This window comes from Sebastes umbrosus, chromosome 11, assembly GCF_015220745.1.
Source record: "Sebastes umbrosus isolate fSebUmb1 chromosome 11, fSebUmb1.pri, whole genome shotgun sequence".
NCBI lineage: Eukaryota > Metazoa > Chordata > Actinopteri > Perciformes > Sebastidae > Sebastes > Sebastes umbrosus.
The window spans coordinates 26,780,467-26,911,460 of NC_051279.1; the positions used below are offsets into that span (position 1 = coordinate 26,780,467).

Here is a 130,994-nt window from a genome sequence, read left to right on the forward strand (position 1 = left end):
TCAGCTGTTACGGCTTGTTCACATCACTGGTACTAATGTACACATCAGTACAAGTGGAGCCTGAACCCTTTAAGCTGGCAGCGGTGACCTACTGTATGTGGATTGAGTTTTCCAGTGGATTATTCCAGTAAGCTTTGTATTCTGATAATGCTGCCGTACCCCCCCCCAGTCCCCCATCCCCGTCACGATCCTCCAGAAGAGAGCTTGGACTCACTAATGGGTTTCTGGCTGTTCACAGAAACAAGGCGCTGCTGTGAGGAAGGGTGTAAGGTTAATCTGGACGTGTTTGAAGTCAGGGCTGTGCCTCATTGACTCTCTGCGTCTCTCCCTCGCTCTCTCTATCTCTTTCAGCACTTTGAACTGGGACTAAAGCTTTGTGGTGTCTCGCTCCTTATTTTTTTCTTTGCCCCTCTTTGATCCGTGTTAAAAGGTTAAGGTGACTGTGGGGGATTGGGCCGGGCGGGGAGTGTGTAAAGTTCATTTTGGAGAGTTTCTGTCGGTGCCACTGGCTGCATAATCAAAGTTTTCACCTCGTTAGCATCGAGCACCAACACTTTCAGTAGTACAGGACTATTTTTTAATGTATCACACAGATGGAACCCTTAATGAAGAAGTCCTACACCGACATTTATCACATGGCATGACCATTTTCACAGGGGTCCCTTGACCTCTGACCTCAAGATATGTGAATGAAAATGAATTCTATGTGTACCTGGTATTCTAAAATGATGTGTTTGAATATTTCTGCATACTGGGGTCCATAAACAGTCTTGAATTACAGAAATTGGGTATCACTGTAAAGCTGTAGACGTTTGTGGATCCAATGAGCCCAACTGTATTCATGTGTGATGATGTTAGTCCCCATAGTAGAAATTTCGTAAAGTGAGACCATTTTTTGAAACTTGACATCACTGTATAAAATGACCTGTGGTGACCTCTAGGATAATCACAGCCTCATGAAACTTTATAGCCACAAACTAGAGACCTAGAGCATTCAGAGGATGGATGGCTTTCCTAGCTAGATTGACAGTAAGGGGGTTTCTGAGCAGTTTATACAAACAGAAGTGCTCGTCATCCAATCGCCGAAAAATGCAATTCTTGCAGAAATCTCAAAGTTTTTGATACCAAATCACACCATGGCTTTTTCTATTGTGTTCCTCGAGGTATTGGTGTCTTAATGTGGTATTCTGGAGGTATTATGATCATTTTTATCAATTCTCCAGTGGTAAAAAATGGTTAAATTTAGCACCAAAACTGTGTAACAAATGGTATCAATCCAAAAATTGAGCACGGGGATGACGATCATATACTTCTATCATAATGTTCTAAACCTTTATACACTTTTACAATTTATTAATTAATTAATTCATGTTTATTTCTTATTCACGACTAGAAGAACTTGACACAGTGCTGAGCAGCATCTCAAATTAATCTTCAGGTTCCCAGCTTTCAGATGATGTACACCACTTCTATGTGACATCTACTGTTGACCTGCTATCTCCCCCTAAAGACCACCTGTACCCCCCTAAAAAAGACTAAAACGGGTCTATTGTGGGTCTCAGGGGGTTAACTTAGGTCTGATGTTGGTCTCTTTAATCAGATCTATCACTCTCACACAAACACATTTCAAAAGCTCAACATTTGAAGACTTTTAAGCTGTTTTACTCTGCAATTCTTCTGCAGAAATAAGCACATGCAAATTTTATTCAGAGAATGTATCCTTGTATAACTTGTTTTGTTCTCCACCACCAGCAGAGAACCCTCACTAGGATATCAGGGACAGGTCGGTTTTTCAGGTGAGCACTTCCCCCCCCTTCAGATGAGGCCCGAACAGCATCTCAACAGGAAGTGGTGGCACCCTGGCGCTCAGAGCAGACTTCAACACTGGAGCTGCAGCGCTAATGTCACCAGAAAACATGATGAACGTTGTCAGTTTGAATCTGATCGGATCCTCACGCTGGTTCTGAGATTTCAACCCCGGTGCAGGCACATGGAGACAGTTTGTCATTAGCGCCGTTTCCACGCAAATTCCACAGCTCTAAACACACAGATCCCCTCGCTCATTACTACTGTGGCAGCGTACACCTGTGTGTGCGTGCGTGCGTGCGTGCGTGCGTGCGTGCGTGGGTGACTTATTATGATGATACACTGCTCATCATTGTTGCAGCAGTGCACCTGAGGGAGGATCTGTGTGTTCAGTGTGGTTAATGAGACAGCTTTCAGCGTGCCGATGGATGGTTGCTGCTCCTCGCCACCTCTGCCTCCTCTGGTTCTCCTGCTTTGTCTGCTACGTTCTCACGGTTTCTCCTGATGCCATTTTAGCCGACACTTTTCTGTCATGTAATTCTCCTCTTTTCTTTCTTTCTTTCATTCATTCAACTTTTATTTAAATCTCGACGAATCATTGAGGCCATGCCCTCATTTTCAATGATGTCAAGAGTACAATAAAACAGAATAAATATAAATACACACAGAACATAATTATCGAATCACAAGATGCAATCAGCCAGACGACAATAGAACGATGTTAAAAACAGTTACATCTTTTTTAACATGCTACATTTTGGCTACTCTCACGGCCATTTTCAAAGGGGTCCCTTGACCTCTGACCTCAAGATATGTGAAGATGACATCATCAAATGCTCTAAGTGATTTGATGACAGGAGAAGGTGAAGGTGAAGCACCTTATCAATGAAGTGGTCAGCAAGATCTTCCAAAACGGGTCGCTCCAGAAACAAAATGACAACTTGAATAAGAAAAACCGCGCCCTGCAGGATGAGGTGACTGCTCTCAAAGTGGCTCACAAAACCAGCCAAGAAAAGCTCCAAGCTGAGCAGGAGGTCAATCAGGGCGTCCTCGAGGACCTCAGCGTCTTTCACGACGTGAAGCTGAAGATGCTTACCACCGAGCTGGAGAAAGGCAAGATCCAAACAGAGTCTCTCCAGAAACAAGTGGACAACTTGAATAAGCTCCTGGAGGAGAAAGACAGCAACCTGCAGGAGGAAAATAGCAACCTGCAGGAGAAAAACCGCACCCTGCAGGAGGAAAATAGCACCCTGCAGGAGAAAAAACGCATCCTGCAGGATGAAGTGTTCATCCAAACGGGGTCCGTCCAGAGACAAGTGGAGAATACTACGCTGCTTCAGGAGAAAATTAGCACCCTGAAAGAGGAAAACCGCATCTTTAAGACGAAAGACAGCGACCTGCAACATGAAGTGAGGGATCTCAAAGTGGCTCACAAAAAGAGACTAAAAGAGCTCAAAGCTGAGCAGGCGGTCAATCAGGGCCTCCGAACTGAACTTGAGATCGTCCGCGACTTTCATGCTGCGGAGCTGGAGGAGCTTACCACCGAGCTGGAGGAGAGTAAGATCCAAACCGAGCCGCTCCATGAACAAGTGGACAACTTGAATAAACTCCTGGAGGAGAAAGACAGCACCCTGCAGGAGGAATATAGCACCCTACAGGAGGAAAATAGCACCCTGCAGGAGAAAAATAGCACCCTGCAGGAGAAAAATAGCACCCTACAGGAGGAAAATAGCACCCTGCAGGAGGAAAATCGCACCTTGCAGGAGAAAAACCGCACCCTGAAGGACGATGTGCTCGTTAAAACGGGGTTCATCGAGAAACAAGTGAAGAAAACTGCACTTGTTCAGGAGGAATTGAGAACCACCCTGCAGGAGGCAATCCGCACCTTGCAGGAGAAAAAACGCACCCTGCAGGATGAGGTGCTCGTCCAATCGGGGTCCCTCCATGAACAAGTGGAGAAAACTACACTGCTTCAGGAGGAAAATAGCTCCCTTCAGGAGGAAAACCGCTTCCTTCAGGAGAAAGACAGCCCCCTGCAGGAAGAAAACCACTTCCTTCAGAAGGAATACTGCATCATTCAGGAAGAAACCCGCTTCCTTCAGGAGAAAGACAGCACCCTGCAGGATGAAGTGCTCGTCCAAACGGGGTCCCTCCAGAAACAAGTGGAGAAAACTGCGCTGCTTCAGGATGAAAATAAGACCCTGCAGGGGGAAAAACGCATCCTTCAGAAGGAAAACCGCACCCTGCAGGATGAAGTGACGGATCTCAAAGTGGCTCACAAAACCAGCCTAAAAAAGGTCCAAGCTGAGGAAGAGGTCAATCAGGGCCTCCAAACTGAACTGGAGGACCTCAGCGACTTTCACGACGTGAAAGTGAAGATGCTTACGGCCGAGCAGCAGAAAAGCAAGACCCAAACCGAGTCTCTCCAGAAAGAAGTGGAAAACTTGAATGAGGTCCTTCAGAAAAAAAACAGCAGCAACCGGCCAAATAAGAGAAGAAAGCAGAAGGGAGCACGACGCCGTCCCTAAATGAAACCACATTTTGACTAATGCTATATATATTTAAATATATATATATATAGCATTAGTCAAAATGCGGTTTCATGTGTATATATATATGCATATAGTGTAATTTGTGTATATATATATGTATAGTGTAATGTTTATATATGTATATAGTGTAATATGCATATATATATATACTGTATGTATAGAATGTAATGTGTATATATGCATATAGTGTAATATGCATATATATGTATAGTGTAATGTGTATATATGTATATAGTGTAATATGCATATATATGTATAGTGTAATTTGTATATATATGTATAGTGTAATGTTTATATATGTATATAGTGTAATATGCATATATATACTGTATGTATAGAATGTAATGTGTATATATGCATATAGTGTAATATACATATATATATGTATAGTGTAATTTGTATATATATATGTATAGTGTAATGTTTATATATGTATATAGTGTAATATGCATATATATACTGTATGTATAGAATGTAATGTGTATATATGCATATAGTGTAATATACATATATATACTGGAAAAACAAAGTTCGGAAACTTATGTTTGGTCGATTATTTCTCTGTTGTTACAATGCTAATGGTCATTGTATTTTACATCGTTGGAAAGCCTGTTTATTTACCTTCGCAATGATGTCCAACTTGTAAGGGTCATGCATTTGTGAGATGAGCAGCACAGCTGATTATGTGGGTAGCGCCCAAGAAAAATTTGCCAAAATGCTCCGTCAATGGTAAACAGTGTATTCTCCTGTTGGAATTGACTCTTGTTTTGAGGTGTTTGGTGGATTGGATGATTGAACTCTCTATCAGTAACAAGGAACAAACAAGACATATTGGCAATTTTACACTTTATTCATTTAATACACCTTCAGGAGCCTCAGTAGCGGGTGGAAGATCCATACGCAGCCACAACAGCCTGGCACCTCCTCCTCATGCTGGTCACCAACCTGGTCACACGTTGCTGTGGGATGCCGTTCAATTCCTCAACCAGAATTCATTGCAGGTCAGCCAGCGTGGTTGTGTTGGTCACTCTAACACGTACAGCACGCCCAAGCTGATCCCACAAGTGTTGAATTGGGTTGAGGTCTGGACTCTTGGCAGGCCGTTCCATTCTCTCTACTCCCACATTGTGGAGGTAGTCTGTGATAACCCTGGCTCTGTGGGGGTGAGCGTTGTTTCTTGGAGGATGAAGTTAGGTGCCAGATTGTGGAGATATGGGATCGCCACTGGCTGCAGAATCTCATCCCGATATCTCACTGCATTGGCCAGTGAGGAAAATGCCGCCCCACACCATGACACTGCCCCCACCAAAAGCTGTTACTCCATCGGTGCAACAATCAGCATAGCGTTCTCCGCGTTGTCTCCATACTTTGACCCTGCCATCCAACTTTCGCAGACAGAACCTGGACTCATCACTGAACATGACATTCCCCCACATGTTAAGGTTCCATTGTCTGTGTTGTCGACACCAGCGCAAACGGGCCTGACGGTGAAGGGCAGTCATTGCAGGCTTCCTGGTAGCCTTATGAGATTACACTGTTTACCATTGGCAGAGCATTTTGGCAAATTTTTCTTGGGCGCTACCCACATAATCAGCTGTGCTGCTCATCCCACAAATGCATGATCCTTACAAGTTGGACATCATTGCGAAGGTAAATAAACAGGCTTTCCAACGATGTAAAATACAATGCCAATTAGCAATGTAACAACAGAGAAATAATTGTCCAAACATAAGTTTCTGAACTTTGTTTTTCCAGTTTATATGTATAGTGTAATTTGCATCTATATATGTATAGTGTAATGTGTATATATGTATAAAGTGTAATGTGCATATATATGTATAGAGTGCAATGTATGTGTATATATATATATATATATATATATATACACAAAAAATGAATGAATTAAATAAATAAATAATAATCATCATCATCATTTGAAGTTCAATAAGTCCTCGGACCTAAATACATCGACACAAGACATATGAAATAGGTTTTTCAAAGTTAACATGATAATTAACGCGTTCGCGCAAATTAATTTCTTTTACGCATTAACGAAAGTTTAAATTTTTAGATTGTAGCAGGCTCAGTTTTAAAGCTAGAATAAAGATACAAATACTACTAAGAGGTTAAATAACGCTCCAAACTTGTGCTAAATTTTGATGAGAAAAAACTGGCATGTCCATTTTCAAAGGGGTCCCTTGACCTCTGACCTCCAGATATGGAATGAAAATGGGATCTATGGGTACCCACGAGTCTCCCCTTTATAGACATGCCCACTTTATGATAATCACATGCAGTTTGGGGCAAGTCATAGTCAAGTCAGCACACTGACACACTGACAGCTGTTGTTGCCTGTTGGGCTGCAGTTTGCCATGTTATGATTTGAGCATATTATTTAAGCTAAATGCAGTACCTGTGAGGGTTTCTGGACAATATTTGTCATTGTTTTGTGTTGTTAATTGATTTCCAATAATAAATATATACATACATTTGCATAAAGCAGCATATTTATTCACTCCCATGTTGATAAGAGTATTAAATACTTGATTAATCTCCCTTTGAGGTACATTTTGAACAGATAAAAATGTGCAATTAATTTGCGATTAATCCTGATTAACTATGGACAATCATACGATTAATCGCGATTAAATATTTTAATCGATTGACAGCCCTAATAAAGACGCGAGTATCTGTCCAACCCCGTCTCCTCTACAATTATGTTCCATACAACTAAAGTGCATTCTCAATTACGTTTCAAGGGAAACTTTTTTTTTTCACCATTTTAAACGTGTGATTAATGTTGTAAATCGAAACACAACAAACAAAAAAATCATGTGTTTTATCCAGCGACTCCTGGTCTTTTTATCAGTTGGGAAGAGAAAGAATGAGCGGAGTAGTTTGTAATCATGGATTTAAAATCACCTATAGAGGTGCAAATGTGTTTCATTTGAATGTGTTTTGTAAACTGTTCCAAGTTTTTGCAGCTAAAACACCAAAAGCAGTTTCCCCAAATTTAGTGTTTGCCCGCCAAACTTCAAGCTTTAGCCAATCTAATATAATATAATAATGACTAATATAATAAGGACATGATGTAGGATGGCAAGTTGCCATTAAGGGCTTTATAAATAAATAAAAAACAATGCTTATCACGTCTTACTGCTAGAGATGCCCACCCAACCTTAAAATGCAATGATGAGTAGAATAACTGTCACCGGTCATAAATCTTAGTGAAATTGAATCTAAGGGTCTGAGAGTGGAGGCAGAGTTGTGTCTATAAATAACGTCACCCTAATCCAAGACAGACAAGAAAACGGCCTCAATTATTCGCTACTGAACATAGGAAAATTAGCTCTGTTTCTGTACAAATATTCATCATCAAATGTGTCAATGTGGAATTTAAAGTTAAGTTTTGGGTCCAACCAGATACCAAGGTATTTATACTCCGAGACCCTGTCAATACTACGTCCACTGAGAGTGCTAATACGCAAACTGTTGTCCACAGTATCTCTGGCTCTAGAGAATAATAACAAATATTTAGTCTTCTTTGCATTCAGAACTTTACCCCATCCATCCGTTCGGAGCGATCTCCGTCCATCTCTTCGTTTTACCCTCTGAGCCAGGGGAGCCAGTACAGAGACATCAGCATAAATAAGGTATGAGGTGGTGTACCATTACCACCCAAACACACACTGCTCCATCAGAAGGAGGGGAGCGCAGGGTAAGGGTTCCCCGGGGAGGATGTTCATGTTTTCCTTGAAGGAGGGAGACGCCAAGAAGCCCAGAAAAACAATTCAGAAGACTGGCGGGGCGTGGCGAAAAGACCACGCTGATGGTCAATAAATCTGGCTATAAAAGAAGGAAATGATCAATAATAATACAGAAATTAGTCCTAGTAATGAGTGCTGAAAAATATATAGCGATCTGAGTGTTAATATTAAAATAAATACAGGATTTACAACAGCTGTCAGGCAGCCATGAATATTTCACCTCATTGAAAGCACCTCTGGAAGAGTAAGGCCTGTTCTGCTAGAATATTTTACTTTATGGATTTGAACTTCGCTCAGTTGTGATATTCTGAATTTTTCACAAGATTGAATACCGTCCTCAAACATCATGATGTGCTCGTTTGAAATGGCCGTCAGAAGGAAATAAAAAGATCACTCTGCGTACACACACCACGGGGCGGCCAGAGAGTTGTTACCTCACTGCATAAATAAATAAAAAAAATTAAATAAATCGCAGAAATCATGCGATAAGAATGACGCTAACAGTGTTATATGGGGCGGATTCACGGTATTCCTGCCTAAAAGGCCCAGACACACAAACCCGACATCAGAACTAGCGGCGACGAAGGCCGCCCGTTGCATCGCTTCACGTCGCCTTCGTCTTGGCCACAAACTTGCACTTGAATACACCGCAAAGACTACAGCCGACAGCCAGTTAGCACGTACGTTCTGTGCCTGCGTGAGATGAAATAACTCCCCCTACCAGCAGACGGTGGTAGTCTGTATTCGTCATTCAAAAAGGGGAAACCGGAAGACCGTGGACGGCGGATATACAAGCCGTTGTTATGATACGAATGTGACAGGGTCAAAAATGACATATGCATGATTTATGTTTTATGGTTGTTTTTATTCTATTTTGCATGTTTTATGGTTTTTATTCTTGTATGTGTTTTATCCCTGCATGTTGGTTGTTTGGATTGCTTTTAATACGTAAATTGAAGTGTTTTTAAGAAGTCATGAACTGGAATGAGACCCATGGACAGCCACACCCCCAATCAAAGAGACAGATTAGGAGAGGAGCGGCAGGTGTGGCGGAGCGCCTGCAATTAGCAGGATGCAGCACAGGTGGAGAGGACAAAAAGGAGAGCGCGGCTCACAGCAGCGGGAAGATCTTCAGTCAGAGACAGTCCAGAGACAGCAGTGCAGCAGAAAAGCCCTCCTGCTACTACCTACCAGCCCAGTGACCTGAGAGTTCCTGTGAGACTACATGCAGCAGACCGTGTCCGCCAACGCAGATTCACTCAAAAAACGTAAGTACCCTTTGGTACATTTATGTGGCAGACACACTGAAACAGACCAGGATAGCTTTTAGCTGGAGTTGTGATAGCCAAGTAGTGGAGAACACACTACTGGTCCTGGTCTCTGTTATTTCACAGTTTCGGACGGTGCTGGAGAGACGGCCGAGACGGGCTGTGGGAGTACGGGAGGAGCTAAGACACGGACACGGGAGGATCGCTGGATTGGACTGGAGTGCAGTGGACTGAACTGGATTAAAGAGCCGAATTGGACTTCATTGGACTGGACTTTTTAATAGGGTTTTTAACCTTGTTGCTAGTAACATTTTATTCCTTTTAGCTTTTAGATTAATCATTCATTTTTAGACCCATGCTATTTTAATTGCAATAAATCTGGTTTTAATTTGACTTAGACTTCTGCCTGTTTTTTAACTCTGCTCACCTGATTTAAAAGAACCTGAATTTTTCAGAGTCCTAGGCTCTAAGTATTTCCTAGGTGGCGTTGTCGGCTCTAAGCAAAAACGTTAATTGTTAAATCTAACTGGTACTTTAAGTTGCGGCCTTGCCATTGGCTGTTGGGCCCGGGCCACATGAACATGAAACAAAGCGGCATTTGACGACCATTTTCACACCACTCTCACTCACCACTTAGCTTCATTCCAGATGGCCATGTCGCTATGAAAATATCCGTGTGTTGGAATAATCAGATGACATGAAGATGATAAATGAGAAGATGCTTCTGTGTTTTTTTTCCTATTGACTTTACTCGTTGGCTTGCTTTCCTCTCTTCTCGTGCACTGATTCGTTTAAGCTGAACAGCCAATCGGAGCGAATTCTCTCGCGGCCAAAACCTCCAACACGGGCAGACTAGAGCTGACGGTACGTGGACACACCAAAAAAACTAGGCCGACAGACGCTCACCGACGGCCCCAAACTGTCCGATGGCCGACCGTCGGCTTGGTTTGTCAGGGCCTTAAGAGTATTCATAATTGTAGTTCTGACATCAGCCAGACTAATGCTGTTGCTCTAGTGATGGCACTGTTTAATTAGTCTCAAAATCCGCACACATAAAAACCAGGCTTGTGCACGTGATACAATATCTGCGGGCGGAAAAGCATCCTCGCCAGCATGGCCATATTAAAGTAGCAAGGGCCCCGGGGCTACGACTTTTTCAAGGCCCTTCCTAACTCCTCCAAGCACCATCAAAACTCAACTATTGCTACGTCCAACCTGCACTAACATCAGCCGCGCTTGCATACAATAGTACATCAACAGTCACTCATGACTGCATATGCATGCTTACACACAGATGGAGAGAGAGTCTTTGTTACCAGCGCTACTGTTACTCAGTCAATCAGTAAGAGAAACAGATCTCAGTCAGATATACAGCTGCTAGAAAAAGTTGTTTTTTTTCTCTCATGGCAGGTTGTGTCGGAGTCTTCACAGTCCACAAATTGTTTGTCCAACGAGAGGAAACATGAGTTTTAAATTTGATAAAACATTTAAAACAATACATGAATATTATATAATCAAATTTATATTATTATATGCTTTAGAGTAATTCAAATTATTTGATTATATAATACTATTGGTCCAGTGATCCCAATAAAACCTGTGGATGATATTGTGTGCATTCAGTTTCTGAATGGTGTACATACTGCTCTTTTAGATGCTTTTGATTTTCCTTTAACGCCAGTACTGACGCTCTGGAAAATCACATCTATATCATTTTTTGGTGGCATCTCTCCAATTAAAGTATTTGCGCACGGTACAACTCTTGTTTTTAGGGGGCGTTACCTATGCTAATAATAAACAATCAGCCACACGCCTCCAGTTTCTGATCAAGTGAGATTCATCATTCAGCACACCTGGGTAGGAGCAGATTTGAATGGTTAAGAACGTTTGTTGACTTCTCTTATTTTTTCTCTTAAAGGGACTGTTTGTAACTTCTTACACGTATAAATCAATCCGGGTCGGTGTCCCATGCGCACTCGCGTGTGGCTACGCTGTTCAGACAAGACTCCAACACAAACTACACGGAAGCACCAAAACCGCAAAGTTATTTCTAGTGAAGCCCGTCTGTTAAACAGTGTTGGCCGCGGTCTGAGGACGCGGTCTGAGGACGCGGTCTGAGGCCGTAGCTTTGGTCTGTGGAGTCTCTGCTGTACTCTGCTCCTCTGCCTGCCTGCCTTCACTCACATACACCGTGCTCGTTCTCGCTCCACCTCTACACGTTCATGCGCGCTCACTCCACACTGCAGAAGAGTTAGTTTAGCTCTGAGAATATCTAGTGAACGTTAGTGAATATCAGTGGACGTTTGTGCAGAAATAAATGCTGCAGCTCCTCCAGACCAACAGAGGTTTCCCGTGTCTTGTGAAGTGACGGGGCTCCGCAGCGAGTTACGTTATCGTCTCTGACCGGGTGCCGGTGTTTCCCCTGTTCCCTCTGAACGCGGTCAGGAGGCTGAGGCAGGAAAAGCCAACACTAGGATCAGCATTGATTCATGGAGAGACCTTCGTCTGGTCAGCTAACATTACTGCCAAGCAGGTGAAATATAGAGTGATATTGTGGTTTTAGCTGACGTGTGTCGCTTCACTGTTTTGATGGGTGCTCGCTCACATTCAGGTAGCGCGTGCACACGGGCGAGCGCGAGCAACAGGATGCTGACTTTCGCTGACTTAGCGGCCACAGGTGTCGCTGTTACAACCAATTTCTGATTCTTACAAACAGTCCCTTTAAAAGAATATTAAGATAAAATATGAGCGGAATTTAAGAGAATACTGCTGCATGAGGCTCGTTGTGTCACAGCTGGTTATGCAGGGTAAACGGAGATAGGACCCAGACTGAGGAGGCAGCAGGATGAATTCACTGATTTATTGTTGAAATAGCTTACAGGCAGGTACACAAGTAACAGGCAGGCAGGCAGGTAGGTACTGTAGGTAGGTATAGGTCCAGGTAACATTCATATAACAGGAACTCAAACACAAAAGCATAAAACAAGAAACTAGCAAAGCAACTAGGATGATCTGACAAGGGCTGAGTGAAAATGGGCTGGTTAAATACCTGGAGGACCGATGAGGGAGGTGGAGACGGGTGAGCAGGTGGGCGGGGCAGTCAGGTGATGGGGAAAGGATGGGAAGTCGGAGGGTGGGAGGGAGAATGGTTTGGTTTAGGGAAATTAGAAATGTGGCTGGTGAGGAGGGACAATAGAGACAGACTGTGCATTCTTTCTAATAGCCAGCAGGGGGCGACTCCTCTGGTTGCAAAAAGAAGTCTGATTGTATAGAAGTCTATGAGAAAATGAGCCTACTTCTCACTTGATTTATTACCTCAGTAAACATTGTAAACATGAGTTTATGGTCAAAATCACTAGTTTAAAGTCTTCTGACAAATGACAAATCTAATAAAGTTTGTTAAAGTTTTTTATAAATGCACATAAATATACTCGAGCACACACAAGAAGGTGTGTGTACTCAGGTGGCAGCAGAACTTAAAGTTGTTGCCACACATCAAGGTGCGACTTTGATCTAAAATGGGATTAGATTGAAAATATAAATTTGAAATTGCTGCCAAGTGCCACTTCTACGTGTAAAGATTGTTTTAAATCGGCTCAGGTGGGCACCGTACTGAATACAGCCATACTTTTAAACCTGATTATTCCCATGAGAGGTTAACCTAACTGTATGAGAACAAAATGACCAGAGTGTCTGGAGTGTTTCACTGCTCTGGAGACAGAACTGGAATAATGAGCTGCTGTCTTGGCAGCGTTTAGCATCTTAAAGGAAACGGTGAAGTCAGCGGCTGACAGGCTGCCATGCTACTGACACGGGATCAGGACAGGAGTCGGAGGCATCAGCTGTGCCAGCCTGGTTGGCAGCTCTTCAAGCAACAATAGCCAGGACTCTGAGACCGAACCAGACAAGCCGGGGCGATTCCATGTCACTCAACAGCCTGCTTTCCACGGGAAAGAGACGGCGCTTATGTTCATTATTCATACAGCTCGGCCCTGTGATCTCTTTCCATCAGAGGATCTCGTAGCAGGAGCAAATGACACATTAACAAGCTGCTGATTGGACAGTTTAAGTTGCTGCCTTACCAAGAAACCAAAGGGATGTGATGGGTTTAGCACCGGTTTAGAGGATGGACGGGGACACATTAACAGTCTCACGGCAGTCCGTGAAATAGTCACGAAATTTAAATCTATTTTATTCGTGGAAATAGACACAAATTTCCATTTTTTTTGTAACGCTCAGCACGAACATCTTTTTTGTGCGTTTTCCTACGAATTAGTAGGTTTAGTTAGGTTAGTTAGGTTTAGGAATAGATTGACTTGGTTAGGCTTAGGCAACAAACTGCTTAGTTAGGTTTAAGAAAAGATCGGTTTAAAATAACACCGGAAGTGCTGTGACTTAAGTACAGAAGTTTCGTGTCAAATAAATCAACTTTGTCTTCACACAAATGTACAGCGGTCTCCTGGGTGAAAGTACTGTGATTTTTGACCCACCCATCCACCCCAACCTCCTCCCTACGCAGCGTTCCCTGCTCTTAATACTTCCCGGTTCACAATTACGTGGATTACATACAAATTTATTTCGTGCTCACCATCACGGAAAGGGGCGCGACTCCAAGGGGCGCGACAAAGCAGCGGTATGTGACGAGCTGGGATGATAACATATTGTCCCTTCAGGCCTCCCTCCAAAGCCACTCCCCCCCAAAAAAATCATCATAATGAACCTAAAAAACAAACATGGCTACTGTTAGTATTCACAAGCTAGCAGCTTGTGGAAGACTCTGTGACGCGCAATGAATGCACAGGTAGAGTGCGCACAGGTAGACAGACAAGTAGGCATTTCATTTTGGGCCTTAATGAAATGATTTGATGGGCTTATTACAATCCTGCGACAGCTACAGATTTCAGATTTTTTTTCTTTTTTTGTCAGAGCTTTTGATTTATTTATTGCTGACATGGTTTACCAACCCTAGCTTTAACCAAGTAGTTTTGTTTGCCTAAAACTAACCAATCGTTTCTCAACGTTAACCACGTGGCGTTGTGCGTTTCTGCAAGTGTGATACGACACTGACATGAAATGAATTTACGGAATGTGAAACATCGACATGCAACGTATCCCGTGGTTTGCAGAAACGTACAAAATCTTTGCAAGACAATAATGCTCTGTGTTTGGAAATGGAGAAGTAATTGGTGTGGCATCACCTAGTTTTGTACAATATGACACTATGAAACTACATGCTCTGTTTATAGTTTAATTTATTCATAACACATATTAAAAGTGTGACATCCCGTTCTCTTTCAGGGCAAACTGAGGGACATATGTGAGACGGAGTAAAACCATTAGCAGGATGCGGTGCAGTGCAGGTATCCAGGCTGTGGGCCAGCGCCTGCTGTCTGCCCTGCATGCTGGCATGTGGTTAATATGTGGCCGGCGGGGGGGGCCTGACGTGTCGACTCCTGTCAGATCGCTCACCTGTAAAGAAGTGACAGAGCGCTGCAGAGAGAGAGAGCAGCAGTCACCTCCACACGACGCTTCACAGCAGCAGCGTCGTATCAAAGGACCACACGGTGCGCTCACATCAATGTTGGAGAACATAATCCACACTGCAGTGAGGAGCTAAAGCTGTTACTGAGCGAGCCTAAGCTCCATGAAAGGATCGAGGAGTGTGTATTGTGTTTTTTTAATATACAGAATGATAACCACAAGCAATTTTGTTTTTTGTCGCCACCCTTTTAAACCTCTATTCTTTTTATAGCTTGAGCTGCAAATGTGCCAATGTTGCTCACAGTTTACCAAACAGCCGACGTCTCCAACTGGTTTCTATCAACCCAGAATATGTGTCTGGCTCCCGGCCCGCGACTCCACTGCAGTTAGTTAATACTTTCCAGTGAGAGGAGTGTGGGCTGAGAAAAATAACATGCTGTACCCTACTGTGTGTCCTCGTCCTCTCTGGGGTTGAATGTTGTTTTTAGTCTGCTCGGTACGTCAGCGGTTCCCAAAGAACTAACGCTGTTATTAATACAATGCTGTTATCAGGATCTTGAGTAGTGATAAGACGCAGTTGTGTGTGGGTTTGTATAGACTACAGACTGTGATTGCAGGAACGTTGGAGATTCTTTTCATGAAGTGAATACTCCATGTTTCTCCATGTGATTATGTTGTGAGATGCCTTTTTAATAACCTCCAGGTGCCCACTGGACCGCGGAGGCCAGAGGATCTGTTTCGGTTGACATCAGTCAGGGCTTACTGTATGTCGAGTCCATGGTGGTGGCAACCGAGAGCGTCGTTTCAATTTAGATTACAGTTGACAATGTGTAATAATAATATTCTCCTAAGAAGACACTAATATCAATAACAGATGATGGGCTGTAAAGGACTGTGCTATGATCTATAAAGATGCGAATGATAATGATTATGATCATTTATAAAACTGAGAGTAGGATTAGGACCGTCAGAGTTAATGCAACTATAACGCGATGCCAATTCGTTTTAATGCCACTATTTCTTTAACGCATTAACGCAACGTGCGATTTTTAGGCTGTAGCGGGCTCAGTTTTATAGCGAGAGTGAAGGTACTAGCGTCATATGAAACTAGAAAAACCTAATGAATCCATTGAAAGCCCGGTTCGTCACGTACTGTTGCTAAAAGGTGCCTCCGTGTGTCGGTTTCCGATGCCCGGGAGCTTTTACCAAACGGTGGTATTTGAGGTGTTGGAAGTGAGAACGGGTTGACCTCTCACCTGCCCTAATAGACTTCCTCGCTTGTTATACTCGTTATTATACCACGTAACTTTCAATAACGGTTGCTAATTGTACTACGTACTAAGTAAAGATACTGGCATCTTATGAAACTAGAAAAACTAATGAATCCATTGGTACCAACCAATGTCATACTAGCTTATTGCGAAGGAGGCTAAATAACGCTCCAAACTTCCGTAAAATTTTGGTAAAGAAAAACTGTCATGGTCATTTTCAAAGGGGTCCCTTGACCTCTGACCTCAAGATATGTGAATGAAAATGGGTTCTATTGTTGGGCTTGAGTTTGCTATGTTATGATTTGAGCATGTTTTTTATGCTAAATGCAGTACCTTTGTGTCATGTTATGTCCTGGGCAGTCTAGTAGTTTCCCTGTGTTTCCTCTGTTTCCCTGTCCTTTTGTCTCCTGTGTGTTTTACCCTGTTAGTCTGGTCTGTCTGTCGAGAAGGAGGTGTGGCCATCTCCTCCTCCCTCTCCTGGGCGGTGGTTGCTGGAGCAGCTGACACAATCATCTAATCAAGACACACTCTGCAGTATATCAACCCTGGTCTTCCTGCCACTCATCGCCAGATCGTTTTCGTCGCCACAGTGGTATTACGTATTCAGGCTCACTTACCTTGCTCGTTAGCTTCCTGTTTTGACTTTGTATTTGCTCACTTTGTTCCTGTTGTGCTCATCCTGCTTTTTGTATCTTTGCCCTAGTGTGGTATACCTACCTGCCGGCTGCCTCCGCTTCCTGCTGCTCCTACCTGCTCACTCTCCAACCTCGTTGCTTACTCTTGGATCACAGTGGACTGGGATCACCATCTGGAGGAACCCTGCCCTGTCCACCTTTTTGGAATTATTATTATTAATAAATCCTTTCTTGTTACACCTTTAAACCTGATTAGTGTGTGCTGCTTTTGGGTCCACATTTTGTTTAACCAGAACATAACACTTTGAGGGTTTCTGGACAATATTTGTCATTGTTTTGTGTTGTTAATTGATTTCCGATAATAAATATATACATACATTTGCATAAAGCAGCATATTTGCCCACTTCCATGTTGATAAGAGTATTAAATACTTGAAAAATCTCCCTTTAAGGTACATTGACGGATAAAAAAACGGGATTTATTTGCGAATAAGCACGGTTAAATATGGACAATCATGCGATTAATCGCGATTCATTATTTTGATTGATTGACAGCCCTAATAAGTATGTCTGTAATGTAATTAACTTAAGTGCGTGAGTCACATAACAAAGGGTAAAACAAGTCAACGTTGACTTGGGTTCACACGGGACAGGAACAGCGGTCTCCTGGGTGAAAGTCTTTGTTATTTGTCGTGGAGGCGTCAGGGGAACACTAAAGTCAGTAGGATTCATCCTCTGGGGACCATAAATGTCTGTACAAAAACATCATATATCCAGTAGTTTATGAGATCCGGACCAAAATGGTGGATCGACGGACTGACAGACCAACAGTCCAACAGATCCTCCCTCTACAACGACGTCACTTCTGTGGGATCATGGAAGGCCAAAACTGCGAGCATACCAGATGTTTTGAACATGCAAGAGGAATTGTGTCACTAGAGCTGAGCAACATCTGTCAACTTCCCAGTTAGTGTGCTCCATCAGCTTTCATTCCCGGCGTTCGCTATGTAACAGATAGGCCTGTAACCGCCAGATAAGGACACATCCTGTTAAATCCCGTTAATCAGAACTTGTTAGCATGTGCCTTATCACATCACATCACCGAGAGCTGCTGTCGTATTCAAAATCAGGATTTAGTGGCTGAAAGGGAGACAGATAAGAGAGGAGAAAATGGGGAGCAGAAATCAGCCAAGGGCCCGAGGCGTTGACCTATCTCTGATCCACTTTCCCTGCTCGGTGGTTAGAAGTTGGAGAGCAGCTGAGCTCTCTGTTGCAGCCTTTATTTACGGCTCGCCGTCGCCTGCTGTGAGAACATCATTATTAGCTGATGGACACGAGCAGAACGGGTGTAAATATTCTTTTAATCGCTGCCGGCCTGCTCAAAGTGTGAAGCATGAATGGAGCAATAATCAGGGAGAGGAGGACTGAGTCACTTCAGTCACTCACATCATAAAAGTGTAGTAATCGTTTCATGCTGTGAAACTAAGTCCCATTTTCAGGCAGCCCTGATAGCAATCTGGAGGGACCTGAGAATTGTACGAATTTACAACATTGATTTCCAGAAGAAAGTACAAACTCACATGATTATAGGTAATCTTATTAGTCACTGTTAAGTTGGTAAAAAAAAAATTACATCCGTCAAGTGTTCTGTAAAAAAATACGTGATTTATTCCAAAGGAGAGGGGTCCCTTCCTTTAAACTCAATACAGAAAAACTAGTGATTGAAACATTGTCTGTACTTTTTGATGAACTCTATCTGACGACAACCAGCGGCAACAGTAAGCTCACTGCTGCTTAGCATCCCTCCATCAAGGAGGAAATACTGCACCAAGCATGGATTTTACACGAGTTCTTGTGAGAACGGAACCTGCCAAAAATAAATGAACAAATAAATAAATGACTCGATAAATAAATAAATTTGTCATAAAGAGCATCAAAAATAATATTCCAAAATAAATGTAGCCCATTAATTAAAGAAAAACAGATATTTCAGTTTTAAGTTGCTTCTTTATTTATTTATCTTTGTATTAATGACCTTATTTAATTACTCTTCTGTTCAATTTGCCCTTTTATTTATTTATGTATTTATTTTTTATTAAAATGTAAATATTTATTAATTTATTTATTTATTTTTGCATTATTTATTTATTATTTATTTTACATTTATTTTTAAAGTATGTCTTTATTTATGTATTCATTTATTTATTTATGCACGATTTTCCCTTTGCAATTTTCCTCCTTATTTATTTCCCCAAACTTATTTATTTCTGTATTCTTTTCTTTACACATTTCTTTTTTTCATTTCTTTATGCATTTCTGTCTCATTATGCAAATGAGGGGTCTGTCACCCAGCGGGTGTCATCAGAGTGCACGGATCGACTATATGCTAGCTATCTAGCTAGCTGCGCTCCAGTCTTCATTCCCGGCTCCGTGCAGCGGGTTGTCTGCCTGCTGCTGCTCCTTGCACCGCTGCCTTGTACCGGTACACAATACGCAGCATGACGGTCTCTGATCAGATCTCTGCAGTTTTACTAAGTACAAATCAATACGTGGTCTTATTCAAGTCATTGACTCTGGTGATTTAAACAGGAGCTGTGTGCACTCATGAACTCTGCAGTCACTTTAGATAAATGTGTGTACTGTAATAGCACTGAAAATGAAGCTAAATCTGATATCATCATCATAAAGGAGGAAAAAATACTCATTTCCTGTTTGGCCTCCTCTCCCCGAGATAGCAGGACTGTGACTCACATGTTCACGTCACAGCGGACCTGCATGCCTCTTAGAATAGCCCATCCTTTCTGCTCAGATAATGACCTTCACCATACCATCCATGATGATAGCTATTAAGGATGAGTCACGGGTGACTGGCCGTTTTATGTTTGCCCTGCACATCTCTCCCCTCTCTGACACACACATAAAAATGGGCTAACATTTGTTTTAAGCATGCACGGGAGACATATATTCATATAATGGCAATAATGTGTTTTTGCAGTAGCAGAACACGGTGCCGTACATTAGACATCATTTACCTCTGAGATGCTTCACTTTAAATGATGATGACGGCAGCGGCACACACTTGGTTGTGAGAGAAGTAGATGTGCAATACGCATAATAAAAATGTTCACATATAATTCAGCTGATTTACCCATTGCATGATGTACATAGATATACATAGCACTAGAATGTGTAATCCAAGAGGAGATATACGAGGAAACTGCAGGTTTATATCAACCCCCCAGGAAGAGCGCCGGGCTTTGAAGCAAATTTTCGTAGTGGCCAAACGGCGTTACTATACCATTTCTGTGTTCTTCATGTGACGCCATTGGGCCCAGAAAGACTTTTCCTTAGACTACCATTGGGAAAGAGACGTCTGTAACTCAACGGATCTTTTTTTTTTTTAGGTAAATCAACTTCCCAGTACGAACACTTGAATAGTCCTTATTTAAATCATTAGGTCCTAAAAGTTGTAAAATACACTAAAAGCCGAATCCAGAGTTATTTCCCTTCCTCCGTTTTATGTGAATGAGACCCAGAGCGAGGCTGGAGCGAGGGCTGGGAGGCGGAGTTAAAGGAAACGCTACTGCGCCTGCTCTATGGGCCCGTTGGATGCGGAAGATCGCCAGGTACTTTATCGCTCAGCAGTCGGGCAAATCTTGGCTTTATGCGCCACTGAGCAACACTCACAGGAATGAACGGGAGCCCGCCTATAACGCTGTATCTAGTTCTCTTTATCCTTCTGGGTGTGTCGTCTTTCTATTTACGTATTTTCACAGTTTGATACATCAACAGTTTTACGACAAACTGAGAAATTCTTGACTTGCAAAATTATCGTTTAAATTGACAAATGTTTGTCATATGTGTCATATGTGTGATTCGTGGTGCAATTCAAACAGGATCAAAAAAATATGTCTCTCTCTCTACTGTTCATATTTTTTCCGAAATAAGGTCCCATGGTGGTCCACCAGAAGGGGCGGGACTTCGCCTCTCTATTGGTGGGAGGATGCCCTGGATAGGGTGAACTGAACTCCACCTCCTCATGTGCAAACCTCGCTTTAATCCAGTTCAAAGTTGTGCATAAGATTCATATGACTAAAGGTAAAAAAAATTCGAATTTGATGTGATGCGTGTGATCGATGCTTAATGTCTACATCCAATCATACACATTTATTCTCTTCTTGTACCAAGCTTGCTAACTATTGGTCAAACTATTGGAGTTTTCCTTTAAAGCCTCGTCCTCTCATTGCTATTTTTGGAATTGGCTCTGAGCTCCCCGGGCCTTATAGAGGCTGACGCCTTCGCTTTTGCATCCCTGATTGCTCGAAGAAGAGTTTTATTGCATTGGAAACGTCCCAATCCCCCTCCTCCTCGTTCCCTGTGGCTCAATGATCTCCTTTCATTTTTACACTTTTACACAGAAAAATCAAAAGGATCGGCAGCACAATATCATAAAAGATAGATATCTGTTACTGTCTTCATTTGGTGCTCAGAATGGTGATAAAAACGTGATGTTGGCAACTGTTGGTGTTTCTCTTTTTCTCTTTCAGGCAGGGGAGCCGCTGCTGGTAGAAAGAGGGCGGCTGCTGTGAATGTGTGCAGTTATTTGCAGCAGCTGTCTGAGTTGACAATTTAACTCACCATCCTGTCTTACTGTGTGACCATGGCAACCACAGGAACCACACTGTAGGAATGTAACGCAGGGCCGAATGTTACTGGTGTCTGAGCAGTGAACAAACATCAAAACCAAACTGGTTTCAGAGCAGCTTCCAACTTTGGTTATTCAGTGTGGGTTCATAATAAACTGTGTTTAATAAGGCTAGACTTACTATTTTAATGGCATTATTTTTCCAACCCTTTCTTCTATTTTTAGATTCATACAGTAACGCTTCATTTTACAGGTCCACAAATTTCATGGTAATTAGGTGATAATTAGCAATTAACCTATTTGAAATTACTTTTGAATTACTGCCAAATTATACCAATATTAACCTCAAAATTGATCGAAAATGACTTTATTATAAACATTATTTAATAATTATATTCTAAAATAGCCTCTAATGGTTAAAATAGGGCCCTTAGGCTTGAGAAACGGCTGCTCTTCATCGTAGGTGAAAAACCAAAACTAATAGAAGACGCTTCTGATCAGCCACGAATCTCCCCATTGTGTTACTTATTGTCGACACAAATGAAACCTGGTAGCTAATGTCATGATTCAGGGAGTTTTTTAAAGAAATTTAAAAGACATTATTTGCTAATAATTATCTATTTATTAGCAGACATGGAAATAAAGCATGTCAATTAACTTTGTATTCTTTTCCTGGAAATGTATTAAATAAATTACCAGCTATAGCGGAATATAATTATTAAATAATGTTTATAATAAAGTCATTTTCGATAAATTTTTTAGGTAAATATTGGGGTAATTTGTCAGTAATTCCAAAGAAATTTCAAATAGGTTACTTGCTAATTATCACCCAATTACCGTGAAATTTGCAGACCTGTAAAATTAAGCCAGGTAGTAGAGTTCAGTAGCCTACATGTATGCACAATTACAGTATCTAATGAACTGGTTACACTGAATCATTGAATGAATCAGTACTGGTTCAGACTACACAATATATAATAGTATAATATTGACATTGAAACATTCCCTCCAATTTTAGTTGCTTTTCTAGATTTCCAAACAAACTACTGCTGTTTTGAACCACTGTCCTTTAGCAGTCAGCAGGCTTTATAATATAAGTATCTGTATGAAAGTCCAATGTAATTCAGATGGGGTTTAATGAGATGGACCAAAACATGCTCAAACAGAAGCAGAGAAATTAAAACCAGCGGCGGCCGGCTCGCTTTTGGTGGTTTGACACGTAGGAAAAAGAGCCAAACATTTAATGTAAGAGAGATCAAGTGGGGATAAAGACAGGATCACACATTTGAACCAGTTCTCATTAAAGCCATTTATTCAGTGATGAAAGAGGGAGCCATAGAAAATGTCATTAATCCACGACGTTACCACTGGAATGTTAATTCAGAGCCGGTAAAACTGCTTCGAGTGATGTCATCTGTGCTTTTCACAAAACCCAAATACCAGACGAATGTTTTGTGACAGTTTAGCTTTAGAAATGTGTCACTCAAGACAGAAAAGCCTCAGCTCGATTCCTTCATTAATGACACGTTACTTTCATCCGATGTTCATCCCTTTTTCTTTCATCTTTTGCTTCTGCTGTGCATTTCAACAATGTGCAAGGACGGGCAGAAAAAAATCTGAATATCCATATACAGTATATATATATATATATATATATATATATTTATATGGTCCATTTTCATCAAAAGGCTTCCAGGATCCGGTCCAGAAGCTATTTGCTGACAGACATTTTTAATCCCTCGATTAAAAGCAGAAAAGCTTATCTCATAAAAACAGACATCCAAATCAATCACTCGATCTGCTGCTTGCTCTCCGTAAAATATTAAAATAGGAAAAGAAAAAAAGACAGACCACGCTTCTTTCCACTAAATTGTTTGGAAAAATCATCACTTGGCTGTGCGGAAGAGGAGGAGGAGGAGGAGCGGGGGAATAATTTGTCCCTCTGTGAGGGGACATTCGGGGAGATGTTAGCGAGCGCAGACGGGAGACTGAATGAAAAACATGAATCATATTTGGAGTGACAAGCGTCCCCTTATCAACAGACAGAGCTTCGGGGACATTTCTTTTGGCGCAGATAATCAAACAATTAGCATGAATTAGACACTTTGGACATGCGTGTGTTTGCTGTCGTTTCATGCCAGTCCTACAGGGCAAACACTGATATACTGTATATATATATATATATATACAGTATATCCTTGAGGCTCATGTTTGATTCTGCACTTTCATAGTAATACAGATCAGCTGTGTAGCTTACAGCACGTCACTTTCTAATAAAGCATCCTTTGTAAAGAGTTTAGAAGTTGTACATAATGGCTTTATTAATGGTTAATAAACCATCACCTAATGCCTCATAGATCAGTTATGAGCCCTTAATAAGGACAACTTTGGGGTTACCCTGCCTCAACACAGTCTCACGGCAGTTCGTGAAATAGTCACGAAATTGAATCTATTTGATTCGTGTACATAGACACGATTTTTTTCGTGACGCTCGCACGATTTCTATGAATGACCAGCATCACTTTCGCTCTAGTCTTTTCAAAAATAAAACTACTCAGGTAGGTTTAGGAATAGATTGACTTGGTTAGGCTTAAGCAACAAAACTACTTAGTTAGGCTTAGGAAAAGATTGACTAAGTTATAAAAATATTGATAACACATTTGAAAATCACTTTTGACAAGATGTTTGACTGGTAATGGGATGACTTTTGTGATTTCAGTTGGACTTTAAGCTATATTATCACCACTGTTGGGTTTTAAAACGCCATAATAGATTGGTCCATGGACCCTGGGTGTTTTGGTTTGGACATCCAAGCTTGTCAGCTATGCTCCCGGATTAGCTGTACCATTCCATGCATTTCATATTTCCGCCTGCGGAAATATGTGTTTGACCAATGAAATTCTTTGTTCCAAGTCGTGTCTCATACCTCCAGGTATAGCTCCAGATAGCTTCCTGCCAAAACGAGGGAATGTCTTCATCGATTTGATCTCTCAACACCTGATATTATACGAGAAACACAGCGATGACTACCTCAACAACCAAATAAAGGACAGTATGTGGCTTGAGATCGCCCAGCAGCTGAGATACGATGAAGATGGTAATTTAGCTGATGCTATCGGTAAATGTTGGTCACAGAACGGGGATAGCCACAACAGCTAGCGTTCACATCAAATCTGGGATCCGATTAGTTTATGTATTGTGTTTTTGTTGTGTGGAGTGGACACGGGAACTATTTAAAATAAGGGATATTACATTTTTCTTGTGACGAAAATGGAACAATGCATGCATAGTTGTCCTGCAGAAAATTTGCATGCAGATTTTCCGTATTCCAGCACCGCATTTTCTGATGTGAATGATGTGTTTAAGTTGTTTTGGTTGGCTCAGCTCAGTCACAGGTCCCTGTTGAGCTGTAGTTTCTTGTCTCTGATGTGCTGGAGGAGAACCTTCCCTCTGTGCTCTACAGCGTGGAGGAGAGGCCTGAGACCGCTGGCCCCGCCTTGGCTGTCCCAGAATTCCCGGTCTGTGTAAAGGGAGCGTAGAAGAAGACTCCCCAGACAGCCTGACTGGAGCACCGACACCGCTCTCTCTGGAAACCTGACAACATTAACAGCATTATATATTTCATGAGTTGTAGCTTCAATACAAACAAGTCTGCAAATGTGTAAAGCCTTTCTAGCAGCCACTAGAGGCGATAATGTGTAATGTATGTACACCACAATATATAAGAGCATTTGAGAGAATTGTTTTTTTTACAACCTTATCACTAAGTCCATTCAACCCTGTCTCCTACATAATTACATTCACATTAGGGCTGTCAAAGTTAACGTTAACGTAGTTAACGCAAATTCGTTTTAACGCCACTAATTTCTTTATTTTTAGGTCTCAGTTTTAAAGCTAGAGTGAAGATGCTGGTATCATATGAAACTAGACCAACCATGTCATACTAGCCAAACTTACTCTATATTTTGGCGAGGAAAAACTGTCATGGCCATTTTCAAAGGGGTCCCTTGACCTCTGACCTCAGGATATGTGAATGTAAATGGGTTCTATGGGTACCGACGAGTCTCCCCTTTACAGACATGCCCACTTTATGATAATCACATGCAGTTTGGGGCAAGTCATAGTCAAGTCAGCACACTGACACACTGACAGCTGTTGCTGCCTGTTGGGCTGCAGTTTGCCATGTTATGATTTGAGCATATATTTTATGCTTAATGCAGTACCTGTGAGGGTTTCTGGACTATATTATAGTTGCATTAACGCATTAAAGAAATTAGTGGCGTTAAAACAAATTTGCATTAAGGAATTATTATCGAGGTAGCTGCCCTAGTTGTTACGTTGTCGGGTTACGTTGTCACGTTACATTGTCGGGTTATGTTGTCGGGTTACGTTGTCGGGTTACGTTGTCACGTTACGTTGTCGGGTTACGTTGTCGGGTTACGTTGTCGGGTTACGTTGTCGGGTTACGTTGTCGGGTTACGTTGTCAGGTTACGTTGTTAGGTTATGTTGTTCCATTACGTTGTGAAATTACATTGTTACGTTGTTATGTTACGTTGTTAATTTGCGTTGTTAGGTTACGTTGTTAGGTTACGTTGTATCATTACGCTGTTCCATTACGTTGTTCCATTATTTTGTTACTTTACGTTGTGACATCACGTTGTTACATTATGGTGTTATGTTACGTTGTTATTTTCTGTTGTTACATTATGTTATTATTTTAACACAATCCATGATGCTTTGTCTAACCTTAACCAAGTAGTTTTGTTGCCTAAACCTAACCAATCGTTTCTTAACGTTAACCACGTGTCATTGTGCATTTCTGCAAGCGTGATACAAGGCTGATATGAAACATATTTATGAAAAATGTTTTTGGTTCAGAAACATTGACATTTAATATATCCCATGGTTCACAGAAATGCACAATGACAACATTTTTTTCTGGCGTCGAAGCTGAAAAATACACTCCTTTTATGTTGTTTCATATTATTCAGTGATGGGAATTAATACAAGACTTTAACTTTGTATTTCCATTCAGTTTCACGTCCAGGCTCAAGATATTTAAGAGCATTTTATGGAGCAGCTTAGTAATCCAAAGTGACGGACAAAGGGGGATTTCTATCAGACCGGATTCATTCAGCATATTGAATAGCCGGCTAATTGAATGCACACTAATCTAATCAGACAGACATTGTAACAAACACTAACAAGCTTCCACTGGACGTTTCTGTGCTGCTGATGTGAAAGCTGTTCACCAGGGAAATATGTTGTTAGATGTCTTTTACTCTTCTCTTGAAACATTTCCTTACATCAGTGTTTGTGAGCCCAAAAGAGTTTCAGACTCAAAAAATATCTCTAATTTGCATCCTCCTGCTTTAAAATAGTGCTTTGTACTCTTGTAGTAGAAAACAAACAAGTGCCAGTACTCCTCTAATTCAAATGTTGGTGTGTGTATCGGTCGCTATCAGCTATCTCTTGTGATTTATTCCTATTCATTTATTATTTCTTTAAGCATGTTATACTGTATCAGTCATAACCAGCTGTGGTTTTATTGCTATATTATTATACTTGGGCTATACATCATCTATAGTAGGCCTATAACACTCCAATAATATTCACACAGGAACATTATAGGGTTAAGGTGGTGTGTTTAGTGTTAATAGTTATTTTACTTTCCTGTGTTATTTGTAGATTATAGTAGGGTATCATTCAGGTTTTAGGAGCAGCGTCCCAGTCAGGATGCTCCTACATATTATACAGAGACACATTCTGAATATCTACAGTGAGTAAAAGATACCAGGAGATATACAGAAAACCTGATATGGAGAGGGCAGCTTGTGAGAAGTGCTGTAACGCAAGAAAAAGACACGGTACGCCAAAAAAATATCTCAAATTTGCATCCTTGTGCTTTAGGCCCTCTCTACACGTATATAGATATTTTACAAATGGATATTTTCCTCTACGTTTGGCCTCTCGTCCACACACAAACAAAGTTTTGGGTCACAAAAACAGAATTTTGGGAAACGATGACGTCCTCTCCTCATTTTGTGCCATTTGTTGCTTTGTGTAATGAGCATGCGCCAGAAGTAATAACAGAGATGACGGACTACCGGCATTTTTATGTTAGCATTGCTCGGACTAATTACCGTTTTACATTTGAAAAATATTACAGTCACAGGAGGCCAAAGCAGGAACACATTAAACATGTGGAGCCCAAACGGTGATTGACTGCTTTTGGGCGACTGAAGGTGAGGTTTTGGAGCACTCAGAAGAGCTGTGGACATAAACCTAAATGACCTCCCTTTCGTCATTTCTGCATGTAAAGAAACAGTTGATGACAACAGAGTGATGACAGGAAGCCCACCCCTTCCCCCCACCCCCAAACCAACAATAACTTGTTATCCAACTGACTGTAGTGAAGCCAAAGGAAACGGAGAGAGGAGGGTGGAAACAAAATTCCTTAACTTTTAACTTGTGATCTCACTCGTGGTGACGTGTAAATATTACGGCGAGCGTTTGGAGTCGTTTTTGTGTTCGAGTGTGGACGGAGATATTTTGTAAAACAAAGGTCGTGTGGACATTTTTTTTTTTTCAAAACGGGAAATTATCAGTTTTTAAAAATATCTGTAGACGTGTAGACAGGGCCTAGAAATAGTGCTTAGTACTCACTCATCAATGCCCTCAACCAGCCTGAAGTTGAGGTTGTTGGTGGACTGCTCTGGTCTGCCGGCGTTGTCTATGAACACCAGTCTGGAGGGATCGGCCTTCCTCACCTGAACACACACACACACACAGTCGTGTTAACATAATTTTAAAGGACATTACATTGACTTAGATTTACTCCTGGAGACTTACACTAACCCTAACCATAACCGGTTAAGGTTAGAACAAGTCTTCACCCTTGTGATTTACTTTATTTATTTGTGAAGAATTAAAAACATTTTTTTGAGTGGTCGGAAGACTAGAAAAGTGCAAGTGCAAGTCATGTTAACAGCTGAGAAGGAATATTGCCTCTTTTGGAATAAGGGCAAAAAACTGAATATTTTGTGCATGTAAACGTAGTCATACTGTCATTTCTTACTGGGACACTTGAATAGAACAGAAACATTGATAATGTTATTGGTAACACCTGTGTTTTTCCTACTATGACAAGTCAAAATGTCTTCTATCCTGACGTTTGAACATTAAGTGCGTTACAAAACCAGCTTGGAATACGATTATATGAATATCTCTGTGAGCCTATACGACAAAAACAACAATAATTTTAAAGGTCCCATATTATAAAAAAGTGAGATTTTTTAATTTTTATTTTGTTTTTTTATTATAAAGCAGGCCTATATAAATACTGTGAAAGTATCGAAACACTCAATCCACAGGGAAATACACACAGCCCGTATTCAGAAACTCTGCATTTGAAACAAGCTGTCAGGATTTCTGCCCATCGTGATGTCACAAATCTACGATATTTAGACCCTTGACCCAATTTTAAACATAAACATTCTAAATATGTTCCAGTTTATTCCTGGTGGCAGTGTATGTGAATGTCATCAGCTGACAGGAAGTACACATGGACCCCAGCTGTTGCCTAGCAACGCAATTCTGTTGCAATTCCGTCAAAATGCGCCAAAACGGAGCGTTTCAGACAGAGGGTAAATACAGGCATATTCAGGCTGAGAGTATGAGGAAAATAATGTTTTTTTTTAACATTACAGCATGTAAACATGTTCTAGTAGAAACATTAAACACAAGTATGAACCTGAAAATGAGCACGATATGGGACCTTTAAGACTGCTGTGATTTTCACACAAACAGCTTTATCTATTTTTACACATTGCAGCGAACAATACGAATCATATATGTAACATAACAAGCACCTCCATAGAAACATCTGTCAGACTGAGAGCTCATCCACTCGCTGTGAACAACACCTAGCCTACATCAACACTGCTGGCAGCATAATATATGCTTGTATTGTATATCATTTAAATACAGATCCATTCTCCTGTGTTGCCATGGAACAACAAAAAACAAACAGGGCAGCCGCGGTGGATTTCATTTTCTTCACTCCTCAAATATGATGAATAATGATTTGACAATAACAGAAAACAGTGACGACCAGTTCTGAAATGAAACAACTGTTTGGCAAGGCATGGAGAAAATCTCATTTTGTATTTTTACCAACACATCAATCAAAGCAAAGAGCAGTAAACATGTCCTTTGACTGAGAATAATTCATAACTGCAGATAAAGAGAAAACACCCCAAAGGCCTTGTAATGTTTCAGGACATAAATCACTTTAATAATGGCACAAAACTGTCTGTAGACTTGAAATAACATCGGTAGTGTTTGTGATACGTACCAGGATGTGAACCAGCAGCAGGTTCTTGGTGTTGCTACACTTAGCGTGCAGCAGATTCTCCACACACAGCTCTGTCGGATCAGGTGTGAAGCCACAGCAGTACCTGTCTAGCCGGTCGTTCACCTGCAGCAACAGACACAGAGCACACAAATTAATCACACTTTTTTTATCTGTTCAAAATATACCTTAAGTTGGGCATACACTGTACGATTTTAGCCCGTTTCTGGCCCGAATTTTGAGCCATATGACTAATTTTAGAGTGAGTCAAAATGAGTCGTACCGAATTTCAGCTTTGTCGGCCATCGTTTGCCGTGCAGTGTACAGGGAAGACCGAGGACCGATTAACTCCTCCCGACCGGACATCGGACGGATTTCTGAAATGTCAGAAATGTTGGCTCTCACACAGTTGAAGCAGAGCCACGAGCAGATTCCCCAACGTCAGCGCCTTTTTTTTCTACTTTTCTCACAGTAATCAGAGCGCAGCTATCAAGATAACAACGTACAATAGATGGACGGGCCGTCTTTTTCTCTATTTTACATGTACAGTGTGAGCGCTCAGGTCGTGGCTGACGATGGGATCGTAAAGTGTGAGCACTTAAATCGTGAGCTTTGGCTTTACATCGCAAACGATCTCCTCGTACAGTAGGAGTAGGAAGTACACGACAATATTTCTATATCGTAGTGTATGCACAGCTGTAAAGGGAGATTTGTCAAGTATTTAATACTCTTATCAACATGGGGGTGAGCAAATACACTGCTTCATGCAAATGTATGTATTTATTACTGGAAATCAAATAACAACACAAAACAATGACAAGATATTTTTTACATCAATCAAAGATAAGATGCTTAGGGTTACCATAAGAAACATGACAACTAATTTGCTGGTTTGATATAAATGTATGTACATTGTGGAAATAGCATTTGCATGTAAGTTGTTTTTTTTAAGAACCTCTGACCTCATTGTGCACCACCCATTTCTCTAACCAAAGCTATACTACGCCCTTTTGACAGTGTGAGTTGAAACAGAGATCAGAAGAAAAGGTTATGAGGCAAAGACAGACTTTAGCTTTTGGTTCCCACTGTAAATCGTGTTGGAATAAGCAGCCAGTGTTAGTGATGTGCTTCTGGCTCCCAGTCTGACAGATAATGTCATGCAGTTATCAGTACGAAAACAGACGACACCCACACTGACACTTAGTGAAATCACATGAATATCAAGTGAAACAAACAGGGAATAGCTTTAATGACTAGCGATACACTGACATTCACTTCAAGACGAATCATCACAGATGAAGCACTGACGATTATAACATCATAAAACTGGATAGATAGATAGATAGATACTGTATATGAGAGCATTTCAACTTTTTGAGCACACTTTACTAGTATGTATGAAAGCTTTTCATTAGTTATCATGAGAGCTTTTCACATGTTCTTACTCCCAACTCGTCAAATACCGCCGCTTAATTAGTGGCCATACGCTTCAAACTATGACGCTCTATGTGCCCCCCTAGCGTCAGTTTTACATGTCAGGGACGGCGTGTCAGTTTGGTCAGTTTGCATACAGTCTGTTTTCAAAATAAACTTCCAACATAGGTTTACTTAGTTGTTAAATTTACAACAAAACTACTTGCTTAGGTTTAGGGAAAGATTGTGGTTTGGGTTAAAATAAGTAACTTTCTTACATAAAATAACTACGCTTGTTATGTAACTAGCGTTACTAAACTACGGTAAAATAACTCAACATTGACATTTGGTTTGAACAAGAACAGCGGTCTCCTGGGTGAAAGTCTTGTGTTTGTTTGACTTGTCCTTCCTATAAGCGAACTTTTTCGCTCTTTATACTACGTCATTTGTTCTGAGTGTCTTATAACAATATAATTACAGTACACAAATGTAATGTTTAGTGGTACGTACGTCTGTGTTTAGTGTTTACTACTGTTGCCAGGCAGGCTACTTTCTTTTCCGGTATCACTCGTTGACTTCTGGCTTATCCACAGAATATTTTGTTGGTACGCCCCCCTGGCGTTTCGGAGCATATTGCAAGCTAACAATGCTCGCAAGCGCCATCTACAGATGCCCGCGCCAGGGTGTTTAAACACAGCTTGTGACTGACACACAAGAAGCAAACAGATGTAGCCTTGATGAGATCTGCCCTCAGCTCCACTGCAGGGTTTGGCTGTTTGTGAGGGTTTGTGTCTTTGCTCTCCCATTGTGCTTATGTGTGTGAGTGTGTGAGTGTGTGCATCACTGCACTTGTGACTCACACAACCCCGGTGCCCTCAGGTCAGCGATGTGTGTGTGTGTGTGTGTGTGTGTGCGTGTGTGAGATAGAGAAGGGTTTTGTGTTTTACTGTGCAGTAAAGCTGAACCTCCACTGTTTCTTCTCACTTGTGTGGTGCTTTCAGGAGACTTCACACCCTGCTGACACATTTCCATCCCACACTGGAACACTGATTGTGAGTTCAGTCCAGCAGCCTTGTGGAGACTGAGCCAATATTGACTTACACTGCCACTGAACACCGGCAAGCCTCGGGGAAAGACAAGATGTGGTGCTCTGCTGTGGTCAGAGTCAACACAATATTAAAGTGGATGTGGGGAGTCGGATTCACTGTAACACAAATCTCTATATTCAGCAGAATAAGGCTGTGCATCATCTGATGATCAGCAGGACATTCAACATTGTTATTTCACCTCATCTGCATACAGTCTCCTCCAACAGTGTTTCAGTGTCTGGTGCTAACTGTGCTGTTTCTTTATTGAACTTCTCTGTGTGCACTAGTCAGTCAAACAGTGTGGGCAGTATGTGCTGACTTAATATGATGGACTATCGTCTCGTATCAGCTCTGGGTGACCACAGACAGCTACAATATTCTTTTCCTTCATTTCTGATTCAACAACGTCAGGATGTCAGTGACGACAGGGGGAGAATTCTCAACGCCGACAGGCTTTCGTGACACACGGAACGCAAATTTCTCACTTGAGTTGAAATATTTCAACTCCCGCATATATGTGAATTTAGCGTGTTCGGCGCAAATTTGCGTAGTATTCGCCTCTTTGCATTGACTTTGTAACTCCTCGTTTCAAATTCACGAATCAGCCGTTCATCGCATGTTGCAGAGCTTTCAAAGCGAACGACAAAAATAAATAGAACAGACAAAAGTTCAGCTGAAAACGGCACGCAGCGCTTCGTCGCTCGCAGCCAGTTACGACATTCCAATAGAAAACAATGCAATCAAACTGATTTTGTCACAGCGTACCTCTCTGGGTTGTACACATTACTTTCCCTCTCGATTTTTTTTGTGAATCCCCAACTTTAAAGTTCAAACTGCACCTATGCTTTTTAACTGATTTCAGACTATAATCTAAGTCCATCGCACACATGCTGAGTGTGCTGAGCTTCGGTGGATTTTCCCTCACAGTCGTAGCAGGAAGTGCTATAGGTAGCAGTCTGGAGCAGTGTCCCTTTCATTTTGAAAACCTGCACTCACACTGTCACCTTATCCTCAGTTCCCCTATCCTCCCCAGGGTGCCCTCCACTGCCGCTGTGTGTGTGTGTGTGTGTGTGTGTGTGTGTGTGAATCACTGATGGGGTGTCCTTCACGCTGCTCTTCCTGCCCCTGTGGTGTTTGGTTCCCTGCTATCAGAGCCCAGGGAGGTGTTAAGGGAGCAGGTAGGAACAAGTGTTCAGAGGTGTGCTCATCGGCTCTCAGCAGATCAATAGGAGGCTATTAGAGCTTGGCCCTGTTACAGGGATTGACTTCTGGCAGCGAGGGGGGGAGAGAGCTGCCTCATGGGTTATTCATATCAACCCCACACACACACACACACACTGATGGGTGTTAGAAACACATTCCATCTTAGTGTGCGGACAGAACAAAGCAGGACAAAATTACTTGTGTAGGTTGTAAAATCAGTGACAGGGTGCACTGTGTGTCAGAGCAAACTCAACACTGAGGAGGTGAAATGTGAAAATAACAATGTGAAATGTTAACAATAGTCCCGCTGGAAGACTGAGCCTGACAGAAATACATTTACAGTGTGTGCTCATATATGACAGCAGCATTAAATACATGGATGTTGCTATGCAAAGACACAGATATACAGAAAGACAGTATATTACCATATGAGACAAAGAAAAGCAGCAAATCCTTAACTATCAAAATAATAGCTGTATTTTCTGAATCAATCGATCATTTAAAGGTTCAGTATGTAGGATTTGGCGACATCTAGAGGTGCGGTTGCAGATTGCATCCAACTGAGTAACCCTCCGCTCACTCCTCCCTTTCCAAGACTGCGGTAACGTGAGCCGCCAAATGCAAATCAATGGAAATGCCGTTCGCCTCGCTCGGAGGCCATCCATACCATAATAGCACTACTTTAGGAGCAACGGAGGTCAGACGACGGCTGGCGGTATGCCCAAAATAGCTCCTCCCACTTTGCAACTCTGTTCAAACAGGAGGAAATAGTGCTTGTTTCTAATAGTTTGTGGACAACAATGGAGCTCTTTGGCACAGAGGAATAACATACAGTATATCAGGCTTTCATACACACACAATGTAGTACTTGTTAGTCGATGCATTCATTGCTGATTTGGGTTTCTTTATGGGATTTGTAGATTGTGAGAAAAATCATTGAATATCAGCAGATTTATCCTTTAAAGTATTATTATTCACATCAAAAATGTGTCATTAAATGCTTGTCTTCTTACAATCCATTAGGGTTGGGTGATATTGAAATTCCCCTACTGACAATATTGCTTTAAGAAAAACAACGATATACGATACTATTGTCCAATACAGGCTTGCAATGCACTGACGATAACCTTGCAGTATCTGCGGCTTGGTAAGTCATATTAGCGATCTAATGTATTCACCATTTCCTCGAAACTGGCTTTTTCAACTGTATGGATGGAAACCATTTCTTTTACAATGTACCTGGTAAAACGTGTGTGTGCAGCACCACCAGAGTCTAACAAGCTGCTGCAGGTACACGATATTCAACCGACTGTGCTTTCAAACGCATCACACTGGGGAATAATTAAACACAGATTCCACATTTAAACAGTGAAATCATTTGCGTCCCGAGCTCCATCAAAGCTGCTGAAACTTTTTACTTTAAGCAGAACTCAAACACCATTTCCTCGGGATAATCACAGCAATATTTCCAGTGGTGTAAACAGGATTATTGTGGGGGAGCTTTGCGATTACGCTCTGATGTAAGCCGCCAGAACTGGCTTTGCTCACTGTATTTGTAGTCGTGGCTTCATAGTGTGCATGCAAACATACCCAAATATGAATCATGAGTAAACAAACATAAATATAGGCTCTGTAATAATGGAAAGCAGGACACTGCGAGTTACTAATTTACTATAAACAAAGCCAGGAGATATAATTGTCTTCTACAGTGAGAATGCTACAGTGAAGAGAGCTGCAGCCTCCCAGCCGTTTCTGTTCCTCAGCCATGATTGTGTCATGTGATGCAGGGTTTCCTGCAGTGTTGTCATGGCACTGTGCCTCTGTAGAGAGGTGCTAAATCATAGTGAAAGTGGGGGTGATTGTGCCATGCTATGCAATTGCAAAGTCAGCCACTCAACCTCGCTGCAATCACTTGGGTAAAATCACCCGGCAGGATATTTCTTTTCGAATGAAAAATACTCTCAAAATTCTCCCACACACCTTTAGGGCCTAATTTTACTCCTTCCTCAGGGCACATAAATCGCTCCAAACGGCTCCTGACTTTCAGTACTACGTTGTGAATCTCAGGCTCTGCTGAGGTGTTCAGGAGCTCAGACATCACCGGAGCAGAAACACCAAGCAATTTTAATCGATTACATTACTAATGATGATTAATCGATGATCACTGAGATCCTAATTCTGACTAACTTTGGAGAATGGGTGTATAAAGAGAGCTCAGCCCATAGACTCTATATAAGAAATGGATGTAGTCACCGTCACCCATTGCTTTGTGGACTACTGTTTTGAAGCCTCGAGTTCGGCATTTTGGCTGTCGCCGTCTTGGTTTTTTGGAACCAGGATTGACACGAGAGGGTGGAGCTAAGTACAACCAAACACTGAATAAGACATCTTTAGTAGAGTTGTTCCGATTCCGATACCAGTATTGGAAATGCATCCGATACTGCCCAAAATTTGGAATCGGTTATCGGCGAGTACGCCAGTCTATGCACCGATCTATCTACCTATCTATCTATCTATCTATCTATCTACAGTGTAGTCGTTTAGCATAGAAACAACAGCTCTGGCAGAATCATTAGCAGCTGACACCTCATGAACGAGCTCCACTCAAAATGTAAATCCAAAGACGCACAAATACACACACACACACATACACACACACACACACACACACACACACACACACACACACACACACGCACACACACACACACACACACTAATATCCAGGACGAGAGCTGTATTGGATTTTTAATTGAACGAACAGCGCCGCATCCATACCCACAGACACTGACACATCAATACACCCTGGACTGGACACACACAAAAACACACGTACACACTTTTAGTCTTGTAGGCATTGCTCATTAAGTTGAACAGTATGTAGAAATAATAAACCTGGTAGTTTTGGCCTGCTGTGACCTCTGCACCTTTTCATCAGTCTGAAATTAATTATCTGATATCTATTCTTGTATATATATATATATATATATGTGAATATATATATTTAATAGGGCTGTCAATCGATTAAAATAATTAATCGCGTTTAATCGCAAATTAAACACACATTTTTTTTATATCTGTTCAAAATGTACCTTAAAAGGAGATTTGTCAAGTATTTAATACTCTTATGAACATGGGAGTGGACAACTATGCTGCTTCATGCAAAGATATGTATATATTTATTATTGGAAATCAATTAACAACACAAATCGATTACAAATATTGTCTAGAAACCCTCACAGGTACTGCATTTAGCATAAAATCCTAACATGGCAAACTCAAGCCCAACAGGCAACAACAGCTGCAGGGACCTCTTTGAAATTGGCCATGCCAGTTTTTTCCAAAATTATTTAGCCTTCGCAACAAGTTAGTATGACATGGTTGGTACCAATGGATTCCTTAGGTTTCTAGTTTCATATGATACCAGTATCTTCACTCTACCTTTAAAACTGAACCTGCTACAACTTAAAAATCGCAGTTTGCATTTATGAGTTAAAGAAATTAGTGGCGTTAAAACAAATTTGCGTTAACACGTTATTATCACGTTAACTTTGACAGCACTAACTAAACATTGCTGTTCCACTATATGGTTTGACCAGGCCTTTAGACTCCCTCTATAGTGCCACATGTACCTGGTGCTCGAACCTCCAAGGGAACCGTTTGGAAACGTCTGTGATGCATTTTACTGAACATTGCTGTAAATACTGTAATGACAACAGCCTGATGTCTCTTTCCTGTTTCATGCAGGAATCCTGACTCCGGCTACCCTGTCTAGGATGGAAATCATTTATTTTCCACTCTGCAATAATTAAAAGATTATGTTATTTGTGCAGTTTGTGGTTGTATCTCCCTCCTACAGGAGTTAGCCACAGTGTGAGATAAAAAGCACTTATCTTACCTGTAATAGGAAGTCAAAGAGAGCCAGTCTCCCCCACTCTGAGTGGTGAACTCCCACACAGGGCGCTGATCTCAGGTCTGCTTCACTCCCACAGTGGGCCTGCAGCAGCTTCTGGTACTGGACCCAGCTGAGCGGCACCGAGTTCTGGTCGTTGTCTCCATCAGCCAGGTGCTGAATATCTGGATCCCACCACACTACAGGTCTGGGGGTACCGCTGGTGTATCGATACGGTAAAATGTCACTGTGGAAAGTCCTCAGCACCGCAGGGAGACTCCTGTTGAGTCCCAGCACCCTGTCCAGGTGGAAGGCTAACACCTCAAACCAGTCGTCGGTGCGTTTGATCAGGGAACAGCGACCCTGCTGGCAGCGCTCACTGTGGGTTTCTGGATGTCTGAGGCCAGGTCCATGCTCAGGGGAACCCCTCTTCTGTGATGGAGAAATACAGTTGATGCTTTACATTAAGTTTTCATTAATAAAACACCATTTACTATTAGACACCACACCCAACATCTAGTGCCTCAGGCTACAGCCATGAATATTTAGTTGAAATGGCTTCAATTCTGATAATGTGAATGTATATAAAATAGGGCTGTCAATCGATTCAAATATTTAATCGCAATTAATTGCATGATTGTCCATAGTTAATTATCAATTACAATTAATCTCAAATTAATCGAACATTTTTATCCGTTCAAAATGTACCTTAAAGGGGGATTTGTCAATTATTTAATACTCTTAACAACATGTATTACTGCTATTATTAGTAGTAGTCGTCATATTTCTATTGTTATAACTGCTATTATTAGTAGTAATCATATTTCTATTATTATTACTGCTATTATAATTAGTAGTCATATTTCTATTATCATTACTGCTATTATTAGTAGTAGTCATATTTCTATTATTATTACTGCTGTTATTACTGCTATTATAATTAGTAGTAGTCATATTTCTGTTATTATTACTGCTATTATTAGTAGTAGTCATATTTCTATTATTATTACTGCTATTATAATTAGTAGTAGTCATATTTCTATTATTATTACTGCTATTATAATTAGTAGTCATATTTCTATTATCATTACTGCTATTATTAGTATTAGTCATATTTCTATTATTATTAATGCTGTTATTACTGCTATTATAATTAGTAGTAGTCATATTTCTGTTATTATTACTGCTATTATTAGTAGTAGTCGTCATATTTCTATTGTTATAACTGCTATTATTAGTAGTAATCATATTTCTATTATGATTACTGCTATTATAATTAGTAGTCATATTTCTATTATCATTACTGCTATTATTAGTAGTAGTCATATTTCTATTATTATTAATGCTGTTATTACTGCTATTATAATTAGTAGTAGTCATATTTCTGTTATTATTACTGCTATTATAATTAGTAGTAGTAGTCATATTTCTATTATTATTACTGCTATTATAATTAGTAGTAGTCATATTTCTGTTATTATTACTGCTATTATTAGTAGTAGTCATATTTCTATTATTATTACTGCTATTATAATTAGTAGTAGTAGTCATATTTCTATTATTATTACTGCTATTATAATTAGTAGTAGTCATATTTCTATTATTATTACTGCTATTATTAGTAGTAGTCATATTTCTATTATTATTAATGCTGTTATTACTGCTATTATAATTAGTAGTAGTCATATTTCTGTTATTATTACTGCTATTATAATTAGTAGTAGTCATATTTCTGTTATTATTACTGTTATTATTAGTAGTAGTCATATTTCTGTTATTATTACTGCTATTATAATTAGTAGTCATATTTCTATTATCATTACTGCTATTATTAGTAGTAGTCATATTTCTATTATTATTACTGCTATTATAATTAGTAGTAGTCATATTTCTATTATTACTGCTATATAACTGCTATGATATTTAGTAGTGGTCATATTTCTATTATCACTCTATTATATCCACCACTATTGATTATTGTTATTAGTCCTATTTGTATTACTACTTATACTACTTATGGTCAATGTATGTGGTTGGGAGATGAATTCTTTGAAAACACACATCCATCTACATTGTGTGACATTTCAACTGATCTCCTAACATGTCATTAAGAACTGCGTACCTGCTGGTGAGCGGGAGGATCCAGCGCTACCTGGAGCACCTGACCATGTGCAGGCACCCTGGCCTTACTGACCACCTCGCCCTCAGCTAGGAGCTCCATCTTCTGGACGTCATCCTCGCTGAGCCAGGGAAGAGGCCGGAGATCTGAACTAATCCTGACCCTCCTGTGGTCAGTGTCTGGGAAGTCCTGGTCTCTAAAGCTCCGACACCAGCCGCCGTCATCTTTCTTTACGGCTGCCTCTGGTTTGGACAAAGCCTTTCTACGGTCCAGCGACCCAGGATTCTTCCTCTCTTCGGAGGGATCCTCGGAGAGATTATGGTGTTTCTTTAGATCCCTGGAGGGCTTTTTCACAGCCGGCTGCTCCTTACCGACTTTGTCAGATTTCCCAGAGTGCCTTGTTGCTTGTCTGTGTTTTTCCAAAGCCTGGTGATGTTCAGCGAGCTTTGCACTTGTATGGCTGCCATGTATTTGTGTGTGTGCATTCCTGTCCCATCTGCCTGCCTGTCTGTCTGCAGCTCGTCTGCCATTTATTAGGCTATCTGCTGCGGCGGGGATATGTGCCGCTGTGGATTTGCTCCTTTCAAGATGAATGTAGGTCTGAGCAGTGTGCTTTACCACAGCGCTGTGGTTGCTTAGCTTAATTCTATGCTTTGGCCCTGCGTTGTTGACTGTAAACTCTGGGAGATGGGGACCGTGATGACTGGTTGGATGCTGGATGGCGCCCGCCGTCTCTTTCCTTTTGGAAGCGATGCCTTTGTTTTTCTGTTTATTCCTGCGCAAGCCTGCGTGACTTCTCTCTTTGATGCTGTTTTTGTCATCGCCAGCGGCGTCCCCGAAAGGTTTCGGTGCCACTGAATGTTTAGACGTCTCTTTCAGAGTGCTGGATTTCCAGGCCCCGCTGTGGATGCGAGCGAGCGGCTGCTGGAAGGCAGCGGCCGGATGGGGCTCCACGACTCTGGGCCTGGATCTGAACTCCCCGGCGGAGCTCAGGGCCCGGGACGACCGCCAGTCAATGTCAGCGCGCGGCAAAGGAAGGGGGAGAGTCAACGTCATCACAGAGATCGTGAGGAAGAGGAGGAAGAGGGGGGAGAAGAGGAGTAGCCACTTTTGACCACAGCAGAGTTTTGACCACGCTCGCCAGGCCTGGAGAGGAAAAAAATAAATAGACAGAAAGAAACACAAGTTAGAGGGAGACCAACAGAACCATGATTATAATGGAGTGGTACCACGAATTGCAAAGATAGCATTTGCACTAAACAGAATGGAGCGCTCAGATTCCTGTGGGGTTAACCAAAGCATGTGGGAAGCAAATGTGTTCATGATTCACACAAGGGAGTAGAAAAACAAACTGTGCTGTGGCACATCATTCTGTTCTGTGACATCATCACAATAGGGATGTGTGACCTTTGAGTGTTTATTACCCAAAATGGAAATGAGACAGAAAAGCAGGGATTTAGGTGACAAAGAGGGAGCAGAGCTGAAACATCCTGTTTATGCTGCACAAATCTGAATATGTAAGCGGCAAGAATATAAAGCTTGCGTCGGCCGGCTCTGTGTTTCCAGTAGCTTACAGCAGAATTGGACTTATCCAGCTGAGACCAATAGCGGTGTGCCCATAATTCAGTGCTGCTTCCTGCACGCAATGCACAGCAAGAGGAAAAAGCCATATTTCACACACACACACAAACACCTACACACACACAACACCCTGTCACTGGCCCAATACGGCGTACTGTACACTCACTGAAGGCTCCATAAAAGTGATTTTGCTTCAGGAATTCAAAATGCTGGCCCTTTATTTACTGTGGACTCAGGCTGACATATTATGAACTCCTTCCATTTGATACCTTTGAACAGAGGCAGCAAAATGGTAGCTCTATGAAACATCCAATAATAAAACCAGAATAAAGTCTTGGCGAGATTTATTGTTGAGTATTCCAGGGTTTGTGTTGGAAGAAGCCTCCATAGCAACACTTATTTTATGAGACCCCAAACATCTGAACAGAGACTGCAAATAAAATTATACTAGACCAGTGTACATGTACTGACAAGCACTAGAAAAAACAGATCATATTCCCCCCAGGCTATTAAATAGGCGTTATCAGTCGCTATAAGCCCCATAGATGTGGGTCAATAGGGGCCTACTACACCCACTAGTAGGTTTTTATCATCTATTCACATGGTAGATCACCACTAGCGACCATAGTAATTATGACAGGAGCAGAAGCGGAAGTAAGGCGCTTTAGTATAGACAGTGTGAAATATTCATATTCATTCAGTTATATTTCTATTATTATTACAGCTATTATTACTGTTATTAGTAGTAGTAGAAGTAGTCATGTTTCTACTATTACTGCTATTATTATTATTATAAGTAGTCAAATTTCTATTATTATTACCGCTATTATTACTGTTATTATTATTATTAGTTGTAGTCATATTTCTATTATTACTGCTATTATTAGTAATAATAGACATATTTCTATTATTATTACTGATATTATTATTAGTAGTAGTCATATTTCTATTATTATTACTGCTATTACTATTATTATTATTAGTCAGATTTCTATTATTATTACTGCTACTATTACTACTATTATTATGAGTAGTAGTAGTCATATTTCTATTATTATTACTGGTATTATTATTAGTAGTAGTCATATCTCTATTATTATTACTGCTACTGTTACTGCTACTATTATTATTAGTAGTCATATCTCTATTATTATTAATACTACTATTACTGCTATTATTAGTAGTAGTAGTAGTCATATTTCTATTATGATTACTGCTACTGTTACTGATATTATTATTAGTAGTAGTAGTCATATTTCTATTATTATTACTGCTACTGTTACTGCTACTATTATTAGTAGTAGTCATATCTCTATTATTATTAATACTACTATTACTGCTATTATTATTATTATTAGTAGTAGTCATATTTCTATTATGATTACTGCTACTGTTACTAATATTATTATTAGTAGTAGTAGTCCTATTTCTATTATTATTGCTGCTACTATTACTGATATTATTATCAGTAGTAGTCATATTTCTATTATTACTGATATTTTATTATCATTGTATTACATGTATTACTACTTATACCTGTTATTATTATTGCTGTGGTCAAGGCAGATGGCCGCCCACCCAGAGTCTGGTTCTCCCGAGGTTTCTACCCGTTTTTTTGCCACTGTCGCACCGAGTGCATGCTCATTGGGGGTTCTCTTGTTGGGTCTCTAAATTATAGAGTCCAGTCTAGACCTGCTCTATATGAAAAGCGTTTTGAGGTAACTTCTGTTATGATTTGACACTGTATCAAAATAAACAGAATTGAATTGAAAATTGTCCGAGGCTGACTGGCAGCCCCCCTACAGACAGGGTGGCCCACACTTCATGTCCAGTGGAAAAATAAACAGCAATAGAGAACGCATCTATCCCTATAACGAAGCTTCCTTTCATTCCAACAAATTGGAATCGTGCCCAAACGACATGAGCAACTGAAACCTGAAGCAAACAGTGTGCGCTCTATTTCAATGCCCTGCTTTTATATCCATACAGTAAGTAAAGGCATCTAGGTGAAAGGCTTCATTTCTCACCAGGATGACCCAGATCCCTGCTCTCTCACTCTCTGTCCTCCTCTCTTTTCCTCCATTTAGGTGAACGCATAGTGGAGGAATGTTTCAGACCCTTGAGACGTCTTCCCCATCTCAGTGCCGTTAACAACATTCCCAGATCCCTCCACCTGTGAAAGGATCCCATTATTCTGCCCCTGGACTGGAATGCCCTGATCCAGGCTCCCTGCGCTGTCAGCTTAAGTACTGAGAGAGCCTGACATACTTATATATACATAATGAGTAGGGCCCCAATGTCTGTAGAAACACCATTTTTTAATATGCTACAGTGAGTATAGTGCTGCAGTGGCGATGAAGGATAGCACAAGGTGGACGTCTACTAACAGTGCTTTGTGGAGGGTTCACAATGAATACTAATCAGTCCACAATCGATCAAAGGTGCTACACGGAGCAATTGAATGTCACTGAATCATTGTTGCGTTTAGTGTGAGGCTTTTGTGAATTACACTAAATAAATGGGATCATTGCTGAGAGGGTTGGCAGCCTCTGTCGACCTCTAAATGGCTTGTTATATTTCACGGCACTGGGTTGGATTTCACAGCAGATCTGCAAGATTGCCTGCCTCTGCCTCACTCCAGTGAGCATGAGGGAGAAGTTAACAGTCATATTTGTTTGCCTATTATTGTAAGGACATTAGATATGCAACGATTAGTGGGTTAATCAATTAGTCAATGGACAAAAAATGAACTGGCCAATGTTTTTTTTAAATAATTCATTGTTTCAGTCATTTTTCAAGCAGAAAAATGCCAGAAAAATGCTGGTTCTAGCTTGTCAAATGTGATGATTTGTTGTGTTTCTTTGACAGTAAATGGATTATCTCAAGGCTATAGACCAGAGGTGGGTAATTATTTTTCCTGGGGCGGCCACATGAGAAATCCAGATTGTTGCCGAAGGCCAAACAAATTCTGTCAGACGTAACCTTTTATCACAAGATTTGACGCTATATAAAAATAAATTGAATTGAATTGAAGATTAAATCATAGAAAACATATTTTTTAGCATTTATTACACTGAAAATCACTCCCAAACAGCATATTATTAAAAATAAATTAAAATGTATGCAGCAGTATTTGAACTGTCGAGGACTGACTGTTTTGGGTAGTAATGTTTCCATTAACAAAACTTAATATATAACTTAACATTAACACTTAAATTTCATTCTTTCGTTGCATGCAGCTTTGTAAAAAAAGTCCTTGCTGCTTTTGTAGCTTAACTAGCAATCCCTCGGCTGTCCTCGCCTTCTCATCTCAACATGGGTTTCTGTATTTTTCCGTATGTTTTGTCTCAAAGTGGCGGTTCAAGTTGCAGTCTTTGAATACAGCCACGTGTTCGTCGCAAAATAAGCAACACAGCTTCATCGCCAACCTCCACGAAAAAAAATACTTAGCGGTCCATGACTTATTATAGACGTGACGCTCCTCACGTCTATTTAACGTCAATGTCAAGTGTGACAGGAAGAAGCACGATACACGACCGTTTAAAAATAAAAGCTATTTTCTTTACTGTTTTTTTTTAGCTTCGTAAGTAATATTGTGTGGTTTGTCTGAGACCTCCCAGGCCAGGGCAGAACCATCACAAGGGCCACTTCTGGCTCCCGGGCTGTATAATGCCCAGGTCTGCTTTAGACAGTAAGAAGCATATTAAAGAAATTACAGTGGCCTCAGAGAAATTGTAAATGCCATTTTTTCCATTTGATTGATAAAGAAAATAATCAGCCAGCCCAGTCGCCAGGAAGAAATGTTGGCATTGGACGTTTCAGCAAACCGGGGATACGTTGAATGTCGACGTTTTTGCATTCGGTCAGAGGAAGCGGCGTAGTTTAAATAGCAAAAAGAGACACGCCGAGTGGGCGGGTCCAACAAACACAAGGCTTTCATCTAGGAGATCGCTGTTAGAGTCCCGTGCGTTAAGTTTCACTTTCACATCACAATCTGCTGTTCGTTCGTGTCCCATGTTCACAACGTTTCATTTTCTCTGTACAAACGTAGTAGTTTTAAGTCCAACCATGTTGTTCTTCCTAAACCTAACTATGGCGGTTTTGTTGCGTTGTCACGTTGTTATGTTACAGTATTATTTGAACACAAACCATGATCTTTTTTCTAACCTTAACCAACTAGTTTTGTTGTAACCAATCGTTTCACAACGTTAACCACGTGGCATTGTGCGTTTTTTCAAGCGTGATACGAGGCTGATATGAAACGTAGTTTTGGTTCAGAAACGTCGACATTCAATGTGTCCGTGGTTAGCAGGAAGCAACATTTTTCTTCAGCAGCTTTAAATAGTTACTTAAAAGTCAATAATGTAAATATATGCTCCTCGTTATTTTCATTAACCGCCATTTTTAAGTTACTATTACTTGATACTAATGAAGCCTGGCCTTCTCAAACAAAATTATACCCAGAAGAAACCTTTTTTGCATGCGGACAGCCCCTGTATAGACATAAGTCGGCAGTGTCTGAATAGTATACGGTATACACCATATATTACATATCAACTTACACTTCATTGTGTAACCCATGACAAATACCCTTGAACCTTGTAACCTTGTATTACTCCCACTATTCAACTCCAGTATAATCATGTGTACATGCACACCTGAAGACCTTGGAAGAAGGGAAAAAGTTTTAGAAAGTGTATGTGAATGTCATCAGCTGACAGGAAGTACACATGGACCCAAGCTGTTGCCTAGCAACGCAATTCTGTTGCAATTTCCTAGCAATTCCGTCAAAATGCGCTAAAACAGAGTTTTTCAGACAGAGGGTAGATACATGTATATTCAGGCTGACAGTATGAGGAAAATAACGTTTTTTTTTAACATTAAATCATGTAAACATGTTCTAGTAGAAACACAAAATACAAGTATGAACCTGAAATGAGCATGATATGGGACCTTTAAGGCTGCTGCAACAACTCTCTCACACGTTACATGAATCCACTGCTGCACACTGCACTGATTCTCACCCAGATTCAACATGTTAATAATAAAACAAATAACTCGGTCCGTGTTGAGACCTGACATGATATTATCACAAAAGCAAATACATGAGTCACTAAATATTAATGTGTTACCGCATCACTTGTTTTCCCAGCGGCCTGCCGTCCCTCCTCTCAACCTACATCTCCCTCACTAGTTTTGGCTGAGCATCGCTAATTAGCATCCAAGCATGCACGGTTTTGTGTGAATGTGTCACCATGAGAGTGTGTTGTTGATACTCTCCACAGAAAACACACAGCCAGGCCTTAGTAAAAGGTCAACAGAGAGACATGAACGCAGCTGGAGACACGCTCACAGAAGGAAACACACACTGTATATGTTTCATGTGATGTGGTTGGCTGGAGTCTTCTTGTGTTTTCACTATATGCTTTCATGCACATTGACCTACAGAATAAATACACAGTGAAACCACATCATATAAACACCAGTATGTGGGTAAATACACACACACCAGGGCTTTCTGTTTCCTTTAAAGACTCAAGGTTACAGAGAGTCTAAGTTATTGTAACATGTTCTGTGTTCTTTCAAAAAGAAAAATGACATTATTACTGGCAGGTTAAAGATATTTTCCTCTTGTTATCTCTCCAAATTCTCCTTCTCTCTGACAGTTTGGCTATTTGTGCCTTTGTTCCCCCCCTCTCTGTCTAGCTCCAGTCTTCTCACTGTGCAGCTCTGACAACATCTATCTTATCTGTTCAAAATGTACCTCAAAGGGAGATTTGTCAAGTATTTAATACTCTTGTCAACATGGGAGTGGGCAAATATGCTGCTTTATGCAAATGTATGTATATATTTATCATTGGAAATTAATTAACAACACAAAACAATGACAAATATTGTCCAGAAACCCTCACAGGTACTGCATTTAGCAAAAAAATATGCTCAAGTCATAACATGGCAAACTGCAGACCAACAGGCAACAACAGCTGTCAGTGTGTCAGTGTGCTGACTTGACTATGACTTGCCCCAAACTGCATGTGATTATCATAAAGTGGGCATGTCTGTAAAGGGGAGACTCCTGGGTACCCATAGAACCTGTTTTCATTCACATATCTTGAGGTCAGAGGTCAAGGGAACCCTTTGGGAAATGGCCATGACAGTTTTTCTTCGCCAAAATTTAGTACAAGTTTGGAGCGTTATTTAGCCTCCTTTGCAACATGCTAGTATGACACGGTTGGTACCAATGGATTCCTCAAGTTTCCTAGTTTCATATGATATCAGCACTTTCACTCTCCAAAATATCATATAGCGGCCATCGGATTTTTTAAGAGGTAAAAAAAAAGTTGCGTTAAAGAAATTAGAGGCGTTAAAACGAATTAGCGCTAACGTGTTATTATCGTGTTAACTTTGCCAGCCCTATATATATATATATACAGTATATACACTTGACCTACATATATACATATATGTAGGTCAAGTGTCTGACTATGTGTCTCACAGCTCTTTCTATCCTCTTCTTTCTCTTTTAATATCCCTCCTTTCCTTCTGTCCCAGCTGAAAGCTGCAGGGGAGGTATGCAGTATTGGGTTGAGACATGCAACAGGTGCTGCAGCTAGCCTCAGGAGAAAGAGGTGAGGTGAGGATGTCTGAGGCAGAAACCCGTCTCACTGCACCATCTCATTATATGTGACCTTTTATCAGTGTAGGAAGGGCAAACAACCATAGGAGAAACACCATAACAGAGAAGCATGTTAACTAAAAAAAAAACGGTATTAAACTCTGACAGAATCCTGTCAGAGGGAACTTTAAGGTGCTAAACAGATGGAGGTTTTCATAACAACAACAACAACAACTGGAAACTAGCCATTAGTTTGGGAGAGCATTCCATCTGTGCTGTAGTTGGCATTACACAGCTACAACAAAGTCACTGTGCTTTACTAACAAGAAAGAGGACTCCATACATTCTTCCAGAGTTCAAAATGGTGAGGTGGAGAGCATCTTTCATCTCTATATTTCTGTACAAAAATACTGAGATTGTGTGACTGAGCAAGAAAAGGGTGAGAACTGACCCGATTAAATCCAGTTGGAGAGATGTTCTTTGCTAAAGCAAGGATTGTGTGTGTGTGTGTGTGTGTGTGTGTGTTTGTGGGTGAATGGTATGTGCATATTCATTGTGTGTGTGTGTGTGTGCTAGCTAGTAATTGAAGCTATAGCGCAGACAGAGACCTTCTGACCTCATACATTTCAAACACAATTCCAGCTTTGATGGCTCTATTAAGCCAATCTTGACTAACTGCTCATTCTAACCGCAGTGTGTTAACATCAGCTCACAGCTCCCTGATGCCCTCATATCAACTTCTTATCCTTCATATGGTGTTAACCCGACTTTCTGCTGTATTACGCATCAGTAAACAACATTTCTGTTTCTGACCTCAGTTTTCTCTGCTATGTAAATGTATAGAGTTACAGAATAGATTGTAAAACACGTGTAATTTAGTATTTCTATCCTCATGAATATAATACTTCTGATCTACAATACATTTAAATCAAAGTGTACACAATTTTACCGAAATAAAACAACAGTTTGACCTTCAGTAGTGTTTGAATGGAACGTGGATTGCTAGACAGAGAAATTGCTTCATGAAGACTGATGAAGATCCCACATGTTCTGATTGTATTAAAAAAGTACTTTTTTTTTTTTTTTTACTCAGACTTTATGCATATGATAGTGTATTCTTTATACTATGACAGTTTTCCTAAAATTAGATTTTCTATATCGCAATATATTGCCTTTCTTACAGTATTGCACTATATCACAATATATTGAATCCCTATATGTAACCTATGTAACCCCTGTATGGTGATACGTATCGTATCGCCAGATTCTTGCCAATACACGGCCTTAACACTGACTTATATCTGCACAGACATGCATGCACCAAAGCACCCACAGTAATCTGCACATGTACTTGCACACATATAATGTACATCTATACACTGTCTGTTTATGTATTTATTAACTTATTTATTTCCTTTTTCTAAATCTCTTTTTCACTAGTTTCATTTTCCCTTCTTCCAAGGTCTTCAGGTGTGCATGTACACATGATTATACTGGAGTAGAATAGTGGGAGTAATACAAGGTTATAAGGTTCAAGGGTATTTGTCATGGGTTACACAATGAAGTGTAAGTTGATATGTAATGTATGGTGTATACCGTATATTATGCAGACACTGCCGACTAATGTCTATAGCGGGGCTGTCCGCATGCAAAAAAGGTTACTTCTGGGTATTATTTTGTTTGAGATGGCCAGGCTTCACTAGAATCAAATAATAGTAGCTTAAAATTGGCGGTTGATGAAAATAACGATTATAATGTTAAGGAGCATATATTTACATTATTGACTTTCAAATAACTATTTAAAGCTGCTGATTCAACCCAGTCGGCAGAACAAATGTCATGGTCAAGACAGCAGTTATTGTTTTTAAGACATCTTGTAAGCCATTGTTTTACTGTTTAATTTGTCATTGAACGTAACCTTCTTGTCGCTGATCTTTCTCCGAGACAGTGTAATCCTCCCACACGGCCGACTTTTTCTGTCACTTTTATTTGTGAATAAACCACATGTGCTGCACAACGCCCGCCATCATGCCAGAGTCGTGTCCAGCCAGTGTCTTTCTCCTCTGAATCAGCAGCTGGTTACTGTTTCCCGAGACCGACCGCAAATAACCAACACAACATTTAGCCGGCACAAAATTGATGCAACACAACAGATAAACATTGGCCACTGCCATCGGTGAATGCCATTTTATTTGACGATGGATGGCAGTCAACAAGGTGAAATCAGTAAACCACACGGTTCATTTTACAGTATGCCCGGTATGCTGTTTTCTTTTTAAGATAAAAAACATGAATTTAATTTACTATGTGAACAAAAGGGGGGAAAGAGGGAAGAGATAAGAAGTAAAGGAGAGCAAAAGCAAATCTAAGCAGGTGTGTGTGTGTGTGTGTGTGTGACAGAGAGAGGATCTGACTGGTTTCATTAAGGTTCCCTCTCAAAAGACAGGCTGGTGTTGACAGCTGAGGGACACACACACACATCCCTGTACTATCTCTGTGAGGACCCTCATTGGCATAATGCTTCCCCTAGTCCCTTACCCTAACCCTAACCATCACAAATAAATGCCTAATCCCAACCCTTACCCTAAAATAACTCTAATCTGAACCCTCAAACAGACCTTTGAAGAAATGAGGACCGGCCAACATGTCCTCACTCTGCAGGACTAAAACTCAAATAGGGTCCTCACAAAGATAGATGTACAAGCATACACACACACACACACACACGGCGAGTACAGAGAGGAGCACAGGGGAAAGGATGTAAGAAAGATAAAACAAATGCAAAAGCAAAGCAACTAAAGCAAAGTGATGTGCCAGGACGTCGAATGCACATGTAACTTCTCAATTGGTTTTCTGCCGTGTTTGAGTCTGAGGATGATGACAACACATGAAAGATGAAAAATAAATGAGTCGTGCTATCCAGAGAGCCCGATATCATCCACTGTTTTCTACATCGAAAATAATGAGAGCACTGCAGCCAAAGGAAGAGTAGGTGATGATGAAAGATTATGTCCTCATTTTTAAATGTCCGTATTTTCAATATAGGTTTTGCAATATATAGAGAAAAAGGGCATTATTTGTGTGGTGGCTTTAAGGTCAACTGCCATTACTTTGAGAACTATATAACGTTTAGTTGCACCTTTGCACCACGCATTCAGCGCCAGGCATGAAAAGCGCAATGCATTTCAAGGTCGGACCCCAATGACACGGCTCAGAACTCTACTTTTCAAATTTGCAGCTATAGAAGACAAGAGGATGCGGTATCAATATATACGGTGGAAAAAAGGGAGGAGGCGTTAATGTTCTATAGCCCAAGGGCAAACATGCCTGAGGCAGATGAGCACATCAATGAGTTGTGGAATAGCTGAAGTAATAAGAACCGATATGATATGAGCACACGCAGGATTGAATGTTCACACAGCTGGAAATGATGCATGTAGGCAGTTAACATGTGGACAAGTTAATGCATTGGTAAGCATACAGTATGAAAGCATAGAGTATAGTGCGTGCTACCAGATGTATTCATATATAGTGCACAATGATTTATGTATTTCAGTACTGTCCTGTGAATAATCGTACAGTATATCTAATGATTTCCACAGTGAAGACACCTTACACTGCCTTTCCTGTTGAGTGAAATGAGAGCAGTCCTCCGTCCTGCTCTCCAGTCAGCAACTTTCTCTTCTGGAAAGCAGCCATCGGATGAAATTACCCAAGGTGAAATTTGACGTGGATTAAATCAGCCGAGGATGTTCCTTGTGAGGAAGGTTAAATGTTTCTAATGAAGAGCAATCTTTGGAGACAGAGGGTTACGTCTTCTAAACGAAGTGCTTTTTTCAATGCTCTGCTGTACTGTACTGCTGTACATTGAAGATCAGGTTTTGATCACTCTTACATTCTTTAAATCTATGGTACTTTCTTAATGAATCACACATATGATGTTTGTCAATTTAAACGATAATTTTGCAAGTCAAGAATGTCACGTATTTTTGTCCCACCCCTACTAGAAATGTCTTTTTCTGTTTGGTTTGTGTGGCGGCAGCCGCCATCCATTGTCAGTCATTGTGACTGTTGTGTGTGTGTGTGTGTTCTGTCTATACGGTGACCTGACCGCCATCATGCGTCAGTTGAGCAGCTTGAGTGTGACAGCGGGCAGTCTGGAAAATCTTCTGCTGACAAGCTCAGCTGGTCAACTGGTGTGTATCTGTGTTTGTGCATCCTATGCTGTGTGTGTACTCCCTGCATGCTTTGCACATTCAATATTTGTCAGCATACATAAACATGTATGTTAGTCTGTATGTCTGCGAGTGACAGCAGCGCTGAGAGATAACTGGAGACAATGAGTCGTTTTGTTATTGTACATGAGCATCCAGCTTGGGATGCATTGCCATTAGGGCTGTCAAAGTTAATAATAACACGTTAACACATTTGTTTTAACGCCACTAATTTCTTTAATGCAATAATACAACTTGTGATTTTTAGGTTGTAGCAAGCTCAGTTTTAAAGCTGGAGTGGTATCCTATGAAACTAAAAAAACCTAATGAATCCATTGGTACCAACCATGTCATACTAGCATGTCGTGAAGGAGGTTAAATAACGCTCCAAACTTGCGCTAAATTTTGGCGAGGAAAAACTGGCATGGCCATTTTCAAAAGGGTCCCTTGACCTCTGACCTCAAGATATGTGAATGAAAATGGGTTCTATGGGTACCCACGAGTCTCCCCTTTACAGACATGCCCACTTTATGATAATCACATGCAGTTTGGGGCAAGTCATAGTCAAGTCAGCACACTGACACACTGACAGCTGTTGTTGCCTGTTGGGCTGCAGCTTGATTTGAGCATATTGTTTTATGCTAAATGCAGTACCTGTGAGGGTTTCTGGACAATATTTGTCCTTGTTTTGTGTTGTTCATTGATTTCCAATATTAAATATATACATACATTTGCACAACACAAGCATATTTGCCCACTCCAATGTTGATAAGAGTATTAAATATTTGACAAATCTCCCTTTAAGGTACACGCGATTAATTGTGATTAAATATTTTAATCCACTGACAGCCCCAATTGCCATACAACTCACGAGCACCTCAGTTTTACTGTCTGCACCATGGCACAAAATGATCATAACAGAAGTTAACATGAATTGCTCAAAAATGACTTAATACTGAGATTTCTGTTCCAGCCTGGACTGTGTGTTGGAATAAAATGTCGTGCTTTTCCCCTGGCATGAGATCACTGCCAGCAGTCCCAGTACTAACGGCCACCATTAGACGTTGATGAAGGCAACAGATTACCAAATGTGCCTTTAAAAAATAAATGTACAGTTGAAGGAATGAAATGAGGAGTCCAAGTGCACAGTCGAGCGTGAGAGTCTAAAATGGGCTCAAACAGAAGTAGATGCGTGATGAATCCTTTCTCAAGACCAAGCTAGATTCAAGACTTTACTGTAAACGGCACCTGGTAAATAATTCTTATTCTGATATTTAACCAGTTAACTCACACAGGACAATGCAGTGGATTTAAACCTACAAACATTTACAATAGGATTTGGAAATTACCAGTAGTGTAGACGGTGTGTTCAAATGCAACTTGTCGGCCAAGACAAAGGCAACGTGAAGCGACGTAACAGTCGGCCTTCATCGCCGCTAGTTCTCTGATGTCGGCTTAGTGTGTCTGGGCCTTAATACCTAACTCTTAGGCACAAGAAATCTATGGTCTTCCAAGACTGCGATGCCGATGATTTACTAATGTCACTGATAGGACAGTAATAATTGGACTACTCATGAGTGATGTAAGTGACCATTTACCAGTCTTTGCAACTCTTCAGAGCTTTACTGAAGAATTAAAGCACTTATGTGGTGACTAAGCTATTATTTGTCCTGCTCCTTTATTTCTTTGGAGGGGCATTTCTCAGTTATTCAAAAACATTTTCCACTGCCCTTGACTTGTTCCCAATTTTCCAAAAGCTACCTCAGAATAAAATATGTACCGCATGCAGGCAGCCACAAAACATCTCTTTGTGTTCAGAGAGCCAAAACCAATCTCACCTTGATATGAAAAAGCTGCGTTATAAAGCTTTGTTGTTTGAGTAAACAGACTTGATTTTTTTTTTTTCCTTTGGCAAAGGAATACAGGATGCAGCGCTTTATGTTCCTCATCTGTGTGTGTGTAGAATGAAGCCCAGACATCAGATCATAGCTCTGAAAGTAATTACTCCGTGGCACAAAAAAACCTCTCTCCATATGGCTGCAGTGGGAGTGCACATGTGGTTGAATCTGTTCCCAATTGCACATTCCTTTCTCCTAAGAGGAAGGTGCAGCATGAGCGGGAACATTTGCTGAAGTGGTGGCCAAAAGAAAACCAAGCCTGACGTTTCAAAGTCATTTGCTGACACACAAGAAATACACAAAATTTGGCCAAATCACATCCAGTTAAGCCAAAACCACACTGTAGATAAAAAAAAGGAAGGCTATCATAGCTGCCAGAGCCACAACCTCTTTACTTCTTAGCGGATATGGAGACTCGAGTCCGCGACTTGGACTCAAGTCACACTTCAAGGTCACGACTTTCAAAGTGATCAGCTCTCTGTACTGTTCACACTACACAACTTGCTGTCTGGTAATCATGAGTCTTTAAGTTGTTGTGGTTTTCACACTACATGACTGACCGGAGACAGGAGGTCACACACTGCAAGATCTTTCCCGATGAGGTCTCCAAACTGCGTTTTTGTGACGAAAACACACGCGAGAAACACACGGTAAATGACGTGATACCATTCGCAAGACACATTGCTGATGTTGTCGTTGGCACGTGTTCACAAAATAGCCTGCTTCCATCGGTTTCCACACCAGTGTTGCCAGATCTCGCAAGAGAAACAAGCAACCAGGTAGAAACAAGCCCAAAAGAATCAACCTCCCCCCCCCCAAAAAAGCCCAAAAAATGCCTTCCCACCACAATATAAGAGAGGCAGCCACTTGATCCCTTTCATTCATGCTAAATGCAGTACCTGTGAGGGTTTCTGGACAATATGTGTCATTGTTTTGTGTTGTTAATTGATTTCAAATAATAAATATATACATACATTTGCATAAAGCAGCATATTTGCCCACTCCCATGTTGATAAGAGTATTAAATACTTGACAAATCTCCCTTAAAGTTACATTTTGAACATAAAAAAAAATGAGTGATTAATATGCGATTCATCGCGAATAAATATTTGAATGGATTGACAGCCCTAGTATAAACTTAATGTGACTGATTTATTTTTGTCCCCACACGACCCCCTGAGGTGATTACGACAGATTAGCGACAGTCGTAGGTCAATTTACATCCCCACCCACTACTTGGTTTGCTTTAACGACAAGTAATCCTGCACAGCATGAGTGCTCAACGAGACACAAGCCAGCCACCTCCACACAGAGACGAGCAGCAGATGGACAGTGTCCCTCTCGGAGTTGCACTCACAGCAGACTGAATGGGAGGCAAAGCGCCTCTGAAGTCACTTTCACTACAGTGAAATCTGTCCTATTGTTCTCTGTGCTGTTGGTCTTTGTACTGTAACAAAGTCGATACCGCAAAGCTTCACACAGCGGCAACGTATTCATTCTATAAACACAGACACACACACACACGTGCCAGACTGCTGCTTTTGTAAATGTGCTTGCTTGGCATCTTTTATTCACTCTGTTACTGGTTTATTTGCTTCCTTGTATCGTAAACATCTCAAATAAACATTATAGGCCAGCAGGATATGCGCTTACACTGGGCCTATATTCACTTAATGAAATGCCTTGCTGAGTCAAACAAGTTAATCACTGGGAGTTTATTTTGTAACATTATTCTAATTTTCTAAATTTAGAGCTCCAATTTAGAGTTTTTGAGCCCCAAAAACGGAGGCGTTTGAAAAAGCTGCTGACCCTGTTTTAGTTTTAAAACTAAAACGATAACGCAGACGCCCGCGTTCGCCTACGTTGGCTTCTTGATTGGGTCTTATCAGTCACAACGTGTCCTCCCCTGATTCGTCATGCCCCATCACGTAAACCTTTTCCGGAAGAGAACAAACAACATCATCCTCAAGCATCAGATGGTTAATTTCAACATGGTTAACAAGTTACAGGCGTTGCTGACCTTGTTGTCTATATTGCTAGAAGCTGTTGTGCAGTTAAATTCTGCATTTTATAATGCTACCACTGCCTACCTACGCAGGAGGCAAGTTATTTTTCGAGCACTTTGCATCCATTTCTGTGTCCAGCGATGCTTCCTGTTTACACCGCTACACCCAGTGTACGTGAATGGTCATGTGATATGCGTTTTCAGGTGTGGTAGTATGGACGGAGATTAATTCTGAAACGGCCCCTAAAACGCTCGTCTGGAAGGAGATCGTTTTTGTTTTAAAATGAAAACATCAGTGTGGATGTAGCCTCAACATAGTGACGGCTGTGCAGTGAATACAACGGCAACAGTGCTGGCAGAGTTTTTAGTTGTTTACCTGAAGGAACCGGAGGGTGGGTGCTCAATTCCGCAACGTCGCCATTGGTCCGGACGGTATAATCAGCTGTATCCGCCGTATGAGTGCCGTGCAGAGCGGCGGCGATTAGCTAGCCATGTGGGGCACACACACGCATGAACTAGCATGCACGTGCTGCCGGACCGACTACGTAAACGAAGTATAGAGAAGCTCTGATTACAACACACAGAGGGAGAGAGACTTCATTCTCTGCTCAGGTAGACATTACTCCTCTATATCTTTACATAGACGATAGTTGTTTGCTGCTATATTAATGTCCTGAATTTAGAAGTTAGCCCCTTTAAATTGACTAAATGAACAACATACACTTAGCCTCTAATAATATCCTCACTCCTTTTTATCTCTTCATTATAAAACCTTGATGAACCTGTTTTATTACTGTTTATTTTTGATTATTTGTTGGAACAGCAACAAGCTTCGATACCGGATTCTGTCCTGCGGCTTCCAACTGAACTCTCAGGCTAAAATGAAAGGTGGAGGAATCTGTTTGTGCACAACAATAGATGGTGTCATGATGTGACAGTGACTATGTTTACGGCCAAGAAATCTGTGCTCTCTAGTGGAAATAAAACCAGGTTTCCTGTTTACATGACATTTGAGAAATCAGCTTCCTGAAGAAAAACAACTGTAACCTGGTTTGTGGTTCTTGGTTAACCAGGTTCAGTGCATGCAATCACACTGACTGTATAGACGTGACTCAAAGCAGACACATTGACATCTCACAGGTGTAATCAATAACATTAATTATACCGACTGCAATCCATTTCAGTGTTTCAGGGCCCTAGTGGTGTGTATGCTGGCTCTACGTCAGTGTCATTAACTACACCTGTGCTTTCGTTGCTATGACAAGTTCAAATATCCGCTGTGAAATGGGTCTATAAGCCAAATAAAGATGGAATCTGAACTTGAACTGAAACTGACCCATTTTAAGCGATGTGCATTCTTTTCTGGCGTTTCTATATAGTGATTACAAGTCATGCTGTGGGTTTTGCTTGTAGCTAATTATATGAGATCGCACAACAGCAAATGACTACACACTGCTGCCAATATGCTGCCTTAATGACTGAATACAGGAGTCATGGCTTTGAGGTAAATCTGCTTCAGTTTTCCCTCCAGTCATTTGGCAGGACGCTGCATATTTACAGGTGACGGGAGCCGAGACTTCATGGGTCATTTATAATGCAACAGAGCAACAAATGCTCTGCCCTGCTGGATGTGTGTGTCAGCATGAGAGGGAGGTTGAATCCATACATAAATATGTGTGCGCGTGTGTGTGTGTGTAGAGGAGGTTGTATGTGGGTAAACGTGCATTCATTAGGGCCGTCCAGTGCCAGTGCGCTGCCTCAGGCAGAATCGGTAATTATACCCAGAAACCTGGTTTATAATGAGGCTGACATTTCCTGTAATTTAGAATTGCTAAGTTTAATTAATTGAAAGTAATGCAGGTATGTTTTGCTTTTGCACATATAATATCCGTAATGAATGACGCTCAGTAGCTGCTCTAAGCATGTGTGTGTGTGTGTGTGTCTGGAAACAATAGCCCCTTTTTTACACAGATATTCCGTAATTCTGCTGTAAAGAAGACAAAAGAGGCGTGACGTTTAAAACAACAGCGTCGGCGTCTAACGTGTGTGTGTGAAGTCCCACCGTGCCGGCTGTCCCTTTTACAAGTCGTAGACGTCGATTCGGCTGCCGGCTTAACGGCGTAACAACACCCACATGCAGTGTTCGTACCTTTTATAAAGAGCGGCGAGGAGGAATAAATGCGCGAGAGAGCCAACACATAACAACATGTTGTGTTAAATATAAGTGTAAGTGTAAGTGTGGAGAGCAACGATTTGGCCAAAACAGCACACCACACACTAACAGATTCATTCAACAAGAGTCCCGACTAAAAATAACGGAAATCTCACAAAATCTCTCGCGATCAAACGTGACTTTACTGTAAACAAACATGGCGGACGACGGGCAGGAAGAATTAGCGATGTTAGTTTTTACTTTGTACTGAAAATTCACGAAGGATGGACGGATGAAGTCATGGAGACACGTTGAGTAAACACTCGTATTGTTGCCACAAATCAACCAGTTGGTCCTCCATTTCTGAGCTCCATCTCACTACGACTTTATGCTTTGCGTTTTGCATTAGCTCATGCATCAGCCGCGGCCGCCATGACGGCGTTTGTTGTCCTTCCTTCTTCAGTCAGCTTGGTTCTCAACTGGCTATCGTTCTTTCCCACGTGACTGCGTGATCGGCTGTCCTCGGGGATTCCCCACACACAACAGGAGATCCCATCGTAAATATTATATTATAACATGTTTAACGCCAGGATGGACTTCTGAGCTGATCGGGGAATGTAAAAAAAACACTCTTAATGCACCTCACACCACAGGAATATCTGTAAAGATATAATATTCAGAACCATCAAAAAAAATCAAGGCTTTGCTGACGATTGTCAGGAGGAATCAGGTCAAAAAATCGGCTTGATCCTTGTGTAATGTGTACCCCTCATTAACAACTGATTTCAGAGCGAGTGCAGAGCTCAGGGTCCTAGTGCCGTCTCACTCAAACACAGTGAGATTCAGCAAAGAGAAAACAGGAAGGTTAATAGTTGACTCAGCCTGGAGCTCCAAACCACACTCCTCATTTTCAAAATTGAAGGGAGTGTGTGTTGGCATGCTCACCTTGATATACACTCAATCACTCCAATCAGTTAAAACATGTCTACCCCTCTTATTCTCTCCAGAAAGACAGACAGACAGTAGACGTGGAGAAAAGGAACAGGAAAGCACAGCTGGGAACACAATGAGCAGCAGTCCCTGGCGTTAAACATACAAAGAGCGACTATATACTGCAGGTCTGGAGGGTGTTGAGAGGCCCGTAACTGAAGGCCAGTGGCAGTTAGATCTACGGAGGACTGGAATGATGTGTTTCAGACTAATACTACAAACTTAAACAGAAAGATAGCAGTGACTGTGCAGCACAAAGTCACTCAGAAAACATCCAAATTTCAGTCGCTTCATTTAAATGTGCAACCACCTGAATCAGCTTATAATTTCCAGTAGGGACAACAGTACATTCAGTGTCTATACAGTCAGAAATATCCAGGCTAAACATGAGGAGGGACAGAAGATGAGAGGAGAAAATAGAAGAAAAGAAAAAAGAGAAGAATGGGCAGAGAGTTTTCCTCTTGATTTCCATGTGGCGGTTCAAACCAGGAGCCTGTCTGCTCTGCATATGGAACCAATTTGAAATGTGAGACTATAGGGACTGCTGAAAGACGCGTTGATAGTCAGGAGATATAGGAAAACACTGTTTGGACTTGCCAAACCAAGCTATTTTCAAAGCTGACCTTTTGACAAAAAACTTGGCAGGATGCAAAAGTAAGGCATTTGTGTGCTTATATATTATATCATAGAGTCACACACTGGATTTCCTTTCAGTTGTTATCTTTCCCTCTATTTACATTCTGCATTTGAGATGACTAAAGTCTATAAATAGATTATTGACTGACAGAGTGGGACTGAAATTATTGTCAATTATTTTCCATCGTCAATTAATCTGCCCATTACTTTCTCAATTAATCAATTAGTCCTTTTGACATGTGAAACGTCAGAAAATGAAAAATGTCCAAAAAAAAAACTACTTCAAGTTGCTTATTTTGTCTGACGAAACACTCCCAAACCCAAAGATCCAAAGATTTATAATGATTTGAAATGGGAAGCTGCTACCAGAAAATGTTGCATTAATTGATAGTCAATTCAGGAAACAGTTGGCGATGAATTTTCTGTCAATAAACCAACTGATTAGTCGACTAAACCTTTCAGCTCTAATACAGAGCCTTATTACACAGCTTTGTTGAATACTCGATTCTGATTGGTAAATCACAGCATTTTATAGTCTGTTATTTCTTTATAACAGACCGTTGCTATGTATAACAGACCGTTGCTATGGGCGCAGTTCTGATGTCGGACTCTGGCAGACCGTTTTTGTGTCAAATTATTGATTTCTCGAGTAAGCAGCCATGTAATAAGCGGGATTATGTACAGCTAGCGGGTCATTGTTCTGAAATAAACCTCTTCAAGGAGATGCAAGACTGTGTCGGGGTTCTGCATCACCCTGTCGGGGTTTATTTCACAACAATGGCCTGCTAGCTGTACATAATCCCCTTACTTATTGTCCAATTGTGGAACGTCCTTTCTTCTAATCCAACGCACCAAAATGCTACATGACCGGCTGCATTCTGTCCAGTTTCCGTAGATATAGTGTTTGAATGTGGTGTCTATTTGGCTTTTAAGAAGGCGTTGGGAATACAGTTGTTTCAAAAAGCTAAAAAGATTTGAGAAAAGTAAAAAAAATGAATACGAATTTGTGTACCTCTCCTACCCCATCAACGTATCCTCATTCAACGGTCCGTATGATATCTTATGAAAATCTGTGCTCCGACCGGTTGGGCGCATGGATGTATTAAAAGAACTGGATATAGCGTTGGAGGCGGGGCCCCGGTCATTCCTATGAAAGTTGCTCATTTGCGCATGAAGCCTAAATGGCTCGACTTCCATCTGGAAAAGTACCCGGATCTTGGGGGATCTTGGGCAACTGGGACATGCGCAGTAGCGTCCGCTCGGTCACATGACTTGGTCTGGATTCGGCTATGTGTGCATTTTACAACTTAAAAAACAAAAAATGTTAAATAAGGACTATTAGAGTGTTTGTACTGAGAAGTTGATTCACCTCAAAAAAATGTATCCGCTGAGTTACAGACGTGTCTTTCCCAATGTAAGTCTATGGGAAAAAGTATTTTTGGGCCAAATGCATCACGTGACTGACACGGAAGTTACAGTACCGCCGTTTTACCACTACGAAAGTCCGGATTGTCGACCGCCGCACTTCCTGGGGGCTTGGGTGGGCGGTGCTTGGTATTTCCTCAACTGATCTCAACATGGCTGACGGGTCACAAACTTTCTCATTTTACAGCTTAACAGTACACTACAAGATGATTTTGAGAACATCTGAGGAGAGAAATAGGCATTAACGTAACAGAATATTGATTCATATTTGATCAGCGCTGCCTAGTTTGATCCTGGCTCTCATAAATGGAAGCTGCTTGTTTTCCTTCGGTCTGGGAAATCTTGCAGATGCCGTTAGGAGCACCCGGAGGACACCGGAGGACACAAAGGAACATGATTTTATTAAATTTTTGTAATAATAATATTTGCTCCAATTGTACCCACTGCAGCTTTAAGCTGTAATACATATCATTTTGGTATCCCTTATGAAACCTTTGGCTATGGCAACAATAACACTAAGACGAAACTGTTAGAATACACATTTTTAGCTACTTTAATACTTGTGACAACAGCTGATATCCTTCAAGTGTGAGTCATAATAACTGAAATCACATCTACAGGTCCAGGATCTGCCTATTCAGCACTGAACACAAACTCTCCAGACTGTTCCTTCTAGTTTCAGGCTGCTCGGCTGAAGAAGAGGAATAAACGTTATTAAACATCTTACCATAGTTCACGTCCCCCTGCAGAGTGCATTAAACAAGTCATCTACCGTCCACCGGAGGCTCATGGATCTCCTCACAGACACCGGGACCACCGGTGACCGGACAGCCGCCGGTCCTGAAGTTGGAGCAGCAACTTTAGTTTGAAAATCTTTCCATACTTTAGGACTAACTTAAGTACTAACAAAGTTATCTAAGTGACACACTCAGGTAACATCACCAGACGGTCATTCTTCACTTCTCATTTCTCTTCTTCTCAATGTGATCGACAGGCTGTCTCGAGCCCAGCCTCCCTCCCAGGGGAACGCGTCGCTCCACGCGAGCGTCTGGGATAAAGTTGATTTCAAAGTAAAAGCCTCTCTGTGTGTGTGTTTGTGGAGGAGCGCCGTCTGCTCGGAGTGAAATGTGAGAAGCAGTTCCCCCCTACATCCTCCATCCTCCATCCACACACACACATCACAACGTTTCTCCCAGCGGAGCTGCCAGAAAAGCTCCAGGCAGATCTTGATACAGGGAATAAAACACACTAGATTGTCTGGAAACCAACAAAGCAGGTTTACATATATACCCATGAGCATTTTGGGGATGGAACAATGTACTAATATAAAACATCTTTTCCCAGCCGAATGGGAAATCCATATGGCATCTTTATAATGGAAAGCAAACATGCAATGAAAGTTTGTTTGGCAATATCTTCTTAAAAAAAGAAAATCACATTCAGTTGTCCAAGCCCTGAGTAAAGCAGGTTTTTAAAACTCCATACAGATAAATAGTGTAATAACTGCAAGATATGTTCTGACCTCTGCTGGTGACTGTATGCCTTGCATTGATGTTGTCACCTATGATAGGTGATGGATACACAAACTGTGACCAATGATTGGTGTACAAATAAGTAACACAAACTGTTATGAAAAGAACTGTGAGGATACATAAAGAGAAATAAAAAGATGAACTAGTGGGAGAATAAAACAACCAATTATAAAAGTAGAATTTTAATAATAAATAGTTTTGTCTTATCTAAATTGCTGTTTCTGGCAACTATATTTCCTCCCAAAGAACAGACAATAAAGAAAAACTAAATTGCAGTTAATTTTGTATGGAGAAAGAAGTCACAGAAAGGAACTTTTTGTACGGAGGCCTTGGTGCCAAAGATCTGGGTTTAAAGCTAAAGATAGCCTTCTGTAAAAACATAGCATCCGGTCTTAAAAGAAAGGTGATGAAGCACTGAGTTGGACTAAGAAAAAAGGACGTGCAAGAAACTCTGTACCGTACTACAAACTTGTGTATAGTGATCTTGTGACAAATGTTACACACTTAAATATTGATAGGGTTGAAATGTCCAGCAAAAATATATATGTTAAATAGTGTAACAACTTTTTTTGGTGTTTTTTTCCCATACAAGAATCTAGATGAATCTGAATCCCATATTAAAAACATATTTAGTAAGAACTTATCAGAAAATAAACAAGATATTATGTGGCTTGTATCAGTTAGCAGACTAGCAGTTGGGGCGGTGGTAAAGTGGAGTTGCTTTGTTAAAACGAAACGGTGCCATATTGATAATTGTGATGAAGATGAAACTATGCAGTGATGTATGTTTTTTTTCTTTCTAGAAAATATGCCTAAATTGAAGCAATAATTATATTGGATGATACTGTAATATGTACAATTGTTACAAAAATATGGAAGACAAGGTGTGCAGTGGTCCTTCACCAAGTCACCATCTCTAGTGATGCAGTTTTCAAACACATTATAACTGAACTGAAAAGACAAAGAACACTGACAACATCAGACAAAAGAGATGCACACAAGTATTGCTAAAAAGTGATACACACACTGTAGAGCATGCATGTATATTGCTATTGATATAATAGTATAATAACAGTAACAGGTAGGCTACTCATTATGCAAAATTGTCAATTTCAGAATGATTTATATTATATATATTGGAACATGATTAGGATGCATTTATGTGTATAAGCATCACTAATGCAGTTGGTAAATGTGGGGCTCATTTTAGTTGCTGGGTAAGTATTAATATATCATAATGTATTTATTGATGGACTATCAGACTCTTTATCAGTAACTGGATACTACATGTGCTGGAGTAAAAAAAGTACAATATTTCCATCTGACATGTAGTGGAGTAAATTATTTTTTACTTTAATTGATCAAGTAGCCTATTTACAGCTTTACAGAGCTGCTATGATGACTCTTTGTCTTGTTACTCTACATGATGTCACTGCAGCTCATTGAAACAGTTTCTATAACTAAAAGAGAGGGAGAGTCTGACACCTGGTGGACAGCATTATGACACCATTGCAGCTTGTTCTTGGTTCTTTATTTGTCATTTTTCAATTCCAGCAAAGCAGTCACTGGCAATGAAAATCTTTGGTCTCAGGTTCCTTCAACAATGCTCATAAAATATGTAGCCTATATATAAAAGAGGAAATCACACAAGTAAATGTAAAAGCAAAATTATAATCTAAGGCATAAAATAGTGCAGTTAAAATATTGGGCTTAAATATAAACATACGTAAATATAAAATAGTATATGTGTACATAGAGGTGTAGACAGGAATGTAGTATGTAATAATGAGAAGTACTAAAAGTATTAACTCAGAGGTGTAAACAGGAATGTACGTAATAATGAGAAGTGCTAAAAAAATATGTATGCAGAGGTGTAAACATATTCATATAGTCTGTAACCTGCTAAGTCTATTCATTTAGGCAAAAAATATGTTTATTAAAATGTATGTAAAAAATACAACCTAAATAGTGCATTAAAACAAATCAGTAAGATAATGTAAAATAAAGGGGGAAAAACAGCTTAAATAATGTATCTTTAAACAATAAATGAACTGTAAAATACTGCGAAATTAATAAAAAAACAGTTCATACTTTATTTTTCATTAACAGTACAAAGCTGTACATTTCAGTGACAGTATAATAACATTAATTTTACAGTAACATATTGGCAACCCTGCTGCCAGTTCTTTACTGTTATTTTACTGGGAAATTCTTAACAGCGCAGGAATGTATGTAATAATGAGAAGTACTAAAAATATATATTCAGAGGTGCAGACAGGAATGTAGTATGTATAGAAAAGTAATAAATATGTATATACACAGTTTGTGAAACAGTATGTAAAGTATAAATAAGGTAAATAAAGTGTTTGTATAACAAGAGATGAATGGGTACAAACCTGTCAGAATTACAATCCAAACATACGTCAAATTGCATTGAAGTCTCTGAAATCTTCGGTTTTCTTGCCCCCAAAGGGGGCGTGGCCTTGACTGTTTGCGAAGTACCCATATTTGCCGGTGATATATACAGCTCTGGAAAAAATTAAGAGACCACTTCAAAATTATCAGTTTCTCTGGTTTTACTATTTATTGGTATGTGTTTGAGTAAAATTAAATTTTTTGTTTTATTCTATAAACTACTGACAACATTTCTCCCAAATTTCAAATAAAAATATTGTCATTTAGAGCATTTATTTGCAGAAAATGACAACTTGGTCAAAATAACAAAAAAGATGCAGTGTTTTCAGATCTCGAATAATGCAAAGAAAACAAGTTCATATTAATTTTTAAACAACACAATACTAATGTTTTAACTTAGGAAGAGTTCAGAAATCAATATTTTGTGGAATAACCTTGATTTACAATCACAGCTTTCATGCGTCTTGGCATGCTCTCCACCAGTCTTTCACATTGCTGTTGGGTGACTTTATGCCACTCCTGGCGCAAAAATTCAAGCAGCTGGGCTTTGTTTGAGGGCTTGTGACCATCCATCGTCCTCTTGATCACATTCCAGAGGTTTTCAATGGGATTCAGGTCTGGAGATTGGGCTGGCCATGACAGGGTCCTGATCTGGTGGTCCTTCATCCACACCTTCACTGACCTGGTTGTGTGGCATGGAGCCAAACAGCCAGGTCAGTGAAGGTGTCCTGCTGGAAAAAAACACTCCTCATAGTTGGGGAACATTGTCAGAGCACCAAAGAAGCAAAGAAGAGCCAGGCTGAGGTTTGCAAAAGACCATAAGGATTGGACCATAGAGGACTGGAGTAAGGTCATCTTCTCTGATGAGTCCAATTTTCAGCTTTGCCCAACACCTGGTCGTCTAATGGTTAGACGGAGACCTGGAGAGGCCTACAAGCCTCAGTGTCTCGCACCTACTGTGAAATTTGGTGGAGGATCGGTGATGATCTAGGGGTGCTTCAGCAAGGCTGGAATCGGGCAGATTTGTCTTTGTGAAGGACGCATGAATCAAGCCAAAGTACAAAGTTGTCCTGGAAGAAAACTTGCTTCCTTCTGCTCTGACAATGTTCCCCAACTCTGAGGAGTGTTTTTTCCAGCAGGACAATGCTCCATGCCACACAGCCAGGTCAGTGAAGGTGTGGATGAAGGACCACCAGATCAGGACCTTGTCATGGCCAGCCCAATCTCCAGACCTGAATCCCATTGAAAACCTCTGGAATGTGATCAAGAGGAAGATGGATGGTCACAAGCCCTCAAACAAAGCCCAGCTGCTTGAATTTTTGCGCCAGGAGTGGCATAAAGTCACCCAACAGCAATGTGAAAGACTGGTGGAGAGCATGCCAAGACGCATGAAAGCTGTGATTGTAAATCAAGGTTATTCCACAAAATATTGATTTCTGAACTCTTCCTAAGTTAAAACATTAGTATTGTGTTGTTTAAAAAATAATATGAACTTGTTTTCTTTGCATTATTCGAGATCTGAAAACACTGCATCTTTTTTGTTATTTTGACCAGTTGTCATTTTCTGCAAATAAATGCTCTAAATGACAATATTTTTATTTGAAATTTGGGAGAAATGTTGTCAGTAGTTTATAGAATAAAACAAAAAATTTAATTTTACTCAAACACATACCAATAAATAGTAAAACCAGAGAAACTGATAATTTTGAAGTGGTCTCTTAATGTTTTCCAGAGCTGTATATACACAGGTGGCTGGTTTGTTCTGACCACCGCTGGGTTATTATTCCCGCCGCAGCCCTCCGCCCCTCTGTCCGTGTAGCCGCCCCCCTGCATGGCATGGCATTGGCTGTAGTGATGGGAATTCAGGCTCTTTTTAGTGAGCCAGATCATTTGGCTCAGCTCACCAAGAAGAGCCGGCTCTTTCGGCTCCTAAACAGTTCTTCGCTTTACCACTTATGCCTTTTATAATTCAGCCAGATTTAGCGCTGATTTGACCTATGATTAGTATGTGTGCGCATATATCACTTCAATTATTCAATATAATTATACTAAACCTTATAATTTCCTGAATACCATAATTTTACATGCTGCTTCGTTTCCGACTGTGACTCATCTTGTCTGCTATTCGCGCATCACACTCCTCTCTCTTTCTCTCTCCTCTCCCTCCTGCTCTGTACCTGTAGACCACCCGCACCCCCACCCCTCCCTGCCTGATGGTATGATCCTTGTCTGTCATCACCTGACTGGTCGCAAGGACGTCATTAACACCACAACAGTCAGTGCATGGAGTGCCCGTGGCCCGGAGAAGATCATCCTATCAGTCTGCCTTGAATTCATTTGTTTTTTTTTTAAAACGACTCTCGGATGGGAGCCGGCTCTTGTCTTCACTTGAAAGAGCCGGCTCAAAGAGCCGACTCGTTCGCGAGGAAGAACCATCTGCCGTAGGTAGGTGAATTAGCATTATTTAATGTTTAAATGTAACGTTTGTAGAGTTGAACTGTATTGTTTTTCACCAGTAAGGTTACATTAGGTAGGTAAGGTCACTTTGTCTACAAAGCTAGTTACGTTAACTAAGTTGTAACGTTATTGAAATAGCTTTGCCGTTAATGACCGTTAATAACCGTTAATGACGTAGCAGCGTAAGCTAGCTAATCGTTACCGTGGAGCTACACGTGCTCACCGGTAAATGAATTAACCAAACTCTCTCTCTAATTGACTCTAGCTTTAACATTAGTGGTAACGTTACAGCATTATGACACCACTGCAGCTCATCTAATGTGCATGTGTGTCTCCAGTATAACAGTGCGCCGGTGGTGCAGCTCTCTGAAGGCATGATGCCCAGAACCTGCTGCTGCTGGAGGAAACACACACACACACACACACACCAGAGTACACACACACTGAGCTTCTGCTTGTATCTTCAGTTATGTTCTTTATATTATCTAATGCAAAGGTCAGCAACCTGCGGCTCTTCAGCCCCTCTCTGGTGGCTCCCTGTGGATTTATAAAATAAATAGTGGAAATCAATGACTGTTTTTTTGTTTACATTTTCATTTTTATTTATCATTGTTGTAGGTCTAGTATCAGGGTCACATTGAGGAAAAATAATGTAATAATAATATGAGAATAATAGTCGTAATATGAGAATAAAGTCATAATAATAGTAGTAGTAATTGTACGTGTTATTTTCTCTTCTTCTCGTAAAGTTATGACTTTATTCTTGTTATGTTACAACTTTTTCTCTTAAGGTTGCAACTTTATTCAGGTAATATTACGACTTTTTTTCTCGTAAAGTTATGACTTTATTCTCGTAATATTATGCCTTTTTCTCTTAAGGTTGCAACTTTATTCAGGTAATATTACGAGTTTTTGTCTCGTAAAGTTATGACTTTATTCTCGTAATATTATGCCTTTTTCTCGTAAAGTTATGACTTTATTCTCGTAATATTACAACTTTTTCTCTTAAGGTTGCAACTTTATTCAGGTAATATTACGACTTTTTTTCTCGTAAAGTTATGACTTTATTCTTGTTATGTTACGAGTTTTTGTCTCGTAAAGTTATGACTTTATTCTTGTTATGTTACGAGTTTTTGTCTCGTAAAGTTATGACTTTATTCTCGTAATATTATGCCTTTTTCTCGTAAAGTTATGACTTTATTCTCGTAATATTATGCCTTTTTCTCGTAAAGTTATGACTTTATTCTCGTAATATTATGCCTTTTTCTCGTAAAGTTATGACTTTATTCTCGTAATATTATGCCTTTTTCTCGTAAAGTTATGACTTTATTCTCGTAATATTACAACTTTTTCTCTTAAGGTTGCAACTTTATTCAGGTAATATTACGACTTTTTTTCTCGTAAAGTTATGACTTTATTCTTGTTATGTTACGAGTTTTTGTCTCGTAAAGTTATGACTTTATTCTTGTTATGTTACGAGTTTTTGTCTCGTAAAGTTATGACTTTATTCTCGTAATATTATGCCTTTTTCTCGTAAAGTTATGACTTTATTCTCGTAATATTATGCCTTTTTCTCGTAAAGTTATGACTTTATTCTCGTAATATTATGCCTTTTTCTCGTAAAGTTATGACTTTATTCTCGTAATATTATGCCTTTTTCTCTTAAGGTTGCAACTTTATTCAGGTAATATTACGAGTTTTTGTCTCGTAAAGTTATGACTTTATTCTCGTAATATTATGCCTTTTTCTCGTAAAGTTATGACTTTATTCTCGTAATATTACAACTTTTTCTCTTAAGGTTGCAACTTTATTCAGGTAATATTACGACTTTTTTTCTCGTAAAGTTATGACTTTATTCTCGTAATATTATGCCTTTTTCTCTTAAGGTTGCAACTTTATTCAGGTAATATTACGAGTTTTTGTCTCGTAAAGTTATGACTTTATTCTCGTAATATTATGCCTTTTTCTCGTAAAGTTATGACTTTATTCTCGTAATATTACAACTTTTTCTCTTAAGGTTGCAACTTTATTCAGGTAATATTACGACTTTTTTTCTCGTAAAGTTATGACTTTATTCTTGTTATGTTACGAGTTTTTGTCTCGTAAAGTTATGACTTTATTCTCGTAATATTATGCCTTTTTCTCGTAAAGTTATGACTTTATTCTCGTAATATTATGCCTTTTTCTCGTAAAGTTATGACTTTATTCTCGTAATATTATGCCTTTTTCTCGTAAAGTTATGACTTTATTCTCGTAATATTATGCCTTTTTCTCGTAAAGTTATGACTTTATTCTCGTAATATTATGCCTTTTTCTCGTAAAGTTATGACTTTATTCTCGTAATATTACAACTTTTTCTCTTAAGGTTGCAACTTTATTCAGGTAATATTACGACTTTTTTTCTCGTAAAGTTATGACTTTATTCTTGTTATGTTACGAGTTTTTGTCTCGTAAAGTTATGACTTTATTCTTGTTATGTTACGAGTTTTTGTCTCGTAAAGTTATGACTTTATTCTCGTAATATTATGCCTTTTTCTCGTAAAGTTATGACTTTATTCTCGTAATATTATGCCTTTTTCTCGTAAAGTTATGACTTTATTCTCGTAATATTATGCCTTTTTCTCGTAAAGTTATGACTTTATTCTCGTAATATTATGCCTTTTTCTCTTAAGGTTGCAACTTTATTCAGGTAATATTACGAGTTTTTGTCTCGTAAAGTTATGACTTTATTCTCGTAATATTATGCCTTTTTCTCGTAAAGTTATGACTTTATTCTCGTAATATTACAACTTTTTCTCTTAAGGTTGCAACTTTATTCAGGTAATATTACGACTTTTTTTCTCGTAAAGTTATGACTTTATTCTTGTTATGTTACGAGTTTTTGTCTCGTAAAGTTATGACTTTATTCTCGTAATATTATGCCTTTTTCTCGTAAAGTTATGACTTTATTCTCGTAATATTATGCCTTTTTCTCGTAAAGTTATGACTTTATTCTCGTAATATTATGCCTTTTTCTCGTAAAGTTATGACTTTATTCAGGTAATATTACGAGTTTTTGTCTCGTAAAGTTATGACTTTATTCTCGTAATATTATGCCTTTTTCTCATAAAGTTATGACTTTATTCTCGTAATATTATGCCTTTTTCTCGTAAAGTTATGACTTTATTCTCGTAATATTATGCCTTTTTCTCTTAAGGTTGCAACTTTATTCAGGTAATTTAACGAGTTTTTGTCTCGTAAAGTTATGACTTTATTCTCGTAATATTATGCCTTTTTCTCGTAAAGTTATGACTTTATTCTCGTAATATTATGCCTTTTTCTCGTAAAGTTATGACTTTATTCTCGTAATATTATGCCTTTTTCTCGTAAAGTTATGACTTTATTCTCGTAATATTATGCCTTTTTCTCTTAAGGTTGCAACTTTATTCAGGTAATATTACGAGTTTTTGTCTCGTAAAGTTATGACTTTATTCTCGTAATATTATGCCTTTTTCTCGTAAAGTTATGACTTTATTCTCGTAATATTACAACTTTTTCTCTTAAGGTTGCAACTTTATTCAGGTAATATTACGACTTTTTTTCTCGTAAAGTTATGACTTTATTCTTGTTATGTTACGAGTTTTTGTCTCGTAAAGTTATGACTTTATTCTTGTAATATTATGCCTTTTTCTCGTAAAGTTATGACTTTATTCTCGTAATATTATGCCTTTTTCTCTTAAGGTTGCAACTTTATTCAGGTAATGTTACGAGTTTTTGTCTCGTAAAGTTATGACTTTATTCTCGTAATATTATGCCTTTTTCTCGTAAAGTTATGACTTTATTCTTGTTATGTTACGAGTTTTTGTCTCGTAAAGTTATGACTTTATTCTCGTAATATTATGCCTTTTTCTCGTAAAGTTATGACTTTATTCTCGTAATATTATGACTTTTTAACGTAAAGTTATGACTTTATTCTCGTTATATCACGACTTTTTTTCTCGTTAAATTAAAACTTTATTCTCATAATATTATGACTTTTTCTCGTAAAGTTGTAACTTTATTCCTGAAATCTCAATATTTTTTTCCCCCTCAATGTGGCCCCATACCTCACTGCAAATGTTTTGCGCCTCCAGACAGATTTTTTTTTTTTTTTTTTGCCTAAAATGGCTCTTTTGATAGTAAAGGTTGCTGACCCCTGATCTTATGTATCTCTGTGTCTCTTTATCTGTGTAGGAATGAAGAGCTGGTGTAACGGGATTCCTGCAGATGTTTACGCTCCTTTTAACTCTGCTGCTCCTCCATCGTACAACTACAAGTCAAAGTAAGTGAGATCTGGCCAGCTTTGGTCAAAATGTACTTTTCTTTTTTGTGATTGGCTCATGATCTGTGTGGCAGTGGGCACCAACTCATGAATCAAACCACATTCGCCTTATATTTAATTTCTTGCAGCTGTTGTTTGATTTGTCTATCAAGATGCTAGCTTGAATATTATGATACTCTTTTTTACAATCTATATGTAGAATACAGCACAGACAAGGATGCATTTCACACATGTATTGTATTATTGTGCTTACTTTGATGTTCCCTATTACCATAGAAAGAGAAAGCATGAAGACCAACAGGATGATCGTCCATACTGTATATGAAGAAGTTGCCAAATGCCTTCGTGCTGTTCATGAAGGAGCAGAGGCCAAATGTTGTGGCCAAACTGAACATCAGCGGAAGTGCTGCGATAAATACCATGCTGGGACAGAGGGTAAGTGGGTTTGCTCTGTGAGACAGCCCCCTCATTTGCATAATGAGGCAGAAATGCATAAAGAAATGTATAAAGAAAAGAATACAGAAATAAATAAGTTTGGGGAAATAAATCAAGGGTGAAATTCAAAGGGAAAACCATGCAGAAATGAATAAATGCATAAATAAATAAATACATTTAAAAATAAATATAAAATAAATGTAAAAATAAATAAATACATTTAAAACATTTATAAAAATAAATACTTAAATAAATAAAAGGGAAAATTAAACAGAAGAGTAAATGAATAAGAGAGTTACTGTATTACAAAGATAAATAACTAAAGAAGCAAATTAAAACAGAAATATCAATTTATGTCACATTTTATCAATTCATTAATGAATACATTAATTTTTGATATTATTTTTGCTATTTATAATGACATATTTATTTATTTATTGAGTCATTTATTTTTGTTCCTGTTTATTCGACCTGTAGTTGTATGTCGGTGTGTGTGACAGTGTGTTGTCAACTGTCCACAGTGGAAGTCGCTGTCGAAAGAGGAGCAAGCCAAATATTATGAAGGGGCAGACAAAGAGCGACAGCTCCACTCACAGCGACACCCCGACTGGTCATCCAGCAACACTTACGTATGTACACTCTGCTGACACAGAGTACAACTCATACACGTTAACACCACTACACTAGAGCTTATGAAACAAAGTCACTGAAAGGAGTTTTTATCAGCTCATGTAAGATGGAAAATCTAATGTGTTTGTATTCATGTAGGGAAAAAAGAGACAGAGGGAGAGGAGCAAGACGCCCCAAAAGGCTGAAGGTAAGACAATATTTCTGTGGATCACAGCGTGTTTTCAAGAGATATGGGATTAAAACTCGATGCCGTGACCACATGGGATCATATTGTAATATGTTAGACTGCTGAAGACCCGACTGAGGGTGGAATACACTTATTATCAGATGATGGACAATGTGCAGGCAGTAAGGCGCATACGGGCTCGGAATAAAATTTACGTCACAAGTACGTACACATACAAAAATGTGACTCTTTGCATCTCTCTCAATGTACTCACACAGGAATAGAAATAACAGCTAGTAGGAACAAGGACAACAAAGCTGGACAAATAGAGGTAAAGGATAGACAGGACAGTTAACAACAAGTATTTTGAGAAAAAAATAGGTCTATATATAAATATTAGAACTGTGCCCATAACAACGGTCTGTTAAATAAAGCAACGGTCTGCTATAAAGAAATAACAGACCGTAGATAGTAGTGATTGACCAATCGGAATCGAGTATTCAACAAAGCCGTGTAATAAATATATATTAAAAGCACCAAAAGCCAACAATAAAATAAGAAATAAAACATCTTTATACAAGTGAAGGGTTCTGGAAGTTGTAAACATTACAAATAGTGCAAAGAAATACATTTTGAATGGATATACATGGACTGGATGATTATGTACATGTAAAGATGTCTATATACTATATGTACAGCGTATAGGATTTATATTGACAGTGACAGATGATATGTACATATTAGGGCTGTCAAAGTTAACGCGAGAATAACATGTTAACGCATATTTGTTTTAACGCCACTAATTTCTTTACTCCTTTTTTTACTCCTCATCTCCTCACCTCTCCTCTCTTTATAAAAACAAATGCAGATAGGGGGAAATTACAATTAAAAACAAATAAAGATAAATAAGAGAATAAAGGTAAACATATGAGTAATCAATCTGTGTCATTCTGATAATAACATTAAAGAAATGGATTTATTATTTATTTATGAGAGGGGTCATACATACCTCTCCTCTCCTGTCTTTAAAAGAAAACAAATACAGAAAAAAGGAAATAATAATCAAAAACTCCAAATTTGTGAAAAGATGATCTGAACTTCACGAACTGCGGTAATGTCATTAGATAAATTGATGCTTTCCTTTTTGTAAAAAAGAAAAGAAAATATGTGTTGAAAAACTGTTGCCTGTAGGTGGCGGTGTTATTGTATTTTTGAAATCACTTTTGAAAGCACCAAAACCTCCTGAAAGGAATCACCCACATGTGGTCATGTTAGTACTAAACATTGATCGTATCCAGGCTCCAGAACACAACACCACTCTTATACATCCACCTACACCCACCCCCGTTATTTGTACTTCAGAAACATTTCAACCGAATTGTTTTGCATCTCATGGGAAGTCTTAGAACAAGTTTCTCTGTGTACAGTGACAGTTCAAATCTAAACTATTCAATTAAGAATGCTGTGTCATGATAAAACAGGAAGTTAACAGTTTGATATGACATAGGGGCTACTGTCTTTTTGTACAAGATCCATTGATGTCCTCAGTGCCTTCCTTTCTATAATTACAACCTAAAGTGCAAAACTAGAGAGCATCAAATCACATCCTTCAAGATACATTTCTGACTCAAACCTGTCTGAAAACAATGTCAAGCTATGCAAGTGTGTACGCAAAGACACCTGAAGTTATGGTTTGTGGAGAAATGGAGAATGAAAGGAGTGGAAAGATGTTCTACGATTAATTGCATGATTGTCAATGTTAATCGTGATTAATCACGAATTACAAACAAAATAATTAGGGCTGTCAATCAATTAAAATATTATTCGCAAATTAATCAAATTTTTTGTCAGTTCAAAATGTACCTTTGAAGGGAGATTTGTCAAGTATTTAATATTCTAAACAACATAGGAGTGGGCAAATATGCGGCTTTATGCAAATGTATGTATATATTTATTTTTAGAAATTAATTAACAACACAAAACAGTAACAAATATTTTCCAGAATCCCTCATAGGTACTGCATTTAGCATAAAAAATATGCTCAAATCATAACATGGCAAACTTCAGCCCAACAGGGAACAACAGCTGTCAGTGTGTCAGTGTTCGCACTTGACTATGAATTGCCCAAAACGGCATGTGATTATCATAAAGTGGGCATGTCTGTAAAGGGGAGACTCGTGGGTACCCATAGAACACATTTTCATTCACATATGTTGAGGTCAGAGGTCAAAGGACCCCTTTGAAAATGGCCATGACAGTTTATCCTCGCCAAAATTTAGCACAAGTTTGGAGCTAGTATGACATGGTTGGTACCAATGGATTCATTAGGTTTTCTAGTTTCGTATCTTCGCTCTAGCTTTAAGTCCACTACAGCCTCTGAAAGATGGATTGTGTTAATGTGTTAGAGAAATTAGTGCCGTCAAAACGAATGTGCTGTTATCGCGTTATTATCGCGTTAACTTTGACAGCCCTAGAAACGATGTGATAGCACAAAGCTCGGCTGATCGTGCTCATCTTGACCTTTCTGCCGCCTCGCCGCCGACTCACTCATTCCTAATGTTCAGGGCCACTGTCCCACTGCACAATCAGCTGCTTCATCTGACTCTGCTGACCTCCGACCCCTCACCCTGACCCCCCCGGCCACGCGACCCCTACGGCTCTCACTGTATGACATTTCAGCTGAATAAAAGATCCACTTAACAGGACGCTCTGTGTGCAGAGAGCACGTCCAATTAAGTATTCAAGTGCGTGCATGTACAGTACATATGTGTGCTCACTTGTACCGCATCATTCCATTCAGTTACACTGCACAGGCTTCATGGAAGACAGAGGGAGGATATTTCCAAACCACAGAGAGGCAGATAGAGAAGATATTTCCCCGACACACAGTGAAAGCTTTGTTTCCTGGCAGCATTCCTTTGGCTTTACACTACTGTACATTATCAGCAGTTTGGAACCATACCAGCAAACTGTGCCATCATTCACACTCATTTATATTGTACTGTAGTTAGAGTTGTAAGCATGGACATCTAAACTGCTGTATTATCTGACATGTTCTGTAAAATCTATAGCTTAGAGGGAAAACACTTGTCCTGACAGGCCCCTTTTTATTCCCAAGGCTGTGCTGAGTGTGTGAGGAGACCCAGAAATCTTTAACCTGCGAGACATACATCAAACACGTCTTTGTCAACACCGCTGCCGTTATATAACCGTCTTGTTGCAGGATCCACAGCTGGTCAGGGCCAGTTTCATTTGAATGTGCAGACACCCCCACCTTAAACCTACAAGAGCGTGAGTCACAGTCAGAGATAACAAATGGGGCCGTGTTTCACAAACGCATATTTGCACCATTATCAGACACTGAAGTCTGTGGGGGTAAAGATAAGTTAATGCTTCGATAGGTCTGGGGAAACCCCAGCCAACACGGTTTACAAGCATGACAGTTCACACACTCTTTTTGTTCAGCTGTCGCCACTCTCCTTTTTCATTTCGATTGTGTTTCTGCCGTCCCACTCTTTTAGCAATGTCTCCGCCTTTCTGTCATGTATTCTTACGCTGTGCTGAATCCGTCTGAACCGGCGATGAAACAGATCTAAAAGTACATTTACTCAAGTTGAGTACAATTCTGAGATACCTGTAGTATGTCCATATTTCAGTGTATATCCAACTTTACTAACGTGCGATCAGCTAATAAAATATGATGCACCGTTAAAGATTAAACTAACAAACAAATTGGTTCAAACTAGTGCCACATTAAAGGGGACATCATGCTCATTTTCAGGTTCAAACTTGTTTTTTTGGGTTTCTACTAGAACATGTTAACATGCTTTAATGTTCAAAAAACACATTATTTTTCTATGCTGTCTGTTGGAATTAGAGCTGTCAAAGTTAACGCGACAATTCCACTTTAACAAATTAGTTTTAACGCCACTAATTTCTTTAATGCATTTAACGCATCAGTTTTAAAGCTAGAGTGAAGATACTGGCACCAATAGAGCATAGAAAAGCTAAGGAATCCATTGGTACCAACCATGTCATTCTAGCTTGTTGTGAAGTAAGCTAAATAACGCTCCAAACTTGCGCTACATTTTGGCAAAGAAAAACAGGCATGGTCATTTTCCAAGGTCGTCCCTTGACCTCTGACCTCAGGATATGTGACTGAAAATGGGTTAATGGGTAATGTCTATGGGTGCCCACGAGTCTCCCCTTTACAGACATGCCCACTTTATGATAATCACATGCAGTTTGGGGCAAGTCATAGTCAAGTCAGCACACTGACACACTGACAGCTGTTGTTGCCTGTTGGGCTGCAGTTTGCCATTTTTTGTTTGATTTGTATTTTTTTATGCTAAATGCAGTACCTGTGAGGGTTTCTGGACAATATTTGTCATTGTTTTGTGTTGTTAATTGATTTCCAATAATAAATATATACATACATTTGCATAAAGCAGCATATTTGTCCACTACCATGTTGATAAGAGTATTAAATACTTGACAAATCTCCCTTTAAGGAACATTTTGAACAGATAAAAAATGGGCGATTCATTTGCAATTAATTGTGATTAAATATCTAAATACTACTTCAACTGATTTGAACTATTACAGTATGTAGATATTTTATATGTTTTATTTGTTTATCTTTATTTATTTAGTAAAGCTCTGGAGCAAATTTTGCCACCAGTTTCTTAGTGAAGCAACAGTACTAGTTGACAATATCCACCATAATGCTCTCAACTTGTACAGGAATTTGAACCAGTTTTCTGCCCTGTTCTGTCATCTCAGCCTAACCTCAGACATGGTGGAAAGATCTCCTGTGAAATGGGCAAGGGGAAATATTTGGAGTGGATCTTTACATGATGGGAACAGTATTATGTTTTCAATTGTGCCAAGATGAAAGCCAGATGTCCAGGATGGGCTGGAATCAGAAGAGAAGGCTAAACCACTCTAGCCTCTGGGCTAAACTTAAGCCACAGTTGCATGGATGTCTGTATGTCAGTGATGATGTTCTCACAGAGGAGACCACAAACCAGAAGGACGAGGATACAGAAAGACAGCACAGATGTTAAGAGATGGAGGAAAGAAAGAGTAACCAGTCAATTTGGAACTATAGTGTCATGACTCCCGGGGGGTGACTCGAGAGATATGGGTCCTGATTTGAGGTCTGTGACATGAAAGTGTTTGAAATCCTTACTGATTTACTGAATATCCAACAACACTACTGAGTCATGAAACACAAAGCACCAATATATTCCATGTAAAAAACAACCTCTCATACGCTGGAGAGCATCACAGCGACAAAGAAATAACAACAATACTCAGCACCATGGAATTTGCTCCGGTGTGAGTGATGTCATTAGTTTAAACAACTGTCAGACCGCTGTTGTGTTGTGGACAAGAAACATGATGAGCCGTGTGTGAGTGCACATTCATGTGGGGCACTGCGGGAGGGTTAACCGAGGCATAATTCCACCGTTTTAATGAAAACCAGGGAACCGCAGTAGGATTGAATTTGGATGCAGTTGTGATGGCATTAAAGTGGCAGTAGGCAGAACGTTTTTGGCATCATTGGGCAAAAATTCCACAATAACCTTTCAGCATATTGTAATTCAAGTGTTCTGAGAGAAAACTAGACTTCTGCACCTCCTCATGGCTCTGTTTTAAGGCTTTAAAATACCTAGCCCGTGATGGGAGACTTAGGCCAACCACAGGTAATTTCAGAGACCTGTGTTTCGGCTGGTGGGCGGTGCTTTCCTCAACAGATCTCAACATGGCTGCCGGGTCACAAACCTTATCATTTTACAGCTAAACAGTACACTACCAGATGTTTGAGGAGAGAAATAGGCATTACAGTAATTTATATTCATATTTGATCAGCGCTACCTAGTTTGACCGTTTGATCAAAGTTTGTGAGTGATTGACAGCTGCTCAGAGACGGCAAGGCTCCAGCTCGGCTCTGATTGGTTGTTTTCCTCCGGTCTGTGAAATCTTGCAGATACCATTAGGAGCACCGGAGGACACAGAGGTACATGATTTTTTTCAGATTACCTGTCACATGCAGTAGGTCAGTAGTCAGAATATAGTGACCATTTTTATAAAAATAACTTTTTTTTAATCATATTTGCTCCATTTCTACCCACTGCAGCTTTAAATAGACTGACATGACTGAGTGATGGCCATGTCAGTTTTATAACATGCTATAGGCTTTCATTCGTTGACAAATAACTACATGAGGAATTTGTAGTGAACACTGCAGCACACGCCATCATTTTTTACAGTTTGTACAGATAAAAAAAACTGTGCAATTAATTTGCGATTAACTATTTAAATCGATTGACAGCTCTGAAAAATGAGTCAACATTGACTTGCTTTCAAACAGAATGCGAACAGCGGTCTTCTGGGTGAAAGTCAGTGCTTGTTTGACCCAACCATCCACCCCTACCTCCTCCCTAAGCGGACTTTCTTGCTCTTTATACTACGTCAGTTGCTCTGGCCATGTAATAGGGGTGGGGATGGGTTTACGTCGGAGTTAGTTAAAAGCTCGGTGCGTCTCATACAGATGCTAAAGGGTGCCTCGGTGGTCCACTGACCAAGCGTCGGTATTTGACGAGTTGGGAGTAAGAACGGGTTACAACAGATTCTCTATCACTGTGCCTTTCAAACCAACCCAACATTACATCACAAGCCGTTATCTTGTGACCTCTGGAATTTTATAATTACCTATCAATTGCATCTTCCTCCCGTCTACCCATCACACTCCGTGGAGTATTATCTAATAGAGCAGAAATAACTTTGGAAAATACTGTAAAATCCTAGTGAAGACCTACCACAGTGGAGCCCCACTGCTAGAGCCCAGCGAGGGCTGTGGAACAACAATGATCTCAGTGTTGGTCTGGTCCAGGGTGGAGGCCTCAAGTTGCTCTCTGGCAAACAGATGCTGCTCTGCACAGCAGGTTCATTTAAGGCCTCCCTCATGTTTAACTGGTCGAGGATGATACTGAAATGGGACCCCCTGTCTGTGGGTGTCTCTTTCACATGCTCTTTCTCTTTCCATCTCCATCCCTTCATACCGTACCTCTGTTAATCATTTCTGCTTTGTATACTGTTTCTATTTGTTCTTGTTGGTCCGCTGTGAAGAGAAAAAAAGTCGTAGGAATTTGCAGCATGAATCTCCCTGGCCTCCCTCCTGGTCCCTACATTTTGGAATCTTTCACTTGCCCCATGTGCGTCTTAAAAGATAATTAAAGCTGGAGAGCTGGACTCGCTTTTCCCAGACAGATGTATTTTTCGCTGCCATGTCTGGAGAGTGTTTTGGATCGGATCTCTTTTTCTCTCTCTTTCTCTCTCTCTCTCTCTCTCTCTGGCTTCCTCTCGTTCTCTCACTCCTCTTCGTTTCCACTCTTTCTCTCCAGATATGTTCGCGAGCCCAGACGTTGGTCTGAGGGCCCAGATTTGGTCGCCATGGGGACATGCCTAACAACAGGCGTAAACAGACATGAGGAGGAGAACGAGGGAGATGAGGGCGAGATGGAAAAATGAACAGAGGTTAAAGGGCAAGTGGAAAGGACCAAGGGGGCAACGCAGAGAGGGAGTTTGACATCAAAGTGGTCCTGGAGTGAAGGGGCTGAATGGATTAGACTCAACTCTGGTGGGCTGAACAAAGAGATCATTAAAGATGGAACCATGGAAGAGAAGAGTACTGTATGTACTGTACATGTGCTGCTCCACTGCACCAGAGCAAGAATTTAAGAAACTCTGCAGTGCTGATGCAGAATGGCAGGAAATAGTTTGACACATTATACCCTAACTGCATGCTTTAAAACAAGCCTTGATGTTAAAAAGAGAGTAAATATTTGCAATTTAAAATCCCAACTGTCCACACAGGATTACATACACCCTACCAGCATTTTGGGGACGGACAAAAACCTACATTTTTAACCAACCCGTTCTCATTCCCAACTCTTCAAATACCGCATTAAAAAGACATTTCCACCATGAATTGATGCAGAAACATTCACCAGAATGCAGGAAATGAAGTGTTAAATGCTCAAAATTTCCTGGAGGAAAATTAATATGTGCCCCCACCAATGTTGAAATGATACCTAAGCCCTTGGAGTGATCAGACCTGAGCTGATATAGACAACCAAATCCCAAATAAAGTTCTTAAATATCAGTTTTGATGAAGACTTTGCACAGAGATTACAGCTCTGCTGATGTTCTGTCCGCAGACAGCTGAACTTCACTTGAACTGAAGAGTCAACCATAATGTCATCAAGGTCCTGCCTCTAATAACGGGCTGCGAGTAGAGGTTCTAGTGGTCTGTGTGTTTGTCTAAAGAGGACACCCAGACAGTTCTGTGAGGCAGACAACACATGTGGAGAGCAGGACGATGACAGCAGGATGAGTAAAGCCACAACATACTCGTACAGTCTATACAACAGCTGTCTGTTGATTTAAAGAACAAGACAGGAAAACCTAATGAGACTACGCTATGTGGGTGTATGTGTACATGCAGCCTTGTCGCACAGCAGTTTGCGAAATAGTCACGAAATTGAATGTATTGATTTGTGTTTATAGACACAAATTGTTGTGATGGTCAGCATGAAATAAATTTGTATGTAAACCAAGTAATTGTAAAGAGTGGCGAACGCTGTGTAGGGAGGGGGTTGGTGTGGATGGGTGGGTCAAAAAACACAGGATTTTCGCCCAGTAGACCGGCGTTCGTGTGCCATGTGAAGTGTTGATTTATTTGTTGTAAGTTACGGCACTTCCGAAGTTATTTTAACCCAAACCATGATCTTTTACTAAAGCTATCTAAGTAGTTTTTGTCACGTAACTTCCGTACTGAAGTTACGGCACTTCCGGTGTTATTTAAACCCCAAAACGCAATCTTTTCCTAAGCCTAACAAAGTAGTTTGTTGCCTAAGCCTAACTAAGTCGATCTTTTCCTAAACCTAACTAAGTAGTTTGTTGCCTAAGCCTAACTAAGTCGATCTTTTCCTAAACCTAACTAAGTAGTTTGTTGCCTAAGCCTAACTAAGTCAATCTTTTCCTAAGCCTATCTAAGTAGTTTTATTTTGAAAAGACTTGAGTGGACATTCGTAGGAAAACACACTAAAAATATGTTGTTGAAAGTCATGCTGAGTGGAAAAAGGGAAATTTGTGTCTACAGTATGTACACAAATCAGATAGATTCAATTTCGTGACTATTCCACAAACTGCTGTGAAGCTGTGTTGTGTGCTCCTGGATTGTAGTTGTCAGTTATTAATCAGTCTGAACTAATCCAACCACAGACACAACACAGTAAGTAGTAAAGCAGCAGGTGCAGATGAGTAAGTGAGTACTCCTGTCTACTCTTCTGTCTATCAAGAGACAGAATTCTGCGGAATGGATGTAAGTACTTACTGTACGCACTTTTGATCTCTTCCAACCACTCAGGGACACTTTGTTCTGAGAAAACCTCAGAATTTAAACTATCTTTGGGAAGAGATCATTGCTCCTTTAGGGATTCTTTTCCTTGCCTGAAAACTTGCATGTGTGTGTGTGAGTGTCTGCTTCTGGATTGCGATTGGTAATCATTAATCGAAGACATCTGCTATGCTAATACGTTCAGTACCTCGACATTAGTACTGTCACATGCTCTGTTTGAGTGTATGTATGTGTGGTGTTGTATTCAGAGCCTTCACTAGTTGTAAAGTAAAGTAAAAGTAGCAGTATCATGTGGTGGTGAAGTAAAAACCCTGCATTAAAAATGACTTAAAGATGTACAGTGTAAGATCAAACCCAACTGAGTAGTTTTGGTGCCTAAACCCTGTAGGGGCTTGTGCAGGCACACTTATCGCTCATGTTGCTGGAATGGCCCTATCTAGAGCCAGTTGTTGTCAGATAGGTCATTTGAAGAATAAAAGAGCCAGAGTGTCTGTGTACGTGGGAAAGTGAGTGGTGAAGCAAGAGAGAGAGAGAGAGAGAGAGAGTGAGTGAACAAGTGAGCTAGCAGAGCAGAAGAGAGTTAGTTTAGCTCTGACAATATCAAGCGAATGTACAGTGGAAGTGGCAGTTTGTGCAGAAATGAATGCTGCAGCTCCTCAAAACCAACAGAGGTTGGAGTGACAGGGGTTAACTCCAGAGCGAGTAACGTTATGAACTCTGGCCCGAGCAGGAAAAGTTAACAGTGTTTTGGTTTGTTTGGTTAGTTTAGAAACATGGCGGCCAGCTCCGTGAAGAGAACCCGCTCCCTATGTAGATATAGAGTGGTGCAGGGATGACGTATTTGTGTAGGCCAACCAGGAAGTTAGCATCGCCCTGGTTCCCTTCACAAAAAGCCAATGGGATTGTTCCATTGGGTTTTGGATTATTGCAAAAGATTAGCTCTGTGGAAAACAAACGTTTATGATACTTACACGTTTTGTTCAGCAAGATAATCTCCACAAATGAACACCACTTTTATGATTTTTGAATGATGAATGGTAAATGGACTTGCATTTATATAGTGCCTTTCTAGTCTTCCGACCACTCAAAGCGCTTTACACTACATGTCAGCATTCACCCATTCACACACATTCATACACTGATGGCAGAGGATCCGATTGATCAGCGACCCGCTCTACCTCTGAGCCACAGTCATCCCCCAAAGTGTAAATGCAAGCGCCAGAAGTAAAAAGCTAACATAAGGCTATAAACAAACTACACCACGGTCGCATGAGAGTGAGTATACACAACAAGGCTCTAATGTATTTAGCCACTTGTTAGCAACCAGCGTTTTTTTAAGACCTAAATTCTTCAAAATTCAGAGTGGGATATGTAGTGATATTTTTTTATATTGTAGATGTAAAACTTCTAGCGAAACTAGAAGAATGGAACCCAAAAGCACAAAAATGAGTCAGGCAATTTAACAGTGAGGTTAAGCTTTTACTTAGTAAGACAGGCAAAGGCCAGTACCAGGAAATCAGTCCAAACAGGCAGTTTAATGTAAGTGTTCTTCAATAAACTGTTATAATGATTATGCTACAAACACTTTATGTCATATCAGCTTTTCAATGCAGTGAGTTGTGGTCATTTGAGTGGGTCACCAATAAAATTTGTGTTATTTGACAAATTGTGTTAAACTTGTGTTTGTTATATGATACGATACACTTTATTGTCCCCTTGGGGAAATTTGTCTTGGACTCAAGTGCACACCATCAGCTGCCTCCACAGCAGCATCAATACATAAAAACATTAAAAACAAACATAATCAACATGTAAACAGAGAAACACATTCCAATGAAAGCCACAAACAACATATATTGCACATTACCCACATTGCACATATGGTAATAATTAGGATTATATTGAAAATGCGTCTGAAAACTAAAAAAATAAAATCCCAAATCTGAAAATGTTATTTCCAAAACATTAGGCCTATACAAATCAATGATAAAATAAGAAATCAAACCGTTTGAACAGTCTGAGGCTTGAGGGAGAGGAAAGAAGTCATGACCATGACCACCATATGACAATAAATTATGAAGAAAACTTTGAAAATAAAACAAAGTTTTAGCTAGTGACTTCAGTATTAAATTATCAGCATGTACAGTGCATCATACTGAACAAGAGGCACACCTATTTTTCTCAAATGATGCAGAAATAGTTTTAGTGTAATTCAACTCAGAGTGGGTTGATGCATTGTCGCTCTTTTCCAAATCTTAACAACTTCGCCCAAATGGATCAATGGGATAATGTCCAAATCACCACCACATCGTGCCTATGTGTTCCTGCCAAATCCCAACACGATGATGACTAATTCCCTGCTCATTCATTTAATTATTGGGCTCCACCCAGCACTGTCCACATCCCAAATACTGAACCCCTGACCACCCAGTCCCTCCAACAACATAATCATTAAATCATGGCTTGATCTCTACATGAGTCCACCTCTGCCAAAGTTACTATACCTCACAATGTTTTGCAACAACCTGTTTTCACTCCCAACTCATCAAATGCCGATACTTGGTCAGTGTCCCCCCCCTCCGAGGCACCCTTTAGTTTCTGTATGTGATGCACCAGGCTTTCGAGCACGATAGTCCGCTCAGGGAGGAGGTCGGAGTGGATGGAAGGATCAAACAAACACAGAGTTTCACAGGAGACCACTGTTCGTGTACTGCGTGAAACCAAGTTAACGTTGAATTATTTTGCTGCAGTTTTGTTACGCAACTTAAATACTAAACCAACGTCCGTATGTAAATTACTTAACAAATGCTGCCTTTTATTACATAACAATTGTACTTATTTTAACCCAAACCATGATCTTTTCCTTTTTCACAGGAAGTTAGGTTTAGGCAACACAACCACTTAGTTAGGGTTAGGGAACGATCGTGGTTGACGTTATCTTACATGACTCGTGCTGATGATACTAACAACTCACGTGTCTATTCATGTGACAGAATAAGTCAACGTTACTTTAAGTATCACACAGGACACGAACAGCGGTCTCCTGGTAGAAAGTCTTGTGTTTGTTTGGCCCATCCGCCACCCGCCCTGAGCGGAGTCTCACTTGCTCCGACTGTCAAATAACGCCACAGTTTACATTGGAGTTAGTTGAAAGCCCGGCTCATCACATACTGTTGCTAAAGGGTGCCTCCGTGCGTTGGTTCTCGATGCTGAGGGGCATTTCCGAATGGCAGTATTTGACAAGTTGGGAGTAAGGACAGGTTGAACGAGCTTAAACTGACACAACCAAAACTGATACTACATGGGTATCTAGAGTGTTATAGTTTGCGTATAGGGCCACTGACCAAGTGTTGGTATTTGACACGAGTTGGGAGTGGGAATGTGTTGTGTGCACTGGCCTTACTGTTACAGAAAACACATTTTTTCCCTTTTTCCCAGCATTCTTTCTTGAGTAAATAATGTGTTGGTGTGGGTCTATTAGTCACAGAAGACAGTATTGCAAAATAATGACCAAGTGTTATTGTGCAGAGAAAACTGGAATACATTAGTATGGAGCAAACAAGCTTTTATCAGCTTGAACATGGAACAGATAGGGTTATTTTAAGGTTATGAAGAACTTACATAGTAAATTATACAGAATGCATAACTACAGTAAGCTAAGAGAACAATGTTCTTATCCAATGCGATGGCTGCTTAAACCCCTGAAACCTTGTCTATACAGAAAGCATCCCGTGTCTGTGCCAATAGAAAGTCAGTGGACCTGCTGAGTGGACTGTGTATCGGTTTCCTCCATGTTGGCTCTCTCATTTACTGAAGACCTTATGAAAAAGGATTTCAGTTTTGAGTTACAAACTATAAATTGTGTAAATGAATTGTGTTCATGTTTGGTTAAATGATTCATTCTTTGTTTATTCTTCATAAATCAAGAAAGTGAACTAAATGGATTTAAATCTGTCCAATGAAAAGTATTAGGAAGTTCAAATCAATAACTCTGACATTGTTTGTAGCTAAACAAGCTCCCCTCCAGCCGGATGAGAACAAATAAACAGGAGATTGGAGGAGGAAGTGGAAGTAAACACAATCGAAAGGACAGTTATAGAGTGCTACAGGAATGATTCCTAAAACCTGGAAATGAGTTAGCATTTTAGCACTTCTGGTTCCCTCGTCTGGAAGTCAATTGGTGTTTAGTTAGATGCCCAAAATAAAGCCTTTAAGTGTGACAAGTTCTTCAACATTCACAATGTTGTAATGCTCGTTGTTGCAAGTCAATATGACAAGAAGAGAAGAGTCGTGTTAATCCAGTCTGGTTCTGTCTTCCTCTGCTGACAATCCCTGATGGTGTGATTGCAGTCAGCTGATACTTAAGTACACAGGGCTAATTGAGCTTTGGTTTGTCTTTTCTGGTTAAAGCGAGTGTTTGATCTCCACTAAGCCTTTGGCCACTGCCACGGCTCGCTGCCAGAGGAGATGGAGCCTCTTGGTCAGCAGGACCAGAGGGACTGACTGTGCTGTGTTGAACAGTGTATAGACGTACAATATAGGAAACGTTGTTATATAGTACCTTTCAAATACAGAGGGAAATCATAAAAATAGTTGTTCTAATGCAAAGAAATGCTTTAGAAAATGAAATCAAACTAAATAATTAGGGCTGTCAATCGATTAAAATAGTTAATCGCAAATTAATCAAATTTTTTATCAGTTCAAAATGTACCTTAAAGGGAGATTTGTCAAGTATTTAATTTAAATCAACATGGGAGTGGACAAATATGCTGCTTTATGCAAATGTATGTATATATTTATTATTGGAAATCAATTCAAAACACAAAACACTGACAAATATTGTCCAGAAACCCTCACAGGTACTGCATTTAGCATAAGAAATATGCTCAAATCATAACATGGTAAACTGCAGCCCAACAAGCAACAACATCTGTCAGTGTGTCAGTGTGCTGACTTGACTATGACTTGCCCCAAACTGCATGTGATTATCATAAAGTGGGCATGTCTGTAAAGGGGAGACTCGTGGGTACCCATAGAACCCATTTACATTCACATATCTTGAGGTCAGAGGTCAAGGCACCCCTTTGAAAATGGCCATGCCAGTTCTTCCTCACCAAAATGCAGCGTAAGTTTGAAGCGTTATTTTGCATCCTTTGCCACAAGCTAGTATGACATGGTTGGTACAAATGGATTCCTTAGTTTTTTTTTGTTTTTTTGACACAGCATCTTCACTCTAGCTTTAAAACTGAGCCCGCTACAACCTAAAGTTGCGTTAATGCGTTAAAGAAATTAGTGCCGTTAAATCAAATTTGAGCTAACTTTAGATTTTAGTTTCACTTTAGTAATAAATTGTCAGACAAAAACAGTACAGCTTGTACCCTCATTGGCCAAGCGTGTGATTTACAAGTGTGTTTACGCAATATTGTGACTGTTTATTTTCATGAAATGTGTGCTCACGCAGTCTAGACAGCAGTCCAGAAAACACATGAACTGTGCAGGGTAAATGATACACAGGCAACTTTCCGTAACTTTTCTGAATTACGGCCATGTGTGCTTACACACACACAAACACGCACACACACACACACACACACACACACGACTGCATTCACAGACAATTTGCAATACAATGACAAATCCATTTGACCAAAAGTGGCATCAAACCACCATTAAAAGAGACACGAAACACAATGAAATGCACATCGTCTGTTTTGCAGCAATTACGATGGCTCAACGGTGGGGGGATGCGGGAAGAATAAAAGTTTTGAAGCACTGATTGGAAGAACATGTAGAAGTGAGTGGAGAGGATCTGTTGTGAGGACACACAGACATGCAGCAAGGCACAATATTGGACCAAAGAAACCGGATAAACTAAGTGAAAGACAGCATTATTTCCTGTTTTATACAGAAAGGGAGGGAATATGAGGGGCAAGTTAAGAAGCAAAAGTATATGATGGTGACTGTAAGTTAGCTCTGCAGTTTCAACTATAAAAGTTGTCAAAGTCGCCCCTTTTCTTTCATGAGTATTTCTAACACATCAACCCAAACCGATCACTGCTGAAAACATCCCCCCGCCTTCTCTCGACGGACTTTCCAGCCCACTGGGTTTCATTAGGAAGAGCTGATCCACCCAAAACAAATACTGCCCACAGACGCTACTACCAGCATCGGTCAGCAAGAGAAATAAATGATCTCTTTCCTGTTGGGAGGGCCCTTCCGCAACAGCGATCTGGCAGGTCGAGTGTAGAGGAAACATGTGAGGTGAATGGAGAATTATGATGATATAACAGATGAAATGATATTCACTTCCCTCCCTACACCGTCTCTCTGGGTTTTTCTTTTGTTTTTCACGTCCCATGCAGGCCTCTGTCACTTTCCCATGCTGAATTATTTCAAGTGCTTCCTTACTGCTTCCTCTCCCTCTGTCCCTCTTCCATCCCTCTTTTCCCTTGCGTGAGAAATTTTGGCCAAAATGCCTGCATGGAGACATCTTTCACTTTTCACCAATTTGCACTGTAAAAAAAATCATGTAATACAGTTGAGGAGTTATTACTAATAACTATAAGGATAATAATCAAAAAGAGAAGTTCAGGTTGATGGTTATATCTGTTTGTAATTCAGATTATCAGCTTTTTCACGACAACAGCGACTCAATACGCCATGGCAGCCGTATTGAGGGGATTAGTGGAGCTAACTACCTGACAAAAACTGATTCAATATGGGCCCAGGTCTTTCTCATAATTCTATGACCTTTCTTATGCTGAAAGCCGGCTTCAGTGTATTCATTGGACAAATATTCATGCATTCACTCACAAACATTAAGCAGTAGTAGCTGGGTTGTTTTATTTTATTTTATTCATTTATGTGATGCAGACGGTGCTCATTGATCAACAGAAGAAAAAAAACTGTAAACTGTGAATCACGAGTTCTTTGACCCTTAAAATAGTGTCCCTAAAATATGTTTAGAGCCATGTACAGTACATCACCTTGTGATCAACCAACAGATCTTTTTGCTGACGTGAATCATCAGCTTCTCATTTGTGATATATCTGTTTTGGACATATGACTATGACGTATGATCATATGAGCATGATTCCCAAGACCAAGCACAAGCTCACTTGTTATTTAAAACCTAGTATTTATATGTCCGTCTTGATTCAACTTTAAGGGCGCGTTCACACCGACCTTGTTTAGTCCGGTTGAACCATGGACTGTATACGTAAGAAGTGGACGTAGTCACCGTGACGTCACCCATTGATTTGTGGACTGCTGTTTTGAAACGTGGTTCGTATGTAAAATTTGCTTCAAAGTGCGGTGCTCTTCGTGGATGCTTGGTGTGAGCCCGCCCTCAGTCTTCAGCCCCTGATATGGAAGTTGATCATGCCATTTCTAAAAGCTTTCTTTTGTGTTCAGAGCATAGATTTACCTCGCTGGGGGTTCACTTCTCAGTATCTGACAGCTGATTATTTTAAGCATCCTCAAACATCTTAAATATACAATAGGAAACATGTAATCCAATGTAATGCGAATATGCTCATGCAGTTAATTAGAAGCTAACGCTCATTTCTATGTGTTGATGATCCCACATATAGTACGTGCAACAACAATGTAACACATCATTTTAATATGTGGAAGAGAAGAAAAATATTTTTCTCTAGAAATTCTAAATCAGCCAGTGACTCATCTAGAGACCTACACCCATTGGACTCAGCAGAGACTAAAGCTGTGACACATAACCAAGCTGAGATCCATATGTGATGAGACCTGTTACCCATCTGTTTCTTATGAGTGCGCTGTTTTGAATGCTTGTGAACATTGTGTATTAGTTCAGTCTGTCTGTGTTTTAGTGTTTGTGCTGCGGGTGGATGTAGCTTAGTGGTGATAGTCAACTGTCTCTTTTGCTGCCTTCTAATGGAACCTGGGGGTTCAACAAAATGCCCAACTTGACAGTAGAAATAAACAAGTTTACAGCCTGGAACAAAAGAAAAATAATGGTTTTGGTCTCATGACTCGTTGAAAAAACAAGAAAGGTCCAAGGGAAGCAATTACAGCTAGCTCAATGTACTTTTAATGAAAATGTACACAGCAACAAGCAACATGTACAGAAGACTGTGATAACATGTGATGAATAATTTAGATGAAAAAGCCACAAAAAAGACCCCGAAATAATACATGGACTCTTGTTTTGCAGAAACTCAGAGGTCTGCATATTGTATTTGTTTACTAATGGATTTTGACCACTCCAATATGGCGGACGCGCAGACCCACGTCAAATTGCAAACGTGATATCTATGTTTCTATATCTGTCTGTGGTAATAACGACCAATTTGACCCCAAGTTCTCAGTCAGAACATTCAGCAATTTTATTTGCGAACGTTTAAATTAACTTGTGCTTTTAATCTACACCATCACTATTAAATTCACTACCTCCTTCTTCTTCTTCTCCTTTGGTTTTACTGGCAGACTACCAACGTTAAAGGTGCATGCCGCTACCTACTGTACCGGAGTCTGTAACATCATGACTTTATAAAGAATACTGGATGTTAAACCTTCTTAAATAAAGTCCTTTGAACCTGTAGTTGTTTGCCCCCTGTCTCTAACAGACAAGTTTGTAAAATCTAACATTAGATGGCTTACAATGATTTCAGAAAATAATAATAATAGGCCTAATAATTCATAATAATAATTATTATTATTTTTTAAGGGTGCTGAGAGGAAATGTAATGTGTGCTTGAGCATTCCTACTACTAACCCTAACCCTACCTCAACTTTATGCAAATGAGGAGCAGCTAACGTGACGCCCCGTCTCTCGAATCGCGCCGCCACTCTACCAGAATGCTGCCTTCCAATGGGGTCTTGTTTAAAACAAAGCGCTCAAAAGCGTGGCGCTACTAAACCTGAGGAACGCACCCTATTTTTTTCCTGATGATGCTACACTGCGAACAACAAAAATCAGCAGGAGGAGAGGTAGTAACGTTACCTGTTAGCAGCCGATGGGCAGCGCAGTCCTGATTGGCTAAATAATGAAGCTACTAATGTTAACGGAGGTGCCATTGAGTTATTATCATGAGGCGTTCAAACTCTGCTCAGAAAAAATGACTTGGGTGAAGGTAAATTACAATGATGTGTCAATCAAATGTAATCTCGTAAGTTTTTGGCGAGAAACTTGAATAAATCCAGTTGTTTGTAGGAGATGTTTTCACAGCAATATAAAATAGATAATAGAGAGAGAATTATGACCTGTTTAACACTAACACTAAGCAGGTTGCCAAGATTTTTTTTAATCAAAGCAAATATTTAAATAATCATAATCATTTGAATGTGTGTTTTTATGCAAATAACCACTATAGATGACAATAACAAAGTACAGTTCCCTCTCTGCCCCGAAAAATAGGGCTCCCCGGAAGCCACGGTGTAATTTCAACACTGTAATTTACCATGCATATAATGTTTTTTGTGTAAAATATATTTAACATTGAATGACATCAGATCTAAAATGTTATTCCTTCATTTAGCACAGAGATTTCAAAGTGCCAGATAAAATTTCTGAGTTGCAGAAAAAAATATATATACTCGTCTGCCACATTAGCAGACAGTGAAAAAAGTTCATTTCAGACCCTGCTCATAAGAAAGCATGTCAATGAACTGTTTGCACAAATGATCTATTGCAATGTGTGCAGTATAGTTCCTCTGATCTCTTGTACCAAAATCATTTGAGAAAATAAAATCAAAAGGCAAACATAATCAAAGGCAAACTCAAAAGCCATAAATTATAGAAAAATGAAAGCCAAATTATAACAATTGAATTCTACGAAATTGAAGGCAGCGTGAGAACTCCCTCCTCTCTCATCTCCTGCCTCGTCTCCCCTCCCCTCTCGGGGGGGCTTTGTTCTGGCTGCAGAAGCACAACCGTAGAGGTTAAGAAGTAGATTAACAGCGACAGTGGGGAAATCACAGGGCGGCAACGTGCACAGATCGTGTTCTGCTGACTAATGAGCCCCTGCTTTCCTGCAGCTCCACCAGTCTCTACGGGTAGTTAAAAACGTGTGCAACATGCAGCCTTCCACGTCTGTACAGTATAAAAGCGTTTTTATTGTAATGTCTCTTTTGTGTTATTCTCTACCAGTACCTTCCTTTTTTATTCTCCTGCTTAATCTTTCTTCCTTCCTTCAGATCTGCACTTTAAGTATCTGGATTTCTTTCTTTCCGTCTTTCTCTGAGATCAAAACATCTCTTGACTTTCACTTAGCACCATGTAGGGTGAGTGTTTGAGCAGATGTCTTTCTGTGTGCGCGCGTGTGTATGTGTATGTGTGTGATGGTTTTGCCAGCTGAGCACAGAGCACTCCTGTCCTGCCAGCTTGAGAAATGAGAGGAAGCATTTTACAAGTCTTGTGGTTGTACTTCCATAACCTGACTCATGCTGTACATCTCAGGCTCTAACTGAATGCAGCGATTGTATGGCGTAAAGAAAAAAAAAACATCTTACCCTCAAAACACGATTCATCATCCCGTTCATGATGTGTGGCAACGGAGGAACCAATGATGTGCAGTATGGTCAAGCTCCAAACTGATTCTGAAGTGTTTTAGTCTTTTTTTAGCTTTAAAGGGACTGTTTGTAAGAATCAGAAATGCTTGTTAACAGCGATCCCTGTGGCCGTTAAGTCAACGAAAGTCAGCTTTGGGATCGCACTTGCTCGCTCTACATAGACATGAACAAGCATCGTTCAAAACAGTGAAGCGACACACGTCAGCTAAAACCACAATATCACTCTATATTTCAGCTGCTTGGCAGTAATGTTAGCTGACCAGACGAAGGTCTCTCCATGAATCGACGCTGATCCTAGTGTTGGCTTTTCCTGCTTCAGCCTCCCGACCGGGCTGGAGGGAGACACCAGCACCTGGTCAGAGACGATAACGTTTCTCGCTGCGGAGCCCCGTCACTTCACAAGACACGGAAAACCTCTGTTGGTCTGGATGAGCTGCAGCAGTTATTTCTGCACAAACGTCCACTGTACATTTACTAGATATTCTCAGAGCTACTAACTCTTCTGCAGTGTGTAGTGAGCGCGCATGCACGTGAGGTGGAGCGAGCTGAGTGAAGGCAGGAAGGCAGAGGAGCAGAGACTCCGTCCCTGGAGACCAAAGCTACGGTCTCTCCGACCGCGGCCAACACTGTTTTGCAAGACGGGCTTCACTAGATATAACTTTGTGGTTTTGGTGCTTCCGTGTAGTTTGTGTTGGAGTCTTGTCTGAACAGCGTAGCCACACGCGAACGCGCATGGGACACATACCCGGGTGATTTACACGTGTAAGAAGTTACAAACAGTCCCTTTAATCTGCAAGTCTGTAAATTGTTGATTTCTAAATTACTGATGAATTTAAGTACAATCCCCACCTTTAAAGTCAGACTATGCAACTAAAAAAAGAAATGACACAATTGTCTTCTTACAAATAAAAAAGTTTAATTCATAAGCCATAAAATGGTCACTTGCTTAATTCATCGCACTCACAGGTTTTGCAGCTACGGCCTTGGTCGGTCTGGTGTGACCAGTAGCTTATAATGGCTAATGTAGCGGGGCAGTTAAAGGTAAGGTCGATGATGTTGGAAAGCTAGCATAATTTGAATGTAGCATCACCTCAGGAGCTCCGTCTAAACCCCCCACTCTCCTGGGGGCTCATTCCAAGGCAACGCCCCCCACACACACATGCACGAGCAGCGCCGCATCGTATCTACTTCACAGACACAGAGCGGAGAGAGAGAACCTCAACTCAACAACGCTACCTCATGACAAGTAACCGCGGCAGTGCTACTGCAGGGTTGAGTTTTCTCTTCCATTCTCCAGTAAACTTGCGGCGGCGAAGCGCTTTGAGTTCAGGCTGGTGCACGCCAAGGGTAGAGTACCAGCAGGGAGGCATCTGATTGGTTCTTTCCAAGCGGACCTCGAGGCAGTGATTGGTAAACGTTTTTACAGGATTGCAGCAGCTACAGATGACGGCTCTTTTACGATCCTTTTTCAGAGCTCATCAGTAATGGATCGCTGTCGGGGTGTAAAGACCATTTCAACCAATATAACAAATAGTGTCTACCGGAGAACATCGTCAACCCTGCCTTTAGGTATAATGATTGTGCATTTTTGCGATAAAAGCAACACATTTGGCACAGATGTAGGTTTATATGTTATGAAAAGACTGCAATCTTTTCAAAATGGCCTCCAAATAGGCGCTTAATATTCCTAAATGTTGCAGAAAACTGATTTTTATGACTCTTGATGATTTCCAATTTGTGTTCAAGCTGATTAGATCAGATGTCAGAAGATCACAGACATGTTTTTTCCCTCTTTATTTTTTAAGGCTTTTAAAAGCTTTTTAACCTGAGAAAAACATGAAACCCAAATAAAGGGAGCATGGTCACTCAAGGGTCAAACTTCAACCCCTTGCCTTCTTGACAGAATGGCAACCAATACAACTCTAAAACAACACGATTTTCATCTTTCCATCAATGCATTTCTCTTTTTATTAGCTGTACAACTGCCAGAGATATCGCTGGATAAAGTTCAGGATTGCCAAATTGCCTTTGCCTAATATGCCAGGATCTCTACAAAAGTCAGTTTTGGTCATATTTAAAATAAAAATAAAAAACCTTTGGCAATGAAGTTTATTCATTCAACACTTTTACATGCCGCATTGTTCAATAAAATGAACGATGGTTGGATTCCATTTAGCTGCTTGTGGTCCTGGTGTTGTTCATGGGAAACTTGATTAGAACAGAGCATTGTTTATGTTATTAATAACACCTGTGCTACTGTACTACCTACCTGTCCTACTATGACATGTCCAAATGTCTGCTGTGAAATATAAGTATTGATTATCACGACTCCTGTTTAAGATGTCTTGGTTACTAAGTGACAGCCTAAAGTCCACTCAGGGAAAAAAGAGACATCATCTGATGTAACCAGCTACCACATTTAACACCCTTCACACATTCACACACTTGAAGCAACGTCACACTAACAGTCTGACTGTATGGAGACTTCTCTTTTACTATGGTGGTAAATTTATTGCACACACACACATACAGTACACATAGCAGTACTTGTACAGTATTTGGTTCTCCATAATGTCCATCAGCTGTCTTTTTGTGTGAACCAGAGGCAGCTGGTATAACTAGAGCTACAGGACCAGGCATGGTCACACATGTTTTTAGGGTCTGTTTGTGTCAGTCTACATGTGAAAACAGTATATGCAAGCATGTTCATTTGTCAACACATTTGTGTGTGCATGCAAACTATATCATGTTCTCTCTGTTCCATGAATTATGTCTTGTGTTTCCCCTCCCATCAAGACTCACAGTCTGAGGACTCCAAACAGCAGAGGTGAAAGGCCAAACCTCTAAAAGCAAAGCTGAGCCGTGACATCTGATGTCTGAGGTACACCACAGATGCACATTCACACAGCCGCTTCAGCCGGGGAGGAGGAGGAGGAGGAGGAGGAGGAGGGGGAGGAAGTAATGTGGAGTCAAACAGCACACAACGGCCAAACCGAGTCAGGGAGGGTTACAGTAAAAGGTGCCAGAGAGAGAGGAGGAGTCCAGGCTCAGGATGAGTGTATAGCAACACCGACTCTCATTTATCAAACTTGCACAAGAATAAATGTGCTCGTACAGTAATCGCATGATCATTTCCCCCAACAGTGTCAGCGTTCATTAATATCGTCCTGGTTGTCCTGAAGATCAAACTGACATCTGGTCAGAGACCGTGTAGACACATTCCAACCGTCTTAATAATCCTGGACTCGAGATTACACAATAAAAGCAACAGTAATAACCACATTCTGAATCATCATAATCATGAGCATTTCACACATGGAGCCCAGACGCAGAACACTGTACATGTACTCTCATTTTAAAGTGCTATACAGTATTGTGCAGGGGGAGATTAACATTATTACACAGTATTAAAGATTGATAAATCATAACAGGATTTTTTTTTCTTATCACAGATAAAATCGTACCTTGTTTTTATTCTTACTTCATGTTTTTGTAATTCAATTAGGGCTGTCAAAGTTAACACGATAACACGTTAACGCAAATTCAATTTAACGGCACTAACTTCTTTAACGCATTAACGCAACTTAAAATGTTCAAGGTTGTCACAGGCTCAGTTTTAAAACTAGAGTGAAGATACTGGTTTCATATGAAACTAGAAATAAACCTAAGGAATCCATTGGTACCATCCCTGTCATACTAGCTTATCACAAAGGAGGTTAAATAACACTCCAAACTTACACTACATTTTGGCGAGGAAAAACTGCCATGGCCATTTTCAAAGGGGTCCCTTGACCTCTGACCTCAAGATATGTGGTTGAAAATGGGTTATATGGTGACCCACGAGTCTCCCCTTTACAGACATGCCCACTTTATGATAATCACATGCAGTTTGGGGCAAGTCAAATGCTTACTTTGGAATCAAAGTTATGAATAAATAACATACTTACCGTAATATCACATATGGTGAAGCTCATTAAACAAAACGTATCTTTTGCTGATATGTTTGTTTCATTCTGTAGTGTATATACAGTAAAGGACGAACATGTTGCTGCATCAAGATTTTTTTGGGGGCTACGGGTAGTCTCACCCACAGAAATGAAGGGTGTGTATAAAATGTCCCCGCAAGGAAATAAAAATTATTGGTCATTTCTGTAAATGCCTAAAATGACCGACAAGGGCTGCAAATGATGACTCTTGTGCAAAAGAAAGGCCCTGAAGCTCATATGGGTTGTTTCGGAAGAGGATGAAGTAGTTTGGAGGACTTGTTGTTGCAACATGGCAGTCATTTTAGTCAGGCTGTTCTCATTCAATGATCATACCAACGAAAAGTAATGCACTGTAATTCGTGACCCAAGGAGCCAGGACGTGCAGGGCTGCCTCTAAGGAAGCCAGGTGACGAAGTATAATGAGCGTCAAAGTCCGCGTAGGAAGGAGGTTGGGGTGGATGGAGTCGCTAGTCAGTGAAGTTAACGTTAACCACGATCGTTTGCTAACATTAACTAATTGGTTGTGTTGCCTAAACCTAACTTCCTGTAAAAAACTGAACTTTATTTTGAAAGGACACTATGCATTTAACAAGCATATATTGACACGCCGTCCCTGACATGTCCAAAAGTAACGCAAGAGGGGTACCCCATGCGTCGGTCTCCGATGCCGAGGAGCACCGACCGAGCGGTGGTATTTGACGAGTTGTGAGTGAGAGTGTGTCGATAGCAGCATAGTTGTTCGCTGTTATATTAATGTTCTGAATGTCGTATAGAGAACCTTTAACACTCATTATAATTGTTACAACAGTTTCTCAATTCAGATACAGAAAGATTCCTGCAGTTCACAGGGCTTAAATCTGACCTCCTGTCTAAGTTTTGATGAACGAGGGCCTCGTCTTCTCTCCCTCTTTACCCTCACCTTCACCCTCCAATCCGCCTCTTTCTTGTGAGTGAGCAAAAACTGTTTAGACAAGCATGCAGTTTCGCAGCGATTTCAATCCATTAAACTTAATGATAATAGCCCTTCACGTTGCATCCAAACTCCAGCTCCTCTCACTCCCTATTTGTTATGAGTGATGTAGCGTTTGGCACTAATTGCTCTAATCTGTCTCTCTATCCAAAAAGGCCCTGCCCCTCCTCGCAGCCTTTCCCAACAACGCCTCGCGCTGTGTTGCTGACGTCTGTCTTTCCTGCGTCCGTGCCAGGAAAACCCAGATTGTGTTGTGATGAAGTAGAAGAGGAAATGCAGGAAGAGCCGAGAAGAGATTATGTGGAAAGGTTTTTTCTCACTAAGAAGGCGCCCTCTTTATTGTAATTAAGATTACAATAACGGAGATAAAGATAACTCTATTTGTATTAAAAGTATTTGTTTTACTGTAAAACATGATTCACTCCTCGGGTCATCATTTCCTTTGGTCATTTCCTGTGTTTTTTCACTGAAGAACACAACACACACACACACTTGTTGTAGTGTGTTCTAGTGTGATTTATTGAAAACACTTCTTATGACCTTTGCACGCAAGTGTGACCTGTAAATTGCTTTGTGGGTTGTTAATGCACTGTGCGACAATGCTGATGTGTGTGTGTGCAAGAGAGAGCGAGTCGATGGTATGTGCAGCGCGGTACACGGAGGCACATTCCATTCTTGCGAGGGCCGGCAACTCCTTCAAGAACAAACGCTCGCCTTCTCCGCTGACACACATAAATGCAAATGCATGCATAAAGCGCACACGCGCGCACACACACTCCACATGCTCCTCCGCCCACTCTTATCAGCTGTTATTTGTTCCCATACTCCCATTACTCCTGGCCTCCCACATATGTTACAGAGATAAGGACAGCCCGACACAAGCTGCTGTTAATCATTAGGGGCTAATATCTGACCGGGTCGGTCGCAGGACGACAACACAGGGTCAAGAGGCTGAAGAATTGTGAGGAAAAAACGCAAAGAAATTGAAGTGCTACGTTTGCAATTTTTTTTTTTTAACCCTATGAGACCCGTCCGACTCTACTGTCTTTCAGAGGCTGTAGCAGGTTCAGTTTTAGGGCTAGGGTGAAGGTAGCTAGAGTGTCATACTAGCTTGTCGGGAAGTAGGTTAAATTCCGCTCCAAAGTTGGGTTAATTTTGGCGAGGAAAAGCTGGCATGGCCATTTTCAAAAGGGGTCCCTTGACCTCTGACCTCAAAGTATGTGAATGAAAATGGGTTCTATGGGTACCCACAAGTCTCCCCTTTACAGACATGCCCACTTTATGATAATCACATGCAGTTTTTTGAATACAGCATAAATGTGTTATTTTCGCCTATTCTAAAATGATGTATCTGAATATTTCTGCATATTACATCAATTTGGTATCACTGTAAAGCTGAGACTCTTGTGGATCCAATGAGCTTAACTGTATTCATGTGTGATGATATTAGTCCCCATAGTAGCCATTTCATTGTAGTGAGACCATTTTTAAAAATTTGACCTCACTGTATAAAATGACCTGTGGTGACCTCTAGGATAATCACAGCCTCATGAAACTTTACAGCCACAAACTAGAGACCTAGAGCATTCAGAGGATGGATGGCTTTCCTAGCTAGTTTGACAATAAGGAGGTTTCTGAGCAGTTTACACAACAGAAGTGCTCGCCATCCAATTTTTCATCAATTCTCCAGTGGTAAAAAATTGTCAAATTTAGCACCAAATCTGTGTAACAAATGGTATCAACCCAAAAATTGCTGTAACAACTTATGAGACATAATAGAGCATGGGGATGACCATCATATACTTCTGTCATAATGTTCTAAACCCTTATACACTTTTACAATTTATTTTAAATAATTAATTAATTCTTGTTTATTTCTAATTTATGACTAGAACAACTTGTCACACAGTGCTGAGCTGCATCTCAAATTAATCTTCAGGTTCCCAGCTTTCAGATGATGTACACCACTTCTATGTGACATCTACTGTTGACCTGCTATCTCCCCCTAAAGTAAAACCCCTAAAAAAGACAAAATCTGGTCTGCTGTGGATCTCAGAGGGTTAAAGACATCCTGCTGTCTCATTTGACCCTCCAGGGAAACCTCAGTGTCCTGGGCTCAAATCCAGAGTCCACTGCTGCATATCAGTCTCTCTTTCCTGTCTCTCTCTACTGTAAACTGATAACAAGAAAAAGCTGTGTCTCGACCCGTGTCATATGAGTTCCTTAAAAAAGTTTCTGAAGCATCTAGAGTGCTGATCTGTTACTTACAGATCAGGTTACAGGCTTAGTGAAGTTGGCAGTAATGGGAGAAATTCAGGATATACAGTATAGTATTTCAGGGAGGATGTTGTGTTGTGACACTCACATCAGAAGCTGGATCACAGAGGTGACAGGTCCCATTACAGGGCCTTGATACTCACAGTAGGACATTGTAAGGAAAGCTTGTCAAATAATGTGTGGCATTAAAACTGGTTTATTTCAACTTAGTATTTGTTTATATACAGTAGCTAAGGCGTCAGTTCTGTTGGTTATTATAACACTGTACTTGCTGAATAATCGGTGAGATCTGGGAATGCGATGACGACGTTGCTAAAAATAGGTTTTACGAGGGAAGAAACACAAGCTGTCACACGATCAGACAAGTTGTAAACAATTTAGCCAAACGCATTTACGAGAGAAACCTGAGGTGAACATTAAAATGATTACCCTTACTGTCTGTTGTAAACATCCATCAAAGTTTAAAGACAGACTTTCTGGTTCAACTTTGATTTGCTGTACTTGTGGTAGTTAGAAGATAAGATACGCCTTTAACGATCCCAGAGGGGAGATTCAGATGTTGCTGCAGCACAAGGACAGAAATAAGATAAAAGAAAAAGTTAAATATAAATAATTTAGAAATCTATAAAATAAAATTAAGAACAGAAATAAAAATAGAAATTGTACAAGAGCAATTTGAGCACTCAGATAATCAGTTTAGCGACATTATCTAAAGCACTTTGTCTGCAGGTAAAGCTGAAAGATGAGCACACCTTAAGTAACCCTAATAATTCTTCATTGCACAAGATAAACTGCACAACTACAGTAAGTACAGCAGGTCAAAGTTGAACCAGGAAATGGGTCTGTAAACTGTGATTTACAACAGACAGTTTAGGTAGAAGTTTTACTGTGTCTACATTTTGAGGGTTTGTTTAAAATCTGTGTGATTTGTTTGTTGCCCGTCAACTTCTTTGCGACGTTGCTATGTTCCTAAATCTCAGCAATTAAGTTGAAGTGAACGTTATTATTATAGATAGGAATGAAAGCTTCAACTTTAAAAAGTTATAATTAACCAGAGTTATCCTTTAGATTTTCTGGTTGATGATGTGTGTCTAAGAAAACACAAAAACACTTCCTGACACATACACATCAGTTCCTGTTATCCGGTAACTGTTAGCTCGCTCTGATCCTAAAGAGATCCCATCAAAAACTACAGAGGAAGACACAATGATCCCTGGATTACTTTAGTGGCTTTCTGTAGGGACAGCTGCTGGATACAGTTAGCAGACTTTTCCCAACTATGGCACAGACGGGCATCTCAAAGAGAATTTAAATATACGGTGACTTAGCATCAGTCTGCATTTTTCACTCCCTCTAAATACAGCTCATTTGATTTCTTCTCATGTTCTGGTCCAAATAAGATGTAAATAATGTTTTTAGTATCAAGAAACTACACTGCAACTTTTTTTTTTTTTTAAATAATTTAGAAATATGCCCCATCCCTTCTCCCATCTTCTCACCTTTTTTCTTCTTCAGAGTTTCTCCTGTTTCTTGGCTCCAGGTCTTGCCCTTCCCGCCAGCCACATTCCATAAGGCATACTGAGCCTTTCCCCTGAATATGATGGTTACTGTTGAGAAAAACACTCTCTTCCCTGGAAAAACACTGCCAGCATGTGGGGTCAGAGTATGAAGTGGAATTTAATATTGTTTGTCTCAGGGTGAAAAGACAGCAAAAGTGTCAGAGATTATGCTTGAAAGCCAAAATATAAGTTTTATAAAGGCATTTCATAGCAGCCCCGTATCACGCTTGCAGAAATGCAACATGGCACGTGGTTAACAACTGCTTAGGCTTAGGCAACAAAACTACTTGGTTAAGGTTAGAAAAAACATCATGGATTGTGTTAAAATAACATAACATAATGTAACAACCGTAACTGTTGTTGCTCGTCTTTCAGCTGCTCCCGTTTGGGGTTTGCCTCAGCAGATCATTGATCCGCACATTGGTTGGCATAGGTTTTACGCTGCATGCCCTTCCTGACGCAAGTTAGGGTTAGGAAACGGTCGTGGTTGATGTTAACTTCACAGACTAGCGACTCACGTGACTCATGGAACTGATGATACCAACGATTCACGTGACTAAAGACTGATGTGACAGAATAAGTCAACTTAACTTTTAGTTTCACACGGTACATGGACATCGGTCCCCTTGTTGAAAGTTTTGTTTTTGTTTGACCGGTCCACCATGAACGGACTCTCACGCTATTAATACTACATCACTTGCTTAGACCGCCGAATAACGCCGAAGGTGGGTTTACATTGGAGTTAGTTGAAAGCCCGGTATGTCACATACTGTTGCTAAAGGTTGCCTCCGTGCGTCGGTTTCCGTTGCGAGGGGCGCTGACCGAACGGCGGTATTTGACGAGTTGGGAGTAAGAACGGGTTGCCTGAACCGTAACAGTGTAACTACCGTGAATAAATAAAGACCGCCCATAGCCTACTTTCTTACGTAACATTACGTAACAACTGTAACAATGTCACGTAACAAGTCAGTGTTTACTTTTGGTTTCACACGGATATGAACAGCGGCCTCCTCCCATCCACCACCCCTCCCACTCGCCCTTAGTGGACTTTCTCGCTTGTTTTACTCGTTATTATACCATGTAACTTTCAATAACGGTCGCTTGTTGTACTACGTCACTTGCTCTGACCAAATGCAAAAATGCCCACCTGCAACGTACCCGTGGTTTGCAGAAACAATGTTTTCCTGCCGACTGGGCTGGCCTCACATAACTTCATTGAAGTGCGTATACGCAAACAGACAGAACCTCAAATATGATATCCTTTACCTCTGTTCTGTTCAGGGTTATCATGCTAATACTTCTAGTATCAGTATGTATTTGCTCCTCTGGATTTCATCCACCTCCAAGCAGGACAATGGTGTTGTGTAGCAGGGACAGGGTGGTCTCTGTGATAGCGCTGACCCCGATACACTCCACATTTCCACTTCCTCTGCTGCTCCCAGACGATGCATCACTCCTACCTTGTGACAGTAACACTGTCAGCTTCGTATACAGTAGTAGCTTTTTCCCTGCCTCTATTTGGATGCCTGTTTGTCTGGATGTATTCCGTCAGATAATTTAAGTGTGCAGACGCAACTACAGAAGCAGAGGGACTTCAGTCAGGATCAGACCATACAACCTTTATGTCTTTCAGGATGGTCACTTTGTCAGATTAGATGAATGTGATCATGACTTGGCCAGACGACTTAGACTCAGACTAAACATCAAACCATGACCGATAGTTTGCGGTCTTTCCAACCCTATCAGCAGACAAGAGCCTAAATTTTGGACGATTTGGCAAACAACATGTTTGATGTGCACATACGCACGGGGAGGTGTGGTTATTTTACTAAATGCAACCAGCGGATCTGCGGTGCCAGAGCGTAATCGTGACGTTAAAGACAGCAGCGGGGCACATTGCACTGGCTCTCTGTATATATACTTATCACATGCTCATTAATTGAGTGGTACAGAACATCTGTGTAAGTATAATATTATTATCATGATTTTAATTGTGGTGAAAACCGGGACAATTTGGTAGTGATCGTTGAAAACCGTGACATTTGGGTGTTTTACAGATATTTGTCGGGACTCGGGACACCCAGTTTGAAACCGGGACAAACCGGGACATCTGGTCACCGTAACCGAGACTGCCATAAGGTTTCATTGGATATGCATGGTCCCCAGAGGATGATTCATGTTATAGTGACCCCCTGACCTTTCCTCTGGCACTGCCATCTGGCCAAATCTTAAAACTTGTACACATGAAATATCCAAATCTAAGCAGCAGAGTGCAATGAAGTTTACTGAGCACATTCATGCTCTCCACAGAATGAACCCTTTCCATTATGGACACTTATTCTAGCACCGTCCTCAGCACAAAATGTCAACTACTGTACAGTACGTACATAATGGACTGCTCCAGGGATGATGTATGTTTGTAGGCCAACCAGGAAGTTAGCATCGCCCTGGGTTCCCTCAACAAAAAGCCAATGGGGATTTTTCCATTTGGTTTTGGATTATTGCAGAAAATAAATTCATAAACAAACAAACATTTATGATACTTTAATAATAAAGATATGAAAGATACATTTTTGGAATTTTGAAGCATGAATGCAATCGCCAGAAGTAAAAAGCTAATGTTAATGCAAACAAACTACACTACGGTTGCATGAGCGTGAGTATACACAACGTCGCCAAAGATGACGTTTAGTAGTCTCGTTTAACCACTTGTTAGCAACCGCCTTTTTTAAAGACCCGTAAAGGCTTTAAAATTCACAAGTGAGGTATTTATTGATGTGTTTTAATGTCGTAGAACAAAACGTTAAAGTCTCTTCAGCTTGTGTTAACCACAGACCTTATTTCAGGCATGTAAACTGAAACCCATTGACTTCCAAACGAGGGAACCGGAAGTGCTAAAATGCCAACTCATTTCCAGGTTTTAGGACTCATTTCTGTAGCACTCTATATATCTCATGATCTATAAACATATGGGCATGAGCTTCGCTGAGCACATTCATGCTCCCAAGGGGATAAATCCTTTGGATTTGAATGACTTCATGACCAGGAATGCTGAAAATGGAATTGAACAATCCCCTCTATGTTGAATTGCATTTCTCATGGAGCGTTTACGGGGAGAGTCATTTGACTGAACAATGCTCCGTCCTCAGCGCTGCTAGGTGGAGGATACCACTGGGTGGGCGAAAGAATTAGGGCCGGGGTGGAGGCCGGGTACTTCCCAAAGCATTAAGAACTGCTGAGTGAGGATATGATGAAAGGGTCTTGAGTTACTACTGGGGCCAATGGGAAATGAATGACCTCTATATATTCTTGTGGAGAAAACAGCGCTGTGAACAATGGACAGAGAAGCAAAACATGGGAAGGGAGGGAGGACAGAAAAGCGAGCAGTTATGGCAAATGTCAAGTGAAAGTAATAAGAGTCCATTGTTGGAAGTAATGAGCTTCTATTGTTGTGCTCTCTCAAATAAAATTACCACGCATGTTTTTTTCCAGATAACCGTAAGGGAAGTGAAGCAGATTGATGATGAGGTTATGATGGGAGAATCTGTATGTGGACAAGCTGCTGTCAACACTCATTTCTTTCTCTTTGCCTTGTCTCCTGGTTGTTTAATGAACATTTCAGCCTGGAGCCACATGCTGCAACATTAGCTTTTCCCCTCCGTCCACAAGACAACAGGTGGACAGGCACACACTGCGTGCATTTCAACACGCTGCAAGCGGCTGCTTTCAATTAGCGGTGTGAATGTGTGTGTGTGTGTGTGTGTGCATGTGTGAGAGACCGGGGTTTTCACACACGCCCATTTTCATAACCCCATGTGTCGTACTAATCACCTCAAGATGTGTAGATTAAAGAGTGACACAATTACGTGTGTCTACGTGAATGGAGCTGCTGTAGGAAATGCTGGTGGAAACAGAGCTGTAGAGTCTTATTACAAGATTCCCCCCCCCCCTCCCAGTTAGGATAACCACACACAGAAATGAAGCTGAGCGTGTTGACGTCTCACTGTTTGGAAACAAGTTTTTTTTTTTCTGTTAGCAGTTGGTTGAATTCTTTCAAAGCCCTCCTGCTTCCTGCCCCGTTCAGAAACTGCTCTCTATGACTAAACGGCATGTATGGACTTGTCTGGAAGAGGGGAACAGTGAGCAAGAGACAGAGAGAAAGCAATATGTATCAATATTTGGGGGGATTTAGCAACAAAACAAGCCAATATTAAATGTATTGAAATATCAGTGGATGCTTCCTCTCAACTGCACAAACTGGCCAAATTGACACTTAAGTCCACACAGGGAACGTCAATGTCAACGTCAGTGGCGGCTGCGTTAACCTTTTGTTTTTTATTTCGCCATCCGTGTTAACAGGTTAGAGGCAGCGCGGCTCACTGCATGTCAGCTGCATCTCTTCTAGAGATTCGAGGTCTTGCCTATTTTTACCACAAGCTGGAAAATAGGGAAGGGAAATAACTCTGGATTCAGTTATTAGTGCATTTTACAACTTTTAGGACCTAATGATTTAAATAAGGGCTGTTAGAATGTTCATACTGGCAAGTTGATTCACTTCAAAATAAAAATAAAAGGTAGGTAGGTTGCAAAGGTACAAGGTAGGAGTGATGCATCGTCTGGGAGCAGCAGAGGAAGTGGAAATGTGGAATGTATCGGGGTCAGTGCTATCACAGAGACCACCCTGTCCCTGCTACACAACACCATTGTCTTGCTGGGAGGTGGATGAAGTCCAGAGGAGCAAATACATACTGATACTAGAAGTGTGAAAATAAATGATCCGCTGGGTTAAGCCCGGGACACAAAGGGACCGTCAGCAGCGCGTGGCGGCTGCGTTACCTGTTGTTTTTTATTTCACGTCTGATTGGCTGCTGCCGTTTTTTTCTGTGGACAGAATTCCTTCAATTGTTAACACAAGGCTTTTATCCTGAAATATGTGCAGGACAGTGTTGTAGAACATGCAGTGACTTGCACGGTTCCATGAATGAATAACGTACGGGGTTTTAATGGTGGATTATTACTATTATTTACAAATTACCACACATTTCTTAACCTTTCTCTGTCTAAAATAAAATTACATTTATAATGAAATGAAAAGGCCATTATGAAAGGCAAACTCTATGTAGAAAGAAAGGGCTGACAGCAGCAGCAGAAACGCAGCTGGTGTGAACACCCGACGCGTGAATCACGCAGCCGCCACGCGCTCCTGACGTTCCCTGTGTGTTCCGGGTTTTACAGACGTCTCTTTCACAATCTAAGTCTATGGGGAAAAAGTATTTTTAAGATGTCCGGGCTCTGACCTCCTCTCCGTACGCCGAATCGTCGCCCTCGGTGATCAGGCCGATGACGGTCGTATCGCCAGCAGGTTTCTCCATCCTGTTCTTAATGTAATGTTTTGCTTTTTGAATAAATCTTATTTTCTTGAATACCGACAGTCTTGCAAGCATCAAGCACTCTTGTTTATTGTTCCTACATGATTCACTTTCCTTCAAACCAATAACTGATTAGTTAATTGATAATGAAGCGATCGTTAGTTGCAACAGTTTTTCTATAGCATAGTAATGTGCAAACCATTTGATGTCTTTTCTTCTTATATTTTGAATAAGTTTATTATACTTACATCATAAACCTTGCCAATAATTATAATCACACCATTTAGCAGAGGGGTAGACAGAATAATAGTTGTAATTAACATTATTTGCTTCACTTACCGTGACCCCGACCAGGATAAGAGACTTGAAAATAGATGATCGATGGATGTTTGCTCCTTTTAAACATTTGTACGGACTGATGTGTGTGTGTGTGTGTGTGTGTGTGTGATACCATCATGAGGTTAGGTTTCTGTGTAAATTCCTTCAGTCATGTCCACAGCTGTTCTCAACATTCCACACTGGAGTCTGTTGGACTTCCAGGAGCTGGCAAACACACACACACACACATAATACCACTGTGCACAAAGGTCAACTCTGTGCTTTGGCAGCCTAAGTTAAAGTAATACCACTGATACTGTGATTTACCGTCAGTGTTTGTTGCTCTATCAGCCAACAGTGAAGCACACAGAGGCTTCGTCCGAAATCGCATACCATGCACTTCATACCCAACACGTGTATTATCGTTCAACATAATTTTGCGTGTATAAACAGTAGTATGTACCTTTTCGGACGCACTGAGCAGTAATTTAAGTCGTCACTTCCTTAGAGCCTCCTTGCCGGTTGGAGACGCGTAACCATGGTAACCTGTACCAACCTCATCAGAATCAAAGTCTGAATTAATTGAAAATACATATTAGGCCTAGCAAAGTGTAGTCTTATACTTACAGTTCAATTTAAGTGTTATGGATGTTACAGAACTGTCCGCCATTGTCTGTTATAAACACCGTCGTTACTGCCGCACTGCATTGTGGGATATTTATGCCACCGTAGTGCAACCAGTGTCTATACTTTATGAGGGACTACAGCTACAGCTGTGTGTTTGCATTAGCTGCTAACATACAGTGTGTAGTTTAAAAACAGAGGTCAGTAAGTCACTGCTTGTTGAGCAGGTCGTCATGGTAACAAATGATTACAACCAATAGGAATGTAAGTGTGTTGATAGAGAGAAAGAGAAAGAAAAGGGGGCAGATGTGACTCATTTAAAGAGTTGTGTCTGTGTGACACGTTTGTGAGTGTGTGTGTGTGTGTGTGTGTGTGTGTTAGTTTATGCATATGTCCGTGGGTGAAGTGTGTGGGTTGCTGTATATTCTGCATAAAGAATAGCACAGTAGGGACTTTACAAATGAGACGCATGCCGCACACTTCACACCACGCTCTCGCCAGATTGACACCGAAAACACCTGGTACACGCTTTCACACACTTCTTTTAGCACTCACGTACACACCTCTCTGCACGCTGTTTTAGTTGTCACTCACACTTTTTTTTTTCCTTTCTCTCTTCAGCACCTCAGACAGGTGTTTAGAAACCGATTCTCGCATCGTCATTGTGGTCAGAACCAAAACTGTCGCACAGACAGACAGAAGGGGAAAGTGCAGTGTGACGTCTGTAGTGAATGTTTCCTGTATGCCCTAATGCAGTACAGCATGTGGCCTGGAAACAAAGAGCATGAAAAAAAACTTGTGCTAATTATAATCACACTCTAATCTGTCCAATCAACTAGAGCATACATGCATCAACAACTCCCAAGTTATCATTGCCTCTGCCTTCGTTGGGAATTCCCTTTGGCCAGCGACTTCGCTTCAGTCAGCAGTTAAGAGAACAGCATCCTGCCGTGATGTCACCCATAAAGCACTCCGACCACATGAACATGAGAGCAGACAATAGCTAGAGTGAAGAACAAGGACTCAGAAAACTGACTGGAAGTGTTTCAGCCCAGTGTTGACATTTGGAATAAATAGGAGTGTTCTGATAACTGTTCTGAAAGCTCTTTTGGCGAGCTCACCCAGAGCTGTTGCATAATAACCTGATAATAACCTTATATTGCCTTTAGAGAATTATCTCCATGTTGAATTCCTCCCTTGGTAATTCATTTTACAGTGAAATATAATAATTTATGAGACATTTATATCCCAGGTCCAGTTTATCAACACATGTAAACATCCTTGTATAAAAACATGGCTGACCTCAATGTCATCATGCCTCATGGATTGGCACAAGATCTGGGAAGAACATTCATGGTTCCCAGATGATATGTCCTAATGACTTTGGTAAAATGGTGAACATAACATGACACCTACTAAATATGTTAGCATGTTAGCATTGCCAGAGTGAGCTTGTTAGGATGCTGATGTTAGCATTTAGCTTAAAGCATTGGTCTGCCTAAGCCTCACAGAGCTGCTAGCATGGCTGCAGACTCACTCTTATGCGGAGGTAACAAACATCAGTCCTTAAGGGGGCGATTTAGAGTTAATCAGAGCGTTTCCATGACCGCAGTAGTAGACCAAAAATGGCAGCGTGATCTCATCCCTACTCGTCATATTTTGCAGCTTATAGGCAGAAGCCCCTGGCATTACTATAATGACACAGGGGGCGGCCTTTTGCGTAGTATGTTGACGTTGAAGGATCGCGCGTGGTTAATGTTGTAACATGAGGTCATCATCGTGATGAAATGAGTGCTTTTGAAACGTAAAGATAAGGAGCACCTCGGTAGCCGAGCGGTTACAGCACAGGCCATGTAACTGCAAAGTACCTGGTTCGATTCCGACCGTGGGACCTTTGTTGCATGTCATACCCCTCTCTCTCTCTCTCTCGCTCCTCGTCTGCTATTACACTCTTCATCTGTTCCAATAAAGGCAAAAAATGTATCTTCGAAATGTAACTTAAGCTACGGACGTAACGTCATGTGACTCAGTGGCGTAGCGTCACCTGACATAACGTCTCCAGTAAAAATCACTCACTTTTCTGTCCAGTGTTTGTTTGACCCATCCATCCGCCCTTAGAGGACTTCTTGCTCCTAATTTATATGTCAATTGCTTTGAGCGTATCAAATGTAATATAATGTGGATGGGTTTACATTGGAGTTAGTTGAAAGCCCGGTGCATCTCATACAGATGCTAAAAGGTGCCCACTGCCCAAGCGACGCTATTTGATGCCCTGGGAGTGAAACCAGGCTGGAGATGCAGTCTGGAGAAACGTGTACTGCTGTACTTACTGCACAGAAGGAAGAAAAAATGAAAACAAACACAATGGGATGTGTTTCTGCTGACAGTTCGCACTTTTGTAGCGTAACCGATTTTCAGGTGACACGCTTCAGAATGCAACAACTCGTGCAATCGATCTCGTCTGCGTTTGTGTACTTACGTGGACCATGTTTCTGCCTTAGTCTTCTTATAATAAAGAAAGAAATTCTCTATGTTTAAAATGTGTTTCTGGACGATTCAAACGTGGGAGTGGTATGAAATCACTCCAGATTCATAGAGAAAAAAAAGTGACAGGAAGCATCCTGAATGTTTCATTTTCGCTAGAAAAACAAGAAAAAGAGAATTTAGGAAATATTAAGAGAGCGAGAAAGAGGAAATATAATTCACAGGCCTAGATGTTAACGGGTCAAACTATGTGTTGTAATATATAAAAAATGACTACTTGTCATGGGCCAGCTATGTTAAAATGATCTACTTCACTCAAGACAACCAAGACAATCAATTTGTGATAGTTGAGAGATTTTGTATCAGCGTTGTCATCGGTTTCTGTTCTGCTCTGCTTCAAACTCGTGCTGTTTTACATTTTTTCAGAGTTGTCGAACCGCACAAACAAGCAACATGTTAGCGATCCATCAAATGCATTTTTGTGATCTACAAGGTACTGAGCTTTAATTTGCGTATTCATACATCAAACGAGCCTCAACCATGTTTACGGGTTTCAGCTGTCAGCAGGTAATTCAAGTTCATTATGGGAAGAGAAGCAGAAACAGAAACAAGAGAAGCGCAGTTCTTTTTGTGGTCACTTTTGTAGACACTAGCAGGGATGTGGCTAGGGGTTAAGAAGTCACTGAGGTTCAGAAAAGTTTTCTTTTGACGGAACTTTTTTTACTGTCCTTTTGCAGTAAATGCACTTTGCAAAAACTCTAGGTCACGCTCCTTTTTGGGGAAAAGAAAACCAAAGATCCCACAGACTTCGATGCAGTTTGACGTGTGTTTGGATTGTGACTTTGACAAGTTCGTATGCATTCATCTGTTGTAATACAAACGTTTGTTTCATACACATGTCTAATAATTATTTTCCGATCTTGCCTGACCCTGAGCGTTCATGATACCTTAATAAATTAAGGTTGATCATCTTCATGTCCCTTCAGTCTTCCCCTGTCCAACACAGTGGCCGGATATTGCTGATCCAGACATCTCTACATAGTTGATTGAATCCGGCTAAGTGTTGTCTGTAAATAACCAACGTGTTAATAGCCAACTGTTTGATCTATAGGCTGAGATTTAGTTGGAGACAGCAGCCAGTTTTTCCTCGCCAAAATTCAGCGTAAGTTTGGAGCGTTATTTAGCCTCCTTCTCAACAAGCTAGTATGACATGGTTGGTACCAACGGATTCCTTAGTTTCATATGATACCAGTATCTTCACTCTAGCTTTAAAACTGAGCCCACTACAACCTAGAAATGTACTTTAACTTTGACAGCCCTACTTATTTTTAAACGTTCTATCTATAATATAACTCATGTCGAATGAAACATAATTAGCTTGCAGCACTCAAGCAAATGAACTAGAGGGGACTTCATGGACGATTTTGTCCCAGAGCCAGTGTCCGAAAAAAACATGGTGTATCTGTTTATACGTCTCCAGGGGCCAAAGAAACAAAACGGACACCACATGAATCAAAATGAAATATTCTTTTTAATGTCTCTCTCGGCCAACATGGCAGGCAAAAAGCCTATCCCATCTGTGTCCAATTGTCCATTATTGTGAAACTCCCCTGGCAAAGAGCGCCTCACACAATGGTCCAGAGAGCTTCAGGATGTGAACCAACACACACAGCAAGCACATGACAAACATGAACAACTTGTTCTTGTGGAGAAAGTCTCACGAGAGTTAATGAAGTCAGTTGGCAGGTGTTTAGCAGCGTATACAGTCCTGTATGGAGCTCACTGGGCCTGTTAGAGATGGACAACCGCGGGTGTCGACAGTTGGAATAAATAATAAAGAAAGTGCAGGCACACCCACACCTACACACACTGACACATCCTATACATCATCCGATCCTCTTGGGAATCAATTTAGCACTAAAAATCTCTTAATTTGGGACTTTAATCCGGTAACACCCATGATCTCAGCGTAACCCCGTCTGATCTGCGGTCGCAGTTCTGATATAATGTTACAGCAACCCAGCCTACTCCCCTCCATTAGCAATTACCATAAATCACATTAGTCGGTAACATTTATAGGGCACAGTATTGTGTCATTTACCAATTTATGCACATTAGGAGATCCAGTGTGGTTGCTTTTGGATTTTTTGTTGGATTTTCTCCTGCTGCTGAGTGTTTACGTTTGTGTATTTTTCGTCCTCATGGTTAGCTCCATGTCAGCTGTAGGTGCTTGAGACTGGAATGTCGGATGTTTGTAGGCTTCATACTTGCTGTAAAGTGGGCGTGAGTTATTAGGAGGACAGAGAATTTGAATGAGACACAGTTTTGGTCATCTAACCCGCATGTTTAGAAAGGAGAGCACAGAGCATCTCAAATACTGCACGAGCAATCAGTAGTCTAAATCACTCTCTTCTCTTAACCATTTAAAGAATAATGCAGGCGTTATTTTTCGATATTCCATCAGAATCTGGTTTATTGCCAAGTACATTTTCACAAACTAGGAATTTGCTTTGGTGTATTGATGTATGGCATAACAACACAGTCTCACGGCAGTTTGTGAAATAGTCACGAAATTTAATCTATTTGATTTGTGTACATAGACACGAAATTCCCTTTTTTTCCCACCACTTTAAACAATGTCTTTTTCGTGCGTTTTCCTACGAATGTCCAGCAACACGTTATGCACGTGTCAATTTCCGCTCCAGTCCTTTCAAAATAAAACTACTTTGTCAGGTTAAGGAATAGATCGACTTGGTTAGGCTTAGGCAACAAACTACTTAGTTAGCTTTAGGAAAAGATTGTGGTTTGAGTTTAAATAACACCAGAAGTGGCGTAACTAAAGTACGGAAGTTATTTGACAAAAACGACTTGGTTAGCTTTAGGAAAATATCATGATTTGGGTTAAAATAACGTATAACGGAAGTGCTGTAACTTAGATACGGAAGTTACGTGACAAATAAGTCAACTCTGACCTCTGGTTTCACACAGGTCATGAACACCAGTCTCCTGGGCAAAAGTCCTGTGTTTTTTGACCCATCCATCCACCCCGACGCAGCGTTCACCGCTCTTTATACTTCCCGGTTCACAATTACGTGGATTACATACGAATTGATTTTGTGCTGACCATCACGAAAAAAATGTGAAATTCCTGTTTATGTATACGACTCTCAATATATTCAATTTCCTGACCGTTTCACGAACTGCTGTGCAACTGGGCTGGACATAAACATAGTAAGATTCAATTAAATTCAAAGTAAAACCAAGTATTGCAAAAAGCAAGAAACATATATATATAGAATCAAAGAAAAATACTATAAAAATATGTTCAATAAATCTGAATTAAAATGAAATATCTGTGTGGTTTTTAAAAGTGGTAGTTTTGTGCAGAAATGTGCAAAAGATTCCATGTCAGTGGCCTTGTTGATTCGTATGCTCAGTACTTCCTAAATACATGCATCTTCAATAAAACCTTAGTCTACTACTGTATATAAAACACTTCATGTCACAAATACGCAAGCATGAGACTGTTTATGGGGAAGTGTTTTAAATAGTCATGTTTTAGCAAAGATGCATGTGTTTGGCAAGTAGTGAGCATACGACAGGATAAATGAGACTGCACGAGTTGTGTGAGAGTTTGTAAACTGATGTTTTGATATAGTTTTGTTGTTCGTTGTTCAACGCGGCTCCCATTTACTTCAATTCACCAAAACCTGTCTCTGTGTTTTCTTAGTTTACCGTGGAGGCAGGAGAGAAAAACAACGTTTTTTTCAAGAATTCAAGGTAACACGGGGCAAGTAACTGATATACAAATGATCATTTTGGAGGTGCAGTATTCCTTTAAGGTGAAATAAAAGGGAAAAACTGGATGTCAAGGGGTTAAATCTGTCTGATCACTTGTATTTGAGATGCCCTGTGGACTCTGGGATTCGTGCAACCTTGGATCTTGGCAATGAGTGTGGTGATTATCAGAACAGATATATGGCCAAACCTGCAAAAATAACACTTTTCAAAAATGTGCAGACTTTCCTGAGTGGTTCCCAATGAGTGCATAAGACACAAATGATGAACTTTGTAAATTCATGAAGATGTAATAGTTTTGTTGTCTTAATACCAAAAAAGTCCAAGGTTGTAAACCCTAGAATTTCCCCTCTAGTCCCTGCTTTTTAAGAGGGATTCAGTTTTTAGCCAAACTGAGTTTATTTGTAAGTCCCAAGCTATTCTACTACAGCCGTCATGTGGGACTCAAACACAAACAGAACTCGGGTCCGCTGGGCTCTGACCTGTGGCTGAAGGAGCTGGACTCAGATGGACTCAGAGGACTGGAGAGGAGAGGAAAGAGGTCGACGGGGGCTGTGAGACTCTGGAGAGTGTGTGGCTCCGTTCCAGTGTTGGTAGAGAGCAGCATGCCCAGACCTGCTGCCTCATATGACCAGACAGACAGACTCAGCTTTATCATCTCTCTGTCACTGCAGGGCTCAGGTTCTGTGCTGCCATCGAAATACAGCTCAGGTCACTGCCAATCAGTCAGCAAGCTCGTCAATCACACACACACAAAGAGGTAGGCAGAGTCCCAACTGGTTCTTATGTGCACAGTATCATTTCAGAATATACAGACATACAGCAGTGGCACATGGAAAACATTGTATTTCCACTGTGTCTACATTTGTAAACAGCAGCTTTGAGAGCGAGACGCTACAGACTAAAACATAGTGTTTTCATGTACTGGTTAGAGTTTTGGCTATTTTGCTTCCTTCTTTCAGACTAAGTAGAAAGAAAACACCCAAAATACACATTCAGGTGTTTATTTTACTACTTTGTTCAGATAGATTTCTCCTGAATTCACCAAAAGTTGGCATCAGATAATGCCTCATTTGCATATTTAAATTAGGGCTGTCAAAGTTAACGCGATAATAACGCAAACTCGTTCTAACGCCACTAATTTCATTAATGCAAATGATCTTCCAGAGGTTGTATCGGGCTCAGTTTTAAAGCTAGAGTGAAGATACTGGTATCATATGAAACTATAAAACCTAAGGAATCCATTGTTTCTGATATGAAGACAGTTGACTCGGCCACTGGGAGTCTATTGTGGGTACTGGAAGGCCAGGTCTCATACGTCGCCCTGCTGTGTTACCGGTTACAGACTGGCAGTCCCTAACGTGGCGATGAGAGTGGGAGGGATCATGGCCCTCGGTGTACGGCTGCAGAACGTCATCATCCGTAGAGATACTGTGGAGGAGAGAAAATTTAAATGTAAATGCAAACAGGAATCAGGACTGATTCAACACACAACAACCTATTTGGATAATAATTAAACGTCAAATTTTGAAGCAAAAATGCAAACATTTCTGGTTCTAGCTTCTCCGATGTGAATATTTGCAAACTGAATCCCTTTTGAGTAGGGCTGTCAAAGTTAACGTGATAATAACGCGTTAACGCAAATTTGTTTTAACACACACTAATTTCTTTAACGCATTAACACAACTTGCCATTTTTTAGGTTGTATTGGTTCGGTATCAATTTTAGAGCGTAGAGAGTGAAGATACTGGCATCATATGAAACTAGAAAAAACCTAATGAATCCATTGGTACCACCCATGTCATACTAACTCGTCGAGAAGGAGGCTAAATAACGCTCCAAACTTGCGCTACATTTTGGCGAGAAAAAACTGGCATGTCCATTTTCAAAAGGGGGCCCTTGACCTCTGACCTCCAGATATGTGAATGTAAATGGGTTCTATGGGTACCCACGAGTCTCCCCTTTACAGACATGCCAACTTTATGATAATCACATGCAGTTTGGGGCAAGTCATAGTCAAGTCAGCACACTGACACACTGACAGCTGTTGTTGCCTGTTGGGCTGCAGTTTGCCATGTTGTGATTTGAGCATATGTTTTATGCTAAATGCAGTACCTGTGAGGGGATCTGGACAATATTTGTCATTTTTTTGTGTTGTTAATTGATTTTCAATAATAAATATATACTTACACATTTGCATAACGCAGCATATTTGCCCACTCCCATGTTGATAAGAGTATTAAATAGTTGACAAATCTCCCTTTAAGGTTCATTTTGTACAGATGATGACACACTCTCTCCAACAAATGTTTAAAATGTGTTCTAAAGTGTATGTTAAGCGTTTCCTCCAGCTGTCTGGGACTGTGCTCACTTTGTGAACATCTCTAGCAGCTCTGTGGTATTTAAGAAAAGCTGGCTGGCAACACTTCATGGCCCTGACTGAGTTTATGTAAATGTATACGGAGCTGTTTATCCAAATTTCCAGTATTTGGATATGTAATTACACACAGAGACGCACACACTCAGAGAGAGAGAGAGAGAGAGAGAGAGAGAGAGTCCTCCCTCCCTCCTTCGGTTTCCTGTCAGAGCAGTGCGCGCGCGCGCGTGCGTGTGTGAGTGTGTGTACATGGTGTGTGTGTGTGTGGATGGTTCAGATGGTTCAGCAGTGAGTCTCCAGCTGCTGAGCGGAGCGCAGCGCGCGGCACAGCGGACTCTTTACCCACCTACTTTACCTCTTCATGTGAATGAGACTCTTGTAACGGAGACATGGAGGGACAGCGCTGCTCTTTCTCTTTACGGGGAGTTGTATCTTTATCTGTGTGTTTGTTCAGCGTGCTGCTGCTGCTGGAGCCCGGGACCGCCGGTGAGTTACGCACAAACCTTTATCTGTCTGAGAGCTCACTACTCTGCTCACTAATGTCAGTCTCTCTGTATTTTGAAGCCAACCTGGACTCTGTATTTGTAGTGAGTGTTGTGAAAGGTTGTGTTGGACTCTGTGGTAGTTATCTAGTCGTCTAGTAGGGAAACGTTCCTGTTGAAGCTGCGTTTACGCGCAACAGGTGACTCATCCAGCGGCTGATACTCTGCTCTGCTATGTTGACCAGCTCCTCTCACATTAGATAACTAACAGCACAAGTGTTTTTATTACACACAGAGTACATTAGACAGATGATAGTTTCCACTATGAGATGATAACAGCAGCTATAAGGACTCATCTGTCCTCCAGAAAACCAGAGCAAGTTTGAGAACTTCATGGTTCTATTAAAAGTTATTATTGATCTATGTCTGATTTTCAGTGCGTCAAAAGCTCAATTTAAACACTTTTGACTATTTAAAAGTTGTTCCCAAAGATAATATTACATACATGTAGACAGCACACACACCAATGACAGTTCAGTCGTTCATGTGCTATATCAACATTTCATATGTGCAATAGCAGCCACTTATCAGTCTATTTGATATCTTGTTTTCTACTGTTTACTTACCTAATATATCTTTATTGTTTACTTGCTTATTTATTAGATCTTGTTTTGTTTCTTTACTGATGCATCTTGTTGTTTGCACCGGTGAAAATGGTTTCTATGGGTACCCCCGAGTCTCCCCTTTACAGACATGCCCACTTTATGATAATCACATGCAGTTTGGGGCAAGTCATAGTCAAGTTGTTTGGTCTATAAAATGTCAGAAAATGGTGAAAAATGTTGATCAGTGACGTCCTCAAAAGTCTTGTTTTGTCCACAACTCAAAGATATTCAGTTTACTGTCGTAGAGGAGTAAAGAAACCAGAAAATATTCACATTTAGGGAAAGCTGGAATCAGTGAATCTTGACTTGTTCTTCTTCAAAGATTCCTCAAACCGATTAATCAGTTATCAGAATATGTGGCGATTCATTTAAAAGCTGACAATTAATCTTTGCAGCTGTAAATGTAGTTCCTCAGTTCCAGCGTGATCGTAGTGAAAGAGTGTTTTTGGGGTGATCCTCGTAAGTTTGTGCGGTGGCAGTCAGTCCCACTTTCCCTCCCCTACACTGTAATCTCATGTGTTAACATCAGACTTGGCCACTTTCCATCTGTCATACCGAACGCCTCCCATTTCAGTCAACCACAGAAACCTCCCCACGCCCACGCTTTCTTGACAGGTGGGTAGATTGAACTCAGCATGAAAATGACAAGCACAATTCTGCCTTGGTTGCTTTGAACACACACATCATCATTCCCCTCTTCTTCTTCTTCTTCTCCTTCTCCCCCCCTCTCTCTGCTGTCCCTGCTCTCCTCCCACGGTGGGACCTATTTTGAACCTGGAAATCCCACATACCAGAAGGACTGTGTGGTCCTGCTGCATTGTATGTGTCACAAATAGACACGCGCACACATGCACGAGAAGGAATACAAACTTCCACCCACATGCCCCCATGCTGCCCACCAATACACATCAACACACTCCCTGTTCAGTTCTGAGTTCTCCATGCGGAGCTCCTCAGCCCGGAGGAAGCCGCTCGCCACTCCCCCAGTACCCGAGCAGCTTGACATTTTGGTTATCCAAACACCGGGGGCCGGACTCTGTTGTTTTTATATTTCTTTCTTTGTTTGCTTCCAATTGATGTCGATAACCATCCGCTCAGTGGGCCGTCGCAGGAAGGGTCCTTCTTCCTTCCTTTCCAGGGAATCTTAGTGTCCGAGCAGAGGCCACCGAGTGCCTGTACATTCCCCAGTCGTTGTGCTTAGCCAAGATAGCGCTGGGTACGAGCTATTCTGGAGGTGCCAATCAAAAATAAGGGCTGAAAGGGAAGCAGGAAGCTGTATGAACGGGGAAATGGATGAATATATACTTTAAGGTACAGAGGGATTGTCTTCTGGGTAGGGCTGTCAATCAATTAAAATAGTCATTCGTGATTAAACACACATTTTTTTATCTGTTCAAAATGTATCTTAAAGGTAAATTTGTCAAGTATTTAATACTCTTATCAACATGGGAGTTGGCAACTATGCTGCTTTATGCAAATGTATGTATGTATTTATTATTGGAAATAAATTAACAACACAAAACAATGACAAATATTGTCCTCGCCAAAATTTGCCTTTAGTTTGGAGCATTATTTAGCCTCCTTTGCGACAAGCCAGTATGACACGGTTGGTACCAATGGATTCCTTAGGTTTTCTACTGAGTTCTATTCTAGTTGAGCCCGCTACAACCTAACAATCGCAAGTTGCATTAATGCGTTAAAGAAATTAAGTGGTGCTAAAACGAAGTTGCGTTAAAACGTTATTATCGTGTTAACTTTGACTGACGTACTTCTGGGAGATTCATTATGTGTATTATTGAAGATGCAGAAGAATTCAGCAGTTTGAGAGAGAGAGCTCTTCTCACTGTGTGAAATAGTTTGTGTGTGTGGGCACTGTCCAGTCCCACAAAACCCAGAGTCATGTGTTTACACTGACTTTATTAGGCTTCAGTGTGTAGAAGAGGAGAGGAGAGAAGAGGTCACCCACTTTAACCTCACTGAAGTGTCTCCCTTTGATTTTCTTACCATATTAGTCGTCTTCTCCTCTCTACTCGCTTCGCTGACTCTAGGGTCAAAGAGAAGAAGGATGGATGGAGGCGGAGGTGGCAGAGAGAGAGAGAGAGGGAACCGGAGAAAGTCAAGGAAGGGAGATAAAGACGGGAGGATTATGGGAGAGAGGTGGATTAAGAGGGAGTTGTCGAGGTGGGAGGATAACTTTCAGGAGCAGAGGGAGAGAGCTGAGCCGCCTGCTGTGGCAGTTATGTAGCCCCGCGCTGCCTCTTGCCAGTTGTCTCGCCTCATTTCAGTGACAGGATCAGCCCCGAAGGAAGGAAGGATTCTTATTTCCACAGAGATGTTTTCATTGCATTGCTCCAGTTATCTATTTTAGACAGAAGAACCTTAGCTTCACACAGGGATCACGCTCTCTAAATGTGGACACCATCACTCAATAAATGATAATAAATTAACACATGAATTAGGGCTGTCAATCGATTAAAATATCTAAGTCCACATTTTTTTATCTGTTCAAAATGTACCTTAAAGGGAGATTTGTCAAATATTTAAAACTCAAATCAACATTGGAGTGGGCAGAAATGTATTTATATATTTATTATTGGAAATCAATTAACAACACAAAACAATGACAGATATTGTCCAGAAACCCTCACAGGTACTGCATTTAGCATAAAATATATGCTCAAATCATAACATGGCAAACTGCAGCCCAACAGGCAACAACAGCTGTCAGTGTGTCAGTGTGCTGACTTGACTATGACTTGCCCCAAACTGCATGTGATTATCATAAAGTGGGCATGTCTGTAAAGGGGAGACTCATGGGTACCCATAGAACCCATTTTAATTCACATATCTTGAGGTCAGAGGTCAAGAGACTTAGGTTCAGGCAACCAAACCACTAAGTAAGGTTTAGGAAAAGCATCACGGTTGGGCTTAAAATAAGTACGTATACTAAGTAAAATACGTACGGAAACAACGTAGCATCAGTACGGATAACATGTCACAAACGTCAATAAAACATGTGACAAACATGTGTCACTAACATAACTTATAAAACAAAACACCGGTGTCCTGATGCGGCTGCCCAACCGCCCGCTATAAGCATTCTTTCTCGCTTTTTTTATTCTACGTTACTAACTCTTACCGTAGCACATTTACGGGGATGCATTTACAGTGCAGTCATTACAAACTACATGGCGTACAAATGACGGAAATCAATAAAGGCGTTCTTATTGGATGCTAAATGCCTTGCGCATTATTACATTGGAGTTAGTTGAAAGCGTAGTGTGTCTCATACAGATGCTAAAGGGTGCCTTGGTACGTCGCCATTGGACGCCGAGGGGCCACTGACAAAGCATTGGTACTTAGAAGAAGAAGAAAGGCACTTTATTAATCCCTGAGGGGAAATTCATTTTTTTTACTCTGTTATATTCAGGACACACATGTCATGAGAGAAATGTCAGAGCGAGGGGGCTTCCCCTGCCCAAGAGGCAAACTGGCATCTCTCCAGCGACCAGTTCACACTCAGTACTTGGTCCATGCAGGGACTTGAACCGGCGACCCTCCGGTTCCCAACCCAAGTCGCCCCAAACAAGTAATGAGTTGGGAGTGAGAACGGGTTGGTTAATTAGGGTGTCTGAGACCCCCCCGTATGTAGCACACTGAAACAGCCCCACATCTGTTATCATTATTGAAATATTACTAAATCATGATTGACACCTTATCCCAATCGAGCCTTGCCCATTTTAAACCACTGAGAAGAGCACATACATAAAACACAAATACAGAAATCGCTTGTGAAAAATTAACAGACAACAGAACAGTTGGGACGCCATCACTCACAGTAAGAAGCTGATTGAGAAAATTGGTTTGCAGGCCCTTTGAGTGACACTGACCTATAGTGCGTCTGCCTGGTGTGCAGATTTTTCACTTTTTTTTCCATTCACATTTGAGCCGTTTGGAGCGGTCTTTCCTGTATACGGGTGATAAACTGCAGTCAAGTTTCCTGTCTGTCCTCCCGTCCACTGTGAGCTCACATCCTCAGTGGACTTCCAAACCACCGAGGATGTGAGGAGAGGGGAGGGAAGAGAGGGGGACGAGGTGCTCTGTTTGCTTTTATATGACAGGGAGTTTACATGCTGATGAGCATCATTTAATAAAGTTTGCAGTGGAATTTACATTTGTGATTCAGTACATAGATTGTTTTGTTGTTTAGATGATGTTAGAGTACAAAAGTGGAGGACCAACTTGTTGATTTGTGGCAACAACGCAAGTGTTTATTTAACGTGTCTCCATGACTTCATCCATCCACCCTTTGTGAATTTTCAGTACGAAGTAGCTTACTTGCCGACCTTGAGACCTTTAAGAAAAGGGAGGATTTCAAAACCAACCACGACGCAACAACAGCACCACTGAGTTCTGAAACACGTTATTTCCAGAGGCTTGCGCCGAATCAAGCAAATCCCAAGTTTGGACGCTGCACGCTGTGGCGAGCGCGGCTTAAACATGAGCTCAAACTGAGCTGTGTCACGAGCATAGACTGCTCTCTTCCACCGGGAAACAACAATTGGTGTAGTTCTATTGTCGTCCGGATGGAAACAGTAGGGATTATACACGCTGTTCAGTTCCATAAACAGGTTGAGATAACGAAAAGGGAAAAAAGTGTGAAAATTAATAAATCGGGAGAAATACAGGAGAATTGTGACCTGGGAGGAAACCGGGAGAGGGCGGTGAAGGGTTGGCAACTATGCAAACTAGCGCAAAAGCTAACATCGCTAATTCTTCCTGCCCTTCGTCCGCCATGTTTGTTTGCACTAAAGTCACGTTTTGATCGCGAGAGATTTTGCAAGATTTCCGTGTTTTTTAATGGGGACTCTTGTTCATGAATGAATCTGTTAGTGTATGTGTGCTGTTTTGGCCAGATCGTTGCTCTCCACACACGGCAGGAACAAAACTGTTAAATTCATCATAACATGTCATTATGTGTGGGCTTTCTCACGTTTTCAACATCTGTTAGGATGTGAAAAAATCTTTTAGTGCGGGCCAGCCATCAGCTAACCATCTCCTGGCTTCTTTTATTTACCATACAGACATGAGTTTGGTGTCATTCTTCTCATCTTACTCTTGGCAAGAAAGCAAATTTCCCAAAATCTCGAACTTTGCATTTAAATGAAAGATGAATGGGTTCATATTACCTCCTGTCATGTGATAAAATTCCAACAAGTCCTCCATATTGTGAATGGTACGCTGTTTATATCATTCAAAATCATTTTTGGCAGTCTTTTTTTAGAAAGAAAAATAGCTACAAAATATATACCTTAATAAAGACCCTTCATATTTTTGCCACGTGCATAATTCTCTTTGTCATTTCAGAAAACGTTATTATTATTTACTGGAGCATGTTGCATTTTAATCTTAATGTAGACACTTTTTCTGGTTCTATATAGTGAAACCATAGGTATTTATCAAGGCTATTCATTGGTGTGACAGCCAGACGGAAGCAGGCCACAGTAGCACGATTTCCCTCCTGCACTAACAGGAACACAAAGAAATCTCACATTTCAATTACGGCCCCTTCAGGAGCCATCGAGAGCACGCTTAATGACAGTCCACGCTTTTCCTCCTCCGCTTTCCTGTGACTCGCTGAGGTCACTTGTGTTTTCATACTATAATTCCTACACATGGACTATGGCAGCAGGAAAAAGTGCAGCCGCAATAAAAGAGAGAGTCAAAGCGCTTCAGCAGCTGGAACAATGACCCACATACCACCACGGACCTTCATGCACAGTAACCCTTTAACTTTCCGCACCAGCACAATCTGCTGGATCTTCAAAGTAAAAGCTGCAGCCTGTAACTAGCTGAGATCAACAGCGCTGTTATTTTATCGTAAATCCAGAAATGGGGATATTTAGCATACTCACTGGTATTTTCCTTTTGTCTAGGGTTTACCCTTTGAACCGTTTGATGCTAAATGAATGTCCCCTGTTCTCAGTCATAACTCAGTCAAATCGAAACATTACACAGTTACTTGAACTTTTCTTAGAATGATAGAAGTTTGTCATAGAAAAAGCCAGGTATTTATATCCCTAAACTAGGGCTGTCAAAGTTAATGTGATAATAACACAATAATAACGCGTTAATACAAATTCGTTTTAACACCACTAATTTCTTTAATGCATTAAAGTTAGAATGGAGATGCTGGTATCATATGAAACTAAAAAACCTAAGGAATCCATTGGTAGCAACCATGTCATACTAGCTTGTCATGAAGGAGGTTAAATAACGCTCCAAACCTGCGCCAAATTTTGGCGAGGAAAAACTGTCATGGCCATTTTCAAAGGGGTCTCTTGACCTCTGACCTCAAGATATGTGAATGAAAAAAGGTTCTATGGGTACCCACGAGTTTCCCCTTTACAGACATGCCCACTTTATGATAATCACATGCAGTTTTGAACAAGTCATGATCTGTTAGGCTTGAGTTTTCCATGTTATGATTTGAGCATATTGTTTTATGCTACATGCAGTACCTGTGAGGGTTTCTGGACAATATTTGTCATTGTTTTGTGTTGTTAATTGATTTCCAATAATAAATATATACATACATTTGCATAAAGCAGCATATTTGCCCACTCCCATGTTGATAAGAGTATTAAATACTTGACAAATCTCCCTATAAGGTGCATTTAGAACACAAAATAAAGGGCGAGAAAGAGTGAAAACCAAGCAAACATAGCCTGGGTTCAAACAGAGTTAAACAGAGTTAATCTTTTACCAGCAAGAACTGACAGATAATCAACAGCTGACGGTAAATGTGTTCTTAATGTGTAATCAGTATTGCACAACAGTACAATAAAGATGAATGAACACCATAAAAGAATTGGTGTAACTCTAGCCGTCCCTCATTCAGATCCATTCAGTCTCTGCTGCTCTAAATCAGCAGCTTTTATTTGTCTCGGAGGTTGTGTGTGGGTGTTAGCGCTCTGTTATTTCACCGCTCTCTGTCCTGCCCCAAAACTATGATGGTATGTGTCTTGAAAGTATATTAACTGTGCTTAATGCACACAAACACACACATCCTCCACCCGTATAAACACACACTGCAGCGGTCTTAAAGGAGAATGTGTATAGAGTTTGAAGACACGAAGGAGGGTGATGAGAATCCATGCGAGCCAAACCTCCTGTGGTCGGGTTTCACAGGTCAGCTCTGCAGACGTGCAGCCATGTCAGTTGATTTAGCGATAGCACAGACTGCGGTTGTTTGCAGTTGTTTTGTCTATGTCTTGGATTTCAGACGTGTGAGGGCTGTTGTTGTTGTTGTTGGTGGTGAAGTGGTTTTTCAGACATCTGTCAAGGAGTCTGTTAAGTATGTGTGTGAGTATGTACTTTATACCTGCATCTCTGTTATCTGAACTGTTTAATAGAACAGTTTGACACTGATGATAATAACTAACGGCGGGTTTCCTCCAAATGTTCCCGGGACTTTTAAATATTTGAATATTCAAAGATTCTGGATTTTTCAATGAGGGAGTTTTACTACTTTTTTTGTTGAAAAACCATATCAGGTACACGTTAATATTCAAATCTGAGTTTTTTTATTATTATTATTTCTTAAAACATGTCTGGCCACCAAGCAATCAAGATGCTGATATTAGATGTGTTCAGTAGAGCATTGCAACCCACATTTCAGGCCCATTGCAATATAAATAGCCTGTGGATTAATTAAGAAAACTTAATTAAAAATCACCTTGACATTTGTAATAAAGCTGAAATCAAGTTCTACAACATAACAGGTTGCACAAGGCCCAGACTGTCGCCAGTTAAATGCCACCAGCTTAAAGTAACTAAGAGGAACTTTCTTTTTGTGTTGATTTTGGCCGTTCCTGTGGACAAAAGCGGTAGTGTTTCTGAGCACCAGAGTCCCTTTAGAAAACCTCTCATTTTACTGCAGCAGGGTGTGACAGTCCTGGTTCTGGTTCCCCCATGACCTCCCTTACCTCCATCTGGGCCTCCAGCCTCCACTAACGTGGTGTCGGTGTTGGCTCTCAGCGGAGACCGGCGGAGCAGCGAGGCGAAGCTCTGTTCCTGGCCAGAGGAAGAGCCGCTGCTGCCGGGCGCGGAGCTCTCCACTTCCTGCCGGAGCTCCGAATGCAGGTCGAATGCGGCAGCGAAGCCGGATCCCGGTCTGTCCACGGCAGGCTGGTCACTGCTTGAGTCTGAGCTGAAGAAGTTTCTGGTGAACCAGCTTGATTTCGTCTGATTTCGCCGGAATCAGACCCGTTGGTATCGATGACGCATTAGGAATAACTATATAGAAATAGCCAAACTTCTCGCTGATGGTCTCGTTTGCTTATGCAGCTCATACAGAGGCATGGGTATTACATTGAGACAAGATATGGAGGACTGATCTGCTACATAGACATTTTATAGAGAGCAAAGCTACAGATAAAAAGTTGAAATGATGACATGAGAGGAGTGTTACTGATATGGTGGATAAGACAGAAACAGTTACAGTGAGCAGCAATGTGCTGGTAAACTGTACAGTGACCTGTAGTTGTTTTGAAAGCTACCAAATCACAGAGGGTTCTAGTATTGTAGTATCTAGTGCTGTAGTAGATACTCATTTATTTTAGAAAATCGACCGTGAGCACATTTCACTTTGTCAGAAAGACCAAAGAAAAAATGAAACTATGAATTATTGCATTGCAGCTAGTGGACCAGATGCAACCTTGGGCGTCGACAGGACTTGAGCCAGAACCAGTCACTGCTGTTCATTTCAAACACAAGTGTAGGAAAAAGCTGATATAATGTACATGGTACAGAGCCGGAAGGAATTCAGCGTTCTGCTCAGCGGAGCCGAACCAGGGCAGACGCTTGGCGACACGGAGGCTTAAACTCAGACCTCCCAGCTGGAGGAGGGTTCCCTTCTGCACCACAACACCTGTATACTATACACAGAGATCCCCACCCACCCCGTAAGCCAGCCTTATTTCAACGCATGGAGAAACCTTCTTTTCTAGACACAAAAAAGCATATTTAAGCTCTGCAACCTTCAGACTAAACTGGGTTTCGTACACAGCCTCGCCTATAGGCCATCAGTCAGGGAGCTCGGAGTCAGAGAGGCAGGTCTGAACAGGTCACAGAGCGGAGGGAGATCACAGAGGCGTAGGCGGCTCAAGTCATGCTCGGGAGAATGACAGGGGTGAGATTGTAGTGATTACACTGCCAGCCCAGGCAGCATGCGACCTGTACTGTACCGCATGCAATACCGTCCAATCAGCCACGGTGATGATATCAAACTATGTAACTGTATCTCAGAGCAGATTATTCCTTTAACCCCTTAACACACAGACGGCCAGGCTAGCTTGTCGGAAGAACGTTAAATAATGCTACGAAGTTATAAGTACATTTTGGTGAGGAAAAACTGGCATGGCCATTTTCAAAGGAGTCCCTTGACCCCTGACCTCAAGATATGTGAATAAAAATGGGTTCTATGGATACCCACGAGTCTCCCCTTTACAGACATGCCCACTTTATGATAATCACATGCAGTTTTTTTGCATGAAGTATAAATGTGTTTTTTTCTCCTATACTATATTGATGTATTTTAATATTTCTGTATACTGGGGTCCATAAACAGTCTTGGAATTATATAAATTGGGTAACACTGTAAAGCTGCGAGTCTTGTGGATCCAATGAGCCCAACTGTATTCATGTGTGATGATGTTAGTCCCCATAGGAGACATTTCATTGTAATGAGATCATTTTTTTAAACATAAAATGACCTGTGGTGACCTCTAGGATAATCACAGCCTCATGAAACTTTACAACCACAAACTAGAGACCTAGAGCATTCAGAGGATGGATGGCTTTCCTAGGTAGATTGACAATAAGGGGGTTTCTGAGCAGTTTCCAGAACACAAGTGCTCGCCATCCAATCGCCTGAAAAATGCAATTCTTGCAGAAATCTCCAAATATCAAAAGTTTTTGATCCCAAATCACAGCATGGCTTTTTCTATGGTGTTCCTCAAGGTCTTGTTGTCTTAATGTGATATTTAGGAGGGATTATTGGTCATTTTTGTTAATTCACGAGTGGTAAAAATTGGTTAAATGTAGCACTAAAGCTGTGTAACAAATGGTATCAACCCAAAAATTGCTGCAATAATTCATGAGACATAATTGAGCATGGGGATGACCATCACATACTTCTATCACGTTCTAAGCTCTTACGCTTTAACAATATATTTTAATTCATTCATTCATTTATTAATCATTTTTTATTTCTTATTCATGACTAGAATAACTTGACAAATAGTGCTGAACTGCAATCTTCAGGTTCTCAGCTTTCAGATGACGTACACCACTTCTATGTGACATCTACTGCTGACTTTTTATCTTCCCCTCTAACAAAAGAGGACATAACTGTAAGGGGTTAACCAAGCTATAGCCTCTTAAACATAAAAAGAACATCCAGTAAATGAGAAACAAGGTCAAGTTTATAATTAGCCACGTTAGTCATGTTTTCTGGAAACCTTGTGAATCAGTAATTATTGATTTGACTTCACAGTTGACAGATTTCAAAAGAGATTATTCACCTTTTACTTCCTGAAAATATACAGCATTCACAACAGGTCAGACAAACACTCCACATCCTGTCTTTGATGCATGAGTGAATTAAAAATAGATGGAACTTGATTCATTGCTTCTTTCAGGAAATCCTTTTTCATAGCCAGTTTTTGAATTCCGTGAGGTTTTGGGTCATGTATCTAAAGTGGTTTGATGTAAGAAATTGCTGTAGCTTGGCACAGGATGCCTATTGATTCAGCCGTGGTTGTCCGTGTTGGTGTTTTAGTGTGGTCGTGGCCTATTTTTGTATGGCTCAATGGTTTCCTTAGGCTCCCCATCCAGCACATTTGAGGTGGTTGATGTAGTCGTCCGCAGTGCAGGCCGGTGGAGGTGTTTCCCTGCATGTGGTTGTCTGTGTTGACAGTTGTTTAGGGTTCAGACCGGTTAACATTCAGGCAGCTGATGCTTTCCTGTGGCTCCAACCTACTGTGTGATGTACAGTATGGAATTTACAGCAGGGATGCACCAATCAAACTTGACTTTTTGGTCAAAACTATTTTATTTTGCAGTGCTGCTGCCACCCCTCGGCTTTGCAGATATTTAAAGAAGCCCTAGAACTTGTTGGCGTAGCGAGCGGGAAATAGTTCCAAACAGCTGATATGTTCGTTGTTAGCTCTCTCAGCGATTCGTCTACCGCCGATGCATGACCTAGTACATGCACGTGTAATCAGACATACACATAGAATTGAATTGAATAGATTGGCCCCATTGTCACCAATGCCCAATGTCCAGCTTTTTGAGTCAGTACCAGCCCGATATCTGATATCCATACTTGCCAACCCTCTCGATTTTCCCGGGAGACTCCCGTTTTTCATCGCCCTCTCCCGGTTTCCTCCCGGGGTCACAATTCTCCCATATTTCTCCAAATTTACGGCAATTTTTCACACCTTATTGTTCTTTTCATTATCTCAATCTGTTTCTAGCTCTGAACAGTGCGTATAATCTCTACTGTTTCCAACCGGACAACGATACAGCTGAATCAAAATGTAGTTTCACGGCAGAAGAGAGCATGTCTACGCTTGCAGACATAGGCGCGGTTCAAGCTCATGTTTGAGCTGCGCTCGCCGCTGGGTTCAACGCACATCGCAGCGCCCAAAGTTGAGCTTTGCTCGGCGTAGCGGAAAGCTGTCGTGGCGCGACGCAAGCCACTGGAAAAAAGGGTTTCAGAGCGTTATCGTGTTGTGTCTGAAAGGGGCCTTCAGTAAGTGAGAGACGGAGAGAAATGGAGAGAAGCTGGGCGAAAAAAATAATAAAAAAGTTATCTAGTTATCTAAAAATGAGTTAATGCCAGAAATTCACACGCCAAGTTCATACTACAGGGGCAAATGATTCAGTTTTCTTTCCTGAGAATTAAAGGTAGAATTAAAAGTTTAACATATTAACATATTTTGTGTGTGTTCTGTAGGTATGCCACCTTTCTACCCAATGAGTCAGCTGTGTAAGTTCTGTGATGAGGAGCTGTCCTCCTGTAGCGGTACGGGGACCTGCATGTCCAACTGCTCCATCACATCCATCTGTTTTGACACCAACGAGGTCTGTGTCTCTATCTGGTAGGTACCCGAGAGCAGAAAACTGCCTTCATCTCTTCAATTTACGAGATAGCTCTTAATGTGTGCAGTTTTAGCCGTTAAGTCTCTGCTCTGTCTGTCTCTTAGGAGGAAGAACGAGACAGTCTTCTCCATCGAAACTCTGTGTCATGACCCGTCCAAGCCGCTCTATGGTATTATGCTGGAAGACTACAACAGCTCCACCTGTGTGATGAAGGAGAAGAACATAACGAGTGGGATGGCTCACGTCTGCTCCTGTAGCGACGAGGAGTGTAACGACAAACTGTTGTTCACCCCCAGTGAGTACATGATGAAACTAACACCCTTTACTGAGCATTTTGGCATCTTTCAGCTCATTGTTTTGGTTTTGCTGAACTGGGTAAGTCATCAGCTTTGTTTCCAGCCACAGCAGGCAGCTATTTTCAATGGAAAACACTCTGATAAACCCACTGTACACTATCTGACCAGCATCAAACAGCAGATAAACAAAGTTAGTGACTGTAGCTGGTGGAGCACTTAGCAGCTAAATAGAAAAATATTTCCATCGGGAGTTGGTGGAGACAAAAACAGAACTATAAAGAGAACTGACATTAGACCTACATTGTTAGTGTCCAGAAGCACAACTCCAAATAATGCTAATGTTGGTTCGTGTCTGCTGGATCTGTAAATAGGTAATTGCTTGCCAATGCGTGGTCGAAAAAAAAATCAATTAATGCTTCTTTAAAGGGCCAGTGTGTAACATTTAGGGGGATATATTGGCAGGAACGGAATATGATATTAATAAGTATGTTTTCTTTAGTGTATAATCACATGATAATAAGAGTCGTTGTGTTTTCGTTAGCTTAGAATGAGCATGCAGTCTCCTCACCTCACCACTAGATACCTCCAGATCACAGGCGCAGTTTGCGTTGGTTTACTGAACCCCCTAGGAATGCATCTATATTGTTTATAATAACGTAGAACTAATCATTTATTGTAATGATGAATAATATTGACCTTG

At 40.6% G+C, this 130,994-nt stretch overlaps 4 protein-coding genes and 1 long non-coding RNA gene across 9 annotated transcripts in view; 4 read left to right on the forward strand and 1 right to left on the reverse strand.

The window, feature by feature from the left end:
• The first annotated feature begins 2,611 nt into the window (after positions 1-2,611).
• On the forward strand, positions 2,612-4,436 carry LOC119496988 (girdin-like). Its single transcript, XM_037784699.1, has one exon. It carries the CDS (start codon positions 2,895-2,897, stop codon positions 4,332-4,334), a length of 1,440 nt encoding a protein of 479 aa, XP_037640627.1. The 5' UTR covers positions 2,612-2,894; the 3' UTR covers positions 4,335-4,436.
• Positions 4,437-16,359: 11,923 nt separating this feature from the next.
• On the forward strand, positions 16,360-17,027 carry LOC119496434. Its single transcript, XR_005208702.1, has 2 exons — positions 16,360-16,737; positions 16,849-17,027. It is a non-coding gene; the product is annotated as an uncharacterized LOC119496434 (long non-coding RNA).
• Positions 17,028-24,064: 7,037 nt separating this feature from the next.
• On the reverse strand, positions 24,065-62,107 carry gask1a (golgi associated kinase 1A). Its single transcript, XM_037783569.1, has 6 exons — positions 61,739-62,107; positions 39,498-40,640; positions 37,382-37,807; positions 29,783-29,905; positions 28,093-28,196; positions 24,065-25,019 (listed from the first exon to the last, which is right to left on the reverse strand). The coding sequence occupies exons 1-6, from the start codon at positions 61,739-61,741 to the stop codon at positions 24,815-24,817; spliced, it is 2,004 nt and encodes a 667-aa protein (XP_037639497.1). The 5' UTR covers positions 61,742-62,107; the 3' UTR covers positions 24,065-24,814.
• Positions 62,108-67,130: 5,023 nt separating this feature from the next.
• On the forward strand, positions 67,131-98,274 carry LOC119496431 (lymphoid enhancer-binding factor 1-like). 4 transcript variants are annotated; one of them, XM_037783729.1, is made up of 7 exons: positions 67,131-67,407; positions 71,628-71,719; positions 71,992-72,150; positions 72,672-72,779; positions 72,919-72,967; positions 95,718-95,802; positions 98,033-98,274. In XM_037783729.1, the coding sequence occupies exons 3-6, from the start codon at positions 72,037-72,039 to the stop codon at positions 95,750-95,752; spliced, it is 306 nt and encodes a 101-aa protein (XP_037639657.1). In that variant the 5' UTR covers positions 67,131-67,407; positions 71,628-71,719; positions 71,992-72,036; the 3' UTR covers positions 95,753-95,802; positions 98,033-98,274. The 4 variants fall into 4 exon arrangements, 3 of the variants coding, with proteins under 3 accessions (XP_037639657.1, XP_037639655.1, XP_037639656.1); XM_037783727.1 differs by having other exon boundaries at positions 67,131-67,403; positions 71,628-71,715; positions 98,033-98,272; XM_037783728.1 differs by lacking the exon at positions 67,131-67,407 and having other exon boundaries at positions 71,506-71,715; positions 98,033-98,272.
• An 18,632-nt stretch (positions 98,275-116,906) lies between these two features.
• Positions 116,907-130,994, forward strand: part of tgfbr2b (transforming growth factor beta receptor 2b) — a 44,979-nt gene continuing 30,891 nt past the window's right edge. The window contains exons 1-3 of one of the 2 annotated variants that reach the window (XM_037783589.1): positions 116,907-117,169; positions 129,853-129,997; positions 130,103-130,293. In XM_037783589.1, coding sequence (XP_037639517.1) covers positions 117,073-117,169; positions 129,853-129,997; positions 130,103-130,293 — 433 coding nt within the window. In that variant the 5' untranslated portion in view covers positions 116,907-117,072. The remainder of the gene's footprint in view (positions 117,170-129,852; positions 129,998-130,102; positions 130,294-130,994) is intronic. The other variant, XM_037783590.1, reaches the window with a different exon arrangement.

Bases quoted from the DNA above. Each gene is read 5' to 3' on its own strand.
- LOC119496431 (XM_037783729.1), top strand. From the start codon at position 72,037: ATGAAGAAGTTGCCAAATGCCTTCGTGCTGTTCATGAAGGAGCAGAGG. The intron at 72,151-72,671 runs GTAAGTGGGTTT...AACTGTCCACAG, and splicing joins ATACCATGCTGGGACAGAGG to TGGAAGTCGCTGTCGAAAGA. The intron at 72,780-72,918 runs GTATGTACACTC...GTATTCATGTAG, and splicing joins GGTCATCCAGCAACACTTAC to GGAAAAAAGAGACAGAGGGA.
- LOC119496988 (XM_037784699.1), top strand. From the start codon at position 2,895: ATGCTTACCACCGAGCTGGAGAAAGGCAAGATCCAAACAGAGTCTCTC.
- gask1a (XM_037783569.1), bottom strand. The intron at 29,906-37,381 runs GTAAGATAAGTG...CTGTTGCTGCAG, and splicing joins TCTTTGACTTCCTATTACAG to GTGAACGACCGGCTAGACAG. The intron at 25,020-28,092 runs GTGAGTACTAAG...TAATGTTGTCAG, and splicing joins CTGGTTGAGGGCATTGATGA to GTTTCCAGAGAGAGCGGTGT.